This window comes from Lutjanus erythropterus, chromosome 15, assembly GCF_056507025.1.
Source record: "Lutjanus erythropterus isolate fLutEry1 chromosome 15, fLutEry1.hap2, whole genome shotgun sequence".
NCBI classification, from domain to species: domain Eukaryota; kingdom Metazoa; phylum Chordata; class Actinopteri; order Lutjaniformes; family Lutjanidae; genus Lutjanus; species Lutjanus erythropterus.
Genome location: NC_139331.1, coordinates 19,963,064 through 20,084,959, shown reverse-complemented (window position 1 = coordinate 20,084,959; position 121,896 = coordinate 19,963,064). Strand labels below are relative to the sequence as shown.

The 121,896-nt window shown below is 39.2% G+C and overlaps 7 protein-coding genes across 8 annotated transcripts; 2 read left to right on the top strand and 5 right to left on the bottom strand.

The window, feature by feature from the left end:
* The first annotated feature begins 285 nt into the window (after positions 1–285).
* fmn1 (formin 1) lies at positions 286–33,820 on the top strand. Its single transcript, XM_084737714.1, has 19 exons — positions 286–325; positions 2,086–3,866; positions 9,303–9,481; positions 16,972–17,080; positions 20,165–20,226; positions 20,491–21,191; positions 21,801–21,942; positions 22,743–22,830; positions 23,490–23,551; positions 23,631–23,719; positions 23,935–24,064; positions 24,204–24,350; positions 25,031–25,090; positions 26,221–26,341; positions 30,051–30,143; positions 31,329–31,380; positions 32,224–32,373; positions 32,681–32,762; positions 33,398–33,820. Exons 2-19 carry the CDS (start codon positions 2,180–2,182, stop codon positions 33,440–33,442), a joined length of 3,999 nt encoding a protein of 1,332 aa, XP_084593840.1. The 5' UTR covers positions 286–325; positions 2,086–2,179; the 3' UTR covers positions 33,443–33,820.
* A 1,138-nt stretch (positions 33,821–34,958) lies between these two features.
* grem1a (gremlin 1a, DAN family BMP antagonist) lies at positions 34,959–36,937 on the bottom strand. The gene is made up of 2 exons (XM_084737788.1): positions 36,108–36,937; positions 34,959–35,579 (listed from the first exon to the last, which is right to left on the bottom strand). Exon 2 carries the CDS (start codon positions 35,569–35,571, stop codon positions 35,032–35,034), a length of 540 nt encoding a protein of 179 aa, XP_084593914.1. The 5' UTR covers positions 35,572–35,579; positions 36,108–36,937; the 3' UTR covers positions 34,959–35,031.
* Positions 36,936–42,544, bottom strand: scg5 (secretogranin V). 2 transcript variants are annotated; one of them, XM_084737787.1, is made up of 6 exons: positions 42,422–42,544; positions 41,768–41,993; positions 40,111–40,260; positions 39,826–39,935; positions 38,272–38,325; positions 36,936–38,005 (listed from the first exon to the last, which is right to left on the bottom strand). In XM_084737787.1, the coding sequence occupies exons 2-6, from the start codon at positions 41,991–41,993 to the stop codon at positions 37,865–37,867; spliced, it is 681 nt and encodes a 226-aa protein (XP_084593913.1). In that variant the 5' UTR covers positions 42,422–42,544; the 3' UTR covers positions 36,936–37,864. The 2 variants fall into 2 exon arrangements, with proteins under 2 accessions (XP_084593913.1, XP_084593912.1); XM_084737786.1 differs by having other exon boundaries at positions 39,826–39,938; positions 42,422–42,543.
* A 1,056-nt stretch (positions 42,545–43,600) lies between these two features.
* Positions 43,601–48,023, bottom strand: LOC146314350 (inactive Rho GTPase-activating protein 11B-like). Its single transcript, XM_084737599.1, has 8 exons — positions 47,756–48,023; positions 47,545–47,641; positions 46,044–46,300; positions 45,192–45,343; positions 44,996–45,097; positions 44,721–44,900; positions 44,558–44,639; positions 43,601–43,971 (listed from the first exon to the last, which is right to left on the bottom strand). The coding sequence occupies exons 1-8, from the start codon at positions 47,929–47,931 to the stop codon at positions 43,851–43,853; spliced, it is 1,167 nt and encodes a 388-aa protein (XP_084593725.1). The 5' UTR covers positions 47,932–48,023; the 3' UTR covers positions 43,601–43,850.
* Positions 48,024–48,947: 924 nt separating this feature from the next.
* actc1a (actin alpha cardiac muscle 1a) lies at positions 48,948–54,041 on the bottom strand. Its single transcript, XM_084737993.1, has 8 exons — positions 53,900–54,041; positions 51,951–52,104; positions 51,719–51,847; positions 51,399–51,594; positions 51,123–51,284; positions 49,876–50,067; positions 49,313–49,494; positions 48,948–49,217 (listed from the first exon to the last, which is right to left on the bottom strand). Exons 2-8 carry the CDS (start codon positions 52,077–52,079, stop codon positions 49,074–49,076), a joined length of 1,134 nt encoding a protein of 377 aa, XP_084594119.1. The 5' UTR covers positions 52,080–52,104; positions 53,900–54,041; the 3' UTR covers positions 48,948–49,073.
* A 7,739-nt stretch (positions 54,042–61,780) lies between these two features.
* LOC146314348 (adenylate kinase 7-like) lies at positions 61,781–68,798 on the top strand. The gene is given in 18 exon segments (XM_084737076.1): positions 61,781–61,864; positions 61,975–62,130; positions 62,840–62,954; positions 63,061–63,155; positions 63,237–63,347; positions 63,552–63,635; positions 63,741–63,829; positions 63,919–64,009; positions 64,263–64,340; positions 65,079–65,228; positions 65,537–65,665; positions 65,831–65,936; positions 66,380–66,508; positions 66,588–66,650; positions 66,843–67,040; positions 67,722–67,939; positions 68,480–68,638; positions 68,727–68,798. Coding segments are annotated over 18 exon segments (2,127 nt in total).
* A 22,903-nt stretch (positions 68,799–91,701) lies between these two features.
* On the bottom strand, positions 91,702–118,828 carry scara3 (scavenger receptor class A, member 3). Its single transcript, XM_084737878.1, has 12 exons — positions 118,397–118,828; positions 104,970–105,005; positions 104,275–104,316; positions 103,289–103,408; positions 99,967–100,047; positions 98,130–98,248; positions 97,736–97,980; positions 96,093–96,312; positions 94,734–94,822; positions 94,250–94,442; positions 92,904–93,081; positions 91,702–92,816 (listed from the first exon to the last, which is right to left on the bottom strand). The coding sequence occupies exons 1-12, from the start codon at positions 118,401–118,403 to the stop codon at positions 92,323–92,325; spliced, it is 1,824 nt and encodes a 607-aa protein (XP_084594004.1). The 5' UTR covers positions 118,404–118,828; the 3' UTR covers positions 91,702–92,322.
* Between the last annotated feature and the right edge of the window lie 3,068 nt (positions 118,829–121,896).

Sequence of the window (121,896 nt, the reverse complement as noted above, 5' to 3'; positions counted from 1 at the left end):
GATATTCAGTGACGTTCGCTTTGTATGCATTCACTTATACATCCATGTCAAGAGGATTAGATTGATAATTAGCGGTAAATCCTCACTGAGCCTATACCGTCTGTTTGTTTATGGTGTCCCCTCAATACCTGACAGCCCTCACTGAGATAAGTCGTAGTGATTCTTATCCGAGAAGCCAATAGGAGTTATTCGAATTCTCACGGTCAGCGTTGATTGGGTGAAAACTGCGTAGTGGGCGGGTCTTTGTCTTCTGCCACCTGCATGAGTGTTGCTGCAGAGACAGAGGAGAAATCTGGTAATACGCGGAGGGATGCCACCGTTATGAGTGAGTAACTACTTTAACTCTTAAGTACATTCCATGTTACTGTTACTTTTGGCCTTTTAATATGGCGAGGTTTCAAAAGAATGTGGATATTAATCGTGTTTTGAGAAGCATTGTCAGTATTCTGAAAGATTGTCAACAAGTGTGACTTCTCGACGTTTTTCCAAGTACTTACTATAAAGAAATAATCTTTTATTTGTGGACGGATTTATCAAATTAATCTAACGTAACAAAAGTGGTTGTCATAAAGTTTAATATAGGTTTGAACTTTTATCCATGAAGTTTCACGCTCAGAAGTCACTGGAACATTTATTCATGTGTTTTCATTGAATTGATTTTTCTATAAAATTACCTTTAAGTTACATAACTGGTAAACAGGGTCGAAGCATCCAAGCATTTGTTTCACATTACACGCCTATTATTTCTGCACAAACCTGTACTGTTTGTTTGTATGCGCTGCCGTGCGTAGGGCAGCACTGATGGAGGGATGAACTCAGATCAGATGTTCTCAGACTCATGGTCTCATCCAGCATCCAATCAAGTTGCAGGAGATAACCATAAAGAACTAACATTACATGACTTAGCTCCAGTTGGGAAATTACATTATATTTGGTGATGACTTGTTTAGGATTGGTTATATTTAGTAAAATCAGCTAATAATTAATGCTATCAAATAAATACAGTGACTGAAAAGTATTATATTTGCCTTCTAGATGTAGTGCAGTGCAAGTATAAAGTAGCATAAAATTGAAATACTCAAGTAAAATAGTAGTACCTCAAAATGGTACTTAAGTACTCAACAATTACTTTCACAGTTAAAATGTGATTATTTTGTTTTTTAATCATTTCGTGCATAAAATGTCAGGAAATAGTAAATATAAATGTGTATCACACTTTTCCAAAACCCAAAATGACTCATTCAAAAAGCTTATTTTGACCAAACAAAACTTAGAGAGATGTGGACTGAGGTGCCCCTGTAGCTCAGTTTGTAGAGCATGCACTCCATGTACTGAGGCTGACAGTCCTCTGCAGGGGCTCCCACCTACGGTCCATTTGCTGCGTGTCCTCTCTACCCTGCTTCCTGTCATATCTTCAGCTGTCACTAGCAAAAAATAAAGGTAAAAATGCCAAAAAGCTAAAGCTAAAATAACTGAAGTTTCTTAGAAGGCTTAATTTAAATAGTTGGCAATTTTTCCTGTACGCAATATTTTTTTGTCCCAGGATGGCAAAGGCATGACCTGCTCTACACTGCCTCTGACTGGCTTACCCTTCTCACTGTAATCCCACCCAGTCAAAACAACCCAAACCAACAAAGGCAACAAATACTAGCCAATCTGAGTCAGAGTAGGGCGTATTGTGACTTTACTCTCCAGGGGAAAAAAAATTTGCTTCCTGTATTTAGATATGCTTTTTGCCAGGCGTGCGTATTGAAAAGAAAACCAGATTTGTAAATGGTTAAAAGATGTAGCTGGAGGACCTGTAAAACAATATGTAGTCATAAAAGTTAGATAATATTAGCAAAATGTTAGCTAAGTAACTAGCTAACTAACAATTGATGTAGATTAACAACATTGGCTAACTTAAGATGTGACTATACGCAGAATATGACGCTTTTTCAAGACCGCATTCAAGACTCATTCTGCTTCATGTGTGTAAGGATATTGTTGGAATTACATGTAAACCCAAACTACAAGTAGACACATGCACACTCTACCCTCATTTAACACAAGCATGAAATACATTTTTTTATCTCTCTGTGTCAGGATTCATGTGGATGTCCAGTGACTGAGAAGACCTAACCCTTCTGAAGAATTTGTTCAAGCTGTGAAACTTTATCTGCAGTAATCAAGTCACATTATGGAGAATACTCACAGAACCTTACACCTCTACATCCCGATTAGTGAGACAAGCTATGTGAGTCCATCCCTCTCCAACTGCGGGGGCCCAGCTCCCCCCTTTAAAGCCCCTCTAAAGCCCCAACAAGGACTAACCTCTAACTGCAAGGAGGAGGGTCCAGCTGAACCAGAGAAGCCAAGTCGAGCAGACAAATTTGGCCTCACAGACTTTAAAGAAACCCTCTCAGAGATCCGCTGGCTGACAGAGTTGCTGCCATTGTGTTTGGAGTGCCAGGCTTTCATGAGCATGGGCAACCAACAGGGAACGAAGAGTAAGACGGACTGTTACGGTTGTTCTGAGAGTCGAGATGCTTTACCGAAATCTCCAAGATTTCAGATCCCACGGAAGAGAAGGAGAAGAGTGGAGGGGCTGGTTTCCACCAGCACCTTTCAACATAACCTCAAGATGACACCCGGGACTCCACGAGTGCCTTCGAAAGCAAGAAGGCTGACAAAGCTCAGGATAACAAACTCTCCTACCTTTGTGGAATGGGATTTTGAAGAAGACAGATCGATCTTATACACTCCGGCAGCCAGGAGGAAGAAAGTTATGGGAAAAGAACGGGTTTCAGTGTTGGAAGAGCTAAAGCCAGCATGGAGAAAGAAGCTACCTGAGAGTGAAGTGAATTTTCCTTTCAACAAAACAGACCCCTTTTCTCTAAGAAAGGATTTATCTACAAAGGAAGAATGTGACTCAGACACAGACCTCTCTGAATATGACAATATCTACTCAAGGTATATATCCCCCACTAATCTGGAGCGGACTAAGACAGAGAACAGCACCAAAAGTACTCAAAAAGCCCTGGAGGAAAGAGATACAGATGAGCAAAAGAAAGCAGAAGGTGTAGAGGAGAAGTTCTCTCCATCATGGAGGCACGAGGAGATGGAGAAGAAGGCTGCAACACAGCGAGTGATGGGCAAGATCGAGGAGGTGGAAGGTATCATACGTCGGGTGAGTCTCACAAGTTCGGACTGGATCAGAGAAGACACTGACGGGAGGGATGAAGCTCAGTTAGTCTCGGAGGGATGTGTTGGTCGAGAGCAACAAGAATTTGGTTCCCAGTTGGAGATCCAGAGCAAGGGATGCAATGGAGACAAGCCTCTGCTGGTTGAGGAGCTTCATGCTCTGGGTGAAGCCCTGAGCCAGAGTCTGCGTCAGGTCCTGAAGATGGAGGGAGCAAAAGCAGAGAGGGAACCTGTCACAGAGGCAAAGAAGACTTCTTATAAGACAGCAAGAAGGCCTCTGAATCTATCATCTAATTCTTACCTCTTCACCTCTACTGTGCCAAATAATTCTTCATCACCCTCTCCTGTACCACCACCATCTCTGTCTGCAATCCTGGATGCTTCTCAGAGAGCACCCAGCAGTTTTAAAGGCATGTCTCCCATCCTGTCGCCTCTACTCACATCCAGTCAGCACTCTCTGCCTCTGAGCCCAACTGACGAGCATAACAAAGACATATCTGAGCGCCACACTTGCTTGATGAGCTCAGTTGAAGACAGTTTACTCCCTCAGGGGGTTGGAGGCTGTGGAAGTGCCACCACAGTCTCTGGATATGATCAGAAGAAGAGTAGGAAAAGGCAGAGTGAACAGAATCAGACATCCACACGCACCAGTGAGGCCAGTCAGGATTATCTGCTCTCATCAGGTAATAATGCTAATTATGCTACTACAACAACAAGTTAGATTATGTAATTAAATATGTGATTGAAAACTAACTAAATTAGTAATTGAAGCTGATGGTCAAAGCTCATTCTTAACCCTGGAAGCAACAATTTAGAGGATCAAGGGCTTTTGACCATATTATATCAGAGGTTTTCTTAACTGCTGTTTCCAAAGTCAAGTCTTTACCCTCCTCTGTTCCATCCCTCCCTACAATAGATCAGTTTTTGTTTTTTCAGTTGTGGCAGGAAATCTTTTGGGGGATATAGCGGGCATTGTTCCATAGTGTGGTGTTTCCACACCACAACAAGACACTAAGACCTCAACAAACACCATTTGACATTTTGGAGCAATGGCAAAACTTCTGTTGTGGGGATTGCTCAGAAACTTCCTAATTGTCAAGAGACATAAGAAAGCCATCTATCCTCTGAATGCTCCATGTCATTAGCTTTCTTTTGTTTCATGAGGCTGTGATTATCCGAGAGGTTTCACTACAATGAAAAGGCTTCTATGGGGACTAACATCATCACACATGAATATAATTGGCCTCAATCAAGTCACAAGAGTCTCAGTTTCCCAGTCAGACCCAATTTAGGTATGACTGAATATACAACAATATGCAGAATAGAATACAGTAGGTGAAAATAACATTTATACTGCATGCAAAAACTGAATGGTTTTTCTCCAAAGCTGCATGGAATAAGCATAAAGTAGGCATGTCGGTAAAGGGGAGACCCGTAGGTATAGAGAACCCAGATAGTTTATCTTTTTGCTTTAAAATGTGCTATATATTTCCCTGCAGAGCTGAAGAGGTTAAAGTGCTTAAAAATCATCTTCAACTCCGTGAAAACTCTATGTGCTGATGAAGATCATGTGATATGATTGAAAGCTCCAGAACAGCTAATGAATGGTCATTTGGTGAGATTTTTTTCTCAGTTATTAAAGGCCTTAAAGACATTTTCCGACAGAGTTTGTTAAAGACATTGGAAAACTATTCTCATCAATAATGTGATGTTAATTCCAACCATAACCATATATTCCCAAAGTTTTTAAATTTTGTCCAATGAAAAGTTTCATGTGGACCTCAAGGCCATCATGAGCATGTGGACATTAAAATGATTAAATAATAATAATTAAAATCTAATTTTGGGCCTTTATTCTGAAAGGGGTCAGTGCTGTGTTGACTGGTAATGATAATGAACTGTACGTTTGGATCAATTTGTCATGTGGCTCCCCATGATAAATAGCCCACCCCTGTATTAGACGCTTTGTGATCAAAGAAATAAGTTAAATAGACTTAAATAGAGTCAGTGCTCTGGATTCATTACAGTTTGTTATCCAAAAGACGTTGATACCTGACCATACTTGAAACCTGCATATATAATTTTCTTTTTTGTTGAGTAAAAAAACTTCAACTGATCAACAACTATACTGAGTTAAAAAAAAAAATAGAAAAACTGTTTTAACCTGGCATCAACTGGCAAAGCAAATAAGCATGAGGTTCTTCATTCATTCTTCGTCTGGTTCTCAGACTCATATTGTTTTGTTACACATTCGGTTTACTAGCATACAGAATGTTATAAAGTATTTTAAAGGATTTCACACCATAGCCGTCACACATTGTGTCTGATAGCTTCCACCTTGTATCATATGAGTTTCATTATGTGCTTCATGGTCAGCTAGGATTAAGGAGGACTTTGAGCCATGCTCCAGTGTGAGGAGGGATCTGTGTGCAGAACAGCATGACATTGAGTTTTAGTGGTCGGTCAGTGAAGTGAAGGATGAGCAGACGGCTTAAAGGTGGTACACGCTGGGTCCTGACTGTCAGATTTACACATTGATCAAGACGGTCTGAACTCAGCCTGGTGGTGTCTGCTCTCATCTGTAGTCTGTTCAAATGCACACACACACACACACACACACACACACACACACACACACACACACACACACACACACACACACACACACTGTCTCTGACTCTGACCACAGCTGCTGAAGCCGTCCTGAAGGATGTGTGGTAGTCTGTAAATAATGACCCCTTGCTGATTTGACATACCGCCACGTCTGTGTGTATGTGTCGGTGTTCACTCAGGCATGAAGTACCACTGAGCACCTGATGTGGATACACTCCTCATCCTGCATTGGCACTGACCTGAGACAGCCAGAGTTCGTCTTTAAAGAGCAGAAATTGTGTGTGTTTGTGTCTGCCTTCACATTACCCAGAGGAGGCTGCAGTATTGGACAGAGGCTTGTGATAAGAACACTGAATCAATTAAATGGAAATGAAAGTTTTACAGTGACTGCATTCACTGTAGTTGCATGTATCTTGCTATCAGTGGAGGACTCAGGCCATCTGAGGAGAAGGGTAAAAAAAAAAACATAAAAAGGGCACCAGCTGCATGCCGTGGGGCACCAGCACGCTGAAATTAGTGATGCATTTATAGCGACACAGTTCCAGTCCCTGCTTTAGATTAAAAGTGTTATTAATGCAACTTAAAGTACATCAACTACTATACTATACGATACACTACTATGTGATTATTTGAACTTTAAAGCCACTTCATAAAAAGAGAAAACTATATGTTAAGAAATCAAACTAACCCATTTATGGCTGATTTCTTGAACCTGGCAGGCAGTTAGTTCAGTCTAGAGTCTGACACAGCACAGTCTGATGTCTCGTCTCCACTTTTCAGGAAATGAAAGCTCGACCAGGCGGTGCTGCGGGACGCCTGGCTGTCCAAATAGGATTAATGCTCTGAGCTTTGTGAAACACAAAACATCTTTAGAGGATGATGATTAGAGTGAGAGGAAGAAAGACATGCAGAGCCTGCTGGGGGTTATTCTCAAAATCCAGTGTCCACTGTGGCCAAATTGGGGGCAGATAACACATTTCCATAAGCTGTTCAATCTGGCGTTGAGGACGCTTTATGTGTCCGCTGAAAGTTACACAACTGGAACCATTGTTGGCTCTGTTATCTGAAATGATACTGACAGACTTACTGTAGAATAGCTCGCTCTCACCAACAAAAGATAGAGGGAGGATTGTGTGACCAGTTAGACAATAAATAGGGGAAATCTGGATGCAGGAAGAAAAAAGAAAACACAGCTCTCTGCTCAAGGTTGAGCTGCCTTTGACCACATCTGGTATTAGCTTAATGTCGTTATCCAAATTGACCTACAAGACCGTCAGTGCATACAGAGCATTTTGAGCTTGAGGGCAATTCTAACCATTCCTAAATCTCATATCCTGCTGTACAAACATAGATGAAGTTTGCTCACCTAAAAACATATTCAAATTAATTTCCCTGTTTTGTGTGATCACTTGTAAACCTCTCATAGTACACCTGCAGTCTGGACTCTAATGGTTTTTCAATTAGCTCATTTGGTCAGGGATCAGTAGCTGTCAACCCCGCATCACCACACATCAATCATCCACCTCTCAGCTAATGTAGGTACACAATATGGTACGTAACTGATATGGATGGGGATGCTTAATAAAAATTCTATAAATAGCTAAATCTGCTCTCATGCATGTGAACGTTGTGTCCATTTATCAGCTCACCAGAGAAAATGATTGGAGGAGCTTTCAGGGTGCAGACTGTGCTTGCGTGTTACTCTGCTTTGCAGAATATGTCAGAAGCATTCGCTTAACCACGTGTGCTTGAGATGAATCATTTAGGAATTGAAAGGATAGTAAGCAATGTTCTGCTGTTGACAGGGTCAGCAACAATACATATTTTAGCCACCTAAAAAGTCAATATAAATTTTTAACTGTGCATTATATTTAGAATATTGTCACTGTTTTACCTTGCTGTCAGGCAGCCTTTTCAGATGGGAAACTGCTGTTATATATTTGAAATATTGAGTCCTTCACTTCTCCCACCCACAATTTTATCTCCCCGAACATGGAGTGGTTGGTGGTCTGCGACTGCCTCGATCTACTTTTTTGTTATTAAGTGACTTCAGTGAATCAGTACTAACCGTTTAAAATACAGAAGTCACACAGTAACAAACAAACATGAGGCAGCGATAGAACAGCAACACCTGTGTTCTCATGTAAAATGATTGTTTTGTTAATGGGATTTGGTTGGTTTGGAGAGAGTGATATTTGTTTTATATAACCGCAGTCTCCCACTGGCAAAGACTCTCTGACTGCAAAGTAAAGCAGTGGAATATAGCGTAGACTTAAAGCTCCGGTGTGTAAGATTTTTCGTGTGTTTTTGTTACTTCAGAATGAGCTGTTTATATCTTTAGGGTGCAGGTCCTCTTCCACAGCGCCCAGACAATGGCTCTATGTACAGCCTTTGATGGAGGTTCTCCTACATGCTTGGAAGGGGAGGGAGGGGCGAGGTGTTTGCAATTTGCAAGCTCACAGCTAGATGTCACTAAATCCTATACACTGGTCTTTTAAACTGATATTGATGTTTTTAAGTGGCTAAAACACTTTTAGCTTCTGACCCCGTCCGCAGCAGTTCATTGCTTAGATTCCTACACTGATAAATGTCTTTGCTTATCAAACTGGGATTGTGTCGACCTCCATCTACTGTAGGTACAACTTCAAATAATCCAATCCCTTTAAAGGATTTTGGATATTGGCATAGTAATCACTGTATAATCTCAGGTTTAAACAAGATACAGTAGGCAGAGAGAAAGGTACAGTAGAAAAACATCCAAAAGATTGTTCTCAAAGTAATTCTTTTATTTACTGTTTTGATCAGTAAATAGATCTTTATCAGGCAAAAGACATTTCCACAAGCATCACATTATATGCACATCTCAACATGAGGACAATATGCAACAGTTGTTCAGGCTGTGGGCTTGTGTTTACTGCAGAGGACAAAGAATTAATCATCAGATACACATGACAACAACTGGAAAGTGAAGTAATTTGATGAATAGTTAAATTAACTTGAGTGTGACGGCCAGAATGCTGGAGGTGTTTTGTCTTATTTTTGAAATGCAAAAATTTAAGAGTGGGAGGTTCTGCTTATTTTTTTATTTTCAGCTGAAGTTCTGTCTTTCATCCTCATGGTGACACTGTAGTTTAACACACAAGGTTTACTGCAGGACCAGAGAATCAGTCAGTCTTTCACAGATGTCTATGTTGGTTAAGTCAGCACTCAGTTTGTTTCAAGGCAAGTTTACAGTCTTACCTGCAAAGTACGATGGTGTGGTGAGTTTTTTTTGCCACCATAATCAGTGGAGGAATTCACCTGCTGCTGTGACTGTCATGCAGGGATATTGAAATACAGAAAATGTAGTGTTCATTTAGTCTACTTGTGTTTTCATCTGTCTTTTACAGTATGAACTGAATGTGTTCCTGTTTATTTGACATGGCTTTACTGTAAAGTTCCACAAACCAGAGCTGAAAATGTCAGATTCAGTTTGATTCTTTTCTCTTGACTCCCCTTTTCTCCAGATGAGGCTCTGCAGAGGCAGGAGCAGATCTGGCAGCAGGAGGTGGAGGAGTCTCTCTCCTTCTGTAAGTCACTGTCTCATCCCTCCAGACCAAAACACATCGACTTCTTGCGCATCACACCCCCTGAAGATGACATCACTGACACACCGACAACCACGCCTCTGCCATCAGAGTTTCGGGTGAGTAGCTTGGAAGGATGAATCTTGATGAGTGTGTCATGTCGAGTACAGTGATATCATGGCCTAAAAGTCTGACGTTTTTTCATATGAGCCAATGGAGGCATCCTAAGAATAAAGTATGGTTGGACTTTTTATCTTTTAAGTAAAACTTTTAAACACAGGAATGTGAGAAAACATAAGACGCTGTGATGTCAGTAATTAGAGCGGATATCAGAAATGTTAATTTAATGCTACTTTTAAAATTTCTACTAATAGCACCTACAGAATAGCACCTTCTTCATGTTACCCCTGCATTTGTCCAGTCAAAAAACTCTGGATGTTCCTAAAACATTAAGGATTAATTAATATCCACAGAAGAGGGGAGACATCTGGAATAAACCCAGTGCACAAATCATCTTGAATGGCATTAATTTCATGTTTAAGAAAAGAAAAGAATATTATATGAAGTAAACCACGATTAAAGTAAGTAGCCCAGACACCCACAGGAGAGCATCACTATCAACCAGCATCACCATAATGATCTGATAGAGTCTCTTATGTAACCCTTTATCCATGAACATCACGGGAACAGTCTCATATTAATATCCTCATGATATACCCTTTACTTGGAGCATTTTACTAAATTACATATGTTACATTCTGCATGTGTATGGATGAAAAAGCTAGAAAAAAAGTAAAAAGTGTTGCAGTCTTGTTGCTGTGGGTTAAAGTTTAGATGCAGTTTTTGCTTGTGGTGCTTTCTGTCTAACTTCAATGGAAATATTCTATTAATGGCTATTTAATCAGCCCTGGAAATCATATATATTTAGCTATCTGAAACCTCACACATAGCGACCTCATATGAATAATGCTGCATCATCATGACTTTGACCTAGATTTTCACTCCACAGTGGAGTCTGGTCTCCGTGGGGCCGCTGCTTCACAGTCCTGGTGATCCAGGTTCAATAAATAGCCTCACATAAGCGTGTGTGACAAAGGGGTCCTTGTGGTTACATAACAGAGGAGATTTAAAGCAAATCTGTACGTGCATTATATAAGCAATGGTATCTGTATTAGCATGAAATGGAGGTTTTCTGGGTTTTAAAGCTCTTAAGCTCTGTTTCCCTTCCTTCTGTAATGTGCATGTGTGGAGACATATTCCTGGACTCAAACTTTAGATCAGTTACTTATATTTAGATCATTTTGTGAGGTTTTTTTTTTTACATTAAGGTAACACATTGCATCAGAAATATAGTCAGAAAGTAACAAGAAGATAATAATAAAAATTTGCACCTTTATGTTCTTAAAACAGGATTTTTTTTGAAAAAAGTAAACAACATAAGGTGGAAATCAAGAACAAAGATAAACTATTACAAGTAAAAAATAACAATAATAACAATAAAATCTGTAGAAGTGCTTAGAAACAATACACAATAAAAACAAAATCTTAGGATTAAAAATTTAGGGCCATGAAAACAGACACAAGGCCTACTGGATTTTAAGTTTCAAGTTTGTTTGTGACTTGAATTATAATAGCAACTCACTCAGCAGACATATGGCTTGAGATTCAGTTTAAAATAAACATCTACAGAAGTTACTTCCATCTTTACAAATTAAAGGGATTGTTTATATCTTTTTGAAGTGTTGTCATATGAGGGACTTATTCATGGTCAGTGTATTACCTACAGTAGATGGCGACTGACATTTTTGAGAAGCAGCAGGAGCACTGGTGTGGGAAGCTAATCAATGTACTGCTGTGGACAGGGTCATCAGCAACACGTATCTTAGCCACTTAATAAAGGGCCACGTAAGAAAAACAATATTGGAACATAAGAATATTTTTTGCCACTTTTCCCAACAGAAAACATACATAAGATGAGCCAAATATTGTTCTCACTCCAAATTAACCAAACTCTATTGGCAAAATAAGAAATTTTACCTCACAGAACACAGTAGTTGTTGGTCTACCACTGCCTCGATCTTTGTTTGTGTTGTGTTTGTGTTTGTGTGACTTTGGTCTACTCAAACTAACCCTTTAAAACACCAAAATCACACAATAGCACAAACAAACTAAGTAATAATGGCAGTGGTAGACCAGCTCTGTGTTCTGAAAGGCAAAAATACTGATTTTCCCACTGGAGTTTGGTTTAGCGAGAAATATAGATCTTTGGTTTATATAATGACAGTTTCCTGACAGAAGAGGCTGTCTGACAGCAAGGCAAAGCAATGAAAATATTGTAAATATAGAGTACACTTAAAATGATACTGATATTTTTAGGTGGTTAAAATACATTTTGTTACTCACCCACTCCACAGCAGCACATGCTTAGTTTCCTACACAGGTACTCCTGCTGCTTCTCCCCAGTTAAAACGATCTGAACTATCCCTTTAATGTCTTACAGGATTGTAAACTTCCAGAACCATCCCATGTTGGTTGAATGAGACAGTTTTAAATGTTCTCTGATGTGAATCAAATTCAAGAATGGCTGCAGTGGAGACAATATTTATGGATTTGGTGTCAACTGTAAGAAATAAGTAGGTAAGTTTAAGTCTGTAACCATTCAGTAAAGATAATTTTATTACTGTCACATTATATTTTTGTATGCTAATCTACTGTATAAAGTACATTAGACACAGACAGTATTTCTGTTGCCTGATGCTGGATAAAGTCCAGTGTGTTTGTTGAAGAATATTGTGTGTGTGAGCTCTGATTCTAATGCTATTTCATAGGATTATCTGGCTTCATTCCTATTACATAAACACAACCCACATAAAGGCCACAGTGTCCCTCCTTAAGAAAGCAAAAACACTCATTCATATGATTAAGTGTAGCCAGTTAAGGCACCATCGCAGGCCACAGACTCGTCTCTGAGCACAATAAGTGTCAGAGAAAGTTTCACAGTGTAATGACACACAGTGAGCCGTTATCAGTAATGTGATCTGTCACTCGCCTGCTGCTGGCATGAACGCAAACAAGGGTGGAACCTGACAACCAAGTATAACACAAACACGAACCTGTGCTCTGTGGACATTAAGCACCTGTATTTGTGCATATATTAAACATATTAAATGTTTTCTTCATACAATGTCTTCCATCCTGTTTTTGGTGTTGTATTTTTTTTTTTTATGTCATCTAAGGAGAGGTCCATCTTTAATCTCACCTTTAAAATATTGTGTTATATTTTGTTTCTGTTGTACACTGCTTTATTGTAGTGTTTTATCATTTTTACCATGTGTTGCCATCTCAGGTTTTTAGAATATGTGAGCTTTATTTTGTATTTATTTATTTTTATTTTATTTATCTGGGGTTTTTTTTCTTCAGTTGCAGCATTTTTATATTTACTGTTATCATATTTATTAATGTTTTGATCTCATTTTTATTGAATTATTTGTTGTATTTATCTCTTCAACATCCTGTTCCTGAGTGTGACACTTTTTGTTACCTTGTTTGTTCATACTACCTAATTTTTTCCTTCTTTTGTATTGATTGGTTTCACCAGCCTGACTGTGAAACAATTTGTACCTTTGTTTTTAGAATTTATTTATTTATGCATTTATTTATATTTTTCAGTGTCAGCATTGTGACTGACTTGATCTTTTCTTGAACTGATTTAATTATTGATTTGTTGGTTTATTTTTGTGTAAACTTGACCTTTTTGTTACTTTAATAACTAACGGTAGTGTATTACTCCCAAACCAGAAAAAAGAGACAGATCAGTATCACGTTACAACCTTATTTTTCATGTTGATACTGATCATTTTTTTCTTTTTATTTTGAAAATATATTTCTTTTTTATGTTTTTCTGGGTCAACATCTTAATCTAAATTTGTGACATGTTTATAATTCATGGCACGTATACAATTATAATTAATTTTATGTTATCATTGTTATTATCTCATTCCTCCTGCTTTTGTATTGATCTGTGCCACCAGCTCGACTGTGACACAGTTTGTTTGTTCATTTCTCTCTGTCTTTATTTTTATTTTCTGGTCAACTGTGTACAACTGTGACCCTTCTTTTAGAAATGTATTAATATACTTATTTATTTATTTGCTAGTTTCTTTTTACTTTTTTGTCACTTTTTATGATCAAATATTCCCTCCTGTTGTATTAATCTGTCACCAATTTGAATGTGATATAAAGCATAGCTTTACTTTGAAAAGCTATTTATTTATTTTATACACAAAAACAAAGGCAAGGTAAGTTTATTTATAGAGCAAGTTTCATATACAAAAGCAATTCAAAGTTCCTTACATTACGTATCAAACATTAAAATGCAAATTAACATTAAGTACTTTTATTTTCACATCCAGTAATATAAGAAACCTTTCCTGTCTCTCCATAGTGTGTGTTAGCTTTAATGTGAGCTGATTAACAGTACAGTGTAGGTGGGGTTAGACCCAGTAAGACTCTCAGATTAGCCGTGTGTTGTTCAGTAGCTGCAGGGGAGCAGAGAGAGACCTCCTTGTCACTGTGGATTTACAGGCCAAACGTCTAACAAGTGATCTCTGGCAGTCCTATTTACCCTCCTTCAGCTCTGGGTGTGGTGTCCCTCCATCTGTTGCTGTGTGGCTTTCTCTGCCTCACGGATCCGTCTGGGTGTTGTCAGAAAACGGTGGCTGAAGTCACCATCTGCTTCCAATTACACTATGACAACCTGCAGGACGGCGTCCAAGAAGCAGCTCAGTAAACTGCTGCGGAGAGTGTAGAGGAGCCGGAGGGAGGAGAAGGAGGCTGAACTTGGAAGCGAAAGCCATGACTTGGATCTGATTTTAACTGTGGTTGAGCTGAGTCACTCTAGCCGGGCTTCGCTTTTCCATTACTCTGTGGATTTTTCTCCTGTTATTGGTGTGTCTGTATGAGCTGCTTCCTGTTTTAGGTTTGGAAATTTAGTCAGACATGAAGGAGCTGTTATAGCAGTGAAAGGATAAATCTATTTCTTTTCAACAAACTGGAGCGGAAACAGGTCGGACTTTCACATGTGGTGATATGACTTTATTGACATTTCTTGCATGATCCTGGAACCACTTATACAAATAACTGCATGCCATACAGATGCCTAAACGCCAATTACGCCTTCTTATCCTGCATTTTTCTGATGTAAGATAGCACAATGTTGCACTTAACACTCAGATATGAGTGGTGTAAATGGTAACCACAATGTTAACGTTGTGGGAAAAGCTTTTTCTCCTCCTTCCATTCTGGATAACTTCACCACTTTCTTTATGAGCGACTCTGACTGCCAGGAGATGGAGAAACAAAAAGCCATCCTAAGATTTTTCAGAACACTCTCAGAGGAGCAAAATGAAGACATAATGCAAGGAGACACTGAGCTGAGCTTTAATCTGAAGAAAAATGGGGATATGAGTTTTGAAAATGCTCTGGAGAACAGTAGAGACTCTTTATCGTATGTTATATTGCCTCATAAAGGAGAGGAGATCACCTCTGACTCAGTTTGCTCAGACATGACAGAGGAGGAGAGGAATCATGTCAACCGAAAAGAACAACAAAGCAAGGCTGTAAATGCTGAAAATGGCTCAGAGAAACAGACCTTTGCAACAAATCAAGAGCAGAATAAGATGCCAGACAAAGTTAATGGCTGCGGCGACGAGGGTTGGCACACATCACCGACTGAACGTGCCTTGGAGGAATCTGTGCAAGCAAAGTGTCAACACATTTCAACTAACTGCACAAATACAGATTGTGATTGTGTTGCACCAAACAGCGTCAAGCAGGATGACTCTAAAGCCAATAAGAGAGTGACAAAAGAGTATGAAAATATTCACCACCAGGAAGATTTTGACCCTGAGGAATCTGTGAAAGGCCGATCATCTAAAACCAAACATGCAGTGATGACAGTGACTCAGACAGAACCTACAGTTGAGGAGTTTTTTGAACCAAAATTTGAGCAAACTGTTGGACCCTCTTGCTTTGAAAATGGTGATGAAGAGGAGCTGACAGGTGCAGAGGAGGACAAGAAGGCTGTAAACACTGAAAACGCTTCAGAGAAACAAGCCTTTGCAACAAATCACGAGCAGAATAAGATACCAGACGAACACTGTGACAAAGTTTATGGTTGTGTATCACTGGCTGAATCTGCCTTGGAGGAATCCCTGCAAGCAAAATGTCAACACATTTCAATTGATGCAGATTGTGATTGTGCTGCACCATCTGGCATCAAGCAGGATGACACTAAAAGAGACAACCAGAGTTTAGGAAAAGACGAAAATGTTCACCATCAAGGAGATTTTGTCACAAGTGCTTCTGACTCGGATGAGGAATCTGTAAAAAGTGGACCATCTAAAGCCAAACGCCCGGTGATCATGATGACCCGGACAGGACTTGCAGTGAAGGATCAGTTTGAATCAACAGTAACACCAACGTTAGAGCAAACTGGTGGACCTTCCTGCTTTAAAAAAGGCGATGAAGACGAGAAGACAGGTGCAGAGGAGGATGATGAAGAATACAAAAGTATTTCCGATTCCAATGAGGAATCCGAAAACAAACATGTAGTAATAATGATGACAAGGACGGGACCTGCATTTAAGGAGCAAGATGAACCAACATTTGAGCAAACTGTTGGACCTTTCCTCTTTAAAAATGGGGATGAAGACGAGAGGAAATATGGAGAGGAGGATAAAGAGAAAAAAGATGTATTTCCAGACTCTTCTGCCCAACTTCACCATCCTGCCATCCCTAAAGACACAAATATTCTCATAACATCTGCAGCCAACAACCCTCCGCCTGGATCCACCTTCACCAGAGCCACCTTCTCCCCAGGCTCACCCACGGACAAGCAGATCCAGCTCCCGGCCCTCTTCAGCGGCCTGAGGGTCCTGAGGAAGGGGGTGGTCGGGCCTGAGCATGACACTGTGGCCCAGATCAAACCTTCAACTCAAGGAGTGAGCAGGGACCTTTTCCTTGAGAAGCAAGAGGACACTAAAATTCAGGGGAGCTTCCTGGACCAGATCTCCCAGTTCCTGAGCCGGGAGAAGAGAGGAGATGAGAAAGAGGAAGAGAAGATGGAGATGGAGGCTGGAGGAGATTGGGATGAGAAGAATGAGAGTGGAGAAAATGAAGAGAGGAAAGGAGTTGAAACAGAGGAGAATGCAGAGGAGGTTTCGTTTGAGTCGACAAAACCGTCTGTATCCAGTGCTGAGGCAGCGTTTGATGCCTTCAAAGCTTTTTTCACCCCAAAGCCACTGAAGAAAGACCCAGCAGAGAAGGTGGACCTGGAGGCAGTGAGGAAGAAGATCAGAGCAGATAAAGATGTGCTGAGAGCGCTTTTTGAGAGAAGCTCCAATAAAACACCAGAGAAGAAAGACTCACCTGATGGCAAAGTATGACTTGTGTATGAATCAACGTCAAGCATCATCGCTTACTTTTTATGTGGAGAACTAGCTCAACCACAGCTTTTTTTATAGTGCTGTTCTGTATGCAGACATATACAAGCTATATTTATTATTGATTCTGTTATAAAACTGTTGTCAAACTCTTTTTTCACTTCTAGTCAGAAGCATCCACCCCAGGTGAGGGAGAAGAAAGGACTCCTGGTCGTCTACAAGCCGTCTGGCCGCCACTGAAGGAGGAAAAAGTTGGGCTGAAGTACACAGAAGCAGGTAATATACACACATTTTACACATTCTCCCTACTGACAGTAACCCTTGTGTTTTGTTGACATTGGCTTTTCCTACCAAATTCCATTTTTTTCTCTTCTAACCTAAATAAAATCTAATACTGTATGTAGAAAATAATTTAAAGGAATATTTTGGATTTTTTTGAAGTGGAATTGTATGAGATACTTATCCATAGACAGTGTATTACCTACAGTAGATGGCAGGAGCACTTTGTAGAAAACTAAGCAATGTACTGCTGTGGACAGGGTCAGCAACAAAAACTACATTAGTCACCTAAAAAAGCCAAATGTCACTCCCTTCAAAGCAACCAGACTCCTTTGGCAAAAACAGTAATTATACCTTGCAGAACACAAGAGCTGCTGGATGACCACTGCCTCAATCTGTTATTGTGTAAGTGTTATTGTGTGACGTCTGTGTTTTTAAAGGGTAGCTCAGATTCAAGTCACACGATAACAAATACAAGCTATTAGATCAAAGCAGCAGTGACTCAGCAATTCCTGTGTTTTTTGAGGATTAAAATACAGACCTTGCCAAAGGAGTCTGGTTGCTTTGGTAAGAGCGATATTTGGATTATTGTTTCCCCTCAGAACAGGCTGTCTTACGGCAAGACTAAGTGATGAAAATATTCTAAGTACAGCCTACATTTAAACTTCAGCAGCGAAAATACAGTTCACAGCAGTACACTGCACCTTTGATGAAGGTGACAAAATACTGAAATGAATGCTCTGTTGTTGTGTTGTATGATGTTGTTATTATACTAAGGAAGGAAATTCATGTTTGATTTGTTACATGTGCTATTAATGAGCATCTCCAGTATATTTTCTTTTCTAAAAAGTCATCCACAGACTAAGACAGGATGTTGGCCTAAATAATGATGTTTTTTTAACTTACTAAAATGTGTTTATTGTCAGCATCAACCACAGATAAAAAAGCATGTTAAAATCCACTGTGTGTAACTGTTTTTGAGTTTGTGAGACCCCAAACAGCAGTTATGTATAATTTTCTGTAATATATTATTAATTCCAAATATCACAAAACATATATTTTTGAGCTGTTGAAGGGGTCCTATGACCCTCAGGACAGCAAACAGAACATCAGGGTTAAAAAAAAAAACATTGTGACATTTGTGCTACAATGAAAGCATTTAATAACATAGATATCACCACACTATAAGATGAAAAGAAAGATCCACACAGATTCATTGTATTAAACACATTTTAACTTGAAACAAAGCAACAGAGGAAGTAGGAGTGTTTGTACTGTGATATCATGTGGTGCATGTACAGTAATATCAAGGTCTACTGCTACAGTAAACACGGCTCCACCCAGTGTGTGTCCACAGAAACCTAATCAGCCAGACACCAGTATGTGAAGGAATTCACGTGACACAGACTGTACCTTTAAAGATCCACTGTGTAAGATTTTCAGGAATTTAATAGCAGAATATTTTAGAAATGACCATGGCTTAGATCAGATATAATTACTGCATATGAAAACTATTTACAAATATGCGTGAAGAGATGCATATTTGTATCTCAATCTGTGTGTGCATAATTAGATTTGTAAATATGTAAAATCTTTTTATATTTGCAAGTGTATTGAGATTTGTAAATCAGTATTTGTATATAAGTATATAAGTTTTTTGCTCCAAGAGCTGGAAATACAGATAAGTCATCAGTTACAACTCAGGCAGGCCTGTCATTGGCTGTCTGTTTACATGGGACTTTTGCTCCACCGTGGCAGAAATCTGCCAATGCATGTGGAGATTTGTCTGTGTCCCTTAGTAGTGATACAGCCTACGCACCACCAGTCGGCAGCAATGATTTTAAAGAGAAACTTGCAGGCAGGGACAGTATCCTCGTCTGAAAACAGGCATTTAAAAAGTTAATGCAGGATTTTATATGTTTTACACGACATAAGGGCAGAGGGTAAAGGGTCCGTTTCTTTCTAAACATGCTGTCATGTCATGTAACCAAAGGGTGTCCTTGACTCTGCCTGAGCTCAATGCAGTATAAAGTATCTTTGTGAAACTTGCACCTGATGTCTAGGCAGAATCAGAAATTCTCACAGTAATTGTTTTTCTCTCCTCCTCCATCAACTTGTGGCATCTGGTGCACATCCAAAGGAAACAAAAACACACTCAAAAGACGACGCAGCATTGATTAACAGCCATTATATCACACTTATAGACCGTATAGAAATCTTTTTAGAAAAGAATTTGAAAATATAAATGGCAGTTGTCTGGACAGAAAACAATAATCTGTTTATCTTTACAAATCAAAACTCAATAGTCTAACAATAGAATCACGGTCAGTGCAAATTAACAAAATTTTAAACCCAAAAATCAAACCCTGACCTTAAAATCGAAAGTCATTTCAAAACATGGGTTTGGTGAATTGTGACATCCCAAATCCGTAAGGCACAAAAGTCACCCTGCTTTCATTGATACGTCAGTGGGTAACTTCTCAAAATATAAAATGTCTACCTCTGTTAATCAGTAGGATTATTAAAGTTTGTTTGAGCAGGGATAAAACTGTGTGCTCCATGTGTTCACACCCGGCTTCCTGTAAACACACCTCCTGTAAACACTGTTAGGAAGGTGACAGTAAATACTTTATTTAACTGACCATTCAGTAAGTCCAGTCAGTCGTTAGCAGATAAATGTTCGTTTAAATAGTTTGTCCAATATGCCAGTGAGCATCAGTCTGTATGTTTTTCTTACATTTGAGGCTCTGCTGCCATCCTCTGGTCAAGTTTTGTATTATTTTTGACTGTGTCGGCCCTCAACAGCCACAATATATCCTCAAACGCCTCCTGCGGGGGTAAAACATGAATTTGATTTATAATGCAAAATTAGGCACAGTCTCAGGTGTCTCATGGTTGTTGCAAGTTGTCTCTTGTTCAGCTTGTACCCAGCCACAGCACTCATATACTCATCATGAAAAAGAAAACGTTCTCAGGCACCACAGCTGCAATAATGAACATCTGTTGTGGTACAAAGAAAGAACACAAAGCTCTTGTAAAATGCTCTTTTACTCATCATTCTTTTGCTCTGTTTCCTCTCAGAGCACCAGGCTGCTCTCCTGCAGCTGAAGAGAGAATGCAAAGAGGAGCTGGAGAAGCTACAGGTCAGTGTGAAAGATAAAGTGAGGTGTTGAACCCTGGTGTGCTGCAAAATCATACACTTAAAGGGTAGAGTCCAACACTGGATTTTTGGAGCCGCTCAAGTAGATATGGACTGCTACCGTCATAGCTGTGAAGTCTAACTCTGGTTTTGAAAGATCGCTAGAGATTTACAGTGAATAGATGCTTAGTTATGTGTCTCAAATCAAATGATAATACAAAACGGGCACAAATTGGAGCTTCATCTATTTTTCATCATTTATTTTCAGGAGGACTATGGTCAGGAGCTGTCCAGACTGAGGGTGGAAAACGAGGACAACGTCGCCCGTCTGGAGTTCACTGTTGCTGAGCTGCAGGCCAAACTCTCCCAGGCAGGGACCCGCGCTCGTGGGGAGCTCAAAGATGTCGCTGTATCAACGGGAGACGACTTTTTACCCAAAACCTTCCGCACAGTCTGCATCCAGACAGACCGAGAGACGTTTGTTAAGACTCCTGAGGACGGAGACGAGATGGGGGGAACCTGCATGACCCCTCAGCAGCAGAGGGTGATGCCCAAAAAGCTGGACCTGGCTTCTATCAGCCTCAGCCTGACAAGTCAGAGGGACGATACTTTGTCTTCATCCTTGTTGCATGACCCTCCTCCTCTTCCTCCTCCTCCTCCTCCTCCTCCTGGAGCCACACTACCTCTATCAGAACAACCACCCGCTCCTTCGCTGACAACATTACCAACCAACACACACAGTCTGCCTCCTCCTCCACCTCCACCTCTAAACCACATGCAGCTGTCAAATGGCCCTCCACCACCACCACCCCCACCTCCTCCTCCATCTATGCCAGGCTTAGCTCCTCCACCACCTCCTCCTCCAGGTGGGGGTCTCATGGTTGAAAAACCTCCCAGGAAACCAGCAGTGGAGCCATCCCGACCCATGAGGCCTCTTTACTGGACCAGAATCCAGATCCAGGACAACAAGTAGGTCCACAACTTTAAAATAAAATAAATAAATAAATAAAAATATCAGTAATAATTAAAATGAACTCCAATAAAACTAATTTTCTATGAAAATATGAATAATACACAAGATAATACAAGTTAAACTTGGTCCTCCACTTCAGGAGACACTGTCTTCCTCTGCTGTCCAGCTGTGAAAAGTCCTTTGTTTCCCTCAGAAGTCAAACCAAGACATCCACTTTAGTTTTTAGTTGTAGGTTTTGCAGCCGAGCGTGCACTCATGTTGGCCACATTGTTTGACTGTTGGTGTGTGGCTCTGTCTGCTTTCTAATCTGCTGATTTTTGGACAGAGATAAAGATCAGTAGTTTATACTGAGATGTTCCCACAGCGGTCTTCACACAGTTTGTTATGTCCCAACAGAAATGTGATTCACACAGCATTTCTTTGGCCTTTCATAACACAACTCATAGTATTTAATTATCATTTTAACAGTTTCGTTTAAATCCCTGTATTGTCCTCATGTCAACAAATCAATGGAACTTTGAACCCCGACCCACACTTTTATCTTATTATACTGTACAATATTAATTAAACCAAGGGCTAATTAAACATGTTTCTCTCTCCCTCAGAAACAACACAATGTGGAGCACTTTAGAGGAACCAAACATAATTAACACCAGCGAGTTTGAGGATCTCTTTGCCAAAACCACCGCACAGACCAAAAGGAAGCCGCTGTCAGAGGCGTACGAGAAGAAAACCAAAACCAGGAAGGTATCTCACAGAATTAACTAGAACATCATGACAGAAACACCTGGGTTTGGGGGATTATTTGCAGTATGTTGTTTGTCCACTAGATGGGGTTGATACCATGGAGTTTACAGATGCCAGATTATTTTAAATTTGTCACATCCAGATTGAGACGTTATTAGCTTTTTTTTTTGGAGGGCTCCTATGTTTGACTTTATGTCTTTCTTATAGTGTACAGGTAGGTTCATTTACATTTACCTGTCTGACAGTTTACTGATAGTTGTGATTTATTTACTCTTATTACATTAGAAGTATATTTTTTCCACTGTTCTGTGTCTGTTCAGTCATTTCCTCCAAAATCCTGAACTTTTGATGGGCAGCAGTTCTTCACCTGGATTTTATTTGTGTTTGCTGCAGTAAGGACACTAATGATACAAGTTTATTTGTATAAAACCTCTTCAATGCAAAGGCAGTCAAAAGTATATTAATAAAAAGCATAAAATAAAACATTTAGGAGATAATGAGATGGAAAATGACAAAGAATACAATTAAATAAAAAAGCAAAAGGAGATCCTATATGGTCAAACATGAGCACATCAGGTATATCAGCTTCCTCTCGTTTATTCAGCTGTGTAGATAAATCAGATTCTTAATTCCTGGTAACTCTGGTTACAAAATGCTAATGCATTTTGGTACAGCATAATGTGCCTTTTTTGTTTGCCTCCATCTTTGCACAATAAACTCTCCACTGATTACTCACTAATGGTTTTTAATGGTAAGGTAGTCATGGTAACTGTGTGTGTGTGTGTGTGTGTGTTTGTCAGATCATTAAGCTGCTGGACGGGAAGCGCTCTCAGGCTGTGGGCATCCTTATATCGAGCCTCCACCTGGAGATGAAAGACATACAACAAGGTCAGTTATATTAGAATGTTTCATTCATTCAGTTTTGTTGCTCGGAAATCACATATTTCATATATATAGGCTCATTGTAGCTTGTTATTTGTCTTTTTAAGTATAAAAATACAGCTGAATAAAATGTATTTTTCTCAGGCCTAGGGTATAAAAAAGTGTTTAAGTTCATCAAAAAACAGTACAATAAGAGATATAAGTTTGAATTCAGTTAATGCTCTTTTTTCTTTTTTTTTTCTTTTTTTTACCTTTGTTTCCTTTATCTTAATTTATGTTTCCTTGAAAGATTGTGTCTCCCCAGGGGAGCACCAAACAATTCAAGGGGAGAATCAGTAAATGGAAGTGAAAAAAAAAAACCTTTGTTATTTTTTATCAAAATGAGATAACATAGAATTAAACTGATAAAACCGTTCTTGCAATTTATGATAAAGTCAATGAAGCATGCAAGACTTTTTGTTGCTTGTGGAACATTTAAGAGGACTACACAAGTTACTTTGATTGTGTAGAATGTTGTATTCATGTTGTATTTATGCAGGATTTGATTTAAAAAAAAGTATTTTGTGCAACTATCAGATAAATCAGAAATATAAATAATCCCTCCTTTTGCTGTAGTGCCTGATTAACCATTCTGTATCTGCGCTTTTCTACATTTCTACTTCTAGCCGTTCTGACAGTGGATCACGCTGTGGTGGACTTGGAGACCATTGAAGCTCTGTATGAAAACGTACGTATTACAGCACACACTTTAGGTACAAGCGTAACGGCACTATCACGAACGTCTTATTTGTATTTTATTGTGTCAGAGAGCACAGCCAGACGAACTGGAGAGAATCAAGAAACACTACGAGACGTCAGAGGAAGAGGAAGTTAAACTGCTGGACAAACCCGAACAGTCAGTATCTCACCTGCTAACACTGATGTTTAGAGAGTACACCAGTAATTGATTGTGTCTGTGTGTGTGCGGTGTGTGTGTGTGTGTGTGTACACTGCGGAGACAAATACCAGGCTTATACAGGCTACTGTGTTTCACCTCTGTTAGCAGCTCTAAGAGGGATGGACAACATCATGACATTATGTCTTCTTGCTGTTGGTGTGGTTGTCCTGCAGGTTCCTGTACGAGCTGTCTCAGATCCCAGACTTTGCAGGCAGAGCCCACTGCATCATCTTCCAGTCGGCCTTCATCGACGGGATTGCATCCATCCAACGCAAACTCAACACTGTCTCCTCTGTCTGTAAGGTGAGGGAAAATGTAATGCATGTTAATTAATTATTCCAAGGTATTTATGGCGATTACACTTGAGAACACATTCTGTATAATTCTGATATGATATGTCTGATTTCTTAGTCGGTCCTGTGTGTGTTTTGTGTTTTTTAAGGTTCTGCTGGAGAGCAATGGCGTCAGGGCCGTGGTTGGACTGGTGTTGGCTCTGGGGAACCACATGAACGGAGGCAGCAGGGTCAGAGGTCAGGCCGACGGCTTTGGTCTGGAGATTCTGCCTAAACTGAAGGATGTCAAGAGCAGAGTAAGGCTTTGATAACTGCAGGAAGACTGTCGTGGCTCCATTAGAAGACACATGTCTGCACCTTTCGTTGTGCTTTAGTACCGCAAAATTCATTAATGGTAAATAAGGATTTCTTAGGGATAGAATTAGAAATGCTACGTGAATTGTTGTATTTATTGCACTTTAGTTGTATTTCCAGAGATGAGATAATCATAGAAAAGCTTGTATTTACAACTTTACTAAAAAGGAGCACTTTGTGATATATTTGATTGATGCTCAAACTTTTGGGAGAAGCTTTTTTCAGTCCAGCCTGAACAACCTCCACCAATCAGAGGGTTTCTGTGTGTAGCCTGAGAGACCAAACCCTGGGTGAAAAAGTCAACAAAGCAAATTCTGCAGCTTGTTGCTACGATCCCTTTGTAATAAAAGAAAGAACGAAATGAGTTCATCAACATTTTTATCAACTCTTAGAAGCTGGATTTGGTTTTTTGTCAGATCTGTCAGTGGTCCCATTTACACTTTGTATGTAGTCTGAATATGGCGAAATACATGATCTTTATAGAGAAAAAACATGTAATTAAATGTTTTAATGAACGTGCTGGAATATGACAGTGAGCTGTCTGCCTGCACATCATGCTTTTACCTTATTTTATTTTATTTTTTACTTGTCTTTTACTTGTTTTTACTTCATTTCTTCTCAGGACAATCGTATCAGCCTGGTGGACTACGTGGTGTCATACTACCTACACAATCTTGATAAGGTACATACATACATATTGCAGTTACTTTGTATGCTTTACTCTACATGAAGCTGATGTATTTATATTGTTGTCCTTTGATTATTTGAATATAGTTGGTATTTATCAAGTTTGTGGAGGTAAAATGGCTGAGTGTGTTTTTAAAACCAGTGATTAAAATGCAGTATGAGTTGAGGGATCAACTGGAGCGTATTGATTGATTTTCATCCTTTATTAATGCAAATAGACCAACATTTGACACTTCTGTGTCTTCATCAGAGTGTCATTTATAATATTGCTCTTACATTTATACTTGAACATAGTCATAAGATCATTCCTGGTGGCGTCCTTGCATTCAATTCATAAAAGATACTGAGTGTAAAAACCCTTTTCTGTGCAGGTCATAAGTACCTGTGATGTTTAAATCTCAAATTAACTGTCCTACAGTCAGTGATTTCCTTTTATTTAATGCAGCACAAATGAGGATTTGTTCTGGAATAATCATGGACCAAAGGAGAAAAGCAATTTTTTTGAAAGATGAGATCACAGAGGTTGTATTATTCAGTGGACTAAATAGTGGATTAACAAAGAAAACCAAACACATAATTCTTATCACATTGTTTATTTAATTAATGCAGTTCACCACAGGCCTGGGCGTAATATGCCAGACTGACTATGAAAACAATAAAAAGAATGAGCATAAAAGAAAAGCAAAGTAAGTTTTTATAAACTTGTACATGGTTTTCTGTGCAAGTCATACCTAAGATCAAAACTGATTCTTTTATATGATGTTTTATATCACATATGTTTTTCAACCTAATTGCAGAGAACACTGAGTCTCTAGTCTCTCCTACATATTATTTGCCTCCTCTTATCATAATAGCCCACTGGCAGATGCACACATCAAATATAATTCTTTTTGAAAGTATACATTTGTTCGTCACAAATCTGTCGTAATGATGGGGATGACAGCTTTTAAGATGGTAAATTAAATTTGTAGTGTTTTCTTGCATCCCTAAATCAATTATCCACTGACAGTTGTCATTTGCTCACCTTGCTGTCCATTTTGATCCTGATGAAGGTAGATCGAAAGATACAATACATTTCTCAGTCCCTGTGGTATTTAATTTTTATTTTTGATTATGTTCCACCAGAACGCCGGCACAGACAAGAGTATGTTCCCACTTCCTGAACCTCAGGACGTCTTCCTGGCAGCACAGGTCAAGTTTGATGACCTGAACAGAGACCTGAGACAGCTTGGACGAGATCTGACAAGTACGTGATGTCACTCCTGCAACCTTTATCTGTTCCATCTCCTTCTCTCCAAAGAAAAAAAAATACTCCAGATTAATGAGCACCAGTACTCTTCTCCTCCTTTTTGGTCCATGATATTAGATGGTTGCACACATTCCCGAAAACATTAGCTCGACTCCGAGCAGACAGACGGTGAGCTTCAGCGTCCGTGTCGGCTCGGCGACCGGAATAGTCTCGTTGTGGTCATTTTGTTGTGTGTTTTTGTTTGAAAACCTCAGCCAGCCTGTGTAACTCTATCACTCTGATTCTGAGAGGTTCCCACAGAGCAAACCTCGGCCTAGTCTGGCATCGTTTTTCCTCAGACAACAACAACTCACCACCCTGGTTTCCCATCACTGGCCCCAGCCATTGAGTAACTGTTTACACTTGGGGCTAAAGGCCTACTTTTTTGACCAAACTTGAGTGAGCTAAAGCCCCAGAACAAAAGATTTCCTCCCGTCTTTCTTATCCTCCTAGCCTGTTCTCTTCTCTCTCTAAGTGTGCCCATATGACGCCATTCAGCATGCCAGCCAGTTACACCAGACAAGTCATGTTGAGGACAATGCTGACTCTTACATGTGTACGATTGTGAGTGAGTGCATTGTTGTGTCCCTATGTATACATGTGTTTTTGCCCGTGTGCGCTGTATGTGCGTGTACTCAGAGACTAGTAGGAGTCTTGCTGCTGATACTGGCCTGGCGCCTTTCAGATCCAGCTTCTAATCCTCCTGCCCATCAGATCTCCCATCATAGTGCCTTTGTGCCCCTGTCGCCAGCACAGGGAGACCATAGCTTCCCACTTATGTAATCTCCAGACCTCTAGTATCTGCAGCGTATCTGCACGGGCCTCTGCAGAGATGCACGGATCCTTAAAACTGCTCGGCTGTATCACCTGGGCTCCAGTGTGGCCCCACAGATGTGTGCCGCAGATAGCTTTCTCTACCTCTCAACACAGCTTTGACTTATCGGCCCGTCTACCCAAACCACCGTGCAATCTGGATCGCCCGTCGCAGTTTCCTTTTGTTCTGCCTGTTTGAACCGCCCTCATCCCTGTGTTTTCTGTTCGGTTGGTATGAAATGTTTCCCAACAGTTGAAGAAAGATTAGGTTCTCTTAAGTCATCCATGCTGACTCTTGAGGGAAATGAGATTTAATGAATATATTACAGTAAAAGACCTCGTTATATTATTTTATTTACTGTAAAAGTTTATCTGTAGAGGTATCTAACCATGCAGATTTGGTTTTATTTGTCCAGGCTTGGAGATAGTCATCTCTCAGGTTTCTTCCTCCTAACCAGTATAATGGAGGTGAATACGGTTTTGTCCATGCTGCTCTCACAATTTTTTAAAAATTACATTAAAAAGTTCGCTAGAAGTGTAGCTAATCTGCCACCTCTATTTATAGTCCGATAGTCTGGTCTGGTTTTAAGTGAAACAACTATTAAATGGATTGACATGTTCATATTTTCCTCATGATGAGTTGTAATAACTTTGATGGTCTGTTAACTCTTCTTTAAGTGTCATCGTCTGGTCAAAATTAAACTTTACACTTTGGTTTAAATTCAGCATCAGCTTTATTTTGTCATTAGCACTACTGTAATTAGTAAATGCTGGCATAATGACATGCTAAACTAGGATGGTGAATGTGGTAAACATTATACTAGCTTAAAAGTGGGGTAAGTGATTATGGAGAAAGTTGATTTTTGAGTTTCATTCCCAGGTCATTGTCCCAGCATGTTAGCTAAAATATGAATTTAGTTTAAAGCACTGCTTACACTTATTTTTACAGCATGTTTCTGGGCACATGTATTTGTGAAATGTGAAAAATTAGTTGTGAAGACAAAATGTTCCACTTACTTTCATTTACTGTAGTTTGTGTCTGGACTCCTTGATAAATTTATGTCACTAAGGAATCTGACGAAGATGTTTTTGTGATTTATGAGGTGACTGATCTTAAACTTACCTAGCGAGGCAGCCAACTCAATCTTTCCAGTCTTCAAGTTGTGCACTTGTGGCCAAAATACAGTCAACGTCCTGTGAAGAAATACTGGCAGCTACAGACGACAGCAAGAGGAACGATCAAAAACAATTGCGGCAACAATGTTAGACAGCAAGAGTTAGATTTACCAACTGTGAACAGGACACAAAATGAGCACCAGACACCAAATGCTAGTAAAATATGCACATGGCTGGTAGATTCCATACTTTATTAAGTGGCACTATTCACTAGCCTTTTTGGCAGTGGACAAAAAAGTTTATTTTGCACTCTGCCTGTGAAAGAGGGCGGTAGACAGATGGTTCATCCAATCATCAGCCAACTATTTTTGAAAGTGCCTGCCCTTTTCCCAGATGTTCCTGTGTATCAAACCGTCTGGCGTGTCAGGTTAGATCTAAACACATCATCATCAAAACCTTAAAATGTCTTGAAGAAATCCCTCACTGTGAAACCAAATCACCGCTTCAGTCCTGTTTGTGTAATTTCAGTCTCACATCTGAAGGCACCACACTCTTCATCAGCTGGCTCTGTTTATGTGAAGGTCTATAACCCTCTTCAGTCTGAAATAAGCAAACTTCTGTCCAACACAAAAGGCAGACAAAAGAAAGAAAGGCTCGCCACACAATGCAGGGAGAGATACCCGCCTCCACAGTTTACACAAATCCTGAATGAAAACAGTATTCTTTTGTAATCTTATCTGGGAGATGTTGATCGAGCGTCGGGGTGGGGGGGCAGGGGCTCGGCTCCCTCTGCAGCCTCTATTATGACTGGCTCTGCAGACTGGCTCCTCTGATCCACTGATTGGACGCAGAGCAGCGTGGAGCCACAGACTGGCAGAGGAAAAGAGAGAGCGGGAGGGAGTCTGCAGTCGCCATCTCTGGGTGAATCTCAATAAGTGACATCTAAAGAGGAAGCGGTGCTGATAACCTCCTGCTGGGGCACAGGTGGAGCTAGTTTAACTCAGAAACTCTCTCTGTCTCTTTTCATCCATCAGGTTGTAGTTATGGGTTAATACTGCAACAGTTAAGTTAAAAAAAAGCGAGATATTATGTCCAAAGAACTCAACAACACTGAATTTCTTCACCAGAATGTGCGGCTTCAAAGAGTGTGCAGCTTAAAGGGCCACTACGCCAGTTTTAGATATCAAGTGCAGTCATGAGGAGTGCCACACAGCCTGTAAAAGCAGTTGTATAGTATCTTCAGTGGCTATGGGAGGAGCTAACGAAAGAAATTAAGCCAGATGATGTCATAGTGATGTCATTGGGGTTATCAGCTTGGGCTTGGGAGACCACAGATTTATTATATACAGACCACATTACAAACTGAGGCTGTGGAGTATGGCGAAGAGGGTGTTTAACGGTCAGGGACTCTCAAAAACAAGAAAAATACTTAAAGCATGGCTAAAACTTTTATATTGAAAACTTCACATTGATTTGAAATAGGACCATGTCCTTTGTAATGTCAGTGTTTTCACTGATGCGAAACAAACCCAGGTTGCTGGTGTGCCTGCATCTGTGAGACTGTAGCTAACTTTGGTCCACTTTGACTTCTTGGTATCAAAGACCAATAAATGAATAATGTCTTGCTTTCCAAAGTGCTGCTCATTTAACCTTCACAGAAACCAAATTTAGTGTAGTTGCCCCCATTTTCTCCCATTTTCTGAATCGTTGTCTTTTGATTTTGTTTTTTTGGTGTCAGGATGTGAAAAGGATGTGCAGAGGGTTTGCTCTGATTCTCCCGAAGAACACCTGCAGCCGTTTAAGGACAAGATGGAGGCTTTTGTTGTTAGCGGTGAGTGTTACAGTCATATGTGGTACAGCTGCATACCTGAGTTACTTTAAGCAAGTCTGTACAAATATGCCCATAAAGACACATGACTATTTGTTAGGATAAATACTTTCAATGGCAATATTAGTTTACTGTGTTCCAGCAAGGTATAGTTATTTCTGGAGACGGTACTTGGGAAAGAAATATACAAATTCTAAGACTTGTGAAACCTTATTTAACAGCACTGAAAATATTTTACTCTCTGATTCCAGATGATTCAATTTAGATGTACTGCAAACTCAAGAATGATCATGTAGTAGCCCAGTCTACGTTCAGGAACCTGTCAGCTCTCCCTTATTTTCTTTCTCCATGTTCTCTCCTCCATATTATTTCATGGAGTGTCTTTGGTATCTGTGTGTGTGATGGAGATAGGGTGGATTCAGAGAAAAGACTAGACAGATAGGGATCAGACAGATTTGGCAGTGACTGAGGGACTCCTGCCTGAGACACACAGGCACTGGGAAATATCTGTCCAACTAACTGAGGCACTGCATGTTTTAAGATTTTCAAGTCAGTCAAGTCGAGTACATTTTATTCATATAGTGCCAAAGCACTATATCACACAGAACTTATCTCAGAGCACTTTTCATATAGAGCAGGTCTAGACTATACCCAAATAAACGCAACCTTGGATATAACCAATAATATTATTCACATAGACCAGACAGTTCCCACCATGAGCAAGCATTTGGCAAAAGTGGCAGGGAAAAACTCCCTTTTAACAGGCAGAAACCTGGGGAAAAACCAGAAAACACTGGATTTATTTGACTTATTTGCTGCATGTCATCTTCTCTCGCTCTCTACCCCCTTTCTAACTTTTAAATGAGAATGTGTCTTCATTCAAAAAAATGTTTAAAATTGAACGGGAATAAAGTAAAATCAGATTTCCTGTGATTTGTTGATCTGGACATTTATTTGGAGGCTATAATAGTGGGATTGCAGTTTGAAATTGTCAGCAAGAATGGCTCCATTGTTGAATAACTAATTGTGCAATTGCTGTTTTGAAGAGACACAAATGGTTGTCTGTCTCCATTTGACACGGTCATCATCATAAAAAAGGTTCTCACTGTGTTCCTCGAGTCTCTGTAGGAATTATGACGGTTTGAGTCTGGATGCAACTAAACCGTTTCCTCATCTGTTTCTTTGCAGCACGAAAAGAACACGCAGAATCTTCCTATCAGTTGATGACTGTCCAAAAAAGGTTGGAGAATGAATCATGCTGTTATTGTGTGTGCAACATGCTATCGTTTTCCTCAACTTGGTTGTTAAGTTCAGTGTCAATTCAAGTAGCCACAAAAACGTCTGTGTAGTACAGACACCAATGTGTTGAATGTTGATCATTTTTAATATTTTTCAACATGAAAAGCTTTGCCAGGCAAAATTAGCCACACTCATCAAATGTCCTCAAAATCTGTACTATCATTCTTTGCTGGAAGTTGTCCCACCTACACCCTCTCAACAACTTTCTTGAAAATCAGACCAGTAGGTTTCCCATAATCTTGCTGACAAACAGACAAACAAATAAACTGAACCAAAAGCGTAACCTCCCACGTTAAGACTGGTCCAGAACTGCCGGGTGTAGTTTTGTTGACAACATTGGACAACAAATTCAGTGATAGAGATTACGACTCAAAAAATGATGATACCATGAAGAAGAGATAGACCAAAGTCATTGTTAACATGAATTAGTACAGTAACAAGCCAACCAACAATCTGGTGAAGTACTGGAAGTTAACAAGCTGTCATTGCTGTAGTGGCATCTGTCTGCAGTATGAGTGCAAATGAATGCAAGATGTCATAAGAAGCTGACAATTTTCTACTTGTACCATTACTTTTTATGCAACTTAACTTTTGACAACAATGTCTAGGAGGTCATAAAGAACCTGTGCAGTTTGGCTGATCCAACAGTCGTTTCAAACTTCAACTTTGCAAAAACACAGAATGCAAAATACACAAACTTTTAGTGCTGCTGTCTGTGCTGTCCAAACATTGTGAGATTCACTGAGTGTATAGAGGAGCCCTCTTTTTCATACCTGATGTTCAGTTTTCAGGACTTGTCGCTGTATTTTGGACTGAAGCCCAAGACGGGAGAGAAAGAGGTGACCACAGGGCATTTCTTTATGCTCTGGTTTGAGTTTTGTGCCGACTTCAAGGCCAGGTGGAAGAGAGAGAACAAGAACATCTCTAAAGAGAGGTATCAGACAGCCCTGTTCATGTGCATTTCTACACCACTGTTTATAAAAAGCAGGAATGTTATTCTGTTAAATGCCAGAAATGTGCAGATTGATCCAGTCAGCTTCTCTCGAAGAATGTAGTTTTAAAAATCCAAAATCAACCAATGTTTTGGAAAAGGCCCAGTAAATAATGTCTGGAGTCCTGCATGTAACAAATGGACAAACAGTGGAGTGTCTAAAGGAAATTTTTCTTTATTTTTTGGTTGGATTGAACTGTACTTACATTGAAACTTACCTTATTTTGTGTATCTGTTTGTGTGTTTGCAGATTAAAAGAGGCTCAACAGTCAGTGAAGAGGATCACAGGAGAGAAGAAGGTGGAGACCAGAAAGATCAACCCTAACAGCCTGGTAAGACTTGATTTAGCACAGCAGAGTCAATACACTTTTTCCTCTGTGTATTTGCCTCTGTGGTAAAAAAAACAAACAAACAAAAAAAAAAAAAATGGAGGTGTGGACTTGAGTCACATGACTTTGGATTCAATTTGACAGAATTAAAAAAGGCTTGGACTTAACACCAATGACTTCTCTTGGACTTTTGACTTGAAAATACTTGATACCTTACACCAAGCCAAAAGATTAAAAAGTACAGTATGTTATTTAGAAATTGCACCATGAATCAGTTCATTTCCCTTCATTTGCTGAATCAGCTAACATTAACACCATGAATTCCCAGCAAGTTGATTTCCCAGAACCACATTGTTTGAACCAACAGCATCCAACCAAGTTGCAGGAGAAAACCATGAACAACTTGGGACATGAGTGCAAAGACTTGAGGCTTATTTTTGACTTGCAAAACAATGACATGACGGCCCTCTGGTACAAACACACCAACAGACATTTCCTTAACCAGGTCTTGAAATGCAATGCAGACAAATACATGCACATTCACAAATATGCTCTTTTGATGATTTCACTGAATTAGGAGGAAGTTCTCTGCAGTGCTCTCATTTATTTTAAGTCCAATCACAACTTGCTCTCAACAGAAAGAACGACTGCGCCAGAAAGAAGCCAACATGTCTGCACCTTAAGAGACTCAGGATGTCACACAACCATCCTAAACAAGCTGGACCAGACTGCACGGGGACTGTGACACCAAACCAATATTTCCTTATTTAAATCAAGATTCACTTTTTCACATCTTTTACAGTTTACTCTGTTATTCTTACATGTCCATGGAGTGCTTGCATTCATCGGCTGACAGCTTCATGTGATATAATTCGCTACCTGAAAATGAATTTAAATTTAAAAGACTGAAATAATCTTTTGTGCAATATGTAGACATCAGAGATACCTTCAGCTGTGTATAGGTTCTTACATTGCTCTTACATTTTGCATTGATTCTGACATGTAAAGTCTGATCTTTCCAATATTTTTCCACAAATAAAAACTCTGATCAGAAAATATGATTTCATAGCTTGAAAACTGTTTTATTTACAAGCAACTTTACAATAAATGATACACATATTATACACAGTCATAAAATGAAGTGGCATTTAGCAGTGCAGGTTGTAAAAAACATCTGTATCATAAAAAGGCTTCAGCTTTACATCCCACACAGTGGAAACAAAAACAACCATCCAAGTCCTTTGAGGATGTGTCCTTATACACTTTGTGATAAGTTGCACATCCATTAGCCTGCAACAAATATACTATTATAAATTGTTACAAACCAGCCTGCCTTAAACTTGAACATGTTCTCATTGGCACTCACCATCATTAGTTAGCTTAACTAAACTCTAAACTTTGGAGGCAATGCCTGATAATTTACAATATAGCTGGACAGTGTGATATATTATTAAATGGAGGTTAAAATATCATCACAGAGGGAACATGACACATGAATCAGCCACTTATGTAGGGGAGACCGGGGTCAGTTGACACACTTTTCACTCTAACCAAGAGCAAATTAAAGGTTTAAGGTCTTGTAAAGCATTTTGTAGCATAGCGTTCGCTAATTTGAGGTGATTGTTACAAGACTCACACAATTTATGCTATTCACCTGCTAGTGAAGCAACTTAGCACCACCTGAGTAGGTTAACTGAGAATAATGCTAGACTCATGATTTAAGGACAAATGCATTAAGAGAAAGGAAGACATGGATGCATTCAGAGAGCCAGATTGATATATACGGTAGGTGTACACAGTTTAACTTGAGGCTAGAGCAGGTGAAGTTTGTGTAGGAATCATAAAGCAGAAATTAAAATTTCTTAATGATTCCTTGGGAATTTTTATTTTAAATCTTTGACACAACCATAAAACTGAAATGTTAACCTCACCAAAAAGTGACTTACTTTGAGAAGTTTTAACGTTGTAGATGAGTGCAGGAGAAAAAAGAAAACATTTTGATGTTACATTCTTGTTTATGTGACCTACAAAGGACCAGAAAAGGCTGTGTGACGCCAACCAACCCCCTCTCCCCTATATTATCAATCAAGAAAATTAGTGTTAAGTTAGAGACTATCATCTCCACTGTAATGATGGAAAAGGCTCAAATAAGTTTATCATATTCCCACTTTATTCTCACGTGTCCTTTAAGAAAAATACTTTATTTTTGCAAAGCTGCACCTGTCCTCCACATGGAAGAGGATGTAATGGGCCTGGATGTGTTATCTTGCGTCTAATCCGTATCTATTGTTGTGCAGCGGCAAAGCTTTACGCGCTGGATCCGTTTCTTCCTGGTGTTGGGTGTCTGACCCGGGCAGAAGAGAGTGTAAGTGACGGTGCTGAAGGTTTTGGGTTTGCAGGCGGAGCAGGACTGAAAGACGTCTCCGTCCTGGTAATTGTGCCTTGGGATGTAGAAGGAGTTGCACTGTCCGTAGCAGAAGCGGTTAATGATGGTGCGGCTCAGGCAGCCCTCCTCTTGGATGGTCTGTTTGAGCGGCTGCGTTTTGCACCAGTCCAGCCGCAAGTAACGACGCTCTGTGACGTGTAGCGCCTCTTGACTGGACTCCAGCACTTCGTCGGTAGAAGTTACAGGCCCCGTCCCGCGGGAAATTAGTCCACTGATGGCTGGTTGTTGGCATCTATCCGATTCTTGGGGGTTGTACTTGTTTGGGTGTGGGAAAGCGCTTTGAAAAGTGTCGGCATCTGTAATCCACATCTGGCTGAGCAGCAGCCCCAGAACTGCTGCAAAGATCAGCACTGATGGTGCCTTCATCACTGAAGCTGAGGTGGAAGAAAACACAAAAGTCAACCATTGATAGAGAGAATTTTACGCAGTTTTGTGAGGGTTTTACGCGCCCATCACGCACTAAACCAGCAGTGGACACGCAGTTTATTTTTTCAAAAACATGATCATTTTACATTTTAGTTTAACTAACAAAATCAGCAGCGCGGATGACACACTAAAACCAGCACCGTGCATGCAGTTTTATTTGAAACACAATGATTTAAGTATTTAGTCCAACAACATTTTTTTGAGGATTTTGCGCACAGATATTGTGTGAGTATTACGCACCAAACCGGCAGTGAACAGACACTATCGTTTTCCAAAAAACAAGATTATGCAATAGTTAAGTTTAACAAACAAATCAGTAGTTATTAGTCATTAATGGAGAAGGTTGAGATTTTACGCACAGGTTTTACGCGCGTCTTACGTACTAAAACCAGCAGTAAACATGCATTTTTTTCAAACACGATAATTCAAGAGTTCAATTTAAAAAAATAAAATCAGCAGTTATTAAACTGATATACCTGTTGTTTATTTAAGCTCCTCACAACAAAACTTTATCCAGTCAGACAATTCACAGCCTGTGTTTGTTCTTCTGGTCCTGCCTCCTCTGTAGTGGCTTTATGAATGACACACTGAGGTCTTTTCTAAACTTTTAAGTCTTGGGCTTTAGAGCTTCAGCAGAACACGCCCCCCAGAACCCTGATCCTCCTTTATCTGTCTGAAAGGGAGAAAAAAAAACACAGCTCCAGACTTTGTCAATGCAGATAAATCGTTTATTTGACTTTACAGAACAAAAACATAACATAACAACCATTTTTGTCAAGGTGAAGTGACCCAAGACAGATTCAGTGCTGCCTGTAAGATTTACAATATTTGCCATGCTACAGTGACAGTAATCTCTTACATGACAAAGCAAAGCTACAACAGTAAGAATATGATCTTTATTGAATCTTCAAGACACAGAGGTGATTCACTGGTTATATCAAGACATACAAAAATTAAGCTTCAGAAACTTCAGAGTGTGAGTAAATTGATCTCTGTACAGTTATGAGTAATAATAACTTTCTCATTCAACATTCCTCCATAACAATATATCTTTATACAACTTCCTCTTATAATACAGTGGTAGATATACTGTACACTGCCAGTCAAGTTTTTAGCACTATGTATTGGAGCATTTTAGGTTAAATGGTTGAACCACAGTCAATGAGACAGTTCTACATGCTTTGAAATTGGTTTGTATACATGAACTGAGAATTACTTTTCTCCAACAAATGGTCTTGAATATTCTAACCTAAACTACAACGGATATTTGGCTCACAGTTGAAGTTAACACTGTATTGTACTGCAGAGTAGTGTAACAGTTTGCTTTTGGATCTTCAAAAAAAGCAGCTGTCAAAAGAAATACAAATACAAACTTCAATCTGTTTGCTGTTTACGAAGCTTGGAGCTTCAGAAACAAAAAGTGAATTTGATTTTCTGTTCAGATCTTGTATTTTGTCTGTCATTAACTGATATTTGCCCCCTGTGATGACAGATGAGCGTCAGTGTTTCAACAAAGCCCTACAATTCTGCCTCCACGATCTTATCATTATGAAGTGTCAGGCTCTAGTAAATGGAAAGTGACTCACCGTTGTGTACAGAAGTTGTCTTTCTAACAGCGGAACAAACAATAATGCAGCCTGGAAACACTGGGGGGCAAAGGCAGTTAAAAAATAAGACCACTAGTTGTGAGACAGATATATAATATATTTTGCTTAATAAGTGAATATCTTGGCCAATTAATATGTTTGCAATACCATAAAAAAGAATGACAAAAACATTTCTGTAGTGGCTACTTCTTATTTTACAGCACTTGTGGCGAGTTCCTCTGTTTGTTAAAGGGCGACTCCATTAGCTTTCTTTTCCAGGGTTTTCAAATGGAAACTCACACTCAGCTTTTAAGCAAAAAGCAGTTGCCTAGGTTACAGTGCTGATGCCCTCTCCTCCCTCAGCCTTGGGATTTTGTATGTAGCAACGTCATCATGCAGAAATTTACACTAGGTAACATGAAAAAGATTTTTAGAAAGGCTTAGGGAAACTGCATTTTGACTAAAATATATGTACTTAGACCAAAATTTGATTGGAAAGCTACAGAATGGTATAAAAAACTAAAAAAAAAAATATATAGAAATATCTAATGGACCCATCCTTTAACCAAAATGCTTAAATATGTAGTGTTAAAAGCTTTTGTCTAAGTGTACTTATATATTACAGTGAGTGTTGCAGGTGCAGGAGTTTAGGTTGTGGTTTTGCTGGCAGCAGAGACAGTCGGTGCTTCCTCCTCCTCCTCCTCCTCCTCCTCCTCAGGGAAGTGAGGGACAGATTTTTTGGCGACCACGTTGTCAAGCCTCTGGCCCATCAAATACGGGTTGACACTCTGCAGAGACGGACAAAAATATTGCAACAAATACTGCGAACACAAAGAGATAATATCTAACCATGCAGAACAAAATCTGAATGAAAAATGTGAATCAAGTTTTCCAACCCAACATGAGATTCTTGTTGAGAAAATATCACTTCACATGTAAAGCAGTGAGTTTAAGAGTATGTGGGTCCGTCAAGGGGTAAGTCTCAGTGCTGGTGATGTGGTTTCCTAGACACAATACTACAAAGGAAGAGGGGAAAAGACAACAAACACTATACCCTTTTTCTTCTTTTTGGTCCTCCCTTCAGTTTTTGGTACAAAAGCTCCTTGTTCTGAAAGAAAATGCAGAAGTGAAAAAACAGTTTTCGGACATTAAATCATGTGTCAGTTGCTTTAAAGCCCGTTCCTTTATTCTGAAATTACAGTTAACAAATTGCCTGAATGTCTTTTTTCCACTCAAAGGGGTGATTTCTTCAGGCCCGAACAACCAAGATATAAGGTTTGTTTAATCTTTTACATGGCCAAAGTCTTGTCTTCATTTTGTTTTTATGCTGTTGCCAGCGTGAGAAACCAAAGCTGTGACTGCTGGGCTGCTTGTTCCCAACATCCGCAGAGGAAACGATGAGAGACTGAAACTAGAGAAAATTCTTATCATACTGCAAAGTACAAAGTACATGCACTAAAAGTGCTTGGTTTTTTTTGCCACAGGCAGGCTCAGAAAGCTCTGACAACATTAAGGAAATGTTTTTGGTGAGTTTTATTTTGTTTCTGTTGAGTTTGAACAAAGTGTGATTTACGATGATAAAATGACTGTTTCTGTAAATGGAGTCTGGTGAGTTTGGCAAGAGCAATAAGTTAGCTATTTATGCTTTAAGAAAAAGGAACGTACTCTTTTAGAAAAAGCTTTATCTCTCTACACTGGAAAAAAAAGCAGTAAAAACAGTAATATTACAGCAGCTGGGGTGCCAAAAACACTTTCAAATAATGGAATGAATGACTACACCATAAAATTACAATAGTTTTCTATAGTTGCAATACAGTTCATCTTTAACTTAAGCTTTTTAATGTGTAATAAGGGGCATTTAAACTCATCAAATACAATGAAATGACCAATAAATATGGTCAAACACAATTATACAGATAATCAGGCTTAAAATTGCAGAAGAGTGCTGTTTTTAGTTGGTTATTATTTTATGTAAGAAGAATTCTGGTTATTTGATCAATGCTTTATGTAATAAAATTATACACCACCATTTGCTTTATCTAAAAAAAAAAAGTTAAATTACTATTGAAAAAATGGTAAGTAGGTTTATAATAACAACAATCTATGTAATTAATTTTAGATCATATCAAGTTTAGTAAAAGTTTTTCCATCCATCCATTTTGTGGACGACAACTGCAGCAGTTTTGCTAAATACTGGACCACAATTCCCAATTAGTCACTTAGACACAAAAAATATGGAAAAATTAGGTCCAGGTTAAAAAATATTGCAGATACCCTTTAATTCTGGAGGAGTTGTGCAATTAATGATTTACCTGGTATACATACATCTGGCATTATGTCCTTATGTACTTCAGTCACTGCTGTGAATGCAACTAGTAGGTGAAAAACTGGAAAACTCTGTTAATGAGGTATTTGTGCTTAGCATTAATATTCTGATAATATTTAATTACTATTTATATGAGTGTAATTTGAACATCTTTGAGTTTTGGACTGTTTTTTGGACAAAACAGTCACTCTGAAGCTCTGGGAGGTAAGCAGTTGGGAGCAGTTTTCACCATTTGATTGGTCTGTGATAAAAGAATTATAATTGATCCCAGTCCGTACTCACCCACTTCGCCAGAGCTGGGTAATCGTGCTCTGGATCAAATAGGTGCTGATGTTTCTGAAACTCTCTGCTGAACTCAGCTGTGTCCGGGGCATTTTCCAAACAGCCATCTGCTGCTGTGAAGAAGAGGAGAATACGTGAAGCATCGGAAATGACTGATTGAAATGTAAGAAATCAATAAAAACAAATTGGTTAATATATTGATTCTGATCATTTTTCAAAGTTAATGTCTAAAAACAGCAATTTTCATACTGGGACATTAACGTGTTAATGAATGAAAGTCTATACCAGTCTTTCCCAGGGGACAGGGGTTTGGAGGGTCTGGGTATCCGTGATCATCACTGAAGTCTTTGGGAACGTTGTCGCCTGTCAGCTCGGCCACAATGTTGGGGATGTTGCCAAAGGGGCCGAGATGCTGCAGCCCCTCATGAGCACCACCTTGTGGAGTAAAAAAAACACTACAGTCACCACAAAAACAACAACACCAGCCGAAAGCCTCATAATACAAAGAACAGGCATCAGTGAAGTATGTACAGTTTAGATATCATCACATATGACAATATTCTCCATGTATCAACAGAACTCGATCTTATTTTTTTTTTTTTTCATTGGTGTTTTCAGCACAATACAGAACCTCATCTTTACAGGATCTCTTTTTGCATATAACCCCTGAGAAATGATCAATGATAATACTTTCATTCAGTATTAGAATGAGCCTAAACAAATGATGAAAGAATCTGCAACTACTGTGATAATCGATTAACTGTTTCATTCACTTTATGCCCCAAAGTCTCTGGTTTCAACTTGTCAGGCTTGAGGATTAAATGTTTTTCTTTGTCATATGTGATAGTAAACTAAATATTGTTAAGTTTCGGACCATTCGAGTTGGATAAAACAAGCTTTTTGAAGATGTAAACTTGAGCTATAGGTAACTGTGATGTACATGTTTCACCATTTTCTTACATTTTGTTTACAAAATGATAAAATGACAAAGTAATGGCCTTATTAATGGAAAAGAAAATAATCATTACTATGGTGAGGCCGTATAAACTTAAATGTAACTGAACTAATTGCAGAAATTTGAGAAAAAAAATAAATAAAATACAATAAGTAAAATAATAGTTCTCTCAACTAGCAAAATTTGTTTCCCAGAATGGGAAATTTGTTTTCTTCCTGGGAATTCTGATAGAATGTTTCTGCATAGCATTCCCTGGATGTAAAAATGTCAGTTTTTTCTCGTTACGCTATTGTTACGTTCCCAGAATGTTCTGGGAAGGTTAACTGAGTGGAGGAGTACTTTAATGTTTCCCCTTAATGTTCCCTGGATGTAAAAGGTAAAGTTTTCACGCTGTTTGTTACATTCCCAGAATGTTTTCCTTTGCCAAAAATGTTACCTCATACTGTTACTATAATATTTTGAAAAAGTTACATTAAAGAAAAACATTTGCACAACAATCTCATAACTTATTGTATTTCAATTATGTCTCTCCCGACATGCTCTGTTTTGTTGTTTCAAAATATAAAAAAAAGAAAATAAAAAAGTAAGAGACAGGTGATATGCAGTGGGACAAATACAGAGACTACATCACTGGGTCACAATGAACCTTATTTGGGTCCATTAATGGCTGAAAACCATTTAGTCGCCAATCAGACATGAGGCAGTGGGTAGTAGTGTTATATTTTATATTACTGCTTAATCAGAATGAAAGGGAAAATGAGAACCAGCTGGTACAGAAGTACAGAATTAAGACAAACAGAAAAAATAGCATATATTTTAAATTAATATATGTCTCTTGCCTCATTTGTTTAGTTTGACAATCACTGCACCCTCTCTTCCGTCCACATCTCCCTTTGAATTTCAGCAAAAGGGTCTTTTTCTTAGTTTCACCAGGTTTGTATTGAATTCACTAAAAGCCTCTCTTCCACAGTAAAGCGTCCGTCTCACCCTGTATGCTCTGAGGCCCGACGATGTTGGTGGCCTGATGTGCGGGATACTCCACCCTGGGCCGAGCGATGCCCAGCTGCTCCATGACGCCGTGCAGCAGCCGCTGGATGTCGGCCTCAGACACCTGGTCCGCCGTGCGGGGGCTGCGGGCTGAAGCCCTCCCGAGCTGCAGCCACAGCAGGAGGCCGAGCAACGACAACCGCACCGCCGAGATCATTTCTGTCATCTGCGGCGGAGAAAAACACAATGGATTTCTCTGTATGGACAGGCGTGTAATCATGTGCAAACACAGCTGCGTGTTCCTGGTAGACACATGATAGGCTAATAACAGGACAGAGGATTATAAACGGGGACAAGAATATTAATATAGAGCTTTCACAGAATTTTCTGTCAATGCAATTCATATTTTTTAAAGTAAAAAGTTGATAATATTTAATAGAAATACATCGTCTGTGAATGGAAGAAAGCCTTAGTGTGTAAACAGAGGCAAGGCCGATGTAAATAGTCTATAAATAGCCTACATGATGTGTCTATGAAACAGAAAAACAGCATCATTTTTATTAAAAGCTGTCTTTTATTACTCTTATTTGATTAAATACGTGATTTTATCTCTAGAAAACGTCATGAATGATACAAAAACACATTTTTTCTTACCGTGTCCTCGCTGCTGGTGGGGACCTGCCTGCTGTGCCAGACCTGTTGTCAAGCTGGCCAGGATAAATACGTGTATTTCCGGTGTACAGAATAAAAGTTTGCTTCCCATACACCATTTTTAAAAATTATTTCAAAATCTGTTTCCCGCCGAAATTCATTCCGATCGAGGTTAATTTAACATAAATTTAAATTAGTATTGTTTTCTTGATGTTCTAAAACGAACAGTCCTACATTTTTGCTCTTTCTCCTCCTTTATTTTGAAGAAAAGACACACAGTTTCCCTGTTCATTACGCAACCTTGCAGGATGCGATCCGCCTCACTTCACGGTTCAGATGCAGTTGCTAAGATACCAGAAATCCTGCACTCTCATTGGCTGTTACATTGTGCTTCGTGCAGGGCCCACAACAGCACTGCACAACCACAGGCATCAGGAAAATCTCTGCGTCTGAGTTTAAAGGTCATACAGCAGGGATGCTCAACTTACTCTGCCAAGGGCACTCTTTAGAAATAAGAGGAGCTAACAGACCAGTTAATAAACAGACGTTAATAATAGTCATTTATCAGATACAATGAAAAAAACATGAAAAAGCACAAAACTCATCTTTCTTTTTCAACTTCTTAAGAGTCTAGTTATGGCAGATATGCTGGTAGAATTTACATTAAAATAGAAGATAGAGATTTTTTGTTTTCAAAAGGTGTGGGATTATGTGGGCAAACTTTTTTTTAAGGGTTTGGAAATTACTTTTACAGATGTGTAGCTTTACTTTAACTTGATTCATTTTTTTGTTTTGTATGGCGCTTTGTGATTCTTGCAATTTAGGGGCTCTTGTTCTTCATTTAAGGCTCTTCTTCTTCAGCTTCTTTTAAGTTTTGCAACATCCCGCTGCTTTTCTGCTTGTGAAGTTATTCCTGTCTCAGGACCCAGTGAGCACAGTCAGAGGGGATGTGAGGAAAATATTTACAATTTAGGCTTAGGTATTTTGTTCTTAATGCTCTGCAGATATACAGTTTAAATACTTCTATATACACCTCTGCCATTTTCAGTTTGGATCTTTAATTTGCCTTAACGGGAAACTGAAGATCGGCATGAAAGTGCCTCATCTTACCATAACTGCTCAACATGTATAATATATGTATGTGTAACATTTGCAGGTAAAAGATATATGGGAGGAAAAACATGGAAGAAAACAAATTTATTTACTTGGTATAAAAGTATGGTGAAACTTATCCATACAGTCTTGTTGTGAAATAAATAGTCAAATACATCTATTCATTAAAAAGTATAATGTTAAAATGTAACCTATGTGATCCGAATTAAAATACTTAAAAACACTTAACCACCAAGCCACCTAATAAATGTAAAGTGGTGCATAAAAAGCTGCAGTAATGTGGGTTAACCCACACGACAATTTCTTAATATTTAACATATTATAGTGAAGTACGTCTTCTCCAAGGTGTGAGCTGCAGTTTTCCAACACCAGTGAGCACAGGAGAGCTGCCTGCATCTGTTCCTCTGCTGAACCTCGACAAATGACACAAACGCAGATCCCTGAGAACCAAACAAGAAACAACAGATTATGAGGATTAGATTTGGGATGTTGCAGTTTTTTGCCCAAGTCTCTCCAAAACTAAAACATGTGATGCAACAACAGTGCCACTGTTATTCTATGAGAACATATTATTATTCTACAGAAGTGTATTTCATTCTCTTCTGTTTCTGGTCTGTTTTTCTGAACAAGAATTTTGTATTTAAAAAAATAAAAATCAGTTTCTGAATGAGATTAATTCTGTTTTTTTGAAATTAATGAGATACAGTCTTCATGGCCAGGACAGGCGCTCATGAGCCTACATGAAAAATAGAGCAAAATTTATGTTAAATTAAAACTTAATCAAATTAAATCTTAATTCAACAAAACAGGGCAATCTTTTTCATCTCAAGAAAATCCATTTTTCTTCTGTATTATTCCATGTACTACTCCAGTTAGTTCTTACAGGAAACAATGGCAGAAAAAAAAAAATAATAAAAAAAAAATCACACACTCCACATCTCTTATTTCCCCATTATTTAATCACTTCACTGGTTCCACACTGAAAAGAAATCCTGTGAAATCAATTCTCATACTTTTATAATTTACCTTTTTAGTCTCTCTTGCGGGGTCTTGAATACTTCTTTGGGAGAACTGTCCAACAAAGCCACTGTCGGTGTGAAATCTTGATCTATAAAATATTTTAATATCATTACATTCTGAACAAATTCACATCCATCACAGCCTGTTTCTTCTTTCTTCAAAATTTTACCTGCACCGGGCATACAGTTTCTAAACAGCATGACGTTGGGGAAACTCTCCAGACCGAGGCTTCTCCTGAGCTTTTTTCTGTCTCCTCCTGAGGTGGACCCTTGGTCCTCTTGCTCAGGGACTGGAGGCCTGACCTTTGGCCTCCCTTGTATCCAGGACACCGTCTTCACAGACTGCATCGCTTCAAATGAAATTAAAGAAGATGCAGGAGGCTTTCAGTTGAGAAAAGGTTAATGACACCATTCCATTTCTGCAAACATAGCGGATATTTTTTACCTTTGAAACTGTGCCTTTTTTTATGTCCTCTTTTTGCGTGTTTCAGAAGATGGAAATTCATCAGAAACTCCATACTGTCCATGACCGCTTTAGGAATCACACCTGGCAAATATAACAAAAACATAAATGGTTAAGTTACCCAGTCTGCACAAGCACATTAAATTAAAGTACAAAAACAACAGGATTACTTTATTACCGAATAAATGAGGATTTTCAATGAATGTGCGGAGGACAAGAACTCTGAGTTCAAGTCGCCCTTCAGACATCTCTGTCTTGTTGGGAGGCGGTAGGAGACATGGAGCGAAGACGGTGGCGAGGTTGGAGCTGGTCATCAAGTTTTCTGTGCATCTGACAGAACATATAAAAACACAATCATTAGCATGTACTCATGACTTATGTGCAATCCTCCCTGAAGAACATGCAGTGATTTATACTGTAAAGGGGGCATAAAAAATAGGAAAAAAGTAAATATCCCATAATTGTAGTCATTTATACTTGCTATCACTTTAGTGTGGACCAGTGGTTTCCAACCTGGGATCAAGACCATCCCACCAAGTAAGATTACAGACTTGAAAAGTAAATTTTCATAACAGACAGTGGCATTTTGTGCAGTTTTTCTTCATCTGGATTGATCAGTGTTGTATGTTGTTGATGATGATTGTAAAGCCATCTAAGTTAAACTTGTGATTTTTGGCTGAGTAGATAAAATTGACTGGATAGGATGGTAATATTAAAGATTATTATGCACTATGGGTAGGCAAGTAAAGCAATAAACAACAGCTTGTCTGAAATTTGCCCCCACGAGACGGCTTTAAATCTCGCCCTTTCTGACAGTAAATTGTTAAAATGTTGACTTTGCTGCAAAGGGACCACACACTGACAAGACCTAGGACAAATTAACTGGCCATCAGTGACAGGAGTTGAAGAAGTGTGATAGTAAGAAGAAACATGATCATCACATCTTTAAAATTTCAACATTTATGTAATTTACTCAGCTAAGTGCAGATGATCTACAAAAATAAATTTCCCCATGTTATTAGTACCAAACCTCTGAGAGACTTTGGAGAGGAAGTCAAACAGGTAATGCAGACAGGAGGAGTTCCTGGCAGGCAGAAGACAGGACAGCAGCTGGAGGGCTGAAGTCCTGTCCTCCAGGCTGGACAGCGCCTGGGCTTTGAGCAGAGCTGCGTGGAGCTCAGACGGAAACAGCGGCTCCGGCAGCTCCCTGCAGAACTGTTTGATGAGAGTGGCCATGTCATAGGGGAGGGCTGTGGATAGACAACCCTCTCCTCTGTTCAGCTTGGCCTGGAGCACACAGAGGAAGAGCAAAATTAGTTATATATCTTTCAAAAATAAAAAGTAAAATCACGAATACTATAGGTTGGTGCTTTCACACAGTGGTAAAACCAAGGAATTAACATTGACAGTGAGCTAAACTCGTCAAAACAGAGTATTCTCCTGTTTGTACTGACTCTATTGCTTTGAGTTGTTTGGGGGATTGGCTGACTGAACTCTTTATCAGTAACAAGCAACAGACAAAGACATTTAATTTAATAAATTCATTAGGAGCAGTTTCACACATTGTCTTTGTGTCAATGCTGGAACAAAGTAACTCCAACAGGAGCAGCTACAGCTGTAAGTTCTTTCTGTGAAATGGAAAACTCACTCTTAACTGACTGACTCTAAACCTGGAAAATGTTGAAAGAAATCAGGTTTGTGTGTAATATTTGTTAGTGTGACTGAAGAGTTGTTGGTTCAACAAGTACAACAGAATTCATAAAGTTTATTTGACTAGAAAGGTTTAATCCTGTTTGTTTTGAATCATTATAAAGTTATATCAACTTGACTTTTCAAATTCAGTAAGTGTAAAAATTTAAAGCAATCTGGACACTTTTTTTTAGCTAAAACAATTTTTTATAATGTGTAAACAGGCTTGGGGAGTACCAGTTTATATTTAACAGGATTATGTAATTAGGATCCAAAAAAGGTAACTAATCTATTAAAGCTAAAGAAAAATACAGAAAATTACAGAAAAGACACTCTTCTTCTTTTAGATCAAAATAGTCAATATCTTCTCTAATATACTGAAAATCCCACTGGAGACAGACGCTCAAGTGATAATATTGGAGGCATTTAACAATTATACACACACTTTAAAAAGCTTTATAAAAAAAAAAGCAGAAGTCCCTTCAGTGAAGTTGTGAATCCCAGCTAATATATTACATCCAGAGAGAAAAGATTTATCTCAGATGATAGACACAAGTGGTTTCTAAAAAAATATGGTCGCTATTTATGCCTTTTCTTAAGCAATACTCCAAATGAACACAAAATATTCTACTCCCTATTCTTCATAAAGGTCAAGCTTTTTGCACAAATGACTCCAATAAAATATGTGAAACTAATATTAAAGGTTGCATGCAGTGGCAGTATCACATCCCATTGAGACAAAGGACACAGATACAGAAGCAGTATTTACTCCAAACACCAAATGGCACTATTGCTCAAAGAGGAATTATATGAATAAAATCTACTATAGGTCAAAATCTTACCCTGAGGGTCTTAATGCGAGGAAGAGAGCCTGGTTTTCTGAACAGGCCTACAGTCCCAACACGCTCCAGAAGAGAGGAACAAGCATCCACCAAAAAGCTAAGACATGTTTTTAAAAAAAAAAAAAAAAAAAAAGTACAAAAACCTGTTAATCTCTGACCTGTTGTCCTGAGTAAAATAAACTTAACAATAAACTTCTTGGTCTTCACTCACCAGGGCACCAGTCCAAACTCAGGAATGTATCTCCTGGGTAAATTCTCCAGAGGAACACCAAAGATTTTCGCACCACCGACGAAGAGTCTCTCCTTCTTCTTCTCAAAGCTCCTCACAGTTATACCGTGAAGAACCTGGAGGTGAAACCGAATCACGTTACAGTCTGTAACCTTCATGGTTTGATGTCAGAAACTCCACAGTGAAACAGCCTTTAACTGTGACCCAAGAAACACTGTTAGAATCACTGGTGAACAGAGGAGGCCGGCGTCATTATGCTCATCCACATCACCTGTGGCGCAGGTAACAAGGAAGTGAAGGAGAGTGTTGTGTTCAGGTCACAAGGGGAAGGTGGTAGACATGAGCTTCAACTTGAAAATGACTTCAGCTTTCAGGTGCAGTCACTTCTGCAGAAAATTGAGGCACTTTTACTTGAGTGTTTCCATTTTATCTGCTCAACTACATCTTAGAGGCAAATATTGTCTGACAGCTTCTCTCTCAACTTGAGACTATGTTCAAACTAAAAAAAAAAAAAAAAAAAAAAGAAAAGAAAGGAGGTTGAAGGTTAAAAGCTGCAGGGACGTACCTGAAAAATGGACTAAATAAAAGTGAATGAATTACAAAATTCCCCCAATAAATACTATTAATAATAAAAAATAAAAAAACTCCAGTGACACTTTAAGTATCAAGGCTGCTTTTTGCTATTTAAATATAATTTGATTCTAGCACCTGATGGTAGTTATGGAACTGGGTGTTATTTATTTTCATCAAATGCAGAAATTACTATATTTTTACCTTTGTTAGGGAGGAAATTAAATGTTTTTTAAATGCCACATGGTCTTAAGGTTTAAAAAAGTATCTAAGTCACTGTGTCTTGAGGCTTAAAATTTACTAAATTTACTGTATGATTTAGTAGTGAGTCATATCTGGTGCATTTTTCTTTAAAGTTCATGGAGAACAGAAGGTTGTCTTACAGTATCAAAACCCCACCAATTGTTGTATTAATACATTAATATGTAAGCGGTGTCACAAGACGTTGGTGTCAATACTACACATGTTGCTGAAATCTTTGACCCTTTTTGTATGATTTAGTTTCTGCACCTGGCCAGACAGTTTCTTTCATATCCTCTTGGAAAAGTATCAAACGATACAGCCATATGCACGCTAACCATACATTAAGACTCCAACACTCCTGTTACTGTTAAAAGCATCTATCTTTTATTACAACAGTACATGTATATACAGCAAAAGGCACAGTAGAAATACAGATGGAAGGAGAGCTGGTGCAGTTGGTGTGGGCTCTTTGGTGATGGCTGGAGATTTAGAAGCACTTCCTGTGGACGATGGAGGGGCCAGCCTCATCGTACTCCTGCTTGCTGATCCACATCTGCTGGAAGGTGGACAGGGAGGCCAGGATGGAGCCGCCGATCCAGACGGAGTATTTCCTCTCAGGGGGAGCGATGATCTGCAGGGAGGAGCAGAGGTACAGGTTGGTCCGACAACATTTTTACAACATGAGACCTGGGTTTAACCAGTCAGTGCTGGTTCAGGGGGGCTCACCTTGATCTTCATGGTGCTGGGGGCCAGGGCGGTGATCTCCTTCTGCATACGGTCAGCAATACCAGGGTACATGGTGGTACCACCGGACAGCACGTTGTTGGCGTACAGGTCCTTACGGATATCAATGTCGCACTTCATGATGCTGTTGTAAGCGGTCTCATGGATACCAGCGGACTCCATACCTGAGCAGGTGAGAGCACAAAGGTGAGTGTTCATATGTCTGACAGTTGCTGCGTGCTAATACGGAAAAAATTGCAGACAGAATAATAGTCCAGTGCCTTATAATAAAACAAGGAATGAAGAAGTAAATAAACACCAAGATGTAAACGCCATGCCATTTATAGTCAATCTGAAATTGTACTAATTGTTTCAGTGAGTCTTAATTTGAAAAGGAAATAAAAAATCTCCCTTTGGCCACTAGGTGGAGTAAACTCACAAACAAACCTATTCACACATGAAACATAATCACATATAAATATGACTTGCAGAATGTGTGGTGTTCACACAGAGTAACTGTATCTGTTGGGTGAGTGTTGAGTGTTGGCTCAGCTGTGATGACTCACCGATGAAGGAAGGCTGGAACAGGGTCTCGGGGCAGCGGAAACGCTCGTTGCCGATGGTGATGACCTGACCGTCGGGCAGCTCGTAGCTCTTCTCCAGGGAGGAAGAGGAGGCGGCGGTGGCCATCTCATTCTCGAAGTCCAGGGCAACGTAGCACAGCTTCTCCTTGATGTCGCGCACAATCTCGCGCTCGGCTGGCGGGGGGGGGGGTAAAATGTGACAGTTTAGTCGACTAGTCTCACATGATAACTCTCTGATTGATACGTGATCAACAAATAGCTTTCTGTGATAATTTCTCAAGTCAATCATCTACACAGCTGTGATCAGGAGTGAAGTTAACTCTAAGCAAATGAGGCTCAGCTTGATCTTTATCTTTTCATGTTTAAAGTGAGATTATGTAACTGCAAAAAAGAAACATTATTTCACTTACAAATGAAAAGTTTTATTCATTAGCAATTAAATGCACCTTTTCTTAAGTAAGGTTTCGCTGCTATGCCATTGTTGCAACTAAAATTTTCATGTCAGGAGTGTTGTGACCAAAATTATCATGATTAGTCATTATCATCACAGTATAATAACGTGCTTAAAATGTTCAAAAGGTACTGATACTATCATCTTTTCAGCTGCTGTACCCATGTCCAGGAGATGGCTGCTAGTTTTTACCATGAGTTTTTAAAACATGGTAATGAAGCACGGTTATTACAATGATTAAAAACTTGAAACAATAATACTAATCGTCAGGAATCGAAGTTTATCATGTAGACAATTATCATTTCATCCCATGATGTGACCAGTAGGCTAGCTTGTGGTGGCAAATGTTAATGCTATGTCTTTTAAATTAATAAATATCATTCTTACTCTTATGAATGAAAATGTCATAACTTGATCTGGTATGACCAGCTAGCTTAACTATAATGTGTGTAAATGTTGATGCATCAACAATAATAATCCAATATAATGAATGAATATTTTTACTTTTCATACTTTAAGTATATTTGCTGACAGTACTTTTACTAAGTAATTTGATTGCAGAACTTTTATTTACAACATATTTTTACACTGTAGTATTATTACTTATATTTAAACAATGGATATCAGCAGTTCTTCCACCACTATCTGTAACTGTTGCCGCAATGTCTACTGGTCAGGAAAAGTTAGTCCTACTGTACATAGTTTTGCTTTAAAGAAAGATAAACCACTATTGTTATTGTTAATCAATCAATTTTTGTTTCCAGTTACTTATTCTTACCGGTGGTGACGAAGGAGTAGCCACGCTCAGTCAGGATCTTCATCAGGTAGTCAGTCAAGTCGCGACCGGCCAGATCCAGACGCATGATGGCGTGGGGCAGAGCGTAACCCTCATAGATGGGCACGTTGTGGGTCACACCATCACCAGAGTCCAGCACAATACCTGTCGAGAAAAAGAAGCAGTTTGTCAGAGGACAACATATAAAGTGTGTATTTTTATCAGTCTGCGGTGTTGTAGAGACAGTCAAGGAGTTTTAAGTCCTCGGTAGAGACTCACCGGTGGTACGACCAGAGGCGTACAGGGACAGCACAGCCTGGATAGCCACATACATGGCGGGGACGTTGAAGGTCTCAAACATGATCTGGGTCATCTTCTCCCTGTTGGCCTTGGGGTTGAGGGGAGCCTCAGTCAGCAGGGTGGGGTGCTCCTCTGGGGCCACACGCAGCTCATTGTAGAAGGTGTGGTGCCAGATCTGTGAAACGAGAACCACCAAGGAACATGTCAGGCTCTCAATTTAACTTAAGTTAGGCTCCAAAAATAAAAAGTTAAACATACATTGAGGTATTTATGTTTTCCTTTATGTCCCAAAATCTTACCTTCTCCATGTCGTCCCAGTTGGTGATGATGCCATGCTCGATGGGGTACTTCAGAGTCAGGATACCCCTCTTGCTCTGGGCCTCATCTCCCACATAGCTGTCCTTCTGACCCATACCCACCATCACACCCTGAGAAGGAAGCAAACACATCTCAGAAACTCAGGAACACAACAGACAGCCTGGGATAAAAATTTAATCTTTCAGGATCTCACGACCCTTTCGGTATTCCTACCTGGTGACGGGGGCGTCCAACAATGGATGGGAAGACAGCACGGGGAGCGTCATCACCGGCAAACCCAGCCTTGACCAGGCCAGAGCCGTTGTCGCACACAAGGGCGGTGGTCTCATCGTCGTCACACATGTTTGGTCTTTTTTGGGTTGGCCTTCTGTACAAAACAGAGAATGGAAACACAGGCGAAACATCAGCTTGTGATAGTCATAGGAATGTTTGAGTTTGTCTGGATCAGGAGCTTCTGTTTACATCAAAACACTGAACATTATTCACTCCTTTAAAGGTTCTTAGCAAAGGTTTAGTTGTGCTTTGTTAAATTGACCACATTCAGCGTATCATGTTTAAACATAATGCAATTCTGTGAAACAATGTAGCACCATGTTCAGTATGAAGACACCTCTGAGTGCTCTAATCTTCACTCTGAGGCTCACAGCTGCCTGAAAAGCCAAAACGGGACATGGCTCGACCCCCCACAAACACCTACAGGTCTATTTTCAGCCTCGGGACCCTTGTCTCCCTCCTCCACCCCCACCGCACCCCCTCCTCTGTATCTCATCGTTAAGCCAGAGCCAGTTAACAGCTGAGGCGGTGTGTCTTTTGACAAGTGGCGCAGGGCGCCTGGGTCTCTCCTCAGCTGTCACCACATAGTGGACCCTTCTGTTTGGAGCCAGACCATGTGGTCAGATCCTTCCAGGATCTCTGGCCACAGTCTGCATCCCAAGTGGCAGCATCTCCTCCTTCATTCATGCTTCCCCATTCAATCAACATATGTAGGCTCAATGTTAATGTATAGCACCAATATTGTTGAATCTTTTGCAAAGCAGTGACATTCAGTTAAGTTCTTCTGTGACCAGGGCTGAAGAGCTACACATTAATCTCTTCATCAAGTTTGAGTTTGAAGGCATATCTTATTTATCAAAGCTGGGGTAGGCAGTTTTTCTTTTCTTTTCTTTTTTTTTTTTGCAAATATTCCTTATTAAACATAACATAATTAAAGTAGTCTGAGAGGAAACTAGACTTCTGCTTCTCTGTTGGCTCCATCTTAAGGAAATCCAGCCCATGTTGGGAGAGTTTGGAAAATTATTGATTGCTGATTGTTAAGTCTAATTCCCAAAAAGTATTTGATGACCGGCAAATGGGACACAACAATCAACTATCTCTGTCTGATTAACTAAATTCAATTCAACATTGACACTATACTTTCATACATCTAAACATAGTCTTGTCATTCCAAGAAAGTACAGCTCCAAGATTTTGGAGTTAGTGCATTTTAAAAGCTACTGTTAATGCATGAAATGACTCATTACTTACTTACTTTAAACTATGTTTTCATATTTCATTTAAGCAGCAAAGAAATTTTAAAAATGAAATTAAAAGTGTCTTTCAAAGTAGACAGACTAGACTTTGGTTATTGTGAGTTTTTAGCTTCACGCATCTTATAAAGGCTACTACAGAGAGTTTTCTCCCCTGCCATGAAAATGTTTTGCTGAACACAATGAATTTTCAAGTTATTTTTAAGTAAAACTTAATTATAAAAGTATCTATTAATATTTATTGAATCAAACCATTTATTCCCAGGTCATATCTAATCTGAGTTAGATCTTCATGCCTGCCACTCCACCACAAGCATCCCATCCCTGCATCCTAAACCTCTGAGTCTTCCCTTGTCTGCAAAGTACAGGTCACTGTTAATTAATCTTTCCATATTCTGCACTCCTGATCACTACCAGTTTTCCTTTTCTTTTTCTTCCTGTCCTTTCAATTCCCCCCCCTCTCTTATGCTTGGTTTTCGTCGTCCTTCCCTCAGCAACACAATATCAATTCTGATCACAGAAACAGAAACATCTTCAAGCTGTAAAAAAAAAATATATCCATGTTGTGGCATCAGCAGGGTCTACTCATCCAAAAACCAAGAGCTGAAATGCAAGAAGACTTGCAGAGGGACTCACCAAGTTGTAACCACAAGACTGGAGTTTCCACTGGGACAAAGGGCGACGGTGTGAGGGGTTCCTTAAATATGTCCTAGCATCCTGAGGCTGGGGGGTAGTGGGCGGGCTCAGGAGTTCTCACAAGCCCAAATTAAGTGCTGCTTGGCAAAATGGTTCAGTAAAGTGGATCCTGTGTCAGGGACGCCACCAAACTGGAGAGATGTTGCCTAGGAGATGAAAGGCAATGGACAACAGTAAGGATCAAGTCGGAAGACTTTTTGCCTGGGTAGTGGTTAGTTTGATATTAATTTCAGTGTGACTGGAGTTCTCATATATCCTCAAATCACCTAAAAATGCACATTTGAGACAAATAGATATGATTTATACATTGGAATTCTATATCTGAATTGTTTTTGGTGTCAAATTATTAGATACAGTACGTATGTTAGGTGTTAAACTATTCAACATATGCTCTTTAAATTCAGTGTCAAATGAGATAGATTGGACATATAACAGTCCCTCAAATGCAATATTATCAACTTGATAAATTCAGGTTTCCGCCTCATACATAGCAGCATCTTTCACTGACTCATACTTTATGGAAGTGCCCTTCAGAAACCTTTTCACTTGCAGATCCTATCATTAACTGTTTAGTAACCATGGTAACAGGGCTAGGACCTGATTTAGGAAAAGCTATTACAGATGAACAGTTCCTAAGTGAAGAAAATGAATGTGCATCGTAACCTCCCAAAATCTAAATTAGCTTTCCGAACTTTAGGGTAATTGTTAAACCTTTCACTTTTCCACCCGTAGTAGTTGACTAACTAGCTACCGCTAACAGTAGATAATAACTGAGAGCTAACAGTGTTTGCTAACAACAGCTAACTGTAGTGTTAGCTAATGATAATGTATGCTAACAGTAGCTAATAGTAGTGTTAGCTAGCAGTAGCTAATAGCTGTGTTAGCTAATTTGTATTGCTGTTTTTTTTTATATTGCTCTTCCACAATGAGTGCCAGACATGGCAGAAACTGTCTGCTACCTTTACCTCCTGAGTTAGCATTGTTGTCAATTTCCCCCCTAAAAAAGATCTTTGGATTCCTATGCAGATGTTACCAACACCTCTAACTCACAGCATGTCGCAATACTTACCATCTTAAATATACTCTCCTAACTTTAGGATGACCATTAAGCTGTCTTAACTTTCACTTTTCCACCTGCATTGGTAGAGAACTTACTAACTAGCTAACAGTAGCTAACGGTAGTGTTTGCTAACCTGTTTAATCCATATGATTGCCGCTTTACTGGTTTTACACAATGGATGCCAGATGCAGCAGAGACTGTGTTTGCTATCTTAGCCCACCGTCTGTTATCTCCTGAGTTAGCATTGTTGTAAATTTCCCCAAGACATCTTTGGATTTCTCTACAGATACCAGCACATGTAATCCATACATCTTAAAGTGAAGTTCCTGTTGTTGTTTTTGCCACGATTTTTAAATATTTTGGTATCTTTAAATGATATAAAAAACAACAGTTGCAAGGTTGTTTAGCTCTTTGAGATGAGAAAAGAAAAGTTGATTAGTGATGTTGGATTGAGTATTAAGTATTTCCTGAGATAAGAAAAGATAAGATGAAATAAGATAGGATTCCTAAAGTTAGTTATGATTTTAGTTAGGATACCAAATTAGGAAAAATCCTATCCTAGACTTAACATTTAATGAGTTTGTGTAATATGGCCACAGTGTCCCAGAGGCTGTGTTAATATGACTAAGCTCAAACAGGCCACTGGGGATGTAGGTGACTGGAGGGGGTGACGGTAACCTGAGATCTCGTCTGAGCAATCTGGTTAAGGAGCCGTCTAAGGGGACCCTCCTGTGACAGTTTGCCAGTGCCGTGGCATGTGTCAGGAGGAGGGTTAGGGGGCCAAAAACATGCCAGACAGCTGAGAAGCAATATTGTAAGAGGGGAGGGGGCAGTGGGTGGGAGGGAGGCGAGGCCAGGGATCCAGACCTCCAGCAGACGACAGATCCCTGGGACGGCCTGTGCAGGCAGCGACGGGTGGCGGTTCTCAGCTCTGATTGGCTCCAGTGTCTCCTTTTAGGGAAATGGAGTGTAACAGGTGACTGCGGAGAGAGCTCAGGCTCCTTATTCGTATCCTTGCACTGCCCCCACAGTCCCTACATCCCCATGCTGGAGCCCTATCAGGCCACCGTGAGAGCAATATGAATGTAAATACCCCCTCACCATCAACTCTTTGAAATATTCCATTTGTAGCCATGTGCTGTAATGTACCTCAGAGAGAGAGACGCTACTAACCTACTTCTTCTACGTCTATTTCTATACCAAGCTTTTACATAACAAGACCTGAGGTACCTCCACATTTTGTATCTTTGTCAGCTGATAAGGTTTTGAATGAATTTCCTCCTGAACCACCACAGTCTGCAAAGGGGTTTGTGCCTTGTAAAGCGCATCAACTGACACTGTGTTCAAATATTCAGATATTCAGTTTAATTTCCCATAAGAGGAAGAAAAGCAGCTAATCCTCACAATGAAGAAGCTGGAACTTGAGCTTGTTTTGCATTTTTGCTTGAAATATTGAATTAACTGGTTAGTTATTAAGTTCATAAAATTACAGACCCAAAGACATTTTTTCCTTTAAAATGAGTCAAAATAATTAATTGATTATCAAAATAGTTGGTGATGAATTTAACAATCAATAATAATCGATTATAATAATAATTGTTGCAGCGCTAGACTAATCTCTTAATCAACTTGTTTCAGCTCTACAGTGATCTCAGTCACTCAGAAATCTGTTTTGTAGAGCAAAATGAAAAACAATGTGTGTTTGTTTTTTGCTATCTGCTATCTTATTGACTTATGTTTCATATTGTTAGTGTTATGTTTATTATGTTATGTTTCTTTAAGTTATTATTTGAAAATGGGACATGAAGCTTTCTGTGGTCATGATATTACCCAGAAATATGGATGATCAAACAAAAGAGAAACACTCTGATTGAGTATAAGTATGACTCCAAGAAATAAAGGCAGGTGCCAATCCTGTATTGAAGTTATGTGTGGTCGTCTCAGTGTTGTTCTTGTGGCCACAGCACAGCTTCCAGACTGTATATACTGTTTTTTGACCATAGTAGCAGAAATAGTAGAGTTAGTGACATTTTGATGGTCTGCAGCATCAGTCAGTGGTAGATGAAGCTTTTATGTCATTTCTTTATGTGAAAATAGCAAACTATAAAAACACTTCATCATTACGAGCACAAGTACAAAGACATTATCAGCAAAGATCAACTTAAAGCATAAAAAAGTACTTGGCTCCTGTTGGTCTCATATTATTATTATAGAGGATCATTAGATGTTAGTGTGTTAGAGTTGGTTGTGGTGGAGCTCACTAGAACTGCTTTTATTGTTTGGTATTTAATCTATTACAATTAATCATTTTACAGTGGTGGAAAGTGCATTTAACATAATGACATATGACACATTTGTACTTTACCTGAGTATTTCCATTCTGTGCTACTTTACACATCTACTCCACTTCATTTAAGAGGGAAATACTGCACTTTCTATATTTGATGGCTATAGTACTAGTTACCTTTTACATAAAAATCATGATTTGCCTTTAATACAGTACTATACTACTAATCTATCCCTTAGTATTCTTGTACAAAGTATCTCAAACTGGCTCAACATTGATAAATGACAACATTCAAATGCAAATTTGTGACAAAATCAGTATAATAATCATAATACATACATACATACATACATACATACATACGTACATATTTACTATTGATACTTCAAGAACATTTTGCTGATAATACCTCTGTACTTTTCTGAAGTAACAGTTTGAGTTCAGGACCATTACTTATATTGGAGTACTAAACCATGGTATCTCTACTTTTACTTAAGTAAAAGACCTGAGTATCTCTTCAACCACTGACATTTGATAAATTGATCATATGTTTTGTTTGTTTGTGTGTTTTCTTAATCTGAAAAGTAACCTGAAACTATAATTATTGTTGTGGAGTAAAAAGTGCAATATCTCCCTTTAAAACGTAACAGAGTAGAGGTAAATTTACTTTCCAGTACTTTCCAGTGTCATTGCTAGGTTGACGACTGACTGAACTGGTTAGTAACATTTACACCAACCAAGCAAATCTAAAATTGAACTAATTAGTGCAATAAGTGTTTGGTTAGCAGACATTCTCTTGTTCAGTTAAGGGGAAAACTGCTGTGGGCTTCACTGTTGAGCAAAAAGTAGGAGGCAGAGACATCAGGTTAGTTTTTGGATGAAACCGGTGCTGTGTTTTGTCAACAGCTCCCTTCGAGCTAACGGAGCACTTTTTGGCAGAGTCCTGACTTTATCACCAGGTCTTTATCAGGATATGGCAGATCGGTCTTAAATGGGTCACGGTTTTGAGGGACATTCGTCCTTATAAGGGCATGTAGGAAGCACACGGTTTGTCTGTCTTGACAGCTGCCCCCTCTGAACTTCACCCCCCAACCCCACCTCCTCTAACACACACACACACACACACACACACACACACACACACACACATGCACACACACACTTCAGCAGCTGTTAGGAACAACTGCTTTCTAACAACCAGTCCTGCTCAGTTTGTTTACTATTGGCAATAAAACATTGCAATACATATTAATAGTAATTAAGCCAAGCTGATTTCTTTCAGTTGAATTATTACAGGTGGCTACTTTGTTATAAATTTCAGACCATAGGTAAATGTATTATTTTAATCTTCTAAAAACATGGATTTCTCTAATTGGGTAAAAAGGTGTTTTTAAATAGGTTCAGATAACTAATTGTTGGCTACTTGTCTCATTGCTAAGTTTTGCATGGTAACTGATTATAATAACCTAAACTTTGTCACTTCAGAGGAGTAAATTTCATAAGCAGCCACTGACAATGAACATGCAGCGCTGTCCTTGGCACCAACAGACATTATCGTAATGTGCCACATTCCTGCTGTAAACAGCTGATGGCTCGCCAGTGTTTGACAAACTGCATACTGGTTGACATGTTAATCAGAACAATCACATCAGCAGCTATTTTTGTTATTGTAAATCATTACACATGAGCATAAGAAAGGACATTTAGGATATGGAGAAACTTTTTTTTTATGACTAATCCATGACTTTCCAAATTGTCAGCTAAAAATATTCTTCCTAGAACATGAAAGAAAGATGATTTTTGAGACCAATAATGATGTTTATACTTGATAGTTTTAAAAACTGGTATTTTCTGATACACATATTTTCAAATTAGGAATATCAGACGTTTTGGGCCAGTCGGAGCCAGCAGAAACTGAAAGAAATGTTTGAACACAACACTGACATATCTAGAAGTTTTGGAGCAACATTCATTTAGAGTTATGTTTTTGGTCAATATGCACTCTCTTTTAGCTCTGCTTTTGGTCTCTACCAACTTCTGGCAGAAAAATCATGGTATTTGGTTGGTAAATGCTCCACTATGCTTACTGTCCAGTCATTAGCTTGTCCGTCTGTTGTTTGGTGCTGAACAGGTAGTGTACAGCTGGCTATTAAAGATTTTCTTTGGCTGAAAACTGCCTGTTGAGACTGAAAGCAGCACTATAAGAGCTGTGAAAGTAAACCAAAACAGTAAAATTGTGGCTGGACAATGGACTGAAAATTGCTGTAAAGCTCTGCAAAAGCAAAGGTAGCCGCAGATTTGGGTGATGATCTCTGCTTCATCACTGCAAGCGACACTTTTTATTATCACATTGTTTTCACTTTGTCATTTGATACTGTACATTGTTAGCATAAAAATGATAAATAGAAACAAATATTTCTGATAAAGATCGCTTTTTCTATTCATGCTCCAATAACAGTTGTGCAAGCTTATAGGCAGAACTACTACAACTAGCTAACTATCTAGCTCAAGATAGCCCGGTAGTCAGCGAGCATTTTAATATTAGCTAATATTAGCTACCATATGTAACGAGCTAGCTAACGATTAACGCAGCTAGCTGGTGCTTTGCTAGCATTAGCTTACTTAAGTTATGACTAAAGCTACTTTTTTTACCTTCGAGTTTTACCTTTACCAAGTTTTACCATTTTTACCTTCTTCATTTTTTTTTAAACAAATATAGGTGAGCATTGTGCAAGGAGAAAGTTGACCAAGTAATGTTCCGTGCAGGACATATTACAGCCAAATAATAAACTTGCACTATGTGGAGGACAAATAACACCTTAATAAATGACCTTAAACATATCCCTGGCATTCCTGTAGTGAATATCTCTGTACTTAATGACTGAAATATGAGGTAATATGTATCTGATAAGCTAATATAGGGATAATCTTAGCCAGTTTACTGGTTGGCAGTGATTCTTCCTGTTTTTTGGATGAACTACTTAATGTGCTTGCTACAGTGAGGATGCAAACATAAAAAATGGACTGTTATGAAATACAGCAATTACTACAATTTGATAAAAAAAATGCTTATACATTACCTTCCTTCTCAGGGAAACTGATCAAATTCCTTAGCTATGATTATTTCAGTAATTAAAGGGTTTCTAACAGTTGTCTCGGAGATTTACTATACATGGCCAGAGACTACTAATCATCTATGAAGCAGTTCCCTTCAGTATCACTGTACTTTGACTGAATGACAGGGTGTGTTTCACTGAGTGCTGAGACCTGTGTAGAGCAGACAGCATCAAGCACTGCCAGCAGTTTCTCAGATAATGTCAGCTCTATAAATATATGGGGTGCTTTGAAAGTTTCCATGTCAGCACTTCATTGTCCTTCGCCATGAGGGGATCTACAGGCCCACAGGTGTGTGTGTGTGTGTGTGTGTGTGTGTGTGTGTGTGTGTGTGTGTGTGTGTGTGAGACTGAGGGGGCATGAGTTAAATGGAGAGCTGCATGTAGGGTGTTAAATTGGCAGTCCCCACAGGGGAATTATAGCAGCATTACAGGAATATTGGTCTTAATATTAGTAACACCATGTGAAAATACAATACAATAAGACAATAAGACCAAAGAGTAAACCTGAATTCCTTAAGTGTAAATACTGAAATGAAAAATGGCTGAATTCCATTTAGCTGCTCCAGTTTCAAAGTCCTGGTTTTGTGCAGGCTGACTCACTGTCACCCTGTCATTGCTTACTGGAACATTTGAATAGAGCAGAGCCATCATTTATGATATTTGAAACTCCTATAATTTTCCCTTTATAATAAGTCCAGATTTCTGCAGTGAAAGGCCTATACATCCTTGTTAGCAGCAAACTTTTTTGTCTTGATTTAGCATGAAGAGAAAAGGTGCAACAACCATCATTAATGGATAGCGTCCAAGAACTGGCACACTTAAAAGGAATGCAGCCATTATTGACGTTAATAACCTTTACTTTTCTTGCCCTGACAAGTGTCTGCTATTTAGATGGTCTTCATGAGGAGATTAGGTTCAGTTCAGCATTTTGTCAAAAAAAAAATATTTGGACACAGCCCTGCTTCTAATAAAACAGCGTTCAGGTTTTGTTTATATTGAGGTAAATACTGACGTAAATTTACCACATCATAGATTTGAAGTGTCCAAGGAAGACGTGGAGGACTAAGAATGGTTTTGATCCTGACAGTGTGGTGAACTTGAGGTCCTTGAAGTAACCAGCGTGGAAGCCATCACATTCTGAGCAAGACATGTCATTGGCCGAGCCTTAGCAACAGGAGTGAGTCCATAGCAACAGACAATAAGGATTATTGTTAGTTGACTCCACAGCGCAGCGCAACACTCTCACAAATGTAGTTAGACTAGCAGTTAGTCATAAAGACCTTCAACATTTCATTTTGTTAAGAGTTGAATATTATTAAAAGAACCTTGCCACGCAAATTATCGCTTTTCCCAAAAAAATGGGGGACAAAAAGCAACGAACTCGTCCCAAACGTATTTTTATCAACGACGTCGACAGCTATTCCTCCAAATACATCGCTAAGGTAAGTAGGTTAACGCTAAAGAAATAAGCAGTTAGCTAATGTTATATTGTTAATTTAAAATACCTTGTTATCGTCTGGTTCTAAAGTAATTTTTGTGACCCACTGTGCAGTTTTTATCGACGTGTGTAGCCGGACAGAGGTCAGAGGAAGGTGGCGCAGGGAGGACGGTGTTCTCCCCTCCTGGTAAAGCTGCTTTTCAGATAGTTGGAACTGTGTCTGTTTCCACCAAAGATGAAAAAGAAAACTTTCTGCTTGAACAGTTTACGGTGAGCATTAAATTAGAAACACGGGGGTACTGGATAATAAGTAACGTTGTAATTCTTACGTTTCTCTGGAGGAATTTAGTGCATTTAAATACATACAGGTTGTGCCGGAAAGTAGGCCTACTCCAGAAGCATATTTAAGAACAATTTTGATGCATCCTGAATGCAAATGGCTTGAGTTACTCTTTACACTATAGCCACTTTACGCTTCCACTCTAAATTCAAGCAAATATTATACTTTTTAAATGTATTTGACAGCTATTCTGCTGTTTTTTCTTCATACAATCTATATGAAAAGCTTGTACAGTAGTTAAAATTGGCTCCTTATATTGACCAAATACAACACTAAAATGTTGCTTACAAGTCAATCCAAAAATATAAGATTGTGTTCATTATGCATAATGAGTACTTTTACTTTTTTGACATGTTAAGTAGCTACATTTATCTTATAATACTTAAGTAATAAGTACATTTTTCAATATAGAACTTGCAGTCGTTTTATGTTGTGGTATTGTTACTTATACTTGCTACCACTGCATGCAGGAATGTTTGTGTATAACAAACAGTTGTACAATAAATGAATATGAAAATAAAGATACACTGCAAGTCAAAAAAACATAAAAAGAAATTGGAAATTTACACATGAAAACAAAAATATGTTAATGCACATTACAGATAATGTGTAATCTGGGTATATAATCTCTTTTGGTAGTCACCAGCTCGAGATGAGCTTCTTAGGCACCTGCTGGAGTGTGATGTTGTGGTGTATAACATCTCAGAAAGTGCCTCACAGCAGCAGGTTGAAGAAGCAACATGGGCAATCACAGGTAAGGAGTACACCCTTCTTACACTCTGCAGACCTACAAATATGAGCATGCTACAGTTTCCTTTATGTACATTATGTTTGTTGTTGTTTACTTCTTCTACAAACAGCCCTTCATGCTGAGATGGAGAACTTCAAGTCTCGGAAAATGTTCATCTTAGTCTCAACAGTGATGACCTGGGCCATGACCAAACCTCAGAATCCAGTGAGCCTGTAGGACAATGTAGGCTAACTTCTTCTGTGCATAAAAAACAACCAACAATGTGATTATAATTTCCCTTTTCAGGATGAAACAGATGTTCTCCTAATGGAGGACGACTTCAGAGGAAGAAGGCCTCACCCCAGTTTCAAAAAACACAATAATCTGGAGAAACTTGTGCTCAAACTGGGCAAAGGTGTAAGTACATCATATGGATCATAATAAAAAAATATTCCTACTGAAGAGTAGCATTTTACACTATCTAATTTTTCTTGTAAAGCCCCAACTTCATCATCACTTGTATTTAACTGTTCATGGGAAAATAGCACCAGGAAAATAAATTTATATATAAAAGACATAGACTGGAAAAATTATCCTCAACCTTATGGATTCTGTCTGCAGAAAAAGTCCAAACTTACTGGCTATGTTGTCGCTTGTGGTCTTCAGTACGGAAAGGGAGAGAACCTCTTTCACTACTTTTTCAAGGTAGATATTAATGTGATAATAGAACTGTTTACTGTATGTGTGTATACTACATGCCAAATTTGTCATATCATCTTTTGGGAAACTTTTTTTGTGTCTTTTTAACAGGTGTCTTGGTTGATGCAGTTTCCAAAAGTTCCTCTATTTGGAAAGGGCACAAATTACATCCCCATGATTCACGTATATGACCTTGGAGGGTGATTTTAATTCATTGTACTTCTACATATATACTGTAATTTCTTTTTTTAGATAATTACTGCAAGACTGAAATGTGTTTCCTTTTCAGAGTCCTCCAAAACATCATTCAACTCAAGCCGAAGTTAAAGTACATTCTTGCCGTCGATGACTCAAAGAACACTTTAGAGGATATTGTGAAGGTAATCTCATTATAAGCATGAATCCAGCAATACATTAAAGAAAACAGATGATTTATTTGTTGTAAAACACTGATTTGAATCCATCTGGGGACCTTTGTTGCTCATTGTCGTGCTCTCTTAGTCTCTTGCTCAGTTTCTTATCAATCTGTGGTGAACTTTCTACTGTGAGTTATAAAGGTAAAATGACAAAAAAAAGTGCAAAAAACTACACAAAAATTATTTGTATTCTCCGACTCTTAACTCTTTATCCCAGATGATAAGCGATGCACTTGGACCAGGAAAAATTAACAAAGTACCAGAGCAGGAGGCCATCATCATGAAGGCTTTTAAGGTACAATATGTTATTTTTTTGTTATTTTAAATGAGTTAGAATGTAGTCTGGATTATCACACTATGAGCTAACAATGTTAATATCTAGTTAATAATGGTTAAAGGTTTCTCTCAGAGTGGGAATTCAAACCAGAGACACTTGCACTCAAAAATACCATATTATCAAGCCATTAAATATGGAGTTGCTGGTTCATAGAAAATAAATGGAAGCATACTTTTGTGGACTCATTTTGTGGATTATGCCTTATTTTGAAGACTCTTATATTATTGAATCATCTGACTCTACCTTTTGCTAAATGGTCAGTGTTTGTCAATCATGTATTGTCTTTATATGTCCTGTTTTTATGTTTCTTTTTACTATGCCTGCCTCAGAAATTGCCCCTTGAGGATAAATGTTTTTGAATTGAATTGAATGAACTCCTTGAAAATGTCTACTACTGTCACAGAGCTACATATTTTGTATCTAGGATGACAGCACTTACTTAAGACTTACGGTTTTTCTCTTTTGACTTTGAGTGAGAGTTGCTCGTGATCACAAATATGGATTTTATAAATGGGTAAAGAACATATACATGAATTCATATCTGAGTTGTTTCTAGCTTGAGTGGCTCCAGATACAGGGTGAGAGAGACCTCCTGATGTAGCCTGTGGTTGCAATGAAAACGTCTTTGGCCCAGCACATCATTGTATATTCTACCAGTAAATATTCAGTTTAAAACACACTGTTTGGTCATTTCAGCCAGAGGAATTGGAGTACCTAAGTGTCAACCTCCGCCTGGATGCTTTTTTCATCAAAACCTCCTTCGGTCTCCAATGGACGTCTGAAACTGGGATGTTCGAAAACATGGACAGCATTGTGGAAGAATACAAAAACACCAGGCAGCTACTCGTGAGACATTTTACAAACACAATTTGATTTTGACGCCTTAATGGTACTAGATGTATACAGAGCTTAAAGGCCACTGATACAGAGGACTTGTTCGGCAATTCTTAAGGTTTTGTTATAAACAGCAGGAAAGATTTTTATGTATTTACAGAATTTCTTCTTCTCTGGTCTACAGCGCACCTGGATTCAATATGTCAATAAAGTCATTTATGATGATATAAACACTTCACTTGGGTATTTGGGTTGTAAAAGCTATTTTGACACCAGATAAAAGTGATCATGATTTCCTTTTCTTCATTTATTTTCTTAAGCCAATCAGAATCTGCCTGGTCGGACCTCCAGCTGTTGGTAAAACCACTGTTGCAGAGAAGCTCTGCAGTCATTACCAAATACACCACATCAAGATCAAAGAGGCCATTGAGGAAAAGCTCACACAACTGGTCAGTAAAGTCAGATATATTTTTACTCACTGTTGTCATGAAACTAAAGGAAATATGCTGCCCTCTTGTGGAACTTCTATACAGTTTGAGACTCTTACAGGGCAACAATGATGCATGTAAACTATTGTGTGTAAACTATTTCATGATCCTCTCCATATGCTACAGAATGAGATATTAAACGGATCTGACTCTGAATATGTCAATGAAGAGGAGGTGGCTGCTGCACAGAAGCAACTGGAAAACTTAAACAAAAGCATGGAAATGAATGCAGGTTAGTTATAAAACCACACCACACATAAGAATGACCATCTTACCAGGCTCAGAAAGAAATAAAGTAGAAATTGTTTTGATTAATTATTGATTAATTATTATTTTAAAAGTGGTGATTTGAATGACTACAGCAGTCTTTGAATTATTTCAAACAATCAAGGCCAGGGATTGTACTCATTTTGAGAGGGTGATTTTATTGACCAGTCTGTAAAAAATATCAATATATATATTTCGTGAGATGAGATGAAATTAGATAAGACAGAACTTCATTTATCCCGGTAATAGCAAATGTAATAGAAAGTGGGAAATATAGCAGATATAAAGAGTAAGGAAATATATAAAATATAAATATATGTTTCTCTGTGGTTGGATTATTAATGGGTTGTTGTTGCGTTGAGTCTTGTAGTTCCTTACTAAAGGTTTAAACAACTGGTTTTCCATCAGGTCGATTGGCTGACTCCCTACTCTTTGACATTCTTCAAGAAAAGCTGAATTCAAAGTCATGCAGTAACCAAGGGTTTGTTCTCGATGGCTTCCCTAAGACTTACGAGCAGGCGAAGCTGATCTTCTCTGGTGAGTTTCATCCATTCACGTAAACTGCTGTACACTGTTTATTAATGTTGATTATGGATGTAGCATTTTTATCGTTCAGATGAGGACACGGAGAACCAGGATTTGTCAAAAGCACCCGTGTGCAACAAGAAGATCACTCCAGGTTGTTGATGTACTTTTTACTTTGATTTACCACAGTAGTATAACACAGAACCTTCAGTTCTTACAGCATAGCAGGCAGTGGAAATATTATTGTGAGTCATATGTAAAATAACCTCAGAACTAACTAACCTCTCCATATACAAAACGTTCTGGCTGAAGCACCGTCTTATTCTATTTGTTTGATGTTTTGCAGAGCATGTTTTTGCCATGGATGCAACTGATGATTTTCTGACGAAGAGAGTACAAGGACTTCCACAGAGTGTGGCAGAGAAAATGCGCTACACCCAGGAGGACTTTGTCTCTCGCCTGACGAGATACAGACAACGCAGTGCTGCTGAGGAAACCCTGCTGGACTACTTTGATGAGCTGGAGATTCACCCAGAACATATTGGTACTGTCCTCACAGACACATCAGGACACAACAGGATTCATTCAGACCACAAACAAGAAACAAAGATTATTGTCACAAGGAAACACAAATAAGTAAATGGCAACAACAAACAGAGTATTTATAAATACTTCAGATCTAGAAACTGACATTGTAGAAAAGTTGAGAGTTTCTGTTGGCTGTGAAAAACGTGACCATGTTTCAGACTATTTATAGTCCTCTTCTGGAGTTTCTTGAAATTAAGATAACATTTCCTGTGAACTCTTCACATGTCATAGTGTGTTGTTTTAAGTTTGTTTTCATTAGCGTATAATCACCTGAAAAAGGAATCGTGTTCAGTTTCAAAGTCACTATAGGTTCTCCTACACGTTTGGAAGGAGAGACGAGGTGCTTCCAGTGTGCAAATTCACCACTAGATGCCACTAAATCCTAACATGGATGAACCTGTTTCCTTCTGTCTTTTTCCCTTGTATAGTATCTGGCATATTGAAGAAAAACAGCAATCTTGCTTGTGTGTCTCATAAATCAATCTCAGTGTGTGCTGTTAAGTAATTCAGCAGACCTCTTGTCAGTACGACCTCATGGTAACCAGAACAATGTTCAGTAGAGAGACTTGTAGAAGCTGCCAATGTAATCCATAATGATTCTGTTTCTTTACACTAAGTATGACTTGTTCCTCTCCAGAGGTCACCACAGGTGATCCAGAGTACACAGATGTTATGAGGAAAATCACCGAGATGGTGGGGATTCCCAAGAACTATGGCCTGAGTCCAGAGGAGCAGGAGGAGGAGGACAGAAAGAAAGCAGAAGAGAGGAGGCAGAAACTGGCTGCAGAGGCTGCTGAGAAGAAACACAGGAATGAAGCTGCGCTGGCTGAGATGTCTGCTCAGTATGAAGAGTGGGTGAGTTCAGAGAAGAGGTCACACTGAGGTGAAGCAAAGCCAGGGTGTACAATTGGGTAGGGATGGACTACTGAGCAATCATTGTGATTAAAAAAATAAAATATAGCCACATGTCAGTGACAAAGCACTAATTAGATGCAAAACAATGCATTTTCAGGTTTTGGGTCTCTTTTTACTGCCAAAATATTTTTAAGTGACGAGCAACAAATCTAGTGAGTTATTCAGACCATCAGGGGCAAAGTGAGTCATATGCACAAATCTGTTATTTTGTAATTTATTCCTATGCATGCTGTAATCTCAGTCAGCACTCCTCTTGGCAGCAGCACATTGTCTCTCTGTGTTTATTATTTACATGTTTATTATCCCCACCATGTGTGGCAAAAAAATATTCATGCTTAAATCAAAGAGTAGCATACAGCATTTAGAGAGAATATAATACAAAAAGGGGAGCGAAAGAAAGAATGCAGTCTTTTCTGTCCGTGGAAAAAAATGAATGTTATTTCAACAATCAATTCCAACATTTTTTTTTTCTTTTATTAGCAGAAGAATTTGTCTGAGCTGAGCAGACAGGAGTATGAGCTGCTGGAAGCTCGCTCTCTTCCTCTGAGGAACTACCTCATGAAGTATGTGATGCCCTCGCTCACAGAGGCCATGTTAGACTGCTGCAAGATCAAACCTGATGACCCCGTCGACTTTCTGGTATTTACACTGTAGACCTTCTATAATGAAAGTACGCGATTTGTTAATATGAATGAAGTGACGCAGCGGTTCTGTTTTGTTTTTGCAGGCTGAACATCTACTGCGGAACATTCAACAAGAGTAAAAAGCTGTCTTTGAGGTTGTGTTTGTTCTACAGTAATTAACATAATCAAAAGATGAAAGAAGAGTGCTGCATCAGTGTTACGGGCTCATGAGACATAAATATTAACAAATTTGATCAGAAGATTGTCATGATTTTGTTTCTGATCCCATCATACAAACAATTAAATCTGTCTGAACTTTATCTGTAGTAATTACTTGATTTTATTCATGAAACATCCAACATGCTCAGTTGGACCTTTATTGTCATCAATAAGTTTACCTGAAGCAGAGAGAAAACACATTCAGAAAAAAAAACATTTCTTCTGCTGTGAGTCATTTGAATTACAGCATTTGCACGTGTGGTCGATACCACAAGTAGCAAATAATAAAAAAGGTATATCAAGTTTATTCATGACATATACTTTGATACTGCAGGTCTGATGGCTTATAGATCATTTATAAGCCATTAATTAGAGAAACATTTGGGCTGGTGAGTCATTACAAGTCAAATCATTAATAAATGCTCATGGGTATCAGTTCTGCAACGATATATAAAGATATGAGTTTCAAATTTTCCTTTAGCAAAAGTTAGTTTGTCATTTTCAATCAAACATAAACGTAGACTGTTTATTGATAAAGGGGTTTTCACAAAAATCCATCCAGTCTGCAGTTGTAAATGTTTGTGTCCTTTTCAGAAAGTCAGAGGTCAAATGTTTCATTTAAGGAGCTAAAAACACAGCACATTTATAAAGAGTGACTAATTGGAAATCAGATTATGTAAAACAAGCAGGAGTGCTAGAATCTCAGCTAGCTGTCAAAGTGGAAAATAGTGTTGGTTCAGCCACAGTGTGGAAACGAAAGCAAGGCTATGAATAGTTTCATCCAGTGTGTGCACATCTAAGTCATTATTACTAAAAGCCATATGAACATGCAAAACTAAAACTGTGCTTTCACATAATACACAAAAAACAGAAAGGAAGAACCAAAAAACATACATTGCATGTAGATTGTGATATTGTGTAAATATAACTTTACACATTTATCACACATTTAAAACACAAAATGCTTCACTTTCAGTATAAAAAGTAAACTTTCTCTTGGTGTAGAACTTAGCTCAGTGTCAGTTAGAGATCCTTATGGTTCAGCCAGGTTTCCACTCGTTACAGATCTGTCCTCTTAGAGTCTCCATCTGGTCTGTGACTCAGCTGCCTTTGTGTTGGAGAGTCAGCACTTACTGGAAGAGGCATGCTCACTCTGGTCTTCATCCAGCAAAGATGTAAACAGCAATCTTAAGGCAGACTGCAAATGTTCTTTAGTGGGAGGTGATACAATATAGACAGCTGTCAAACTAATTAAATCAAGATAAATTAAGAATTAAGTGTAATCCTACGTATGTTTCTTGCATGTTATGTGAATATATTAACCTTTTTTCAGCTACATGAGATCACAGTGCATCACAGGATGTGAAGTCTGCTCTGTCAACACTAGGTGGAGCCGGCATCTTTTCAAGAAACTTCAGAGGTACATGAGACAAAAGTACTTGAATTCAAGTCTGTTTAAGTGGTTATATTTCCTTTTCAGGTCCTCTTAAAGAAAAGGGAGATTGAGCTCACAGTGTCTTGCCTTATTTGCTTTTTATAAATTATTCAGGGTGTGGAGAAGGTCTTTGTTCTGATATTGTTGTAAAATGCGTCACAGAGTAAGAATGCGTTGCTCCAGTTGTTGTGGTTATTTAAGTCCAACTGGTGTCTGGAGGTTGCTTTGTAGTTTATGAATGAGGAACTGTAGAATCCACCAGCTAATTAGAAGCTGTCTGCAGACTCACACGTACGGAAAATAAATCACGAGAAGCACTTCCTGTCATACAGTCACTTTCTGTACAAAGTCTTACCACTATAAATGACAAAAATAGTATTTTCCAGGTTGTTAAAGCTGCAAAACGATATAATTGTTCATGTAGTTGTGGGAATGACAGTCTATCCATATTTCTCCATACAGTGAAAACACATGAGATCTCTGTTTTTAATAGATTTGCATATTGTACAAAAATAAATGGAAGTCAGTGGATGGCTGAACTGGAAAAAAAATGCATTATGTATGGATGGCAAAAGCTGTAATATAAAGTATAGTTCATGAGTTCAAACAAAACAATGGTCCTTTAAAGCTAAAACCCTAAACTACACCATCTACTACATCTACTGTTGCAGAACTGTTTTTGCTTTAAAGCTTTAAAAATTATTCTTTAAATAGTAACTACTATTATGTTCAGTAAATGTAGTAATAATAATACAGTTATTGAACCAATTTTTGTAATGTGCAGTAAAAGTAGTTGCAGAAATAGTGAGAGAAATAGTGCAGTAATGGTAGTAATGTTAACAGCCATCATATTTACAGTATTTATACTTGTAGCAGTAAAACATAGACACTTTTAAGGTGGGTTTTAACCTGATCTAAATGCATTTTCCCAGCATGTTTTGGAGCAGGTGAGAGGTTTCAGTATAGCAGGGGCAGCTGATTCCCTCAGGTGGTACTGCATCAAAAACTGCATTAAAACCCACATTATTGTATGTGGGTATGACATGGGCTTGGTGATACTGTCAGTAAATACAGTTTGTTGCTGCATCTACAAATGCAAGTTAAGATTCTACCATGCAAAGTGAAAGTTAAGTTAACACCATCCAGAAACACTACTGACTTTAGCGTTTAGTGTCTTCAGTTCCCAAACGCTCAATGGATGTTGTTAAAAGACAAGGTGATGTATCACAGTGGTAAACATGCCCCTGTCCCAACTTTTTTGAAATGTGTTTAGGTATCAAATTAAGATTGAGTGTATTGTTTGCAAAACATTTAAGTTTATCAGTGTGAATATTAAATATATTGTCTTTGAACTGTATTCAATTGAATATGGGTTGAAAAGTATTACATTCTTTTTTTATTTCTGTTTTTATGCATGGGCCCAACATTTTCTAAAGGGGTTGTATTTACAATAGATTCTCTGGGTTTTTGAACCACCAGACAGGTGGAGTTTACTGCTTTAGGATATTAGTATTTTTCTTTATACAAAAGTTAAAGCTGGTAAAGTTAATTAAATCTTCCTCCACAACCACAATCATCAAAATAAAGATTACATCAGTCTAATTTCTTACTTGCTAAGATGCACGGTGGGAAAAATAATTCTTAATAGGCAGAATAATATCCTCCTGTTGCAGCAGTAAAATACTGAGAATGAAGAAGGGGCTGGCTGACTTTGGGCTCTAATAAAAAAAACTGAACGACACATCCACATATTGAATTATGGGAACTGTGGGTGTTTGGCAGGACATCTCGTCATTTCTCCCCATAAATATGAAATTAAATGTCAGTGACAGAGCTGGACCTGCTCCCTGCAGGGGAAATCTGTCCTAATTTGTTCAGCCAGACGACTCTGCCTCTCCCTCTGTCACTGCCAACACTTTTATTGTAGCTGATTGGGGCGACCCTTTGCCCTCCTGCAAATTACAGTGTCTCTTTCCAGAACTTCACTTCCCCATCATTTCAGAAGCTGTCATCCCTTTTTCCTGTCCTGTAGTGTTTCTGTCCTGCTGTCACCTTTTACAATCAGCTGATGTCAACACCCACCAGCTCACCTGCTCCAAATTTCCTCATCAGCTTACCATTATTTGTACCCTGAGCAACTGACCCTTCACAGTTTGCAGTGATGATAATGGCAGATTTAGTTGTGTAGTTGTGTAGTAGGAGTAAGCAAAAGCCGCCTCTCATTTCTAGCTGATGACTATGGGCTTTGTCAGCTAAAATGACTCTCATTAGTAGATTTCACAAGTATAGCTATCTTATTTAAGCTAATGCTAATGCTTAAACTCCTTGAGTCAGCCGAGAAGTCGTTTCCAGGTGACTTTTTAATGTTTCAAACCCTGTGAAAGTGTTTTAAATTTGTAGTTACTTAATTGCTGCGTGCATGATATAACTAAGACTAAGGCTAAAGCTAGCTTACATCCCAGCAAACATTAATCAGATGGTGAAATACAACACTTCTATGTATATGAAAGGCAGCAGAGATGGAAAAAGGAAGTGTAGGGATTAGATTCGGTGCAGCAGACCTTGAGATGGTCACCCAGCCAGACCAGCTTGATCGTAATCGTCCCAGTAAGAAAGCTAGGCTAACAGCTGAGCTAACCTGTCTTAGACCTAAAAGAGCTAGCCAGAGAGAGATGGGTTGTTTCGGCCCACTTTGATTCTGCACCAGCCCACATCCTCATCAAAGCCCTCGAATTATTAATCCCACTTTAACACCTGGGAATAAGCTTGGAGTTTGGCAAATGCAGTGGTATTTAACAAGAGTTTGGCTGGAGGTAATGTTACTGCAGGTAGTAAGCTAGCATAATGCTAACATTCATAGTGTACATTAGAGCAGATAAAGTAATAATAAAATATACTTCATGAAATTATGACTCATTGACAACAGGGGCGCCCTCAGAACCTTTTCCCCTTAATGCATAAATAAATAATGCCCACCCAGAGGTCACAGCCAGAGGTCACTGTCTGGTTTACCATAATGGCTGCTCTCCAGTGGAAAACCTTTAATTCAAGCTGCCAGAAATCATGTATTAGTAGTGAAGACTTTCACCTGAACAAGCAAGGAAGAAAGGTCTCATTCTGTGGTGCAGGGCGTCGGCTCGACCGTCTGAAATACAGAACATAAGTGATGGAAATATCATTCTCTTTCCTCCACCTTGTTTGACTGCTTGTTTTACTTAATACATATTTATTTTGAGCAATTTTCAGTTTGATTACTTCCCAAAGTTAAATCTTCCTTATGTTTTTTTTTTTTTTTTCTTTCTGTAAACTCTCCACATAAGAGCTGAGTGAATGCTGCAGACAGGAGAAGACACTGTGGCTGTCTGGGAGGAGATGTCAGCCAAATCTTCTGTAATAAAATTTGTCTCCCTAAACCACAAAGAGTTCATCTGCAAAACGGCGTCCAAAGGAAAACAGGCAGCTGGGTTTAAATTCTGTAATGCTATGCTTACTGAGATGGCTGAGACCACAAAAAACTTTTATCAGCGCTTAAAAAGGAAGGATTAAGAAAGGTGAAAACTGCATTTCCGCTACATTCAACCTGACTCTTTTGGTTTTCCATTAGTACCTGATACATCATGCACAAAAGCATTTTTAAATAGCCACACTACCATCGTTAAATTTTTTTTTATTTACTCAAAAATGCCAGCCCAAAACCACACTGTGGTCTATTAACAAAGTGTAGACGTATCATGCAACACCATCCCTTCATATCCTCTGCTGTAAAAGTAACATACCCTCCTTCTGTGTGTGTGATGAGTGAGGGAGAGAGAATTGGTGGCAGGGAGTGAGCGCAGCTGAGCAGAGGAAAAGGTGAGCAGTAAAGATGTATATCTGGCAGTAAATATACAGTGTAGGTTAGTGTGTTCGTGAATAAAGGATGCAGCTTCTTAAGGCCAAAGTACCCGTGAGTGTGCTGTTTCTTAACTTCTGTAATACCCTTACAGAAAAAAACCCCACATGAATTTCCCACATTTTACACATGTGATCACATGTAGGAAACATGTTACTACATGTGGCATGTGCATGTGCCCAAAATGTCTTCATCTTGTCTCAGCCTCGATACACCTTGGTCTTGGTCATGACTTGGCCTCAGTTTAGGTGGTCTTTTACTACAGCACTGGTGTGTGTGTTCCTGTGTATAGGAAATATGTTGTCATCCTCTCCACAGTCCACCCACAACAAATGACAGACTAAAAGAAAAGGGAACCAATTTCTTTCTATGCCATCCTGTTAAACAGCAAAATTACCCATGGTGCCAAATGGTCTGCACAAAGTGTGTGTGTGTGTGTGTATGTGTGTGAGTGTTGAAGAGTCGGAGTGAGGTCTGTGGTGGTCTCAGTTAGCCATGTTGTTTTATCTGTGAGGCTTCCAGTCACAATAACCTCTGCCACCCTTGTAGTGGTCACACACATACACACACACACACACACACACACACACACACACACTCAAGATGGATGGAAATAGCATCTACCACCCCTGTGGTGGTCACTCTAACATCTGCTGGTGGTTGAAAATGCTACGAGAGGACCACACACACACACACACACACACACACACACACACACACACACACACACACACACACACACGTGTCATAGAGGTATTTGGAAAGGGAAGTATAGTGAACCGTTGCAGTGTTTCTCATTGTGATAACCCATACATACACACACACACACACACACACACACATACCATGGATACCGCAAGTAGTCCTGCATATATTGTCTTCACACCTCAAGAACAAAATGATTCACTCCGACCGCATGTGTTGGCCATACTGACCGACCCCACACCAGAGCATGCCGTCACATGTTCATGTGCTCAGCAGTGTTTGCTTTTGTTGGATAATGAAACTGACATGCCAGCCTGAAGTGTGTGTGTGTGTGTGTCTCCTTGCATACAGACATGCTTCACTGTGCGTGCAGACCAGTCACCCACAAAGGGGTCCAAAAGGTCGACCCTCATTTGTTTCAAACATTTGGCAGGGCAACATTTTGTCTCTGTGTTGCTGGTTCACCAGTTTTCCGCATGACGTTGTCCACATCAAGACAGATTAAAGGTCTGCAACCCGGCAACAATAACAATTACTGTGATACGTTGTAAACAGCCCAGCAGAGGACATGCTTTATGGAACATCATGTGACATGATAATTGCCTAAGATAGTCACCAGTCGCTTTGAAATTTATCTTTGAATTCTTTAACTGCTCTGAGAGGAAAGTTTTAGAAGACATGCAAACAAAAATGTTAAAAGTGAAACTGTGTTTACAGGTCTTGGTTAACACTGTAGTGTGTAATATATGTGAAAAACATAGTATAAAGTCTTTTTGTTTCTCCAGATGGAGCTGCATGAAGTCTGGTAAATTACTTCACGTTTGACAGTGAAAACCAAAAGAGTTCACCCAGCAGAGTGCAGATTTCCACCAGGCAACCTGAAAGAATATCTGGAATGTTTGGATTCATTTTGATAACTAACTGTAATGTAATTACATATTTTTGGTCAGTAATTGTAACAGATTACAATTACATTTATTTTGTAATTTAATACAACTAGTTACATGTAGGTAGTTACTCTCCCGCACTGCTAGACATTTGTGTGAAATTTTGTCATAATTTGCGTATGAATTCTTGAGTTACGTGTTGTGTTTTGTGAGGTCATCATGAACTTTGACCACTAAAATCTAATCTGTTCATTCCTCAGTCCAAGTGGACATTTGTGCCAAGATTGAAGAAATTCCCCCGAGGCGTTCACAAGAATGGGGCGACCCAAAAACATAACCTCCGACGAGGGCTCAGAGCACAGAGTCATAAAAAAGGTTTTTCAAGGTTTGTCAAAAAATGTGAATCACACAGACATGAATGTGCACAAAAATCCCTTCATATGATTCGCTAAAATCTGTGTGGAATACTTTAGAAAAAGCATGAATACGACCATCACTCGTCATCAAGTGCGGGTAAGCTTTCTCCCATTTGGTGAGACATTTGAACAAACATTTATCCTTTTGGGGAAGTGCACCATTCACCTCACTTTCATCTATCTTTGCAACCTCATGCTTCTTTTTCTTCTTCTTTTTGTTCTGGCAGTGGATTGAATGACGTGTCACAAAATGTTACAGTTAATGTTCTACATACTGCTTCACCAGAGGGGAATAGAACAAACGCATCAAATAGGCCTGACAGGCTATGTGTTCCTCAAAATTCCAAAAATAAACAATCCAATTTTTAACAATTGTTTTGTTAAAAATTCACAAACAACTTGTTTCAAAAAATATCATCAGCCTCTCTAAAATCAGTGTTTCATTTCAAGCATCACTTCTCTGCAGCTTCTCGGCTCAGTGGCATTCTCCATATTTGGCTCAATTTATTTTTGCTCTCAAGTTTATGATCAGATGACAGACTCATTAACAACAAGCAGCTAACACATACCAACCAATCAATCAATCAATCAATCAATCAATCAGACTTTATTTGTGCAGCACTTTTCATACAAACAAAATGTAACACAAAGTGCTTCATACAATAAAACAATAACCCCTTCCACCCACACATTCAAAATGATGACTTTATAATTAAATAAAGCGGTAACACAAAAACAGCACTCAATGAAAACAGGAACTGCAGTGAAGTCCTGTGAGATTTTTCTTTTCATGCATGTGGACTCCTGCTGTTCAATCTGGCAGCTGTCTGTGTTTGCGTGTGTTCATCAGCATGCATGAGTTCTGCATAATGTGTTTATGATTTTGTGGTTATTTACCGTAAGACTGCAGGAGATGTTGATCATTAAACCAGCTCTGACACCCCACTTAGTCCACTCACTGTTAACTTAAATTCAACACATTGATGTAAATATGGTAAACAGATGAGACGGTGGGGGAGATGTTTGAAAAATATGAAAAACACATTTAGCAATAATGTGTTGTTTCCTCTTGCAAAGTGAAGTTTCTGCAGGACTTGAATGACTGACACTGATTTGAAAAATAACACAAAAATCTATTTTATTGGATCAAATTTAAAGTGACAGTTCAGACTTTTTTCTAGTGGGGTTGATTGAGGTGCTTATCCATAGTCAGTGTGTTATCTATTGTTGATGCTTGTTGGCACGTATCCAGTTTGGAGAAGCAGCGAGGAGCACACAGATGCTGAGCAATGCACTGCTGTGGACAGGGTCAGCAACAAATCCTATTTTAGCTACTTAAAAAAAGGCCAAACTAAGTATGCTATATGTAGAATATTTTCACCACTTACCTCACTGTTTGTCTTTCAGACAGGAAAATGAAGTTACACATTGTTTGTTATATTACTCTCTCCAAAATCACCAGGAGTTGCTCATCTACCGCTGCCTCAGTCGGTTAGGTGTTCAGATCATTGGTTGGAGACGACTCAGTCAGCTAAGATTCTTCCACTCGAGCATTCATTTGGTAAACAAGTTGGTAAAAAAGTTTCAACCCTTGTTTATTAGCTGTGTCATTGTACACAGAACAACGTAACAGCGTGACAGGCTGTAAGTACAAACTCAAAATCACCACAAAACTACCTGTGATGGAAGCGGAGAAGAGTGACAGGCGGAGTGCAGGTGAAGTACAGTCAGCCACTTCACCAGAGCGCTCGCTTGTTTGCATGTGCTCATTTTTTCCACTGACAGGCTCAGATTGTTATTAAATGTGTCAGACAACATTATGGAGTGTGAGAGTGACAGTGAGAGACCTTTATTTAAAGAGCAAGACATGTTTTGTTTATCAAGAAACAGCTGTTTTATTACTCTCCCAAACTCAACAGGCTCTTTTTGTACACCATTATTATTGGAAGTTGACAGAAACAAAATAAAACTCCACAAGTCCACTGATTTTTATGGAATTGAACTACTGGCAGACGCACATTATTTTCTCTGACTGTGTGAAAACTGGATGTTTTCACATTATAGATGAAGAGTTTTACTGGTAAAACATACTCATGCAGACTGATAGAGCAGTTTAATGTGGTGCACTGAACTAAAAAATTGAACAAATTGTTAGATATTAATTTTGTACAGCCAAATCTGATTTGATTGAAAAAAAAAAAAATCTATGTTATTGTGTGACTTTGGTGTTCTCTTGGTTCTCCAAGTACACTACAAACTTTTTGCATAAATATGATCATATTTGCTAACTTGAAGAAAGGCTGCTATCATCATTATCAGTGGTTTCCCCATCATAGATATAAATGTCAGGTCATTATGACACGTCTCCAGTGTTTTATAGCCATGCATCCCACCACTGGGGCCAGAGACGGCAAACTGCCGGTTGATGAGCTTGGCATATGGTCACACAAGTAGTCGAGCGTGGTGCGTCCCTCTGTTTTTTAAGTGTATCCTGTGCATATCGCTTCGAGATAGCCTAAGGTTACCTGCTGCCAGAGCAACACGTTTCAGAACCCAGCCCTGGTTTAAGGGGGTTTAAGTAATACACTGAGTGTAGGTCGGTATTTCACACAATCCTACGTCAGTAAATGTGAATTATCCCTTTAATGTAACAGTCCACTTTTTTTTTTTTTTTTTTCTGATTTCTGATTGAGTGGATGTATTGATGTTTTAGAAAAAGGAAATCCAATAAATGGACGAAGATATTCCCAGTCTCTGTTTCCATATATCTGTGGCTACATGACCTTTTTTGTGTTAATATTGTATTCATCAGACATCACAGGTGTGACACTTGATCACTCATTTATTACCTCTTCCTGACAGCGTAATAAAGCCTCTGTGGTTCAGACAGAGTCCACAACTGTTGGCCAACATTTCCTTTAATCCTCCCGCAGCATCAGTTGGAGTCGGGGGAAGTGTCAGCAACTCCACTCGTGACTCGTCTCAGCAGGCTCCAGGGTAAACAGGCCCTCTCGATCAATCACAGCTACAAATATCTGAGTGGTTTCCAAATGCTAATGGGAGCCAGGTCTGCTGAGAGGAGAGGTTCCTGTGAGTCTGTAAGAGGAATGTTTGAACAGCGAGAAGAGGCTGTTTGAATATAAAGAAGGAAAATGAGATCGGTGATGCAACACAGAAAGAACGTGCTTAAAAAGGCCAAGTGTGGGTTACAGCCTTTCAGTACAGTAGGTTTTCAGTGGAAATCCGTCATCCTGAAGAATAAAAGGATCTTCTGGATGTGAATACTTTGAGCTTTTAATAATCTAGAAGACTCTTGCCTAAATACCCTAAAAACCATTTCCAAACAACAGGGGTCGACTCCGTTCGGAGGACAATCTCGTGTCTTTTCTCTCTGTTTACATGAGTGTGCAGGAATGTGTCGTGTAGGTGGGTGATTGCGTGTGCGTACATGTTTGTGTGTTTCAGGCAATGACATTATAAACATCCCATAATTAACTCTGATTGCCTCGGGGACCCCGGACTCCCACAAACCCACAGCTGCTATCAGGACATTTGAGGCCCCGTCGAGTTTACAGCTTCACCATAATCGGCTCCCCATGGAAATAATTATCTTTGTTCACATGGATTTGTTACATAAAACCACTCTTGTTTGTCACATCTCAATGTGCACCCCCAATTTTCTTTTCTTCTTAAATAGACTGACTATGATGCCAGCGGTAGAATGCATCAAGTACATTTACTCTACTGTACTTAAGTACACATTCACTGTACTCGTGCTTCAGTATTTCAGTGTTATGTAACTTTATAATTGTACTCCACTACATCTCAGAGCCAGTTATTGTATTTTTTATTCAATTTGTGTGACTGCTTTTGTTACTAGTTACTTTTTAGATACCCTTCCTGTCCATCTCCAAATTGGGTGAATTTGAATGTTTGTTATAAACTGAAGGATGAAGTGTTCCTTTACGGGTTGAGAAAGTTCTCTTATTTCTTGAGCTAAATAAACAATTTGCAAACATTCCTGGATTAGCTGGGAAATGCGTCATCACAAAGCTGAAAACAGGGCTTTAAAAGTCGACTTTTTAGAGATACGTGGTTCTCGCAGGAAAGCAACGCTACAAACATATGATGATCTTATAGACCATGATGCTTTGCTGTAGATTAAACTACTCAGCAGTGTATAAAAGTAGTTCAAATAACCTCAACATATACAGCAGTAAAATGCAATATGCACAACATGTCCTCATACCTAAATGACAGAACAGGTTGATTGCCAGTGGCTCCCAAAACAACATAGCTTAGGGGCTTACACCCTTTTTATAATTGTGATCTATAGGAAAAAAGCTTTTTGGGGAAAGAAATTCAGTTTTCCGCTCTTTTTTTTATTCCCTACATGTGCAAATGAAACCCAGAAAACCAAGTTAGTTGCACATGTGTGTGTCTCTGCTAATGTTTATGTTTAGTGCGTGTAGGAGGGGCAGAGTTACAGTATGGAGAAACACAGATGTATGGAGCCGAGTTACATAACACAGAGGAGAGGTTATTTAAATTTGTAATGGCCAACATCCCTCCTCTGGCAGAGCTGCTGTGCTGAATCAACAAGGCGCTGCTTCCCTTAAAATAAAACAGAAGAAGAGAGGAGAGAGAAAGAGCAGAGCGGAGAGCAGCAGTTTCCATTCGAAGCAGCTGGACTTCTGTTATTCTAAACACAGGGAGGGAAATGAAGAGAGGATTTTATACTGCAGCTCCTCCCAGAAACAAGGGATGCGGGTTAAACAGGGGTCTGACTGTGTGACTGTACAGGGTCATGTGTTGAGTGCAGATCTTAAAGAAAGACATTACAGTATGTTTTCAGGTTCAACTCATGTTCAATCAAGTTTTAGGCAGGTAGTCAACAACTGAGTGATATGTTATTAAGTTATTTACAGCAACACTGTGCAATTATTTTATCTGAAAATAGCAGCTTTTTGCACATGTGAACAGGTTGGAGCAGCCACACAGTTCAGAAAATGTTCTTTTACATTCCCTCTGATGTCCTGCGGCTGCTCTGCCTTAACTCCCTATGATTTACAGCCTTTCCCACTGGACAGATAGCTAGCTTTAGCCTGCTTTTTCCTAAAGTAACCACTACTTGCTGCTAACTGTAGCCGCTGTTAGCTAGTTAGCTCAGTTAGCTGTGCAGCTCGAAGTCCTATGAAATTACTCTGCCGGACTGTTTGTGTTTATGGTGCCAGAATTGACCGAACAGAAAAATCTCGGACTGCAAAAGGCTGCAAGACAGACACCAAGCCAGCTTTCTTGCTGTTGGACTAGTAAGTAATATTAGGTTTGCTATGTCTTGTGTTGTTGCACTTGCTTGATGTTTGACTGTGTTAGCAAAGTTGTTGACACCGTAGTTTTTTAAATCATAAGTAATATAATCATAACAAATACAAATGTTCAGCTGTTGTGTATAAGTGAATTGTACCGAGACACTGTAGAGGTGCCAAATTGCCAAAAATACCAAATCTTAGATAATGTTGCTCTTGAGGGAGACATCTGTCTCTCTGGGGGATAAATGCCCGGCTATGTTCAACATCTAGTCACTATTTTGGTCTGTATATCATCCAGCCTTATTATCAGAGCTTTTTGGCTTAAAAAGAATGAAGTTGCCGAGAGCAGTAAAATAGATCTGAAACAATAAAATTATGGTTCTAAAAACCAAAACAATGAACTCAAAGATGCCAGAACGCTCCGTAGGTCTGAGAGGAACTGAGTTTAGTGAAAATCCTTTGTGGTCTCGTCACTACAGCAACATCTTTCACATAACACAATGATTTGAACCGTTGTCCATATGAACATATTTATTATTGCAGCTTTACAGACACTAATTTTATTTGAAACTCATGGCCCGCTCTGCTGCTACATCCGTTGGATAAAGAAATCTGTGTTTTTTAAGTTTTAGTCTTATTGAACTGATTATTATCTGTGGTGACACTGACTGCACTGACAGGCCTTTGAAACACAAGCTTGAAGACAAACATGATGGACCCACAGGGACATTTTTATTGCTAAAATGTGCAGTGAGATGGTGATATGCATTGTATTACTTTATATTTTATAGTATTCTTTGTTCTTGAATAACCGGGAAGCCCCTGATGTGTGGTAAATCTTTGCAAAATTGCTTTTGACCGTTACTTGATGAGTGCCAGAGTTTGCAAACTGTCAGAAGTATTTAGTGGCTGCGATGAGGACGTTTTATAGAGGATGGCAACATGTAAGTGAAATATGCTTTTATTTCAATAACCAAATGACTGGTTTTTAATGTCGAGAAACTGTCATGGCTCATACTCTTGGTTACCACGGCTGTCTAACATGTGGGCCCTGCATAACTTGTATGCAATTTGGCCTGATTTACCAAACAAGAAAAGCAATGAGAGAAAACCCACCAACCCACCGCGAGACCACCATCATGTTGCTGCTAAATTGCAGTGACGATATCCAGGACCCACAGCTTTGGCTATTATTTCATTTAAATTGCTTAGTTCGGTAAAGCTGGAAAACAAAGAATGCCAACTGTCTCTCATAAACAAAATGACCGATTTTTACCTTCATGACTAAATCCCAAGAGCTTTTCCACAACAAACAAAACACAATTTGAAATTTAAACTAATTTGTGGAAATATTGATAGAGAACTGGACATGACTGTTTACTTTCAAATTTGTGGAAAAATACTAAACAAAAATAACAGAACAAACTGTTCATTACAACAATCTGTCTAACATTCTTGTCATTCTTCTGTTGTCCTTAAATCAGACATTATTTATGCTTCCAAAGAATTACTTATTATGATTTCTCACCAGACTTCAATAACTGGGACGAAGGATTTTATTGGAATTCGCTTCAATAAATTAAGCGTTCAGAAGTGGAACCAGTTCATACAACAGCTTCTGGTGCCGGTGTGGGACACACTGGATCAATGAGCCCGAAATAAAACCAAGGAAAACAAATCAGTCAGTGCTCTGCAGCCAGTGACTGCAGACTAATCTTCCTCATTTGGCTGCAGCTTCACTACAAACTCCAAACACATGTTTATAATAATACAAGACCTCTTTTTTTTTTTCCTCTGCTGCAATGGAAAGCAAACAAACATTTAATATTTTTAATCTAGTCTCTGTATTGAATGTTAGGTTACTTATTGAAATAACTTTACTTCAGGGTGTCTGGAGGAAGCTGTCCTGCCGGCGATTCATTTTTCCATAGAGACTGGATTAGGAGCTGGGCTGGCGCTCAAAGTAAACAGGTGTGTGACCTGGAAATTCAAGACTGTATTTTCGTGTGTACTGTGCAGGACTTTTGGGCATTTTTGTTTGCTTTTGCTAGTGCACCATCAGGTTGACACTATCTTTCCATACAGTATACATAGACACTAGGTGGTATATTCCATAAATGGCGGGGGGGTGTAGTAAAACAGGTGATCTGGCAAAAGTAAACAGATCTGACGAAGCAGTAGATGTCAAGCAGGGATGCATCCGACCCCCATTTACACTTCAAGCATCTTGGTCAGAAAAAAACATGTAAATATATCCAAGAATCATTCAAGATAGATTGAAATATGACACACATTTTGGCCAAGGGGTTGAAAAGCAGCAAATGCATTCGTCTCTCCGAGATGGAAACGTAATTTCTCTTCCCTCCTATGTCAACAAGCAGTCTGTGGAAACAACCACTCACTGTCTGATTTACATCTGTCGACATCTATCATACATCCACGCTCTGTCGCTTTAAGTTACAGTAAAATTACAGTGAAATCAGATGTTGTTCTCTGTCTCATCACGAAACAATTTACAGTGGCTCCATTGCATTCTACATATAATCAAACACAGTAGCTGTAGCCTTTCTATGATCCCCGATCAGCTCATCCACTGAATTTGATTATGATACGATTTACTCACATGTTTGTGTGCTGGATAGTTGTTAGCAAGTACTAGCTAAACTTTTAGAGTGTAGACGTAGTTTTTCTTCTAGTGTTTTTGGTAGTTACCACCCAGCTTCAGGTGCATTACGACCTCCCTCTGGACTGGAAGAGCTCGACCATGATTTGCATGTAGCACACCATTGCATGTTGTTTTGTGGTCTGGCTGGTGGAGACGCAAGTGTTAATTAAAGTGTCTAAAATCTAAATGTGTCTTAAATCTCATTTGGAAAAGACACACTTGAAATGCAATTAAAAAAAAAAAAGAAGTATAAACATTTTGGAAAAATTAGCCGACTAGCCAGGCCTAGCATTAAGTAAGACTGGAAATTAGTTAATACTGAAAGCAGGGGGAAATAGATAATCTATTTCTCTCAAAGTTCAAAAATATGCATACTGACCCTTCAAACTTCACAAATAAACATGTCATGTTCATTTTTTTCAATCTATATAGAAACAGAAAAATGAAAACATCCAAGTTGTAATGGAGTTAGCCTACGACGACCTTTCTGTGTGTTTATGAACTATGACAGCCACCACTGCAGGTGTTGGTAAGAACATTTTTAAACTTGGGACAGAATCTTAACTTGTTTCTTTCTACCTTTTAGCTTAGTCGTTATGCTAAACTAGACTAATAGACCCTTTTCACAGCAGCCATTTTGACATGTAACAGTAGAGTAAACACAGGTGTTACCAATGATACTAATTAAGTGTCTGTTCTGATCAAGTCAAATTGATTCAGGATGCTGCTGCTCTACATATTAGCTTACTGGAAAGGCTCTGCTGCACTAAATGGAACTGGACATTAATGAGTATCATTGGTAACCTCCCTATGTCCCCTACTATTCCATGAAAAAGATCTAGTGCTGGCCTAGAACGACTGATAATTCAGCCCCTACATTACCTACAAATCACTGAAAAAGTGAATAAGCATAGTTCCCAAAATGATTAATTCCTTTAAAACAAGCATATGAGCTTTAATAAATCTGTCTTGTAAAGTACCTCAGCAGGGACAAAAGCAGTGGTCGGTCTGTTCCTCCAGTGCCTGTCGTGACTCTGCAGACATTCTCCAACCCTCCTCGCCGCAGTCCCTGCCAACAGAAACAGCCTCTCAAGCTAGATGACTCAAGGGGTTCAAAAGGTCTGTCCAAGCCCATTTTTCCAAGTCAGTGTCTTGAAACTGAGGGAACAGTAACACTAGTGTGCACCTGCACCCTTAGTTCTCATAGGTGGAACTGTCCCGCTCAACCGTCTCACCAGAACGATCATTTATGTCTTTCTTTTGCGGATTTCAGTCATTCGCCCAAATAATCTATTTATTTTCATAGTTATTTGCTGACTCACACTGCAGCAGGTGTGATCCCCATCCTCACTCTCTCTCTCTCTCTCCCTCTCTCTCTCTCTCACACACACACACACAGAATAATGGCTCAGAATTATACCTGAGCCAGAGTGAAAGGCCAAGTGTGTTTTTACAGCTGTCTACGTAATGAGCTCTTTGGGGGCCTGTCAAGTCAATGCTTAGCTAACGTCTCAAATTGTGTGTGTGTGTGTGTGTGTGTGTGTGTGTGTGTGTGTGTGTGTGTGTGTGCGCCTATGTGTAAGTGTAAGTGTGTGTGTGTTCTGGTCCAGGTTAGGTAATGTCTCTCTGTGTCACCTCTCACTCCTGCAGATTTAATGTCATGATGACCAAAATTACACAACCTGACCTGAGAATCAAAGTGACGGGAGCCTGAGGGAAAGCATAAAATTTAAAAGAACAAGTTTACTTTTCCACATGGAGATTAGTAGATGTTAATCTTATCTAAAAGAGATAAGAGGAGGAGGAGTTGATTTGAATTACAAAAATTTTAAGGATGTAAATGTTACTTTCCTTCTGACAACAACAAAGTAGTTCCAATAGGAACCTTTAAGTGACGTAAGCAATGTCACTTCTGCTCAACATTTAACAACAACCATTACTATGACAACAACTAAACAAGACGGAGAACACCGTGGTCAGATATGTGCGTTCTGAAATTTATGATTATAATGGAGTTTGAATGGAGACGTGCGAGTTTAGATTATGCGGTTGAAAGCGTGAGTAGACAGAGAATGAAAAGCCAAAAACTATTCATATTGTTCAGAGCAAGGCAGAGAGAAGAAGACAGAACTGCTGAAAATTTAACTCTCTGTTTCTGTCATGTTACATTACCAGAAACTATTTTCTTTATATGTTGTTAAGTGTACGAGAAGCCTCTTACTGTCTGCAGAGGTTTACACTGGTGGACTGCAGCAGTGCTGCTGGCGATGTCTTCTGACAGACGTCTGCTGAATCGTTTGTATCCATATTACCAGCATATGCCGGTTCTTGGTCAAGGACAGCATCCACCATGCAGTGTTTGCTTGTTTTTCTATCAAATCCACTTTGTTTGTAATGGTCTATTATTATCTTAGAATCCTGTTTCAGTTTCCTGATCTTCTCCCTGCACTGATTTGCTGTGTGGCAGATACCTAATATAAGAGTTTGACAGAAAATGCTGTTGAAGATGTTTATATATTCCTCTTTGATGAGCCAAAATCATGTTGTATTTCCTATGTCTGCCTTCATTGTCGGTTGGAGTACCCACTCTGAAGAAGGAGCTATATTGAGATGAGTTATTATGATTCATCTTGAGGAGAGCATGAATGTCTTGACCAAATTTCATGGCAGTTCATCCAATAGTTGTTGAGACATTTCAACTCAAATCTCATTGTGGCATTGAGGAAAAGTCAGAGGATCACCAAAGTTTGGTTCATCATCTGGGGAACATAAATGTCTGCACAAAATTGCATGACAATCCATCAAATAGTTGTTTCCATCTGGACCAAAGTTGGGGACTTAAAGACCTTAATTTCCACCCAAAGAGCCTCAAGAATGGTTAAAAATATTGGTCAGATTCAATATCAATCAGCCTCCAGTTATAACTACATTAATGAGACTGTATGGCAGTTGATATTACTGTAAAACCATTCAGGTGAATTCAATGATTAGCCAACGTCTCTGTCTAAACAAAAAAACCCTCTGTGATGAAATTTCATTACATGTCAAAGCAGGATCATTTTGGAAGCGCAGACCCGCGCTCAGTCATCTGATCTCAGCCATGTGACATCAGCTCACTGAGTCAGCAGAAAGCTCTGGTCCTGTGGGCTGCGTTAAGCAACAAACCATTACTCCATTACAGTCCATCACAGCTACTCAATCCACTTCACAGCCAATCAGCCCTGAAGTGTTCATGTGGAAAGAGGGAGAGGTGTTACATCCTGATCATTAATGACCTTCAGAAAAACGAATAACAGGTAAATTATGAAGTTAGAGCTTTCAGCCTGTTGCTCGGCCCATGAGGTGAGAAATTACACTTATATGAAGCAGTGAAATATATACCTGGGAGAGTCAGACCTGGCAGAGGTTCAGAAAGGACATCTGGCCGTGGGGTTTGTGCTGGCTCGGCTGGGTGTTTTTCACCACAGCTATAGCACACCATGCCCTCCTCTCACACTTCTTATTTCACTCTCTTTAACATGGAGCTGCTTTCTGTCTCTCTGTCCATGTCAGAGCCTGGAGATTGAGATGTTTTAACTTAATTCACTGCCTCCAGGTTGATGATAACTTTTCGAACCCACTAAATAAACTCAAAGCAGAGCAGTGAAAACAACGCTGCCCTTCTGAGTCTCCGAAAAGACGACACTGTAGAGATTTTCATCTTGACGAAAGGTTTGTGGTGTTCGTTTCTCTGGGATTAGAGATGCTGAGCCGCTATGATAAGTAGAAAAACAATAATTAAGCTCCTCCAGTGACCTCTGGCAGTTTTAAAGTTCTCAAATATACCTTGCAAGTAAGCGTGCGGTGTATGGGGCAAACCGAAATTAACAAGTGACTCCTGCCAATTTAAACAGGCCTTGGTTACCCTGCCTCTTTTCCCGTACTGCTCAAGTGAACTTCAGTCTGATCAGGCCTGTGGGCGGCTGACAATCTGCAACATGAATCACTGCCTGCTGATGTAACTGATATGAATGTCTGGATGGTGTTGAGACTGGAAAAGGCACTAACAAAAGGTGGATTTTTTTTAAAAACAAAAACAAAACGGAGACCTTCCTTGACTTTCTTTTTTGCCTGTAACAACCTCATCTATCAACATGACGCCAGTCAATGACGTTCAGTCTCATGTATCTCACATCAGTGTTTGGCTGATGCCCAGGATGCTCACCCACGCCAACGTGGGAGTGCGAGCGTGTGCACAACCCCAAGCAAAAGGGTGTTGACTGCAGTTCACTTAACGGCACCATAAAAATTCTCATAATTCTGCAGAGTACCTTTAAGTAAACTTAAGCACTATGCTCACAGAACATTTAAGTATAAAAAGCACAATTACTTTTTCTGCATATATTACATGATTATATTGGTAATGCTGATGCAGCAGTTTTCCATTTTTCTATCATAGATGGCCAAGGTGATTGTTTTTTGTTGATGAAAAATGTTTCATATAAGTTTATCATTTGCTTTTTTATGTAAAATCTCAAGGGAAATTCTCAAGTAAAGAACAAGTACTTGAAAATTGTACTGAAGTACAGTACTTGAGTAAATCTCTTAGTCACTTTCCCCTGCTGGAAATGTGTTTATCTTGTTGCATAGCTGTGCACCCACATGCATACTGCAGGCAGAAGAATCATACGGACCAAATTATATTTTGTAAATCACAAGTCAATTGCCATATTTACAGTTTGGGGGTTTTAATGAATTTATTGTCTCCCTTCTCTTTCTTATATAGTCTGATTGCTTTCTCGGTGTCTCATTTGTGGCTGAATGTGGTGACATCTGTAATCGTGTGCCCTGCAAATTTGTCCTCCAACAGTTTAGCAGCAGTCCTGGTGATTTATGGCTCCACATGTGGGAACAGTTTAGATTTGCAGGAGTCTGCAGGAGGTCTCCCTCCCCTCAAGTCTGATGAAAAAAAAAAGTCCTACAAAAAAAAGGGAAATCGTGCGAGTCAGATTGAAGGATGTCTGACGTGAGAATAAAGCATTAAAATCAGATATAATGTATATAAGATTTATCTCAGCCATATTTTCCTGCTTCACAGATTGGAAACAGCACCAATTTTACACGTTTTCTTCAGGTTTCTGAGGTGAAAACAGCAAGTGATTTAGAGCAAATGTTCCGTGCTTATAACTCATGGTCATGGGGGCTGCAGGAATAAGGGATTTGGGTGGATTCTTGAAGGAAGTTTTTGTTGGATATCAGGTTCCTAACATCCCACAAGGCCTGTCATGTTCCAGCACTGAGAAAGAGAGAGAAATGCTGTGAAAATATCATCAGTAGGAGATCAGGGCTGTGGCACAGCCTGCTGCAGTGAGGTTATCGACTGTTTTCTACAACAGTAGGACTATTTCTGATATTAATATCTGCTGCTTTTTACAGAAATCTTACATTAAAATATTCCAAGTTTTTGAAGAGGTATTATGTTGTCCAACCATTTTTGGACATCTGTACCCTATATATTAATAAATTCTTTGAATTGCAAAATGTAAATGGTGTGACACATTTTGCCTGTGGTGAAACAACAGGGTAAATTCAGACAATTGAATATCTTTGAGTCAGTGGCAAAAATACCCTCAAAAATCTAATGGGAGGGGTGGACATGTGCTTTGAATTAATGACCGCTCCCTTTCCCTCACAGGGCAACAATAGCACTCTGCTTTGGAAGAACAAGAATGAGGCTGTTAAAAAAAAAAAAAAAAAAAAAAAGCTTTATTGGAGTTCGATGCAAGCCAGTCGCATTTCATTACAACACACAGGTTTACAAAAATATTACGTTTCCCTTTTTGTAAAAGTTTTTTTTTTTTTTCTGGAATATAAAAGATTATTTATGTGTGTATCATAAGATCCAAACACTTGTAAGTCTTCACTCTGCTATGACAATTGTTAAAAATAGAAACTGTGCCAAATGTAACAATCCAAGCTTCTTTCATTTTATTTTACTGCTTGACATGTTAACAAACATTATTAGTCATTTATGTGTTCATTGTGTCTCATTAACTTTCTGGCCTTCATACCTCTTAAAGGAGTAATTCAACATTTTGTGAAACATGCTTATTTGCTTTCTTTCCAAGGCTTATACAAAAAGATTTAGGGCACAATCGGACAGAGTGCATTTTGCAGGTTGCAAAAAATGTGAAGCAAACTCAGATCTGTACCATTTTATTTTGGTTACCTAGAAGTAGTTAAAGTACTCGGTAGTTCCAAATGCTATGCTGGACACAGGGAAAAAGAGAACCATGCGGGTATATGAGACCCTCAGAAAGAGGACAAATCTTGCAGCAGGTTGCAGCTTGCCCAGGGAATTGTTGAAAGTGAGCTAAAGTTAGCATAACACAAACCATGAACCATGAACCAACAACTTACACAACATCTCAAGTACTGCACGAATTTGCCTCCTGTTGTTTTATGTATGAATCCTGGTAACTACGATTGGTAAAATTATATAGCCTTAGGTATCAATCAACAGCCACCACTAACTTGTCCTCCACGATTGTTACATCCAAGCAACCATAAATGCTGATGTCTTCACCACATAAGGCTGTCTCTCAGTTAATCAAATTGGCCAATTAGAAAGAAATGCGAATGACATTGGGCACTTTTGAATTGAAGTTATTCAGAGCGCTCCAAGAGTCTAAAATGCGAGGCGACCAGGGCGCGTTAGCAGCGCACAACCGCTTATTGTCTACAGAAGACAACTGGAAAAAGGCGCCACTCACTGCAAAAACTGCTCTCTGTCTGATCAGGGCCTTATACCACTCCCACATCTGTTATTAGGCGCAGAGCTGGAACTGGAGACAATTAGCTTTGCTTAGCAGAAAAACTGGAGACAGAGAGAAATAGCTAGCCTGGCTTTCTTCAAAGTGCCAAAACATGCCTGTACTACATGTTGTTGTTTTTATATCTCTGTGTAGGCCAACTGATTAAACAAACAAGACAGAACATGTTAGTTAATTAGCTCTGGAAACAGTCAGGCTAGCTTTCACCCCTGTTTCCAGTCTTTATGCTAAGCTATGATAATCGCCTACCAGCTCCAGCTGTTGAGAGTGGTTTCAATCTTCTCATCAAACTCTCTCAAAGAAAATGAACAAGTATGTTTCCCACAATCATGTCAACAGCACTCACCAAGAGAATTACTTACCACTTTCTTCATTCTTACTTTCTTTTGTCCAGCAACAGCAACAATAAAAGTGAATCTTGTGTACAACGTCCAAGAAAGGTTTGGAAATTCAGAGGCCATAAAATTCTTCAACTTCTTTAAACACAGTTTTCCCACTAAATGAAAGAAAAGTCTTCAGAGGACCTGCTCTGAAATGCCAAAGGAGAAGCAAACTGACTTAAATGTTTACATTTTAAGAACCAATAAAGTGCCACCCATCAAAAAAAGGATGTGTCAATGTTTACATAATGTAAAGACAAAAAGATATTTTTTTTTCTGTCCCCATATAGTAGTGCATGGGAATGTAAACCCTTGAGTAGTCTGGATGGGAAAACACCACTACTGTAGTCCAAATCTGTGGTTAACAGCTCCTCTATTTATTATGCCTCATGAGGTTTTGGTGGCTTGACAACAACCTCAAACACATTCTATCTTTCCAGTACATTCAACAAGGCAAGACGTTTGTTATTCCTCTTAATCTCTTTAAATTCTGGTAAAACCTCATCCTATGTCATTGAGATATGGACGGGGCTTGTTGGATTTGGGAATTCTTTGGCTTTGGTGTAGAAGAACATTCAACAAAAGTAGCTATGAGACCCATGTGTTGTATGAGGGAAGTTTTGTCCAACATACCAACATACAAAATTCAAAGTCTATCCAAACACCATCCGATTTTGGCCTTCAGTTCTCTTCTTTCTTATTTCTCAACAACAGTTCAGTCTGTGGCAGCAGCTCTGTTTTCTATTTTCAATCCTTCCTCTTGGTTCACTTCATGTGACCATGTCTTATCACTGGGGTAAATACCCCTATTAAAGCCCCATATCCAGTTTGATTTGCTGTATTTGTTCATAAAGGTCTTGATTGTCATGCATAATCCCATAGAAATGGAATACTGCGTCTACAGTCACAATAGATGATATTCCTTCAGAAATGTCTTTGTACAAATCACCTCTGAGTCCAGGTCTTCGTCCATCTTTCTAGTGTCTCTTTGACCCAGTACCAGCCGTGACGACCTGCTGTTGGTGGATGTTGCTTTGACCGTGAGGGTACGGCAAGCCAGGAGGTCCAGGAGTTCCTGGTGGCCCTGGTGGCCCTGTTGGGCCTGGTTTTCCCCTTGGTCCTGGTGGCCCAATGATGCCTGGGAGTCCTGCCTGACCTGGGATCCCTGGAGGCCCTGTGACTCCTGCCATGCCATCCACACCTGCGACACCCATGTCACCTTTCTGGCCCTTCTCACCACGTGGCCCTGGAAGACCAGGAGACCCTTTAGCTCCCTTGACTCCTGCTGACCCTCTACTGCCACTGGGGCCTTTTTCACCAGTTGCTCCTTTGGGCCCAATAGAGCCCTTCTCTCCAGCCGATCCACGGCTTCCTACTGGGCCTCGGTCACCTTTACTCCCAGTCAGTCCCATGGGTCCTTTAGAGCCGGTCTCACCACGGTTCCCTTTGGGCCCTGGTGGTCCAGGAATACCTTTTGAGAGAGGATGGTGAGGTGAAGTTAAAGAATAAAGTGCACATGTCCTGTTCTGTTTTTTTTATAGGGCAACATCTACTGTACCTTTGACTATAGTAAAGTTCTTTATGAGCTGCGTATGGTGAACATCCACAAGCTTCATCTCCTCCACCACCATGGACAAGTTTCTGACATCCATGTCCAGTCGCACATTCAACAACATGTTCTGCTGTCTTAGTGTGTCAGCCAAGTGTAGGAGCAACAAGACTGTGTTGTTCAGGTTCTGCACAAAAGAGAAGAGGAGGATGTGAGGATAAATATAAAGAAGATGTAGGAGGATGACAAGGTGAAAGAAAAATCTCATCACCAGACTGTATCAGAAATTATAGCGTAGTTAACCTTAAGTTCCAGTAAGATAAAATGCAGCCTTCCAAAGTTTCTTTGGGAATCTCGATCAACTTTCCAGTTTCCTGTACTTAGTAGATATGCTATGTGCGAGGCTCATCTATGTTGAAAAAAAAAACAAATTTTGAAAAGATGGTTAAAAGATGTTGCTTGGTGACCTGTAAAAGCCACATATGTATTCACAAGTTAGCTAATGGGAGCAAAACACCAGCTAATCTACATCACTAGCTAAATTAGCCAGTGTTTGGCTCTGTAGCAAAATGCTAGCTAACTAAGTAGCTAATCTACATCAATAGGCCCAGCAACATCTTTTAACGATACTCAAAATTTGGTTTTCTTTTCAACTAGATGACCACAAGGATGTATAAAGGAGAACTGGATATAATCTTGAAGTTCATTAATATGAAAGCCACTCAGTGGTATGTGAAGCCAACCTCTGTGTCAACTCTTCCTTAATTTTTTTCTGCTTGCGTGGCTCATATGCATCCTCATTACAGACTTCTGCTGGCCAAGCAGATAACTTCTGGTCTAACTTGAATGCGAATAAAATACTTTAATCATGTGGCTCCTCTAGACTTATAAATGTTATTGGGATAAATGGATCAAATCCTGATATTGATGGGGGTTATGACACTCAAGAAAAATGTTTTGCTACCACTTCTTTCACTGTAAGCTTATGGGAAAAAGTCTATGTGCATCATATGATGCTGTTATTAGACGGTTTGGCCACTGTGTAAAATTTGTTTCAAAGCATGGCACACTTCCTGGGGGCTTGCATGCACATATTTAAGTACAGGAAACAGCAAAGGAGAAAGCTAACCAAGGCTGTGCTGTGGACCGAGCTTTCTCAACTGCTATTGAAGCACAGAGCAAAAAGGTGTGGTACTAAGGAAAGGTCATTTGCAACACCCTGACTCTGTTTAATCCCCTGTATACTATTCTTTTTTAAATATAATCTCTTACTGAGCAGGACTTTTTTAACGTGCCTATTCATATTTGGTTATAGATATATAATCAAGAAGAAATAGTTCCCCTGGGGTTACTACCTGTAGATCTTCTGTGTGTCTGCCCATGCGACTCTGGCAGGATGAGCTCTCGCTATTGACGTACTTGTACATGCTCTGGACGTGGCTGACAGTGGCGTTGATACTGGACGAGCTTGTGTCGATCTCCATTGAGATGGAGTTCAGGCGACCATCCAATGCAGAGAAACGCTCACCTGTTCGGTTCTCATAGTACCTGAAGAAGACGGTTGAGGGGAGTTTTAACATTTCCAGACTGATAATATTCAGTGTTTCAGAGTGTTGACTGTGTGTGTGTTATCTATTCATCATGTTGTAGGACATATGTAAACAATGTAACCTGTGGAGGCTTACCTCCCATCTGAGACAAAACATTTGACACAAACACACATATTTAGGGTTAAGTTTAGAGTTTCGTGGTAAGGTTACGGTTCACCTCCGGGGAACTGATGTAAGTCAATGCTGTGCCCTCTTATGTGTAGTAGTACATGTGTGTTACATGTGTTACCTGGAATGGTATTGAAGGTCATGCATGTTCTCCTCGTGTTCATCCATGAAAGACGTCACATTGTCAAGCTGCATCTGCAGGTTCATCATCTGGAGAAAATACAAACATATGTGGTTGTTGTGAGAACCCTCATTTACATACTTATATACAAACATTTACATACAAACAGCTCTATAAATTACCATAAATAAAGCTAAACAAAAAAAAGGAGAGCTATTCCACAGCACTACAAGTCATTTCATACTCACCACTTTGTTGTTTTCATCAGCTATTAATTTCAGTTTTGCCACATTTCCATTTTTCCCTGATCACTGAGGACTCGCACACAAATAAATAAATTAAAAAAAAAATCTGACTTGATTTTAAATACTTATTTTAAATTAATTACAGGACTGCACAGACAATGAAAAATGTGCAGGAGTGCAAAGAGTGCAAAAATCCATGTTGGACGTGCCTCAGTGCAAAACGAAGCCTTACTCCACGGGTGCTGATTAAACACACATGAAGCCAATTATCAGCAGATCAGGCATTGGCTGGCATTCATGGCAGCTTAATACTTATCAGGAAAAATGTAAACGTGAAATGACTGGAATTACCTGGCGAATGAAAACAGCATTTTTGTTTCAGAACACAAACTGAGAGCAGCTGAGTGGTGAGTATGACATGACTCTGTGATTGTACTGAAGGAATCAGTGCTGTCGGAATATACATAATACTGTATTTGTTAAGCAACACATAAACACTTTGAGATTGCAGTATCTGGTAAGCAGGGGAGAAGGCCTATTCTGTGCCACTGAGGCATTTAAAGGCCACTATTTGGGAATTTACAGTAATGCATTCCATAGAAGCCAATCCTAATTTAAACACCACAACAAAATCTCAACCCTTACCCCAACTTTAACCTAAAACTTATGTCAACTTTAATTTCAGCTATCTAACCCTCAAACAGATTTTTTAAGAAACACGAAGCAGCCAAAATGTCCACATTTTTCAAAGTTCATGTGGTCAAAAAATTGGTTTAGAAATAAAAGAACCACACACACACACACACAAAAACGGGACTCAGCCCGTGGGTTTTTGAAAGATGAATGTTTAAGCTGCTGACAGACTCTTTTATTTTAATCCTGTCATTATGCTGACTGATATGAATCTGTTTCTTGTCAACAGTTTCCCTTTACAGTTTACAAAGTTTGGATTTAATGCTACTAGACATGTAAAATAACCCCATTAGAAATATCTGCTCTTCATAGATGCTACAACAATCAAACAATTCCTCTTTTTTTCCTAAAGAAATGTTTTGCTTTTAATTAAAATCATAGAAATGTACATGTGGTGGGTGTTTCTGTGCTGCAGACACACCTGCTGGGTGAGGTCGTAGTACACCTCAGAGGACATGGCGATTCTCTGGTGATCTGCTATGATGTTGTTTTGGAGGAAGCGCATGTTTTGCGTTGTGCTGCTCGTGTTGGACTTGATGGCGCTGAGAACGCGGCTGTAGTTCTGCCAGTCGCTGGTCAGCTTCTGGAGGACCAGAGTCTCCTCGTCTGCCTTTCTCTGCAGCGCATCTATCCACATCGTACTGGAGAGCACAGAAAAACACGGGAGGATTAAACGTCAGACTGTGCTCACATTATTTCACTTATTCAAATTGTTGTGTTTTAAACTCCATCGGTCACACTCCGCAGTAGATTTGAATCAGTGCTGCATCTGTCTCACAGCTGTGCCTTTTTCAAACCTCAGTTGTTATTCTCACTGCACTTTGCCTTCATAAATAATGATTTGCTTATGAGGATTGTCAAAAAAATTGCAGTTGTGGCTGTGACTCTGGTTTTTCGCCTGCTGTCAGCCACTCATTATGCTCCCACTTGACCAGTTCACTAAAAGGTCATCAACACAATATATGTAACTAACTAGGCATGATTATGACCAAGCATGATGGTTGAAAAAACGAGACAAAAAGAGGTGAGTGAACTTGAATTCTATAACAAAATGTGTAACAAAATGTCTCTATATTCAGTCTATAAGTGAAGACGACATTATATTGACAATCACGTAATCCAGATCTCCTTGTTCTCATTGGATGGCTACACATTTGTCATCCTGTGCACCAGCATCATCTTCCCCAAAACTTTGCAAACCATCAGCGCGCAGCCAGCAGTGCTAAACCCTGGATCTCACTGCACTCTGTAACAGTAGGAGCTCGACCACTGTCCAACCGTGATGGGAAGAGTATGTGGGTCGTCAAAAACATGTCAACATTTGGACCAACTTATAATACCCCAAGGAGAAAAAGTAAGTGGTTCCGGCGGGTGGCCGCCTGCCCGTAATAAAGAGCCTGAATCGACATGACGTTTCTGTCTGTTGCAAAGAAGTTTCTTCAGGCCACAGAGGCCTGAGTGCTTGCTTTTATTGGGAACAACTAGATTTATAGAGTAAGTTCTAGACCTGCTCTATTTGAAAAGCACACTGAGATATCTGTGTTATGATTTCCCATTAAAATAATAAAACTGAATTGAACTGAATTAAACTGAAATTATCTGGAGAGAAGCCCTGTGATCACAAGACGCCTCAAGACACACATCATTTCTTATATAACTGACCTGTTTAAATTATATGGAGGCTTAAAGTTGTGCATAATTAAGGGCGTGGCTGCATTGAGGGACAGGTTGGTTCTGTCAAATATGGTTAGCCACTAGTTAGCCACTAGTTATCCGAGTTAACAGACTCAATAACTGCCAAGATGGCGACAACCAGAGAAAATGTACCCTGAGCATGATGAGTGCTTCATACACTATTTTCTATAATTATTATAACATCTATGCAAAAATGCACATATTTTATGTGGACAATTGGTTTATGCTGAACTGTTGTATGCAAAAAAATGTTCTGGTCATAATAAAGCAGAAGGATTTATTGTCTCAGAGTCAATATCTGTGTTCAAGTATAAATCACAGTTCAGAGAGTCGTTGGCCGACAGTCTCTTCCCTGCATTTTTCAATCACCTGAGCGTCACTGTCGTATTAATTTGCTGTGCTGTAACTTTGACATCATACTGATCCTCCATCAGATTCTTCATCTTCTCTTCAGTTTCCTCGATCACGTCCTTCCAGCCCTCCACCCGATCCAGATATCTTTCCAGCGACTGGTTGAGAAGTTTGATGGACATGAGGTGGTTCTGCATGCTCTGTGTCAGCCGGTTGCTGGTGGCCTTTAGGGTGGTCTGGGTCTGGGAGGCCTGGTCCAGGACCTGGAGGGTGACAGGGATATAGAAGAAATATAAGGAGTCATAGGTTGTAGCCAGATGTTTTGCTGCTTTTCTGTGCTGTGTGTTTTTGCAAATTAAACATCTTTGGGTTTTGGTTGAACAAAACGAGTGACTTGAAGATGCCACAGTACCTGCTCCTGTCCCAGTATCATTCTCTGGATGTCCTCAAACTCTCTCTTCAGCCTGCTGATCTCCTCGCTGTACAGGGTCACATCCAGACAGCCTGAACAGTTCGAGGTGGAGCTCAGATCTGAGAGACGAAGATAAAGAGGGGAGATAAGAAACAAAGAGAGACTGAGAGGCAGGATGAATAAAAGTTCTAGATGTCTGTGTATGATATATATCAAAGTGTCTGGTAACCATCTGCGTGTTTTATGAGCGAAACCAATCTTTTGACCTCCCCTGACATCACACTCAATCATACACACTGCTTCGCACTTCACGAATGACCTTAAAACACCTTATGCAGGGTCTATGTAGTTGACAAAACAATCACACCGCAAGGTCCATTTAATAACTGTTCGGGAGCTTTTGATCGCATCATCTTCCTCAGCAGATGGGAAGATGCCAAATAGACCTAGCAGACACATTGTTTTTGTCAGCTGCTGTTTCCAAGGCCGAGAGTGAAATTTCAATCTCAAACTTTAATCCAACATGAAAGAGATGTCCTTAAGGTGCCAAGAAAATAGAAACCTAAAAGGTAATTTCAGTATTTTAAGACCTGGGCCCTATTTTAAGTCATTTTTAGGGGTCTAAATGACCAATTGGTCCTGTTTCAATAGTAGCATCAGTTGGCAGCTACTAAATGGGATGCAATGGCTGAAACCTTGAAATACGTCTGTCATAGTATGTCCACTAAGGTGCTGTTTTTAGTACGACAAGTTATTATAAATCATGACAATATGGAAAAGAATTGCTGAAATGATCCTTTGAACATCTAAATTTCTGAGCAAAACATCCAGTGATATTATTTTGTCAAGAATAAGCTTCTGAACAATGGACAATCAAGGGTCTTTGTTTTGTAAATCCACAAAATAAATAAATAAATAAATATTTAAAGGAGCAGAAAACAAGTTATTTTAGCACTGGAAATGAATTAATTTGGAAGCTTCTGAACAGTAACATACCAAAACAATTCTACATTTACAACCACTTATTTAAAATGTGTGAAATCTAATAAAATTAAGCATATATTTCAAAAAACATGCTTTCCTTTTGAGTTAGTACTTGAAGAAACCTTTCCGTGTGCGTAAGCGTTTTTCCATTGCTATTGTTTTCCCCTAATTTCAGTCCGTGAAGCCACATTGACTGAAGGGCTGCCTGGTGTTCAGACGGCCCATTATTCCAAAAAACCCCAGCAGTTTGAAAAACATCCCATTGGACTGAAAGCCAAATACACACTGTCCCTGCAGCTGTCAGTTACGATAAAGGTTTGATCTGTCTACATCTAGTCTTGCATAGCCAGACCTGTCTCCACAGCACTCAGTGCAGAAGAAAGCTCTGGACCCTGAAGAAAAAACACCCTGCCCTTTTTGCATTTCTTTAAAGCATTCACAAACATCTTGGGTGGAGCTAAGCCTAGGATGCAGCGGCAGTGTACCGGGAGGCGCGCGCTGGCATTAAAATGACTACATCACTGCAAAAGAAGTCATTTATCATTTATTTATTTATTTATCTAAATCCTTTTGAAATCACTTTGAAAATATCATTTGTTCAAGGTGAGAAAGTTAGCCTTTAAGGGCAAAACCCCTGCTGAATCAGCACCATGGACAGCAGGCACTGAGATGATATCTGCGAGGACAGTGTGTATTTTCGGAGCAATGGGTGTTTGGTTTCAGGATTACAGGCTGTCAGTCTGTTTTTCAGTCCAAACGGGTGTTTTTCGGATTGGTGGGGTTTTGAAATAATGCGCTGTTGGATCAATAGCAGGAAAAAATAAATATTTGTAGGTAATTCCAGCTACTTTACCATCTATTCCCTGCTGAACCCTGGAGATCTTCTTGTGGAAGACGGACTCCTCCTCAGACAGGTTGTCCACCTTCCTGAACACTGGAGACACAGTGAAGTTGATTTAGTAAAGGGAAAATATTCAAAGGTTATAAAATGACAAACTCTTATTCCTGAGTTAAGGATTTATGTTTTGGTGACGGAGCACGCTCCTCAGAGCCATGTCTTATTCAAGGGGGAATTAAACCATTAGCTCAGAAAATGCTCACAAGAAAAACACAATTCTAACACTACTGTTTGAACACTTAGTATTTCAGAGAAATAACCGTGGAGGATAGTTCTGAACACTGAAGGAATAAATACAGAAATGATTAACATCAGCGGTACGTTGGTGTTAACAGGACATAGGAAGTATTTAGAGGAGTAGAAACAGGAAATTGTAATTTAAGCCCTGACAACGAGACACATAAAGTTTTCATTAGCCAACAAATGTAACCAAAACACTGAAGAATGATGGTTGAGCCAGCTGGCCAGGTCCCGCTCTCCAAACATATTTCCCAAGAGAGCCACAATAATTTAGCGAGTGTGAGTTTTTGTGCGTGCAAGTGTACATTTCTGAGAGTGTAAGTTTGTATAATGTGTTTGCAGACTGTTTCAGCATCCTAAGCCCTGACTCAGGGGATTAATGCAGGGCCGTTCCAACGTGTGTTTGCATATATAAATGCTTCCACATGCGTTCTGCACATACCACCTGCTCTGCTGTATTAGCTGCTGTGACACTGATGCTGAACATGGCTCATGGCTTTTGCCAAATTCACTGTAATGATGCTTTAGCAATAATACAAGTCTTTAAATACATTCATTTAAAACAAACATTCTTAGTATATGTTGGATTTTTTCCATGTAGTAAAGAGCCAAAGAGTGTCTTACTTCTTTCCATATTTGTGACTTAGCTGATTTTTCCTGAAGAATCTATTTTTCATTTAACAGATGTTAAGCAGGGAACAGAAAATCAAAGGTTACTGGTTTTCCCTGTGCACATGCACAGTTAGGAGTTGGAGCCAAGTGCAATATCTCTCTGTTCATGCTTAAGTTTTTAGGTCTTTGGTGTTGTACAGCTGTGCTGGAAGTTGAAACAAACATAAACCAATATTAAACTTTTTTTTGTCTTCTTTCTGTGTGTAAATCATTTAAAAAAGAGCAGTGATTCTGTGTTCATGTCATGTGCATGTTTAATGATGCTCAATATACAATAAATGTTTAAATTTACAAAGCGATAATTATGTTTCAGGATAAACTGTTCAGATGAGACTGATCCTGTCATATTATTATATTATGGTAAACATATACTTGCTAGCTGCTAACAGCAGTATCACCTAACAATGTCTAGCATTACAGTAACACAGCCTGTATGTAGTCTGTGAGATGACACCCGGGGCACAAAAGTCAGCAACTAAAAGTTGAGTGTACCAACATTTTTAGCAATTTCAGATCTTCTGTCATCTGGGTTGTGGTGGCTGGACAATAAGAGAACAATGTTGAGAGAGAGTAAAAGTGAGTAGTACAAAAATAGGTTTTTGAGAAGAGGAAATTATACTGTTGGGTGCAGTAACAACTGGATTCACAAAAATGTAGACTAGTTAACTATCAGATTACTTACTGTGGCCACATCTGGGTATTTTGGGTTTGCATCATGCCCCCGCCCCTTTTTTGAGAAAGCAGCCCCTCTTTTTTTTTTCTATTTGACTTGCAGTAAATGCAAATTCTCTCACAGTCTTTGCCAATTTAATACCATAAAATAAATATATATTGTATTGACTTTTAGCTATTAAGGGCCCAAATCCTGTGGCCATTCAGGGTAACAATTATATCATGTTGTTGCTGATCGATGATCTGCGTCGTAACATAGAAAAAAAAATTTAAAATAGGAGCTGATGAGAGTCCTGCCGGTCTACCTCCATCAAAGTGGATGAGTCCGTTCAATATGGTGCTATTGTGTTAGCTAATTACATTGCTGTGGCAAAGACCCCATCTCCATTTTTATTGCCATTTGTGCTTAGTACACAAACTTTTACTATGAGCTGAGAGAAGTAGAAAACAGGTTGGTTTTAGACCTCTGACATTACATTCTGCTTTTTACAAGGTTCTAAATTAGAAGGTAACTCAGCTCAGCTTGTGTGAATTATTTTAAAAAATGTTAAAATACCCTCTGTTCCACGTGGTCTTTTGAGTGGACAGACTGTTAAACCAAACTCTGTTCTAAAAGCAGGTGTTTTATGGTAGGGACATATTTTTGAGTTAAGTTACACCATTGTTAACAGTCTTTTCTGATTTGCTTTGACCCACAGAGACTACTGGCATTTATTCAGTAACATCATTAACTAACCTGTCTGTCTGTTTGTTTGTTATATTTTTTTGACATGCAAAATGCAACACAGTTCCTTTTAGGCGTAGTGTCACTAGTATTTTTTAAATTAGCACCAGATTTACTATCAAATTAAACACAACAGTACTTACAAGTTATAAGAAATTGAGCAGTCTTCCTATCCAACATGGATATTTAGGGTTTGATTTATGTCAGTATTTGCATGGTCACAGATGTCACAAAAAAACAATGATGTTGCTACGGCAACAGACTGTTCACCTGACAACGGCTGCTGGTGACGACATACTAACTTTAGTGAGCATGTGCAGTACGTCTACATGTTTCCAGCACCTGTGTAATAAATGAGATGCTCACGCACGGTTCACAGCAGACCCAGAACAAAACTGTACTTTATTATATTTCTGTGCATGTTCACCTAAATACAAGCTTGTATGTGCATTATGGGATTTTACATCACTTTACCAAGCCTGACTCTCTCTGCTCTGAGATCCCCTAACAGTAGTAAAAGAAGAAGATTTACTGCTTTCAAACCCAATAAAATGTTATGTTAATGTGAAAAGCATCTGTTGGTGCTGAGCAGCTGTCAGGTAAAACATGGCACACAGGACCCGACACCACATTCATTTGATCTATGGGAGTTAAATGGACTGTGGTTTACTAACACACACACACACAGATCGAAAAGTAGAGCTTGTTCCTTTCCCATGACAGGCCAACTTCTCGCTCCTATTACAAAGTGTCAGCATTAATCAGTGGAATTGCCTAATAAATCACAGGACCGTAGAAAAGAGCAGTTTTGACCGCTGACTGCAATCCAACCTCAGAGATTAGCATCTCAGGGACATTATATCAGGGGTATTTGCGGTGCTAAATTGAGACTTTTACTTAAAAGGATTGGCTGCTATTTTATTGTAAAAAAAAAAAAAAAAAAAAAAGCAGAAGTCAAACTGAGCTCACCGAGTGATGCCAGCACTGCCACAGTAATGATGAGGAATGCAACAAATCCATAAAGGACTTTGACAGCCAGCTGGAGAGAGTGGCTCTGCTGGCACCTCATACAGCCTCCTCTGCTACGACCTGGAACAACAGTGAACAAATATACACATACACTGATTTGTGTTAAGCATATGTGCACCTGCATTTGATCTGATTTGGTAATTCAACTTTGTATAGAAAGAACTTTGCATATGGGCTATACAAATAACTTGTTTTGTCCAACTAATATTTCAGAAGCAAAAGCTGTTAAGTTTACTATCATAGAAGACTAAGAAAATTAACAAATAGCTAAAAATGACTGGATAATTCTGACTTCAGCTGTGTTTTAATTTGTATGATTGAAATGGAGATACATGTTTACTGTTTAAGCAGTAGTTTTGTCTTTGTCTCTTTCAGAACCCATCGGCGATCACCTGATGATGATTTAGTCTCTACAATCAACAGCTATCGCGTGTACCATTTTTCTGGGCCAAGACTTCCTCCTCTGTAGACCAGATTTTATCTGCATAAATTTGCAGATATATTTTTTAAAAGATGACAGAAAGTTAAATTGTCGTTGGACTGCTGATGGGTTCTGAGATTCCATTTGGCTTAAACCAAAGCCCGCTCAAATGCAATTGGTTAAAATGAGTGGGAATGGAAACCAGAACTTCCAACACGAAACACGAAATCTTGTCCCTTGGCTCCAGATTGTGCATTTTATGCAGATGTCTGTTATAGAGATGTATCCTTTAACAATGCAGTGTATTATATCAGATGATCATAAGTTCTGTTTGAAATATCGGCAGTCTATAGATATCAAATAAAGGCAGCTGAGTAAAAATGAGTATTGTTGTGGCAGACATGTTAACACACAAAAGACTCTGAAAGGCAAATTCAGGCATTTATACACATGTCATGTACAAGAATTGCCTCAGCGGTTCACAATATATGTGTGTGGCTCTCACCTCTAAATGAAGGCATTTCCTCCTCTCCTGTGAAATCCTCCTCTGAAAAACATAATATGGAAAAAATGCAAACACAAAAACTTGAAAACATGATGTTCTACTGCTGAACAAATAACAGATTAACCATTTGACATATAAACTTTAATATTTGTAATATCAGGAAATGTGTAGTACAAATTATGTTTAAAAAAAGTTAAATAGAGTTCATGACTTCAAATCACAGAAACTACTGACAACATTTTGTACTCTTACCTTTATATATATTTTTAACAGAAACAACATAGATTAAACCAGCTCTGCTTGAATTAAAACCCTTTGTCATAAAGGGACATTGCAATATTTTCTGAAATACACTTAGTCGCTCTCTTGCCAAGTGTTGTATTAGATTAGGATTAGGATTGATACTTTAGATGATACCTGTCCTTAGATATGGGGATAGAGTTTTTGAGATTTGCACAATTGCACATATTGCTCCTTTAAGTGACAATGTGCAAATTCTACTGGTCCATTTTTGAGTGAACTAAATATACCAGAGTATTCTTACATGTCACTGTTTATAACCCAGGGTGTTTATGCGCTGCTGGACAGGCCGCGCTCCTGGCACCAACACACCACTGGGCATGACAATCACATATAATGAACTGGTTGAAATGCATGTTACTGTGCTCAGGACAATAGAAAAGACTGATAATTACCTTTGAAAAGCTGGTTCTCGTATCCACCATAGTTGTCTGCCAAAACAAACAAAGAAAGAGGTACAAAACAGACATTAAAAACTATTTTGACTGAAACAAATTCTACTGGAGCCACCAACAAGTTTTATTACTCTTGTCATAAATCATACAAACCAGCTGCCACAAAATCCTCCACAGCCTCCCCCCGAAGGCTCTGTATTGTACTGAGTATGAGTCTGATATCTCAGCATGATGGAGAGGAAAGTTTTTGTTCTGTTTTCTCTGAGCTGTTGCTCTGTCTGGTGTATGAGAACAGTTGTTGGTTTTGTGTGCTGATTCTGGTGGGAGTATTGTGTGTGCACATGTGTCCGAGGAGGTTGTCATCACACACTCTGGCTGGAAAGGACACATGACCTCCACTGAATTTAACCAGAGGGCCTAATAAACCACACAAGGCGGGTTTACTTTAAAGTCCCAGAACACATTCGACATCATGTTTTCATAACTGTATGTAATAGCAATGGACTTTATGCAACACGTCATTAACTGTACGCCACCCAAACCGGTACCAAACCCCACACTTTAGGCGCTGCGGGTGTGGCACTTGATGTTTAGGAAGGTGGAGCTGCAGGAGAGGCTGTTTCTGAAGGGAACGAGCTGGGAAACACACACATATACACTCACACACAGGAAAAAAGAGGTTTGGCAGGTTGTTGACTAGCTGAAGAGAGACATTTGGACTTTCTGCAATGGTGCCTTGTTTATACGGCCAAAGGAGCTGGCCTTAAAGCAAACATTTTCAGACTGAGCTGTCAGACTGCTGACACACTGCTGTATGAAATAATGTAATATATGTAGTCACACGTTGCTGCATGACTTATTTCATCACATTGCAATGATGTGTCTGATTGTGGAAATGTGAAAAATGTGTTGACTGAGTCAACACAGATGATGAGGATGTAATTTAAAGGGATACTCCGACAAAAAAACATCTATATTGTGAGCAATGAATGTATATTAAAATGTACAGTCGAGCTCCCAAAAGCCAAAGCATCTCATTCACCCCCTGGTGGCAAGCTGTGGTACAGGTCATAAATCCTGCTTCCCTCATGTTAATAGGTAGGACATGGGGCAAAATAAAACTTCCAAGTACACACCAAATATATTTTCCCCAAAGATATTTGCTGTCACATCAGGTAGTTCTTATCACACCAATGTTTGTGTGTTAATCTTTTGGATCAGTTTGGTTTCAGTTAGTTATTTCATGATGTGAAACGGAGGTTTCCCAACTGACAGCTGAGTTCTCGCAGTGCTCATGAGTTAGCTGGCCATTAGCCAGGAACTTCAAAGCTACTGTACTCGCTAACTACTGCACAGACTCGGGCTCAAAATGACTTCACCAGCGCAAGATGGCAGTGCTCGTATCTGGGATGTCTGGCTTCAGTTTAGTACAGTGGAAAGAAGTCTTTATATATTTCAGTGGCTCTGAAAGGTTTCAAGATTTCTCCTTTTTGCAAATGAGGACTGTGTTAACTCACAGAACTGAGGTCAGGCCTGCAGTAGCTGTTTGGCTACCAGCCGGCTAACATCCAGTCATATTCATACAGGTATATACAGATGCTTTTATAATCTCCTGCCTCCAACCACATCCTTATGTGCTTATCTCCCAAGAAGAATAACAACATTAGTGGTGTCAGCAAATGCCCCAAAGAAACATGTGTTTATATATGTGGCTGCAGTAATGATGCAAGGAGGACGGGGGGATTCAGATGGCGTTATCATAGAGTGATAAAGTCCCAACAATACATCAGACATGAGAGACCACTGTCCCAATTCTACCTTTAAGTCAATGTCCTCAATCATGCCCAAACCTTAATCATGTGTTTATTGTTGTAGCCATGGTAACAAATATCCCCTAACTTTAACAAAGTGCTTATTTTAATCGTGATCTTCACCAAAGCTTATAACCAAGTCGTTTTTGTACCTAAACCATTGCATTGTCACATGATAAAACAGATTTATTTTTGTCCAGAGGGCATGGACAAAATGAAATTTGTTGTTAAATATTCAGGACACACTGGCTAATCTTCAGATTTAATATTTACATATGTGTTTGTTAAAGAGTTACTGGTTCTCTCTTGTTGTTGCTCACATTTTTCCTGGGTTATTCCCATATTTCAAGGCCAAATAAAAATAAATAATATAAAAAAAAACTGCTTTTTGGCATAGTTTTTCTGTAAGCAAAACATTTTTGGAGAAGCTGCAGAAGCTGCAATATTCAGTGTAAGGGATACAACATGCTGATGAGCAAATGGACAAAATGTGACTTATGTTGTCTGTCCTTCTCGCTGTGAAACCTGAACTGGTGTTTTACGTAAGTGAAAAATCGGTGCAACTGTAAAAGTGGATTTACTGGTTTACAGTTTTGTTTTTTTTTTAGATGTAAAAAGATATTTTCCTATTTTATTCCATTTCATAAGCAATTTCACAAGCCAACACAAAATGATACAAACATTTCTGAAACCAGAGTATCTGCTACGGATCAATCTCTGTGGTTAACCACATAATCGGCTCAACATGAGGAGAACTTTGGCCTCTCACTTGAAGAGAACAAGAAAAAAATGGCTGTGAACAGAATAAAACCATGAGCAGTTGCACACAATGGTCACAAAAATAATTTGTCAAAAATAATGTATATTTTAGAGCAGATGGAAACATCAACAAATCACGTATCCAACACTATTACACAGCACAGTTTTACGGCAAACATTTTACCTAAATCTGCATGTTTGTGATGAATTCAAAAGGTGAAGAGTTCAGCTTCATTCACTGTCTAGAGACGCTAGTCTGCACATATAGCATTATGGGATGGGTGGTGACACAACCTGGGAACATTTTAATGTTAGGTTTTCCACAAACGAACTTATTGTTTAAATTTGGCGTAAACCATGGTGCACTTTTTGCAAACCCTCTGCTAACGCCACGTTGAGGTGCATGTTTATGTCCGTCAGCGGTGGAACAGCTGAGATCAGGTCTGGGTGGATGACCTAATGATGGAGGGAGGTGAGAGGGAGAGAAAACAAGAGGAGAGCTGAAGGCAGCCACTTTCAAGGAATTAAAAGACATGAAATAAAGAAAGTACATTAAAGATAGAAAGTGAGAAAGAATTCCATGTCTTTGCACGTACCTAAACCTAATTCAGGCACAAATTTACTTGGTTAAGGTTTGAGAACAGCAGCAATCATTGTTAAAACAGGCAAATGAGATGGGATTTGGCAGCCTGGTATCATGTCAAAGTGTGTAACAGACCCACTGGTACTGTACGTTCAACGGTCAAGTTAGCAATGACAAATATGCAACATCTGGACAGACTTTCAAAATAAATCTTGCCGAGAAACATTTCAGGTGATGGTCATAGTTTGGTTAGGTATAGGCATTAAACTACTTGGTTAGGTTTAGGAAAATGGTGACAATGGATGGGTCAAAAAAATTTTTTTCAGTTCAGTGCACCACACTAAATTCCTATATCATCATACACGGGTATGTTTTACCAGTCAGACTTGAATTTTAGGACCTTTTTGTCATCTGTGATGTAAAAACGTCATATTTTTACACAGTCAGAGAAAGTAGGAGTGTGTGTCCTCCAACAGACACTTTCTGGGCCGACTTCATGATTACATCATGGTGCTAGCTGGAGGCAAAACAAAGGAAAAACTGGAGGCAAACAGAGCAGTAGGCCACAAAACCAAGCTAAAATGTCATCTTCCTGTGTTGTTGGGTGCCAGACTAAAAGTTGTAATGGCTCAAAATTGAATTTGTATCACATTCACCAACTGCTACTAGTAACCAACTATGGTTAAATGCAATAAAAAAGGGAAGTATTCTCATACATATTGTCCTCATTAAACTGAAAAAAGCCAATGATGACCGTCTGAATTCAAGTTTCTCTCTTTTACAAACTAAGACGAGCTCTAATTACCTCACTGACTCACATACTTCATTTAAATTCGACAGACAGAATCAAAATATAACTCACCAAAACCGTTTTATCCGGTCTTTTCCACTGTTCCAATAATCATCAACTGGTTTGGTCGAAATAAATCCTTAATTCACCGTGTTAAATGTGAAAACAGTCTGGCTCTACAGGCTGCTTTACTTTCACTTGACCTCCCAGGTCAGCGCATAGTACCCTGGCCAACAGCGGCTTCCTGAGCTGCAGCAGTGCTTGTTACTCTGTAGACCATTAAATTAGCAAAAAATTAGAAAAATCACCCAAAGCACCCTGCAATGGACTCAGCCAATCGGCCAATAGCCCAACCCAATGGAAACTGTAGAGAGCTTGTACATCCATTGAAAGAGCATGAATTGGTTGGACAGTCTTGTCCCATTGGTTAATATGAATTTCTTTAAGTTAACAGTCCTGGAGAGTGAGTGACTGTACGTATTCAGAAGAGTTTGCATTTTGTCAGCGATTGTTAAAAAACAAGCCAACAAAGCATACTACCTAGTATTACGTAATGTGTTTAGAGAATTTTTCTGCCTCCACCTGACCTCCGCATCTCTTTCCCGCTGCAGTCGCTGTCCGGGGTCACCCGCCAAATTAAGGATTCATTTTGACCAAACCGGAACTGATGATTGTGGAAAGACGAACCAAGACATTTTTTGCCAGTTTTATTTTGTTTCTGTCAAGTTTGAATGAAGCTGACAATGATGATGTTAAAATCGCTGTTTTGCAAAGGGAGTCTGGTTGGTTTGGCGAGAGCAATAGAACAGCTGTTTGTGGTTAAACAAAATATATCTCACTCCTTTAAAAAAAATTCTCACTATAGTGATTCTTTCCATAATGTTGTCAGACATTTCTAATAACAATCTGAGCCTGTCAGTGGCAAAGACAAACACAATAAAACAAGCATTACCGGCCCTGCACGGTGAGCTGAGTTGGATGACAACACTTTCTATCACTTTTCTCCAGTGAACCCAATAGAGCTTGTAATTATTATTATTATCATGGAAAATATTACTTTTAACATCATGTGCTATTTTTACATTAATTATCTGGTGCAATGTAGCATTTTATTACTTCTCAATGTTGCTTTTCAGTGTAACTGCCAATACTAATTGTGCTACATTTGTTCTCATCTTACTTCTGTTGTTACTCTCACTGTTTCTTTGCATTCACTACTCATACACTTTGCATTTTATATTTCACTTTTTATTTGATATTCTATTGTTATTCTTATGTTACTGTAATTTTTAAGCAATCTGGCACAAGAAATTGATCAAGTTCTATTTTTATTTTATTTTATTTAAACACAAATGCTAATGTTGCTCCATGTCTCCTGATGTGTAAACAGGCAGCTGTTTGCAAACAGGTTCAAACATCAACTTCATAAGGTGAAAATACAAAAATGTTGTGTTTACGGCTCGTTCAAGTGGCCAAAAAAGTAAGCTAACTGCTTTAAAAATCAGGAACACACAAAATAATTCACCGTTTTTCAAAAATATCAATGAAAATGTAAACTCACAACTTCAATTTGGGGGCAGTCGTAGTGCATGTAGTGAGAAAATGGTGAGAGTGGTAGTAATATCACATACCATTATTATTCTGGGTTGCAGTGGGGAGTTTCATGTCTGGTCTAAATCCTGTTTCAGAGGCTTTCCCACCCTGATTAAAATACATTTCTGGGGGAAAACTGAATTCCTGTCATTTTTGGACTTCTGTGGCATGAAAATGGTCAGATTCAAATGTTTGAACGTCAGCACATTATTTGCTATTGGAGGCTGAAATTGAAATATATCACAATCAGTATCCACTCTCAAATATCTGCCGGCTCCTCGGGTATGTTTCTCCTCCTTCGCCCCCCTCCCACCCCTTTTTCTCTCTCCTCATGTTTTCCCTGCTCTCTGTGGAAAAAAACTCATGTCTGTCTCGTTAGTGAGGAAGTCGACCTGTCCAACACACACAGAGCAGAGCTGAGCTGAGCTGACAGCAGCACAACACAACCCTCCCAGGTCACACCTATACAGTCAGACAGTCGTGGTAAAACACTGTGAAACCACTGAAACTCTGGTTCAATCTAAATCAGTGGACACACAGTTTCTTTGTCAAATTTAGACTTTGGTTTGATTAATTTTCAAAGTTACAAGTGTGTCAACAACCTCGCTGGTCCAAAATTTGGTGCAGCAAAGCATTTTCTCCCACATTGTGAAAACAAGAAGCATCTGTATCAACTTTCCTGTAGCGGAGTGGGATCCGATAATTCAAAACCACCATCACAACAAGATGTTAGTCCAACTGGTTTGGATCTCCGAGTTCTTCTTTTTCAAAACAAACTGCATTAAGGGACTTTTAAAGTTGGAAATGACTTCTGCGAAATGTGACAGCGCTACAATTCAAACCCCGCCTGGCAATCGTGACCCCCACAAGAGGACGCACAACAGATTTTTTTTTTTTTAAACCACATATTTACCTCAAAAAATCATGTTTACTTTTTCAGACTTTGTTTTAAGCTTTTCTTGTGTGCTTGTGAATTACTGGATGAATCTACCTCCTCAGGGTTGTAAAATTATGAAAATATCAGGGGGGAAACAAGTAGACCACACTATATGTTAGGCAACAAGTTCCCCAAATTAGACTCTGGAATGACACAGTGTCTGATCAATGTCTTCTTATCTGACAGCCTCATTTGTCTGTGCCTATCAAAACTCTTACAAATCATTTGAAAAATAAATTGTGATGTGACAAAACTTTGATTAAGAGCTGGTTAGGTTTGGGTCTAAAGGCAACACTATAATTCTGATGAAAGTGGGAAATTGACAGTGGTTTCCAGTGTTTATGTCTGATGTTTTGATGGTTCATGGTATGGTAGGGTATGATCAGGTATGGTATGGTTCAGTAAACTACCCTTCATCTGTTACAGTATAATAAATAAATGCATCAAGGTCAGCATTGTCTGTGACACATTATGATGCAGCTGCTCTAAAAGCTTTAATATGTATTAAGTGCAGCATATTGTTCTGCAAATTAGACATGCAAGGAACAGTTTTCTTGTTGTTGTTTGTCCAGACTGTGAGTCAGACTGAGGATGGAAAAGTTTGGTTGCAGTTTGAATACACAGTGTGAGTCCAGCAAGTGTGTACTTGTGTTGTGACAAGAAGCAAATACACTGTAAGGATGTGTATTTGTAGGCGAGGGTTGAAAAATGAACTGAAGAAAATCCAGTGAAACTAAACATTTGCAAACATTTTTCCAAAAGGATGGGGTACTGAACAGTGGGTAATTCAATAGACGTACAACACGGTCAGGAAAATGACCATTCTTCTATATTCTGCCAAGAATACTTTTTGTGACAAATTATATCACATGGTTATTAAGTGCTATTTAGACACCTGGGCCCTTGGTTTTGTAATAAACCTGGAAAGCTGACCACTCTGCACTGGTCAAGGTTACTGGACTGAAAATAATACCGCTGTTATCCATGGAAACACTACAACTGAACCCAGTATGAATAACAGCTTTAGTGAAATACGAACTACGCTACATGACCATAAGTGTGTGGACACCCTAAAATTAGACCCATATGTGATCTGAACATTTTATTCCAAGAACATGAGCATCGGTCTGCTGCTACAACAGCCTCCAAACTTTTGGTTCCAGGCTTTGAGATTTTGGTCCCATCGAGCCACAGCAGCATTAAGGACGTCCAACACTGATATTGGCCGATAAGTCCTGGTTTCAGCTTTCCAGTTCATCCCAGATATGTTGGGTGGTTGGTTTAGGTCAGGGCTCTGTGCAGGCCAGTTCTTCTCTAAAAACCATAGGATCTGACTTTATGCACGAAGTAACTGACACGTTCAAGAAAGGCCCTCCCCCAAACTGCTACCACAAGCACACTTAATATGAAATATAATTAAATGCCTTAGCAATAAGATTTCTCTTTGTCGGGACTAAGAAGAAAAGTTTAAACCATGAAAAACACTCCTAGATCATAAGCAGGCAGCTAACGTCAGCTCCACGTCGTTTACCTGCTGACCCCGTGATCCTTTTTGGTCTGAAAAGTTGAAGCGTTCAGTGAGTTGTTGTCGTGTTTTGTAAGTTTACCAGAGGTTTTTGTTCATTTACTTCCTGTAAGCAGTGTTAAATGTTTCAATGGCAGTGATCTAATCTCAGGAACACACACCTCCTCATGAACAGGTGCCATTCAATTTGCAATTTTGTGCAGTCAAGAGAGTTTGGTGAATTCAGCTTGGAACAGAGAAAATGTACAGTAGCCAACCACTACACCTATGAAAATATCAAGGTAAGCAACAAGTTAAAACAACACACGGATCATGAGAAAGACACGTCACAGGTTAGTTTACAGAGCTTTAGACATTAACATTATAACACTGGGACACATGTACAGGCGAATGTGGGTATCAAGCACAGAAAAACATGCAGCGAAAGGGGCAAGTGAAAGCAGGGCTAGAAAATAAACTGTATAATGTACAAAAAAATAAATCAGGATGTTGCTCTTCACCCACATGGAGCCACTCAGCACTCCTCCCTCCATCCTCTTTCACCATCGGACCCAGGCCTGTACTTGAGTCAGCTAACCATCGGCACCACTTTATGTTTGTGGTTCCTCTGTGGTGGTTCCTATCAGGGGGTTCTGGACTTTCCAAACCCCTTCCCCACCCACTCTCTTTCTTCGTTCCTCCTCTGCACTTCACTCTCGCCAGAGGATTGCACAAAATGTCATGAGTAATATGTCCTGTAACGTCAACCCAATCACTCCGTGATGTGATTTCACATGCAAATAGAGATGCATAAGTTCAACATGTCATGCTTTTCAATGTGCCCTTCCTTCATTAATTCATTTGCGTTACTTTGACCAGAAAAATCCCCCTCAAGAGCCTCAGCAAATACCAGCCTTAAATGAAACCAGGAGTCACGAGATGGGCCCTGTTCCAGATCAGAGTGGAGGTCTTGACCACAACTCATAAAGCCAAATGGGTCCCTTTCCAAACCTCTGTTGACATCCAAGTCATTTAGGTGCCCTCTGACGGGAATGTGTGGTCTCCTCACAAAACTATAAACGCCTGGAATGTGTTGGTGCAGCCTGCGAAGCCGAAGTTATGGACGAGCCATTACAAGAGAATGTTCTTTTATTGTGGTTCGGCAGTGAAACAGGAGATTTTAGGAGTCACGATCCCATAAACGCATCATGTTTTCTCAGGACTAAACCGTTGTGGATAGCCAGGCCGAGACACAGAGACAAGCCTGGTTGGGTTTACTGGGCTTTGAGGCCAAAGGGCGTGTGCAATATACTGTAATGCTTCAACTGCATGCCTCTCAGTATTTTTTTTTTACTTGCCATTAGATTTCACGATTACCATCTTATAGGAACTTTCCAGAGAGACTAGAGAAAGATAAGAGTAAGTGAACCTTTCCAACAGTAAAAACATATGGTTAAGAGTATGTGGACACCTGAATTAAAAATGTGGACCTAAGCAAAGTTTGTGTAGGAAGTTTTTTTGGTTAGTGACCAGCTGTTCATAAGGTCAGATTTAGCCTTGTTATCAGTGTTTGCTAAAGGGATATTGATTCTTGAGTAATTAATATGTTTTGCATCACACAAATGCTACAACTTAAATGCACAGAACATCCGGTAACCTCCGGTGCAACTGGTATCTTACAGAATCAACTGACAAAACTACCATGAGCTTACGAGTGAAAAGGGGTAATGGGTCAAAATGCTGTTTAATAATGATGCAAACTGAATACATTTTAAATCATATATTTGGCAAAAATACCACACTAATAACAAATTGCAACTTTATGCCAGTAATGTTAGACTAAATGAGAAAATCGCATTGGTTAAGTTAGCATAATCAGATATTTTACACTTCATTTAAACTGCATGAATACAATAAACTACTGTATGCAGTGCAGACATGAACAAATCAGTTCAAAATATCTCTTACCCACTGAAACACTTATGATACTACAGTAACTTCCTTTTTACATCAATGATTGTTTTGGATTACACAGTGCTTAAAATATTTCTAGGAACTGATTTACACATTGAAATTAGCATTATTTTTTATTGTACAGCCTGATCTAGTAAATAACTATTTTAAAACTTGTTACGATTAACCTGTTGTAAGCTATAAGTTCTTTACACACAAATTTAGTGATGACTTTATGAATAAATACCAGCCCAATCTGTTTTTTTTTTTTTTGCATGGGGAAAACTCAGCGAAACAGGAACACTTGTTGCCACAAAGTTTGAGGCAGGAAATTGCCAGTGTGCTGCAGAATCAAAACTAATTAAGGGAAACCAAATCCAGTCCACAGAAGCATGTGAACAGAAGGTTTGGCTAGTAAAAAAAACAGTTTCTACTACTAACCAAGCTGACATTGCTGCCTTCTTAAAGATCAAATTGCTCCATGTGAACCTTTATGTGTATGCAGCTAGAGCCAGTGTAAAAACATGAAAAAGTCCATCAGAAACATTCAGACAATTAATCCAAGAGAGCCAACATAAATGAAAAAAGTGCACACTGTATACAGAAATAGGTCAATACGACAATTAGCTATTGACTTCTTTGTTCCCAATTCAAGCCAAATTCAAAATGCTTTGACTGTAAGTTCATAATGCTGCCACAGCAAAAATGGAAGTGAAAAGAAGATTTCTCTCTTTCTGTACCTCCCCTTCTCGTCTACCCTTCACTCACTCTTTCCTTCTCTTTTGCCAGCCATACACCTGTCTCCAGTCCTCCCTCCCCCTCTCTCCTCACCTCGCCTGACTCCCCCTTCCTCTCCAGCCCCTTTAGGAATGTATGAGGCAGCATGTTTTGTTCTGGTCGGGCAGGGCTGGACCCACTCTCCACAAAACTGGAAACCACATTAACAGACCTCCTGTACTGTTTGGCTGGGAAGAGTACTGTAAATGTTCCTGGAGTTAATTTGCTGTGTCGTCTCATGGTCCAGGGTACGCTTCTCTTCTTGAGGCTCAACAGGAGCGCTGATGAGACAATGCCTAACACAAACTCTTGATGTGAAAGTTTTTATAAATCCAATTTTTTCAGCAGGAGAACTTTGTTTGGTAAATTAGCATGAGTGATAGCCACACTAACTGTTTGCTAAGCTCTGTCCCCAGGTACAGGTACTAAGCCCTTGATTTCCTGCAGAGGAAGCCAGAAGCCGCTTCTCATTTCAAACAGACAACCACCAATTTTGCTGGCTGAAATGACAACTTCGCTAGCAAACTTTATTAATTAACCAAACATTAGCTCACTGATCTTTGGAATGAGATAAAAGAGATATGAGCTTGTTGGCCTGATGATACTGGGCTAAAGCTGCATGTCTTGGGTAAAAAAGACATAAGCTAACACTAAATGAAGAAAAAGCATTACTCTTGTGTTGCCATGAAGAGCTACTTAATCCAAGTACGATAAGGAGAAGAAGCTGTGGTTGGCAGGGGAAGTCAGCCAAATCTTCTGTAAAATTTGGCTACCTAAACCAAAAAGACTTCATCTCCAAAGCAGCATCCAAAAGAAAACACACAGCAGTACAACGCTTACTGAGACAGAGCCTAGGAACCAAACCTATCTGCACTTAGAAAAGAGGCGTAAAGAAAGTAAGGCAATTGTAAGTGATGCTAGCAAAGTTAGCTAGCTAACATTGGCAATCTGCCTCTATAACTCTCCAGAAATCTTCTCACCTATATCCAAACAGATTTAACAAATGTTAGCTATACATATTAGTCTGGTCCTTCATTCAGTCTCGCCCTGCCCAGGTCCTGGTCTTGATTTGGTATCAACTGCTCATAGTCTCATCTTGGTCTCGATACACTCTGATCTTGGTCATGGCACTGTACTAAGCGTACACTTCCATATACAAGAGAAATGCTGTTAGGATGATGACTAAATTGTAGCACAATCGTACGCTATTTCAGGTAACACTGGATGGTGCTGCTGGAGTGTAAACCATGGGTCTTCAACAGGATGTCCGGGACCCCTAGGGGTCCTCAGAGCTACTGAAGGAGGTCTCCAAAACTGTGGCTTGATAAGTATTTGAAAATGTCTGAAACCACATTTTAATCCAACATAGCAAAGATAAATCAGCATATTTGTAAAACCTAAACATTTAAGCAAGACAGCACTGACAAAACAAACAAAGACAATGATCATGTGAGCTAGCTAACCTACTTATCACCGTGCGCCAGTCCATAACAGCTCATTAGTTTGCTACATTTTACTGAAATGTATTAGTCCATTAGTCATAATACATTATGTCAAGTGTGTCTTGTGAGCCACAATGGATCGTTTTGTAACTACATGAGCAAGAGACTCTGACAAACTCTCCACCTCAGAAACCACTGACAAAAGTGCAAACAGCGAGGCTAACGCAGCTAACACACTTGCAGCTATGGGTAACCATAGACAAGCAAAGACATGAAAATACACAGTAGAAGGAGGTCTTTGCTCCATCTCTGTCAGCTAAGGGGTCCATGGCCTGAAAAACATGGAAGATGCCTAGTGTAAACTTACTGCTTACTAGTTTTTTACAGTACTAAGATATGATTTGACAACTGTTGTTTGGGTTTAGTGGATAGTCAACTGAAATAGCATGACTAGAGAAACTGAAATACAATCAAACAAAACCCAAAGAAAGTGATATCTACAAGTTTAAAGTTTTAAAAAGAACATCAAAACATAGGAAATAACAGATTTCAGTTAACAACAATAATAAATACTGGATTAAATCCATCACATGCCAGTTACTGCTGGTAATGAATATGTCATCACTTCTTTACATGCTTTCAAGCTGCTATCCCACATGTGGGATTTCTTCCTGCCTCCTCTCTGTTCTCCTCTCTTTTCCCACTGTATCCTCCCTCCTCTGTCAGCATTTCACTCCTCATACTGTACTTGTGGGAACGTGTACGAGTCTCTGCCCTCTTCAAAGCCGGTAGCAGCTCTCCTTTCATGCTGTGTTGTGAAAAAGCTCAAATTCAAACACTGTGTTTTTACTTGCCCTCTTTAAAAAGGGATATTAAGTCAATATGTGGCAGATTGGCAGGGCTAGAGAGCATTTTATGTTTTATGAAATGGGGCTGTGGTGCACACACACACACACACATATAGTGTTAAAGCTGACTGATCAAAGTCTCACATCCAAGAACAACAAACGGGCACTTTCTCAGGATCCACAGCGCCAAGTTTCACAGCAGATGAGAAGCATATGTGGTTGCTGGTGCCCTGTGCAGGTGCCTGCCTGCATGCCACAATGACAGATACTGTTCCTTGCTACAGTTTTAAGTATTTTTCAAACTGGTAGAGGCACCCAGGTATTGGTTAATTAAAGTTTTTTGTATGACAAGATATAGTAGGAGACTTCTAGGTGTTCAGAGTTAACACTTGCAGAGAAAACACAGAAGAAATCAGAGAAATGACTCTACCTTTCATGATTCCTCGCTCAAGAAACCTCTATGAACAACTTGTTGTCTTGATGGTGGTGATGTTGCAGTCCTCTTCACCTTTTTTTCCCACAAACCAAGAGTCCAGGAACAGCAGAAGGTGGTCAACAATTTACCTCTGAGGTGCCATCAAACTCATTTTGAAACATTTTCCAAAGAAAGAAGAAAGTCCCAAAACTTCTCACTTCCACAAACTTATTCCATAAGGGCAAAAAAATACACCCCTGCAGCCTATACAACTGTCTGATTTCTAGATTATTTTAAATATTCTTGCAAGTCTGTTAGTGGCTGAAGGAAACTGGTCAAAGCTCCCATTAAGTTTGGAACATGTGTTTTTCCCTGCAGCCTTCTGGCATCATCCTGCTCCCATCCAGAGCCTGAGGAAACTAAACCTCCTCAGACAGAAACCATGTGCAACTTCAGAGAGGGAGGGAGGAAATGGGGCGAGAGAGGATGAAGAGAAAGAAGAAGGGTGGTAAGAAAGAGAGAGAGAGAGAGAGAGAGAGAGATGGGAGGGGAACAAAGAAACTGGAAAACGAGGGAGGGACTGGAAAAGGGACAGGGTGAAAAAAGAGCAGAGGGAGGAAGAGGGAGGGGAGGGTCCATGTGTTTTGTTGAAAGTCAGTTTTGTGGCCGAGGCTAATTGCTAACAAATGTTTGAACACTGTGGAGCGAGCACCTTGAATATCTGTGGCCTTGGCCTGCGAGACAGGAAAATCATTTCTGTGAACACACACCTACACTCTACACTCTCTCTCTCTCTGTCTCTCTCTCTCTTACACACACACACACATGTCAAAGCTATAATCCCTACCTGGCACCAGCCTGCCGTCTTCTCAGCTTGCTCCAGCTAACCTCGACTACCAGCGTGTGTGAGACTAACAGCAGGTGTAATTCTCTCACCAACACACACACATCCGGCCATCCAGCTGACGAGGCAGCTCCAGTGGCTGTGTGGATTTTCAGCACCTTTATTTTCTCTCCTGCACTCACTGTGACACTTTAGCATACTTATATGCTGCAAAATAAGAATATGGGTGTATATTATGACCTCTTGTAAATTACATTTATACATATCTACAAACTCAGCTGCTGTGTAGCTGTGAGACTTAAGCTTGATGCGCTCATTCTCTAAGTTTATAAAATCTTTAATCTGTAGATCATTTTATATTCTTGTGAGAATGAAAAAAGTTTCTAAAGATACAGGAAGTGGATAATATATGTGATACTGCATGACAGTGTGGAATAAAATTAAGTCTGTCCAGACTCACGTAGTATGTAGTGAAATTATCATTATGTTGACATGTATGATTCTAGTGAATAATTTCCAGTGAGAAACATACTGTCTTCACACAGAAAAGTACAGTTTCAAGTCTTTTTTTGCAGAATTTTACAAGGTCAATGTGAAGTTGACCTTTGACCTTTTGGATATGAAATTACACTTTAGATATGTGTGTGAAATGTTGTCATGATTAGCATATAAAAATTTTGAGTTATGGCTAAACGTGTTTTGTGAGGTTATCAGTTCATCTTTCAGGTTTGTGCCAAGTGAACTGAAGGTGTTCTTGAGATATCGCATTCACAAGAATGGGACTGACATGAAGTCACAATGACCTTCACCTTGTGACTTTTGACATGTGTTAGCAATGATACTAATTAAGGTCCTGTTCCATTTAGTGCATCAGAACCTTTACAGTGAACCAACGTGCACTATACAGCAGATGTCTTAAATAAATAAGACTAAGATGGGATATACAGTGGCCAGTGACAAGTAATTTTTCACAACCTTGCAACACAAATGTTATTATAGCTATACATAGTCATGTGCACATCCATTTAACCTTCAGTTGCATAAGTGCTGCGTACAAAAAAATCTATAAAATTGCTATACAAGGAGCATCCATACACTAGAGTGACAGTTCTTTTTCATTTTATTGTCTACATTACACCGACATTTCTACAGCTCCCTCTCAGGTCTGTGGGAAGGAAATTAAAACAAAATGACCAGTGACATCATAATCACCTAATCACATTCATATGTGTGAGCATATATCACAAGTTATTATCACAAATGGCTTATTACAGTTCAAAAAACATTCATATGTGATTCATAAATAGTTGATGAGTCCGCTTATACAGTAAACCCATTAGCTCACTGGATTCTAGTTTCTAAACTTTCTTTTATTAACCAGGCAACGTTACAGCCACACTGGGTCTTCATCAGGCAAATGGCCGTGAGCCAGGGCAACGTGTACAGTCACCAAATCACTGATGTCATGTTTACATAGTGGTCAACGAATCTAGAAAAACTTTTTTGATAAAAACTTTCCGGAACCAAATACCCTGAAGGACATTTCTTGCAGTGATTACAACTGTGGATAATTTTATCACGACATTTCAGCGCTGCCAAATTGTTTTGCATTACATCACCATCTCAACGGTAACCAGAGTGAATAATGTCCTGTTACTTCTGCATCCACGTCCTTCTCTCAACTCTTTTCCTTTATAATGACCCTGGATGCTCCAGTTTGTAAAAATGGGAATTTAATGACTAACTTCTTTGATCACAGACCTTTGATTAGAATGTGGTTTCTTAATCAGCTCTGTTCATGCACATTCCAGCACACTCATACTCATGCATCCATCCACATACACAGAGGAACGTAATTTCCCCTAAATTGATACCAGAATCATCCAACTGTTGTAGTTCATCTGAGGCCTGTCAGCCACAGGTTATTCTGTACCACCAATGGGACCAATTAAACTCTGTGATAATTATGTTTTGTATCAGAAGCCAGCAGAGCAGCTCATTTTCTCTGCATGTGTGTGTTGAAATGTCGAAATTCATGCCACGGTTTGAGGATTGGCTGCAGAACTACATGGTTTCAATTCACTGGTTGGCCAGTTTAACACTGGAGCAGCTTGGCACATGATGCACACAGTGCAGTAGAGCAAACTCTCACAACCATCTGGACACACACAGACACACATGCGCACACACTGACAAAGTGGAGCAAAACACAAGTTTGCAAAGTGTCACGCAACAGATAATAAGCTTAGTCATGCTCGGTCTGCTGCTGGTCACTGTCAATACTGAAGAACACAAACTGAAAACACCTCGAGGCCAAAAAGTTTTAACTCCACATGTGCACTGTTGGCCTGTGCGATGTTAAAATAAAATGTATTGTCAGACTATTAACTACTGAAACAAAGGGAGTAGTAGATGGTTGGTAACCTACTGCAAGAGCCAGACCTGAGATTTAAAGGTCCAGTCTAAAAGATTTACAGGGCTTAAGTGGCAGAAAATGGCAAAAAAAAAATAAAAAATAGAATAGAAATAATTATGTTTTCATTTGTGCAAAATAACTGAAAATGAGAATTATTCTGTTTTTGTTCAAATTAGCTGTTTTTATCTACCCCCATGTTTCTACAGTAGCCCAGAATGGACAAACCAAACACTGGTTTTAGATACACCCTGTGTT

Bases quoted from the DNA above. Each gene is read 5' to 3' on its own strand.
- fmn1 (XM_084737714.1), top strand. From the start codon at position 2,180: ATGGAGAATACTCACAGAACCTTACACCTCTACATCCCGATTAGTGAG. The intron at 17,081-20,164 runs GTAATATACACA...GTTTCCTCTCAG, and splicing joins GCTGAAGTACACAGAAGCAG to AGCACCAGGCTGCTCTCCTG. The intron at 26,342-30,050 runs GTACGTGATGTC...TTTTGGTGTCAG, and splicing joins GCTTGGACGAGATCTGACAA to GATGTGAAAAGGATGTGCAG.
- grem1a (XM_084737788.1), bottom strand. From the start codon at position 35,571: ATGAAGGCACCATCAGTGCTGATCTTTGCAGCAGTTCTGGGGCTGCTG.
- scg5 (XM_084737786.1), bottom strand. From the start codon at position 41,993: ATGACAGAAATGATCTCGGCGGTGCGGTTGTCGTTGCTCGGCCTCCTG. The intron at 39,939-40,110 runs GTATAGACTTTC...TCTTCTTCACAG, and splicing joins CTGTCCCCTGGGAAAGACTG to CAGCAGATGGCTGTTTGGAA. The intron at 38,006-38,271 runs GTATAGTGTTTG...CCGTCTCTGCAG, and splicing joins GACCAAAAAGAAGAAAAAGG to AGTGTCAACCCGTATTTGAT.
- LOC146314350 (XM_084737599.1), bottom strand. From the start codon at position 47,931: ATGAAGGTTACAGACTGTAACGTGATTCGGTTTCACCTCCAGGTTCTT. The intron at 46,301-47,544 runs GTAAGATTTTGA...TGTGTGCTCCAG, and splicing joins CTCGCATTAAGACCCTCAGG to GCCAAGCTGAACAGAGGAGA. The intron at 44,901-44,995 runs GTAAAAAATATC...TTTCATTTGAAG, and splicing joins AAAAAGGCACAGTTTCAAAG to CGATGCAGTCTGTGAAGACG.
- actc1a (XM_084737993.1), bottom strand. From the start codon at position 52,079: ATGTGTGACGACGATGAGACCACCGCCCTTGTGTGCGACAACGGCTCT. The intron at 49,495-49,875 runs GTGAGTCATCAC...TCACCTGCTCAG, and splicing joins GTTCCAGCCTTCCTTCATCG to GTATGGAGTCCGCTGGTATC. The intron at 49,218-49,312 runs GTGAGCCCCCCT...TCCTCCCTGCAG, and splicing joins CCAGCACCATGAAGATCAAG to ATCATCGCTCCCCCTGAGAG.
- scara3 (XM_084737878.1), bottom strand. The intron at 104,317-104,969 runs GTAATTATCAGT...TATGTTTTTCAG, and splicing joins CGAGAACCAGCTTTTCAAAG to AGGAGGATTTCACAGGAGAG. The intron at 103,409-104,274 runs GTGAGAGCCACA...CTGTTGTTCCAG, and splicing joins GGAAATGCCTTCATTTAGAG to GTCGTAGCAGAGGAGGCTGT.